General features: G+C 41.3%; 5 protein-coding genes across 10 annotated transcripts in view; 3 read left to right on the forward strand and 2 right to left on the reverse strand.

Moving 5' to 3' along the window:
- Window positions 1-2773, forward strand: part of lims2 (LIM and senescent cell antigen-like domains 2) — a 20649-nt gene extending 17876 nt beyond the window's left edge. For both annotated transcript variants that reach the window (XM_017461949.3, XM_053680836.1), the window contains 2 exons: window positions 1-75; window positions 2043-2773. The exon at window positions 1-75 is cut by the window's left edge and continues 81 nt beyond it. In XM_017461949.3, the coding sequence (XP_017317438.1) occupies window positions 1-58 (58 nt within the window). In that variant the 3' untranslated portion in view covers window positions 59-75; window positions 2043-2773. The remainder of the gene's footprint in view (window positions 76-2042) is intronic.
- A 2145-nt stretch (window positions 2774-4918) lies between these two features.
- On the forward strand, window positions 4919-43213 carry ranbp2 (RAN binding protein 2). 3 transcript variants are annotated; one of them, XM_047153662.2, is made up of 29 exons: window positions 4923-5136; window positions 11384-11451; window positions 11554-11665; window positions 11846-11998; window positions 14956-15186; window positions 15382-15524; window positions 15710-15905; window positions 17080-17362; window positions 18149-18327; window positions 18423-18604; window positions 19498-19621; window positions 20313-20474; window positions 20571-20708; window positions 24482-24613; window positions 24702-24911; window positions 25000-25083; window positions 25394-25535; window positions 25628-25722; window positions 26428-31033; window positions 34141-34218; window positions 36412-36591; window positions 36737-36808; window positions 37306-37502; window positions 38462-38597; window positions 39374-39463; window positions 39983-40131; window positions 40661-40934; window positions 41053-41387; window positions 42338-43213. In XM_047153662.2, the coding sequence occupies exons 1-29, from the start codon at window positions 5065-5067 to the stop codon at window positions 42641-42643; spliced, it is 9129 nt and encodes a 3042-aa protein (XP_047009618.2). In that variant the 5' UTR covers window positions 4923-5064; the 3' UTR covers window positions 42644-43213. The 3 variants fall into 3 exon arrangements, with proteins under 3 accessions (XP_053536812.1, XP_047009618.2, XP_017317433.2); XM_017461944.3 differs by lacking the exon at window positions 34141-34218; XM_053680837.1 differs by lacking the exons at window positions 34141-34218; window positions 39374-39463; window positions 39983-40131; ... (1 more) ...; window positions 41053-41387; window positions 42338-43213 and adding an exon at window positions 38776-39350 and having other exon boundaries at window positions 4919-5136.
- A 4810-nt stretch (window positions 43214-48023) lies between these two features.
- Window positions 48024-59322, reverse strand: LOC108261079 (protein FAM124A). Its single transcript, XM_017461940.3, has 3 exons — window positions 59073-59322; window positions 52534-53332; window positions 48024-50981 (listed from the first exon to the last, which is right to left on the reverse strand). The coding sequence occupies exons 1-3, from the start codon at window positions 59126-59128 to the stop codon at window positions 50280-50282; spliced, it is 1557 nt and encodes a 518-aa protein (XP_017317429.3). The 5' UTR covers window positions 59129-59322; the 3' UTR covers window positions 48024-50279.
- A 53257-nt stretch (window positions 59323-112579) lies between these two features.
- On the reverse strand, window positions 112580-123155 carry asb18 (ankyrin repeat and SOCS box containing 18). 3 transcript variants are annotated; one of them, XM_017462001.3, is made up of 5 exons: window positions 122832-123155; window positions 114678-114945; window positions 113614-114127; window positions 113330-113443; window positions 112580-113236 (listed from the first exon to the last, which is right to left on the reverse strand). In XM_017462001.3, exons 1-5 carry the CDS (start codon window positions 123034-123036, stop codon window positions 113051-113053), a joined length of 1287 nt encoding a protein of 428 aa, XP_017317490.1. In that variant the 5' UTR covers window positions 123037-123155; the 3' UTR covers window positions 112580-113050. The 3 variants fall into 3 exon arrangements, with proteins under 3 accessions (XP_017317490.1, XP_017317491.1, XP_017317489.1); XM_017462002.3 differs by lacking the exon at window positions 122832-123155 and adding an exon at window positions 117024-117351 and having other exon boundaries at window positions 112580-113113; XM_017462000.3 differs by lacking the exon at window positions 122832-123155 and adding an exon at window positions 117024-117351.
- Window positions 123156-133514: 10359 nt separating this feature from the next.
- cops8 (COP9 signalosome subunit 8) overlaps window positions 133515-142379 on the forward strand; it is a 20947-nt gene continuing 12082 nt past the window's right edge. Inside the window, exons 1-4 of the mRNA XM_017462007.3 lie at window positions 133515-133706; window positions 138139-138209; window positions 138296-138344; window positions 139503-139635. Of these exons, the coding sequence (XP_017317496.1) occupies window positions 133635-133706; window positions 138139-138209; window positions 138296-138344; window positions 139503-139635 (325 nt within the window). The 5' untranslated portion in view covers window positions 133515-133634. The remainder of the gene's footprint in view (window positions 133707-138138; window positions 138210-138295; window positions 138345-139502; window positions 139636-142379) is intronic.

Below are 142379 nucleotides of genomic sequence, written 5' to 3' on the forward strand. Positions count from 1 at the left end.
AGCTAAGCGTGAACATGACTCCAAGGACAGAAGAAAGAAGATTGGTATCTGTCTGTAAAGTTCTCCATTTAACTGGTTAGTTTCTTTTTCTTTCACATCGTATATTCTCATATTAAAGTGCACCTATTATGGTTTTGAAATGTGCCTAATTTTGTTTTAAAGGTCTCATACAATAGGTTTACATGCATCCAAGGTCAAAACGCACTTTCATTTTCTCATAATTCACATTGCAGCATAACCTTTTTTTCCCCCCAGAGTCACAAACAACTCTTTTCAGGGATCTATTCACTCTAAACTCATACTTTCAGAGATCCTACTCTGCTCTGATTGGTCAGATGTCTCAGTCTGTTGTGATTGGTTTACCACTTACAGCATGTCGGAAAGGAAATGCCCACTACCACATCAGAGTTTCAGCTCCGTGATAATGTTGGTTTTTCCTTGACAATTTGAGCCTGAGTTCGATAATGATGCATCGGAAGGTAAACCCGAGCCACCATCACATGCACAAAGTGAATAGGATATATGTCAGTGGTAAGTTTATATATAGTTTGGCAATAACATGAGTTAGCCAGTTAGCAGAGGCTAACAACTAACAGGCTAACAGCTGTGCACTGGCTGTAAACGTATACAACACAAAACACATTTAGAACAATCGGTAGAAAATCTATGCATAGATATTTAATCATACATACAGGTTGTGATCCAGAGGCGCATGATGGTCCAAATAAAGTGGGTATGGCCCCATCTTTAATGATTAATTATTTAGCAAATCCCACGTTGCTTTCAGCGAGATTTGGAAAGCAGTCATCGGGGAAATGACTGGAACATAAACGAAGCTCGGCGTTGAACTTCTGTGGTATCATTTTAAATTGACTTTTAACCACTGATGCTTTACTTCCTCATCCCTTGGGAGTCCATGCAAAATGGTTTTGCTTTGGCAGCGCAAAAAACAACGGATACCCTACTGCTCTACTACACAGTAGGCGAAAATCAGTACGCCAGAGGGGTAGTATGTCCAAATTCTCAGTAGTCGAGAAACACACAGATGGTGTACTGCTTCCGGTGAGATTTTGCACTGTGCAACCGATGAACACTACACGAGTCAAAAATTCCCATAATGCAACGGTACTGGTGCAGACGAGCTCAGAAAAAAAATGGCAGAAGACAGCGCATCACCCCTTTTTATGCATTAAACCTAGGTTAAACCGGACTTATTTAACAATACCCGAATACATTTTTGAATAACTTGTTGAAGGTTTAAACAAGAAAACCGTTGTCACAGTGTTTGAAAATTTTTTTGTGATGTCAATCATGCCTTAGCTTGCCAAGCGAATGGCAACGAATTTACCTCAGCCTGTTAACCCCACCCACATTAAATTATTAATTCAGTTAACTTTCCTGATGTGCATTTTGCTGTTTGTGCAGTTGCTTAAATCTGGTGGTCCCTTTAAAATTTTTGTGTTTATGATGACATCGAAGGTCGATGGTAAAGCCAACATGGAGGATGTAGTACGTCCGAGATTGTATTCACAATACACACACATACCGATTAGTATGTACTGTTTCAATGGCCGTGCAGTAGGTACTGCATCGAATGCAATACATACTGTCAGAGTATGCGATTTTGGAAGCAGCCAATGTTTTCTAGACATGAACTCTTTCAAGATGCAACCTCAACTGTAGTGTTTGAGGGCAGGTCAAAGTACACGTTGTTCATGAGCAGCCAGTGAAGACAGAGGCAAGCTTTCTGTTACAAACCTACGTAAGTTTGTACAGGAAGTAAGTCTGGAATTACTGACGACTCGTTTCAGCTGTTCAGAATCAGTTCTTTCTTTTGGGAGTCAATAACTCCATTTGTCGTGCACTTTGATTTTTTAAATTGTGCAAAAAACTTTGACTTTTTACATTCACAAACAGCTATATAACACACTACATGAAAGGTAATATCTGGGGAAAAAAACATAATGGGTGCACTTTAAGACTAATTTTAAAAAGCGAATGATTTCCCATTTGCATGCCAACAAAAATATTTTCTTTTTTAGGCAGTGTGTGATCCTCATGTGTAAGTGCATCAAGAGTGGATATTGTTGCTGGATATCTCAAGACCTTCATATTTTCCCCTCAGTCTATTTTGTGGACATGTACTTGTTGAAATATATATGAAATTTTCAGTTGTATGGATAAGTGTGAGAGTTTTTTTTTAGTGGTTTGCTACAGCCTTAGACATGTATGTGTCTTTACCTCATGCACCATAAGGATACAATTCAATGCAGTTTTATGTTATTAATGAGGATTTTTGAGTTCACAACCAAAGATACTCATCACTATGACATTTATTGAATATATGCATACAGTCGATATAAAATGTGTACACACCCTGTGTAAAAATGACAGGTTTCTGTGATCAAAAAAAATTAAACTAAGAAAAATCATGTCAGATATTTTGTGATATAACAATTAACAACATTCAAGTGAACAACAAATAGAAAAGATTTAGGGGGGAAAGGAGAAAGAAAAAAAACAGACAGTAACCTGGTTGCACAAGTTTATACATTTTAACAGGGGTATGTATCCACTATGACAGGTTCCTAAATTTTGATCCCCCCAGGGGTCCAGTGAAGCATAGCTGGTGGCCACAGTTTTTTACATTTAGTTAAAGTGGATGAAATCACAAACCACAATTTAAAAGTTATTTTATTTATAATTGAGATTGTATCGTTTTTAACCATTTTGACTGGTTATTTTTAAATAAATGGATTTTATCCAAACCTCAGTTGCTCAAAAGCAAGTATGTCTACAAATATTGTGGACCTGGACCTAATGTGTTGTGTCAATGAAAATTTCAGGAATAAATAGGAAGAATATTATTGTACACATTACATTTGGGGAGTTGGATTATGTTAATAAAATACTACTGTGGGGGGGGGGGGGGGGGGGGGGGCTGCAGAATTTATTTTATAAGGACATCCCTGGGTACAAAGAGAGCTTCTGCCTTATGACACTATTGACCACATGCTGAGTGAACACATACATTTTAAAATGAAAAACACATTGTGTTGCAACCATCTTGTTTTAACTCTGCTCTTGCCCTGACTCCTGATACCTATTGTATCATCATCCATTTATAATATTTACTGGTTTCACCTTACAGCCACAGGTGCACTTTGTTTGCACAGCTGAAGTATCTCTGGAGGGTTTTTGTAAATACTGCAGTTTTTACCACCGCTACAACGCAGTTGCCCCCTGGATTCTTTTTCAGACTGTAAACTTAATATCATGACCAGCATCATGCAATTAACATCTCAGTGCCTAAGCATTTATGTATTCATCTTCAGTAACTGCTTCATTCTGGTCAGGATTGCAGTAGATGCGGCATCTATCGTGAGTGACGCCAGTCCATCACAGTGCGCCATGCACGCACACATTCACACCTAAGAGCAACGCTGCAATAACCAGTCCACATATCAGCATGTTTTTGGGAGGAAACCCACAGAGACATGGGGAGAACATATGAATCTTATGTAACTCTAGCCCAAGCTCAGGATCAAACCTGGAGCAACACTACCCACTGCACTCCCACAATGCCACAATGTGCAATTTTCCAATTGACTGGACTTTTCCATCTCCAGTTCTTCTTGATGAAAGAAATAGCTCATCTCAGTAATGTTGAAAAAATACTTTGTGCTGATAGTAAGCTACTTTTCAACTGCAGTTTAAATTCAAGTTATGGAAAATACTAAAAATAAAATAAAATAAAAAGTGCTCACCCCTCCTAACGATTTGGAATGAACTTCTACACACTAATCTGCAAGACTCTTCACATTTTCTACTAAATCCTTGAACAATTGAAAGAACATTTGCTGCACAACAACCTTTTACTCTTTCAATGAACATCAGAAGTCTATGCATATTCTTAATGCAGAGGGAATAACAGAACTCATCTGAACTCTAAACTGCTTTAGCTTTTATTCTAACTTTCAGTCTCATATAAGAGTCGTCAATATGGGCACTACAATGAGACCTTCATATTCAAACCTCTATGTTTGAGAAATATTCTGGACAAGGTTACTTGACATACTGAAGTTAATTGAAACACAGGTGGTTTTTTTCCCTTTTGGAACATCATCAAGGTATTATTTAAGGTACATTATAGAAGCTCAAGGAGCACTCTTGAAAAGCTAATTTATTTCTTGAATTAGCTTTTGAATAATAATTTACATTATATGTACCTTTCCAGGTAAAACATACACAGTTAAGGTACCAAATATGCCATTTGTGTAAGTGGCACTAAATCGCACATGTATGAGTATTCCTTTATTTGTAATGTTTAATGTCATTATTCTGTTAGATTTAGTATTTGTTAGTTGGAAATGTGTTGCATCTTTGCTATACGTTGTGTTGGACCAGTATGTTAGTTTGTGTTTATTTGTGTTTGTTAAGGAAGCCATGCCCCTGCCACTTCTCTGCAGCACTATGACTAGCTGCCAGGAACACTGATGCAAATTGGGCAGTACAGGATGAGTCATCAAAAACGAAACAAGGAACAAGCATTTCCCCAGAAATTACAAACTGCAAAGTTAAAATGAAACCTATTTGAAAATATGCTGTAGTGTGTGTGTCTACAGAACTCATATAGAGCGCTCCAAAACACCAACTGTGACTCCATGGGGACTTTATGTTAGAGTTTACGATACTTTTAATATTTCTTTCTGTTGATTAGTTTTTTTTTTTTTTTTTTTACATTCCATTTATTTTCAAATTAATCTGCACCACTAAATATATGGGCGTAATTCTTTTATGAGTTGACGTATGCTATCTTCCCCCACGGTTCATGTGCGCAGTGCGCAGCTGAACTTGAACACACCTAAATTGTTATGACAGGATTTTCGATTCAGCCAATCAGAGAGCGTTTGACGCGAATTCACATCTCGCGATAATTACCCCCTGTGACGCGCCTTGCGTTAACAGCTAGAAGTAAATGTAGAAGTTAATGTTAATATCTGGAATAAGTCCTGAGTTGAGGTTAGCAGAAGCTTGTAATACGGTGGCGGTTCTTTCGCAGCCATGAGACGAAGTAAGGCGGACGTTGAACGCTACATTTCTTCAGTGGAAAGCCTCTCTCCTTCTCAAAACCAGGTACGCCATTACCCGGTTGAAAATGCGCGAACTAGCCGAGAAAGCTAGCAGGCTAAGTGTTTAGCTTGAGTAGGCCGCTGTGTGGCTTAAATGAGACCAGCTGCTGAACAACTGACACAGACACACAGAGGGTAGCGGGTTAGCCAGTTAGCCGACTAGCCGACATCTGTGTGAGACGAGCAACTGGTACAGTGTTCGAGGGAGAGGGAAAGGGAAAAAGGGGGACGCAGCAGTCTGCCTTGTTGACACTTGGCTGCGAAAAACGCGGTAACTGTATGTGTTTGGTGCACGTGTTTAAAGACTGTATAAAACCCACCGCTTTTCTTCACTTCGTCCTGATTATTGAATAACACTCATTACACCACTTGAGGAGTCATTAAGCAAGTGGCTAACTGAGTAACTGACAGGAGAAAGGGGGAAAGGGCTAACTGACATGTGGGGGACTGATAGGAGAAAGGGGTAACTGACATGGGGGCGCTGATAGGAGAAAGGGGTAACTGACAGAAGTTATCACTGAATGTGGAACCGTACTAAACATCAGACTTTAGTTCTCATTTTCATTAAGGTGGAGAATATCAGCTGAACTGCTATAAACAATAAATCAGATATTAATGATCACAGCCGCTCACCCGCACTGAACCAGGAGTTTATAATAAAACTGTGTGTCTGGAGCACAGATGGGGTTGCGGTGGGATTAGTGTGTGGAGTACAGATGGGGTTGCGGTGGGATTAGAGTGTGGAGTACAGATGGGGTTGCGGTGGGATTAGAGTGTGGAGTACAGATGGGGTTGCGGTGGGATTAGTGTATGTGGAGTACAGATGGGGTTGTGGTGGGATTAGTGTATGTGGAGTACAGATGGGGTTGCGGTGGGATTAGTGTATGTGGAGTACAGATGGGGTTGCGGTGGGATTAGTGTATGTGGAGTACAGATGGGGTTGCGGTGGGATTAGTGTATGTGGAGTACAGATGGGGTTGCGGTGGGATTAGTGTATGTGGAGTACAGATGGGGTTGCGGTGGGATTAGTGTATGTGGAGTACAGATGGGGTTGCGGTGGGATTAGAGTGTGGAGTACAGATGGGGTTGCGGTGGGATTAGAGTGTGGAGTACAGATGGGGTTGCGGTGGGATTAGAGTGTGGAGTACAGATGGGGTTGCGGTGGGATTAGAGTGTGGAGTACAGATGGGGTTGCGGTGGGATTAGTGTGTGGAGTACAGATGGGGCTGTAGTGGAATTAGTCTGTGGAGGAATTAATGTTTGTTTGAAGTTGGTCTGAAGATTGGATTTCACCTGAGCAGATTTCAAAAATGAACATCTTAATAAGGAGTATCACAAAAAACCTTGAAAATGTTCCCAGCATGTAGATGCAATGTTCCCTCTCTTTTCTGTAGAGCTCCAGAGATCAGAGCACATGCAGTGATGGACAGTCCACACCACCAGAACTGTGTTTTTAGCCTCTCAATAATAAATATCACTCATTTGCACATGGCCTGTACATATTCAGTGTACGGTGGTGCTCGAAAGTTTGAGTTCTTTAGAATTTTCTATATGTCTACATAAATGTGACCTAAAACATCATCAGATTTTCACACTAAAGTCCTAAATGTAGATAAAGAGTTATATGTATTATTCAAATGAGACAAATATTACACTTGGTCATTTATTTATTGAGGAAAATGATCCAAAATTACATATGTGAGTGGAAAAAGTATGTGAACCTTTGCTTTTAGTATCTGGTGTGAGCTCCTTGTGCAGCAATAACTGCTGTTAACATTTGGGGAACTGTTAATCAGTCCTGCACATCGGCTTGGAGGAATTTTAGCCCGTTCCTCAGTACAGAACAGCTTCACCTCTGGGATGTTGGTGGGTTTCCTCACATGATCTGCTTGCTTCAGGTCCTTCAACAACATTTCTATTGAATTAAGGTCAGGACTTTGACTTGGCCATTCCAAAACATTAACTTTATTCTTCTTTAACCGTTCTTTAATAGAACGACTTGTGTGCTTAGGGTCGTTGTCTTGCTGCATGACCTACTTCCTGTTGAGATTCAGTTCATGGACAGATGTCCTGACATTATCCTTTAGAATTCGCTGGTATAATTCAGATTTAATTGTTCCATCAATGATGTCATCATCCTGGCCCAGATGCAGCAAAACAGGCTCAACCCATGATACTACCACCACCATGTTCCAAAGATGGGATAAGGTTCTTATGCTGGAATGCAGTGTTTTCCTTTCTCCAAACATAAAGCTCATCTTTTAAACCAAAAAGTTCTATTTTTGTCTCATCCATCCACAAAAACATTTTTCCAACAGATTTCTGGCTTGTCCCCGTGTTTGTTAGCAAACTCCAGACGGGCCGCAATGTTATTTTTTGGGAGCAGTGGCTTTCTCCTTGAAACCTGCCATGATCAGTGTTCTCCTAATGGTGGACTCATGAACATTTAACATTAGCCACTTCTTCTTAGAAGAACCCTGGGTTACTTGGTGACCTCATGCACTGTTGCACGTCTTGGTCTTGGAGTTATTTGTTGGTCGACTACTCCTAAGGAGGGTAACAATGGTCTTGATTGAATATCGAACGTCCAACATCAAACCAACTTTATTCCAGTGTTAAACCGGTGCAGGATTACTCTGATAGTTTTCCCTGTAGGCTGTTCTCTCCTTCATGTGTGCTTTAATGACACTATTTACAGACCTGCTGTCTCGTCTGCTTACTTAGTTAACTTTTGCTTTTTCAGTCATTTGCTTTCTAACTCGAGTCTAATCGACACTATTCGGTTTCACACCGGTTGATTAATCAGCACAGATCTTTCTGTAGAGACGCTTATTGAGAAGCAGTGGTGGAGCTCCAGATCTCTCCTGATGGATTTACACGCTGTGTGCTGCTCTCTGCTTCTGCTGTCATGTACAGGTGTATGTTTTGCCCAAGAGCTGTTATTACCTGAGAGATTAAATAAAGCAGTTGGGGAGAATGTGATGATTACCCCGATCCGTCTTCCTGATCCCCCACATTTTATCATCAGATGGAGGTTTAATTAGACTCTCATTCTTGCTGGAACTCAATTGTAATTACAATATGGCCACAGTACACTGGCAGTCAGTCTGGACCCCACCACTTATGCTCTGGAGCTCAGGAGCCTGACTGAGAGTGATACTGGACTATATTCTCTGACTGTAGTCAATCGTACAAAATCTTTCACAGGTGTAACCTCACTGCAGGTGTTTGTGCCACCCTCCAATGTTACCATAGTACCAAGTAAAACAGAGATGGTTGAATTCAGCAGCACTGTGAGTCTCGTCTGCTCTGTGTCTGGCTCCTCTCTTTCATTTATTTGGCTGAATGGCAGCTCTGACGTAAGAGCAGGGGAGCGAGTTCAGCTAACAGACAACAGCAACAGCAGTCTGACCATTACTAGTGTGACCAGATATGACACAGGCCCATACCAATGTGAAGCATCCAGCATCTACGGCAAAGCAAGGAGTCCTCCATTGAAGCTCACCATTTACTATGGTCCAGAAAATGTTGCTGTTGAACCAGATCCAGTGGGACCCTTATACAGCTCTGGGTCTAATCTCATACTGACCTGCTCGGCTGAGTCCAACCCTACTGCTGAGTTTCAGTGGGCTGTGTATGGAGCAAAGCTTGGTGAAATGGGCCAAGAGCTCTGACTGTGCAACATTCAGAGCAGTGAGAGTGGCAGTTACACCTGCATTGCCCATAACAATCAGAGCCTGAACTACTCTATGTCTGAACCCATCAGCATCACTGTACTAGAAAAAATATCTGAAGCAGCACTTACTGGACCAACAGATGATCTAATAGAAGATGTTTCCTCTGCTACATTAACCTGTAATGTGAGTGGAACCATCTACAGTGCTGAATGGATGAAATATAATCAGAAACTGTCAGCTAGCAGCAACATCACATTCTCGAATGAATATGTGTACACTCAGCAACCCCATCAGCTCTGACACTGCAACATACAGAATGACTGTTAACTTTGGACAAGATAATGCGGAAATTGATGGACCATTTGCAGTGGAGGAAGGATATAAATTGACACTGTCTTGCCATACTGAATCTATACCAAATGCCTCGTACAAATGGATGTTTAATGGGACTTTACCTGAAGTAAATACAGCCATATTTACTGTGGAGCAGACTACCTTTATGCACACTGGAAATTACACCTGCATGGCCTCCAATCCTGTAACCAGACATGATGCCTCTGCATCCTATGTTTTGGAAGTAAAAGAAAAAGGGAAACCAGGTGGAGATGGAGAGTCACTGTCTGCAGGAACTACAGCTGGGATTGTTATTGGAGTTTTATTGGGTGTTGCTGGAATTGCTGGTTTGATTTTCTACTTTATGAAAGCAAAAGAAATGCCAAGAAGAAACTCCAGAGGAAATAAGCAGAATGGAGCAACACAGAATGCAGATGAAAATTACTCAAATTGTGAAAATGTTGACTGTTTCCAAAATAATAAGACTGGAGTGACTATGAGTGGATCTGACATTCAGATGCGCACACCTCAACTTGATGTTGGAGCAATGTATGTAAACATCATGGAGGAATGTGTCCGTAGTAAGGACTCACTCAGCTCTTTGTGAATAATGAGGGATTAAAGTTTTCCAGAGGACAGGTGTCACCTGCTTTGAGAAGAGGAAGTTATACTGAGAATCATGCAGTGACGTGCGGTCAGGGGAGGCAGTGCCTACCTGCGTCATCATGAAATGTAAAAAAACAAATAATGATCAAAACAATGGTCTTGAATTTCCTCCTTTTGTACACAATCTGTCTTACTGTGGGTTGGTGGAATCCAAATTCTTTAGTGATAGTTTTGTAACCTTTTCCAGCCTGATGAGCATCAACTTCTCTTTCTGAGGTCGTCAGAAATCTCCATTCTTCATGCCATGATATACTTCCACAAGCATGTTTTTTGAAGATCAGACTTTGATAGATCCTTGTTCTTTAAATAAATCTGGGTGCTCACTCACACTGTGCTCACTGGGATTGTCATCCCATTCGTTGAAAAAACCTGACTCTAATTTCACCTTCAAATTAAATTGCTAATCCTAGAGGTTCACATACTTTTGCCACTCACAGATATGTAATATTGCATAATTTTCCTCAGAAAAGAAATGACCAAGTATAATATTTTTGTCTCATTTGTTTAATTTGGTTCTAGGCTTGCTGCGCTAGTTTGTGTTACACGGTGTTCAGCCGCACACCAATTACATCACTTGCCCACTGGCACCTTCCCCATTGTCGTTTTACTTTTTTATAGTAATAAAAATAATTTAGTTGTTAGAGAACGAACGCTACAGTTAAAATCTGAACGTGTCTGCTCAATTCAGCATGAGCCGAATGAGTTAGTCACAGCACGGATCAGCAGAAGTCAGATTTCATTTATCACCTGATGAGAGTGAGGAGGTAATACCGATTATACCGGTATTACTGGTCTTGTCCCATGTCAATTAACCGTTGGGAAAATTTCCTCACCGTCACAACCCTATTGGGTTCCCTTGGTCTACTTTTAGGACTTCTGTGAAAATCTGATGTTTATGCTGAGAGAGAGAAAATTCTAAAGGGTTCACAAACTTTCAAGCACTACTGTATTTGTGTCTATTTGGTTGCAGCCTTCAAAAATGCATTAATTTATTTTTTGTTGTGTAACTCGTACATTCAGTGATCCTTCAGTGCTGTGTTTTTTGGAAAAAGATGCAAAGCCATGTGAGAGAGGTTTTAGTATAATGCTGGTGAGGTAAACCACTAAATTCTTCTTAGTCACTGTGTGTTACATATTCCTGCTTTGGTTCTACAGTAAAACAGTACTCTCTTCTTAATTTATATTTTCCTGTAAGGACACTTCGGCATGTGGAGTTACGTGTGCCGAGAATCGAACCACCAACCCTACGATTAGTGGACAACCCGCTCTACCACCTGAGCCACAGCCGCCCCCTAATGAAAATTAACCATTATTTTTGTCCTTTCAGTCAATTTTGCGCTGCAAACATTGACAGCTTTAACTTGTCAGTGCTGGCAAGTGACCATAGTGTAAGTGGGAGCGTTACACCATTTTAATGCACTCCGCTACGAGTCGGGTGGTTCTTTGCTTCCGTGTCATGCATTAAATTCGTGTAATGGACACCTAGCCATGGATTATCCCTTACTTGGATTCCAACCGTGCAGTGTTTTCATTTATTCATTTTAAATCTTTGCTAAAATTTTTCTCTCTTTGCAGAAACCAGCCAAAGGATTTTTATTTGCAAAATTATATTTTGAAGCCAAGGAGTATGAGCTTGCTAAAAGGTAACGTAACTATTTAAGGAATTGTAAATAATTTAATATTTTTGTGTGATGAGAGGTTTTGATGATATTTTTTTTTGTTGTTGCTGTGTATCTTGCCTGTAGACATGTATCAGCATATTTAACAGTTCAGGTCCGGGATCCGAAAGCACATCGATTCCTCGGTCAACTTTATGAACTGGAAGGTGAAATTGAAAAATCTGTTGGATGTTACAAGGTGTGTGAATTGTCTATTATCTACACTATCGTTATATTCAGGAGCATATTTAGTATGTATTTCACTGTGTAGCTTGGTGCTGGATATGTCTATATTCCATATGAGGATAGGGTGGTATCATGTATGATGATGTTTATCCCAATTAATGGATCCTTTTTCTGATTCCTGTCCTGTGTGTAGCGCTCGGTGGATCTGAACCCAGCCCAGCGTGACCTGGTTCTGAAGGTAGCTGAGCTGTTGTGCGGTAAGCCGGAGCTTGACAGCAGGGCAGAATTCTGGGTGGAGAAGGCTGCCAAGCTTTTTCCGGGTCACCCTGCAGTCTTCGACCTAAGGGTTTGTACATCAAAACTTTTGTATAAATGGCCGGGACTATAATTAAATAGTGTGTGTGTAGGAATTCATGTTTGTTTGATGTCGGTCTGAAGATTTGGTTTTCACCTGAGCGGATTTCAAAAATGAACATCTTAATAAGGGGTGCCACAAAAAACCTTGAAAATGTTCCCTCTCTTTTCTGTTGAACTCTAGAGATCAGAGTGTAAGAAGAGTGTGTAGAGTTTCAACTAAATGTGGTTTCACAACAAAATAAATTGGTTCAGCCATCAGGGTGACTTGAGTCTGTGCTCATTTCCATAACACTTTACATAGATTTGTTTAGTTTTGTTAAGATATGTGAAGAGCTGCAGATGTTCAGTCCTTGGAGTTCATTTTCACTACATTATTAAGGAATTTGTTTGCTGTGAATCTAAAGTTTGAAGATTGGATTTCACCTGAGCGGATTTCAAAAATGAACATCTTAACAAGGGGTATCACAAAAAACCATGAAAATGTTCCCAGCATGTAGATGCAATGTTCCCTCTCTTTTCTGTAGAGCTCCAGAGATCAGAGCACTGAAACATACGCAGTGATGGATGGTCCAGTAGGGCTGCACAATTAATTGAATATCTCAATTACGATTTTGACTGCCCACGATTACATGAACATGATCGACTACGATATTGACGTTTAAAGTTTGTCCTCCGCTCATAGAAACCTAAGCTTACAGACAGTCACCACAGAGCGGCGCAGGGATGACATCATTTTGTATGCCAAAACCCAGAAACGAGTTAGCATTTTAGCACTCGCATTTTTAGTTTGCTGCATGCTCCAGTGCTTGCGCGAGGGGAAATCATGACCCTGACGACTTATTAAATGGGGCTACAGATGTTGTCGGGGACATTAAACATCATTACACCGAACAGGTTCAGGTATGCTGTGCACAATTCCCCAAAAAATTCCTGGTGCAAAACTAGTGCAAGTTGCTTAAAAGGTTTAGTTTAATTTAAGTTTATTGTCATTATATGCTGTATTTGCGCGCTTGCAGTGTAAATTCTGTTGTTTATTATAACGGAAGTGATGTGTAACTAATGAAGCTGCGTTGCTGATCACGTGCATTGTAGATGCGCTGATACACCGCAGGAGCACGACTAAGATCAGTAATGTGTAATTAAAACTTTATGATCAAAAGTTAATAGAAGTAAAATCTGTCTAAAGGCAGCGAGTAACAGAAACCACAAGGTGCAGTGAAAGTGAGTTTTTATTTTTTAATTTAGGACTATCGTTTAATTCGGTGATTTTTGTGCATCCATAAAAAATAATGCATAAATACTATAAAATATTTTTTTATACATTTATTTTATTAATTTGTTTTAGTTTATACTGTATGTAAGTATTTATGCATTACTTTTATGGATGCACAAAAAGCACTGAATTAAACTACAGTCCTACATTAATTATATATATATATATATATATATATATATATATATATATATATATATATATATATAAAATATATACTGGTGTGTGTGTGTGTGTGTGTGTGTGTGTATTGGGTTCTTTTCTGTTTTTGACAAACAGTTGTGTAAAGTTTTAGTCTGAAGTTTATATTTGTAACACTCAGTTTGTGGATTTTATTTTAAATAATAAAAAAAAATTGTACTGAAAGTTTGCCCTGCCCGATCTGGTTAATCAAAAAAAATATATATATATATATCGGCCAACAATTATGAAAATAATCATTAGTTGCAGCCCTAGTCCTGATATTTTTTTCTTCGGAATTTGCTGGTATAATTCAGAAGTCATTGTTCCATCAATGATGGCAAGCTGTCCTGGCCCAGATGCAGAAAAACAGGCTCAAACCATGATACTCCCACCACCACAGTTTCAAAGATACAATAAGGTTCTTATGGTGGAATGCAGTGTTTTCCTTTCTCCAAACATAACGCTTCTTGTTTAAATCAAAAAGTTCTATTTTGTTCTCATCCGTCCACAAAACATTTTCCAATAGCCTTCTGGCTTGTCCACATGATTGTTAGCAAACTCCAGAAGGAATGTTCTTTTTGGAGAGCCGTGGCTTTCTCCTTTCAACCCTGCCATGCACACCATTTATTGTTCAGTGTTCTCCTGATGATGGACTCCTGATGGTTAACATTAACATTAGCCAATGTAAGAGAGGCCTTTAGTTGCTTAGATGTTACCCAGGGTTCCTTTGTGACCTCGTGGACTAGAGTGATCTTTGTTGGTCGACCACTCCTGGGGAGGAGAACAATGGTCTTAAATTTCCTTCCTTTGTGCACAATATGTCTGACTATGGATTTTAGGAGTCCAAACTCTTTAAAGATGGTTTTGTAACCTTTTCCAGCCAGATGAGCATCAACATCTCTTTCTGAGATCCTCACAAATGTCCTTTGTGTGTGCCATGATACACTTCCACAAACATGTGTTGTGAAGATCAGACTCTGATAGATGCCTGTTCTTTATATAAAGCAGGGTGCCCACTCACACCTGATTGTCATCCCATTGATTGAAAACATTTGACTAGGGCTGTGACGATGGCCATGACAACTGTACCACCGCGGTTCTAGTTTGCCACCGTGGTGGTGGAGTGCCACCAGTGGTAGTGTCACTTCACACACTGCGTTAATGTTTCTGCTTGAGTGGGCATTATAAATACAACGTTTTGTATACAAGTGGTGTAATAATAAAAGTCTGTAAAATTATATATAATCAGTTCACTCCAAACCCCACAGATACGCTTCTGAATCATTTTAGATGTGCTTGTGACCTTTCATCAAGTGTAGCACACCGGAGTTGATTTTGAACCTACGTTTCAGATTGCAGTCAAGCCAGCCTCAATAGAAACTGGAGTGCATGTTTATTGTAACTTCCTCAAAAAAAGCTAAATTATTCAAGTCAAAGAAATTCTGTCTCTTGCCTATGATTGATGTTTAATGTATTTTCTTTGTGTCTAGGAGAAACTGCTGAATGTGCAGGGGCAGCAAGGCTGGAACCAGCTTTATGACCTGCTGCAGTCTGAGCTCCAGCTGCGCCCTTCCGATGCCCACGTTAACTGCAGATTGGTGCAGCTCTACTGCATGGATGGACAGTTGGAAGAAGCGGCTAAGCACTGCTTGGCTGTGGAAAACACTGGTGTCTTAAGACACAGCCTGGACTGGTACACCACTGTTGTCCAAACACTTCAGGTTGGTGAAGTTACTCTCTACTCTGTGCATCTGAGCTTTCTTAAAAGCTAAGTGATCATTTAAAGATTCATTGAATTCCAGATTTAAAAATCTGGTTTTAGTGGCATCATAGAAGGGTTAAAGGGTTCTTCATGTCTAAAAGCAGTCTTCATCCACTTCAATGAGAAATGTACTTTACATATAAATGCTCTGCAGGAATACGTGGCTCAACCAAGTGTGTCTTCTAATGAGAAGACCTGGCGCAAATTCCAAAAGGAGCTCTTGCTGGCTCACTGTAATCTGCTGAGGCTCACACTTTCTGAAAAAGATTGCAGAGAAGGCGAGAACGCACTTCAGACGTGAGTTCTTTTTGTTTTATTGCCTGCATGTTAGTGTACCAAAAAAACCTGCTGCTGTTCTTAATTCTGACTGATTGTTTCTGTTGTTTAATGGTTCAGTATAACATTCTCACAATGAGTATACAACCAGAAAAGGTACAAATATGTACACGCACTCTTTCAAAAATTATCTTTTGTTATTTTAGTTTTGACCATGCTATGCAGTCTTTAAAGAGCACTGCCTCAAAAGCCATGGACGAGCTCCTGGAGGTGTTCACAGAAATGAGAGCTCATCTGTATCTTTATGCTGGGACGCTGCTGCTGAAGATGCCTGTGGAAAAGCAACAGCAGTGGAGAGCTGTTGTTGATTCAGCAGCCCTCTGTTACCTTCTGGCTTATCAGGTAAAACGGAAATAAAACAGTCATCTCGAAATGATTTTGTAGGTCATTGTGTCACGGAAGTGTAGACAGGGATGCTCCAAGGGTGTAACTATCCACAAAATTAAATTTGGATACAGTACAATACTGTGGTGCCTTGATACATTATTTTTGATACAGCAGAATTGCCTTAATATGTGCTTTAGGTTTCTATTTTCAGTTGATTAAAATATTCAGAATTTGGGTATGATTTTGTGGTAGTTGTAGAGGCACAGAAGAGTGATTTTGTGTGATTAGCGCCAGTGTATTGTACACACATTGGAAGATTTGAGAGACTTTTATTTTGGACACAACTCACTGGCAGTTGGCATCATAACATTCTGGAAAACCAAAGTAGCTAAAAGGTTATGCTAATGTTGTATTGAGCAATTTGATGCACATACTTAAACATTTTGGTAAATATTATTACTAGTACTTTGATTTAATTAGTATGTGCACCACATCTTTCATTCCTGTTTTAGCTTTATCTTTTAGCTAGAAGTTTACACTAAATATCAGTTACAATCACACTTAATTTAGTCAAAGTCAGAAAGTGCGCTTTTAACCATCAATGGCTTGACAATACTGTCTACAAAGATTGGCATGAAGGAGGAGTTGTAGGTTGGTGGTGTTGGTGTTGTAGATTTGTCTTTTTTTCTTCTTCTTTTCTCCCATAGGCAGCTGTCTGGTCTTCATGTTGGTTTATCCTTTTTAACAACAAATACAGTCTTCACAGGCAAAAAATAGGGCTCAAGCTAAGAGTAGACATTCAGAGCTATTAATTCTTTAAACAATTTATGTAACAGGGCACACCTGGGCAGCACGAAACACCAGTCACGTTTTCCAATATTTTTCCAACATGTTCAGACCGCGCAATCAAAGCCCTTCATTGTAGAGAGTTTACCTGCACACTGTATTATTAATTGCTGTATGACACATTTATTCTAGAATAGTAATAATGTGTAGTTCCCCTGTGGGAGCATGTGTTTTTTTTTTATTTTTTTATTTTTTATTTTTTTTTTTTATTTTATTTTATTTTATTTTTTTATTTCTTTTTAAAGAGTGCAACAATGTCAGTCTGTCGTGCGTCGTATTCAGTAGATGCTTAAGCTTAGTGTTTTAGTTGTTGAATCTTGATGGTTCTGTCACCCTCCTTTAGGTTCCAGGACCAAAGTCTGAGAAAGGTGAACGCGCATCACCAAAACCTCTCAAGGCATTAGCTTGTTACCGTCAAAGCCAAGCAGGCCACATGCTGCTGAATCTACAACAGGATGTGAAGGAGGTGGTGGAGGTGTCTGGTAACAGAATCGGGCAGAAGAAGCTGTTTGAGATGCTTTTCAGTAAACAAGACCCTGTGGATCTCTCGTTCATCAGAAATGACAACATCTCCATCATCAGCACACAGTCACCGGACATACACGAGCTTGCTAAGTGGGACAGTGGTATGCTAACAACAGGCAAACACATTACACATATATGTCAAGTAGATTTGAAATCAAAAACACTGGTTATATACATATAAGGTCTCTGTCAAAGTCAAGGTTCATTACTAATAGCATATGATGATAGTGATTAAATTAGAACGCAATATTATCATTCTAGCCATATACCAGCATATAGTAGAATGACATGGCATTCTCCAAGTCAATGGACAACAAAGCACACAACAATCAATAGCCTGTTGCCCAAAGAGCGTTCACAATTCATCCCATTAATACACCGGTTACTTAAATCTACCACAGGAGCCCACAGAAGCAGCGTGTCAAGGGCCTTAAAAGAGATTTTCCCACAGGCTGCACTGTTCACAGAAAACAGTTTGAGCTGAATGAATGATCAGAGTAATACTGCAGTGAGAGATCTGATCATTTGATTGGTGAAAATATTGAATTCCACCAAGACTGCTTTTTACTGGAAATCAGGCTTCATGTGTAGTCTTAAAGCAGTTGCCTGATGTATTTTTGTAGGCTGGCCGTGCATAGTGGCAGTCCTGATGTATGTATCTATGAATGTGTTATAGCTTTAAAAAAGATCAAGGTATGGAAATGGTGTGCCTAGTGATTAAAGTGGCCAGTGTGTGTTGATGGGGTTCTTTAATTAAATCCGTCAATGACTGTTAGATTTTTATTGTGCAATCATTACATCTGCAATTGCCATTACAAGCTGGTCTGTCAATGCCAGACAAATGTTAAAAACAATATTCAGCATGTTGCATATATTTCTGTTTTTAGGTTCCATCTTACACTGTGGGGATTTACAACACCTGACATGGCTTGGATTGCAGTGGTCAATGATTGGCCAGAGACCTGCACTGAAAGACTGGCTTAAGCAGCTCTTTCCTCGTCTCACTCTAGAGACATCCAAATTGGACACCAACACTCCAGAGTCAATCTGTCTGCTTGACCTTGAGGTGAAGACAGATTTTTTAAAAGTAGTGAAAAAGAAAGTGTGCGCCTTCCTATGTTAATCAGAATGGATTTACCTCTTTACTCTTAATTGTTTCAGGTGTTTCTATGTGGTGTGGTATTCACAAGTCACACCCAGCTGCAAGAAACAGCAAAGATTTCTGCTACTTCTCAGCTGCATGAGCCAAGATGTTTACCTTTGCAGCTTATGAAACTCTTGTCCACAGAAAGGCAGAGAGAGTGGTGGGATGCAGTCTACAACCTCATTCATAAAAAAGCAGTGTGAGTCAGCAAAATACAGTTACACTGGATATAAAAAAAAATCTGCACACCCCTATTAAAATAGCAGGGTTTTTTATTTAAAAGATGAAACCAAGATAAATGAAGTTGCTGTGGGTCTCTTAGTGGTCTCCCTGATACGTTGTAGTCGTTTTGTAAATTTTGGAGGAACACCTTCCAAAATGGTAACGTCACTGTGGCGCACTTGTTGATGATGGCCTTCACGGTGTTCCATGGTACATCTATTGTTTTGGAAAGTATTTTGTTCCCCCCTCCTGATTTGATACGTTTCAACAATGAGATCCTTTACATTGTCAGCTCTTTGCGAACCATGGCTTCTGCAGTCAGATGAAACAGAGATGATGTCACGAAAATCCTACAGAAACAACTGATCTTTTTGTGGTTAATCAGAATAAGTTCATTAATGATAGACGTATGATAATTACTTTTAAACACGAGTTTGAATCTGATCAGTCACATGCCCCATTATAAAAGGGTGTGCACACTTATGCAACCAATTTATTGAGTTTGTTTTTTTTTTTTCCTTCTTTTTTCCCCCTAAAACATTTGTGTTTTTCACTTTTTGGTTGCTGGATCACATTAAAGGAAAATGATCTGACATGATTTATTCCTACCACCCCCCATTTTTAAATGTCTCAAAAACTTGAAACACGTTTGACAGGTGTGTGTAGAATTTCTACATCTAATGCATTATGAAAATCCTACAAAATATTAACATTTATATAAACATAAAAATGGGCATGCTTTAAGCTCTGTTAACTCGCAGAATACTTCTGGTGATGTGATGCTCTGTAGAAATATTGTGTGCATTATGCTTGGAATGCATCTATTTTGTCTATTTAGTCCTTATTTTTAGTTTTTGTCTCCATCTGTAGACCCAATACATCTGCTAAACTACGAATGATTGTCCAACATGGCCTGAACACACTGCGAGCAAGAGTGAAACACGGTCTTCAGCCTACGCTGCTCATCCACTGGGCCAAACATCTCAGTATAATGGTAACCATTTAACCATTAATCTGCCCTATTATACTGTCATATTTTGTTTTAAGTATACAGTTATAGATGTCTTGGGTTTATATATCCACCTAATTGTGAGATTGTGATCGAAATGTTCTTGGGTCAAATTTTGAGATTTTATGATGTTCTTATGGACAGTGCCTGAAGTGTACGCTCTTTCGTCAGCTACTTAGTATTGTTAAAAGTGTTGGTAATTTTGTCCAGGATGTCTTACATTTACATTTATTCACTTAGCAGACGCTTTTATCTAAAGCGACTTACAAATGAGAACGTCTTAGAGGTGCTGTAAGTCAAATATATTTGAAGAATAATGTAGTTAACACATTCACTGCATAAAATCTTGTTGACCAGACTGAATAGATTTCCCATATTTATGCTGGAGGAAAGAAAATAGTACAATATATTTTCATTCAATGAAAGTTAAATCCTTCAGCAAAATGTTTTTCAAAATGTCATTACTACCCAGCACCCAGGCAGAGATATAGTATGAATATCAATCTATTCTCTCTGGATTTTTTATTTTAATTTTTTTTTATATATAAAGATCTTACCAGTCATTATAGATATGATAAGACCGAATTGTTCACTGCCTCTTGGCTACTGTTAACTAGGGTTTATTTAAAGCCACTGTTAGTATTGTAATTATGCAACATGACTAAACTCTCTGCAGGGTGATGGGGTGAACTCCTACTATGATCAGAAAGAATATGTTGGCCGTAGTGTGCATTACTGGCATGTTGTCCTCCCCTTGCTTGAGAAAATTGAGAAGAGACGTAGCATTCCAGAACCTCTCGATCCATTATTCGGGCATTTCGCTAGCAAGGACCTACAGGTAAAGTGATCACACATTCTTTTCCTTGCATTTCTAATTTGGCTTTAACTTGAATTGGTTGAACAATGTGATGTTTTTCCCCCTTCTCTTTGTTAGGTTTCTGAAATTAAAGGCTATGAAGAGGAAGCTATGATAGCATTCGCTACTATTCTTGACATTGAGGGCAAAACTGATCAGGCTATCTTAAAGCTTGAGCAGCTCAACTGCATCTCTTCCTACTGGCATCTTGCTCGGGTAATCTAGTTAATTATTTGCTTTCTCACCTAAGGTAAGTGCTGTGAAAAAGTATTTACCCCATCCGATTGTTTTTGCGTGTATATCGTACGAAATTGTTTCAGAAATTAAAAGAAAATCTAACAAAAAACAAAGGCAACCTGAGTAAACACAAAATACAGATTTTAAATTAGTTATTTATTGAAGCAAAAGTGTTATCCAATACCTACTGGGCCTGTTGAAAATGTATTTGCCCTCGTAGTCATAATGGGGTTCAACTGGACTAGACGCAACCAGGCCTGATTACTGCAAACCCTTTTCAATCAAATCAACACTTAAATAGAACTTTTTCAACAGCAGGAAGTTGGTGAAAAGGTCTTACCCAGTAACACACTATGCCAAAATTGAGAGAAATTCCAGAAATGATGAGGAAGAAGGTGATTTGAAATACATAAGTCTGGGAAGGGTTACAAAGCTATTTCAAAGGTTCTGGGACTCCAAAGGACCACAGTGCTAGCCATTATCTCCAGATCGGGAAAACTCTGCACAGTAGTGAACCTTCTCAGAAGTGGCCGACCTTCCAAAATTCCTCCAAGGGCACAACGAAGACTCGTCCAGGAAGTGACAAAAGAGCCAAGGACAGCAGCAAAGGAACTACAGGCCTCTCTTGCATCAATAAAGGTCACTGTTAATGACTCCACTATCAGAAAGACACTCAACAAAGATGGCATCCATGGAAGAGTGGTGAGGCGAAAACACACCTTGATAATCCTCAAATCTTTTGGGAGAATGTTCTGTGGATTGATGAGTTGAAAGTGGAACTGTTTGGAAGACAGGGGTCCCGTTACATCTGGCTTAAACCAAACACATAATTACTCAAAAATAACCTACGGTCAAACATGGTGGTGGAAGTGTGATGATGTGGGGATGCTTTGAATTCAATTCAATTTTATTTGTATAGTGCTTTTTACAATAGACATTGTCTCAAAGCAGCTTTACAGAAATATCAACATGGTATACAGATATTAAAGGTGTGAATTTATCCCAACTGAGCAAGCCACTGAGTGGCGACGGTGGCAAGGAAAAACTCCCTAAGATGTTTTAAGAGGAAGAAACCTTGAGAGGAACCTGACTCAGAAGGGAACCCATCCTCATCTGGGTAACAACAGATAATGTGAAAAACTTCATTATGGATTTATATGAAGTCTGTATGGCCTTAGGAGCAGCCGTAGTCCCAGCAGTCTGGAATTAGAGAAGATTTGAGCTCCATCCAGAGGAAGAAAGGATCTGGATCTCTAGTATCTCCATAAATTCGTGTGGGGCTCGGCAAAAGGAGAGAGGGAGAAAAAAGATTATTATGACTGCGAAGTAGTAGAACAGAATCTAGTCAGGGTAAGCTTGACTAAACAAATACGTTTTAAGCTTAGACTTAAACACTGAGACTGTGTCTGAGTCCCGAACACTAATAGGAAGACTGTTCCATAACTGTGGGGCTCTATAAGTGAAAGCTCTCCCCCCTGCTGTAGCCTTTACTATTCGAGGTACCGTCAAATAGCCTGCATCTTTTGATCTAAGTAGGCATGGCGGATCATATAAAACCAAAAGGTCGCTTAGATATTGTGGCGCAAGACCGTTAGGGCTTTATAGGTTAATAAAAGTATTTTATAGTTAATGCGAGATTTTACTGGGAGCCAATGCAGTATTGATAATATCGGTGTGATATGGTCGTATCTTCCAGTTCTAGTTAGGACTCTAGCGGCTGCATTCTGGACTAACTGGAGCTTATTTATATTCCTACTGGAACATCCAGACAGTAAGGCATTACAGTAATCTAATCTAGAGGTGACGAATGCATGAACTAGTATTTCCGCATCATGTAGTGACACTATGTTTCTTATTTTAGAAATATTTCTGAGATGAAAGAAAGCTATCCTAGTAATATTATCTACATGAGCATCAAATGATAGGCTGGAGTCAATAATCACTCCAAGGTCTTTAACTGCTGTACATGATGAAACAGAAAGACCATCCAGAGTAACCATGTGATCAGAAAGATTACTTCTAGCTACACGTGGGCCTAATAAAAGTATTTCTGTTTTATCAGAATTAAGTAGAATTTTTTTTTGCTGCTTCAGGGCATGGGCAACTGGCCATAATTGAGGGGAAAATGAATTCTGCTCTCTACCAGAAAATCCTAAAGGAGAATATCCGATCTTCAGTCCGCAAGTTGAAACTCGAGCACAACTAGATTATGCAGCAAGACGATGATCCAAAAATCCTAGGAGTTAGTCCATGTCTGTCTGAATGGCTAAAAAAAAAGCACAGTTAAAGATTTGGAGTGGCCTAGTTAAAGTCCTGGCTTTGAACCAGTTGAGATGCTTGAAAACCCTCCAGTGTGACTGAAATAAAGCAATTCTGCAAAGAAGAGTGGGCCAAAATTCTACTATATTGCTGTGAAAGACTGATATCCAGTTATCTGAAGCTTTTGGTTGCTGTTAGGTGCTTAAGGTGGCACAAATATGTTTTAAGTTTAAGGGGGCAGTTAGTTTTTCACATTGGTGATGGGTGACTGATCACTTTTTTTCAACTTCATCTTTTAGACAGATGGCCTAACATTATCTTTAAGGACTCTTGGATATGATGCAGAATTCATAGTTGAATCAATGAATGCAAACTGTCCAGTCCCTGAGGCAGTGAAACAACCACAAACCATGACATTTCCACCACTGTGCTTCACAGTTGCTATGAGGTGCTTCTCCTGAAAAACTGTCGTTGGTCACCGCCAAATATGTTGTCTGTTACTGTGGCCAAAATACTCTCTTTGCTTCGTCTGTTCAGAGCACATTATTCCAAAAGGCCTGGTCTTTGCATATATGCTTATTGGCAAACTATAGTATTGCAAAGGCTTTTTGCTGGCACACGTCCCATGCAGATCAAATTTCTTTGATTTCTTTGTGCAATCTCTTGCTGATTGTAGAAGCATGCACTTTAACACCAACAGTTGCAAGACTTATTAGCAGATCCTGTGATGAAATTTTGGGGTACTTGGAGACTTCTTTTTGCATCAGACAGTCTGCTCCTGGGCTGAATCTGCTGGGACGGCCAGTCCTGGACAAATAGGCAGTCGTTTGAAATCTGCACCATTTGTAGATTATTTTCCTTACAGTGGAATTATGTATTTCAAATAATTTGGAGATCTTTTTAAATCCCTCGTCAGACTCATAGGTATCCACAACCTTTTTTCTGAAGGCCGTACAGAACTCCTTAGATCTTGGCATGATGACACCACACATCTCAATAACAAAGGGAACACCAGACATGAGAGAGGTATAAATAAGACAGGTTCCACCTGCACTCACTAAGCAGGTTGTAAACACTGGCACCCAATCTTCAACACCTGATTCTAATTTTATGGATTTGAAGGTGTGATAAATGTAGGGGTGTTTGCTTGTCCAAAAATGCCCCCAAAAAAAGCCAACAGTTTCCATGTAGTGTACTTGTGTGGTTTATTTATTTATATATATATATATTTTTACATGACTATATACAAAAACAGTAAAAATCAGGATGGGGCAACTACTTTTTCACACCACTGTGGTGTATATTTTTTTTTTTTTTTTTTTTTTTTTTTTTTTTTTTTTTTTTTTTTGTGTGTGTGTGATTGACATGACTGCTTCCATTAAGGGTATTTGCATATGCTTGTTTTTTTGTCCATCAGAACATTTGGTTGTGTTTAACTAGGTAATTTATGGATAGCCGTGCGTTTGTAATTTTTATTGTTTGATCAATCACAGATCTATCAGAGACTCTCTGAGGAGGCAGGAAATGGAGTTGAGGAAACTCAAGACATGTGCTTGAACTTTCTCCATCAGTTCAAGAAGTACTTATCAAAGGTCTACCATGCCAGTGCACATGACATGGAAAAGGTCCAGGATCTAATTCCAATCAAAATTTGTTTGTGTAATTGTTCAGGGATTGCACAAAGTTAAGATTGTTTTTCACATTTTATTACAGCTTCCTGTGTCAATGGAGGAAATTATGGACTTGCTCAATGATGTCAATCAGCAGCTTGGAGAGAGTGGAGAAGCTGTAGATGGAGTTCATGAAGGACTTCGAATGACTTCAACCCCGCAATCCTTCACTGGACCAGCTATGGCTGCTTCTCATAAATTCTCAATGTCGTCTCCAGCCAAAAGTGTACTCTCTCCCTCCAAGAGATCAGTGGTATATTAGTATTTTTGTGTTTATTTTTTCAAAGTGCGTGCCTTATTGTTTACATTATTAAGGTGTTCATTTTTGTTATTGATAATAGTTTTCTCCCAAAACACCCCCTCACTGGGTGGAGGATCAGAAGTCAATTTTGCAGATGCTCTGTCAAAAAGTCGAGGCCTTGAAGGTCAGTTTCCAACTTCATTCGTTTCCAGTTCATTGAAAAATTCTTAAAAACATAATAAATAATCGTATTAAGATGTAGTGGGACAGCACTGCCATACACGGATGATGGATATTACTGTGCCAAGCCGCCATCACAGTTTTACTGTAACTTCTGAGCAGTATCCCCTTGGTATACATTACATAGCCTTTTGGTTGAAGGTCTGGTAAACGTGAAAAATAGAAAATGATAAAATATAGACGTTAATACATGGATATAATTAAAAGTTTAAAGATAACCAAGGGCAGTACATCTTTGAATGTTTGCATTGCAGAATGAGGTTCAAGATCTGAGGTACAATTCATCTGGGTCAACTGAGTCCCCATTTCAAAGAGTATATGGAAGGAATTATGCAGCAGACGCATTTCAGGAACCCTTTTCAGCGACGCAATCGCTCCATGGAGTGCCACTTACTGGTCAGTCTAACTAGATTATTTAAAGCTGAGTGTGATGTCTTTTATTTGACTTTTGAGAGTGTGTTAATTTAACATTTCCTTTATTTTCTCAGTTGCCACTACAGGCCCTTCAGTATACTACAGCCAATCCCCTGCATATAATTCACAGCACCTTCTTCGCACTGCTGCTAATGTAACACCATCCCAGGTAGGCAGACATATGACCTTGAAACAAGGATTGCCAAAGTCATCAGTGTTTCACCACCGTTTCAGAACCTAAATTTGTCAGTTTACCATCCACAATAATTTAGACGTGTTTCCCTGAAATAAAAACAAACTTAAAAAATATTTTTAACTGTTTAAGAATACACTTATAATGGAGCTCTTAAGGCAGTTGTTGGTTAAGTGAATAAACTTTTATGTGAAAAACATATTTTTGTAGAACATACATTATAGTCAAAGATGGTTAATTAAGAAAAATTAAGCTTTAAATTATTCTTTCAGATGTGTTTTTTGAGGGATGGGTTTGTAGCTCAAAGTAAACACTAAGGTGCCATCGTATCTACTTGATCACATATGGATACCACACAATCTTTGGGAACCCATAAATAACCAGAATTAGTTTTTGGAAATTTGGGTAAAGGCAACAGCTTTAGTAAGACTTTCTCATGTCTGTTTCATGCTTAGGTCTTTCTTGGTAGAGTGTAAGCACTGTTTTCAACTCAATTCATGTAGTTGAGCATTTTAACTTATGAATGAATTTAACAACTGTCCATAGATTTCCATCATAAGTAAAAAATGGAAGTAAAAGCTTCTTGTGCACTCTTGTCTATGGAAAACTAGGTTACAAAAGTGGTTGGTAGAGATTGGGTTTAAAAAACTGGCGCATTCCTTTAACATATCTTTCCCATAGGCACCTGTCTATGGAATGAATCGTCTCCCTCAGCCGCATATGTATACATCCCCTCTTCAAACGGGAGTATCCAGGTACCCTCAAGATCAGGTTTTTGGTACCCCTTTCAGGTTTGAGTCACCAGCTACAAACGTGCTCTCCCCGTACAGTGAAGAATATTACAGTCACAATGTTTCTCAACCATCTACCAATCCAACATTGCCAGAGCCTGGGTACTTCACTAAGCCATCTGTAATACCTGCCCAGTCCTCTAAGAGCAGTGAAGGCAAGTCGGTAGACTTAAAGATGAGCGTTGGCCAGCAAAATCCAGTTGAAACATCTAAGACTGGGGCCAGATCTGCCTCCCAAATGACTCCAACAGCAGCTGCTTTCAAGTTCAATTCAAATTTCAAATCTAATGACGGTGACTTTACTTTCTCATCTGCAGAGGTGAAAAATAACAGTGAAAGCCTTTTGGGGCTTCTGACTTCAGATAATCCTTCCAGAACCGAGGGCCATTCAGCCTTAACGTCTCAGTCGCAAGACCCTACACCCAGCCATAGTGGGGTCTTTACTTTTGCTAATAAAAATGCTTTTTCATTTGTTGATGGGACACAGGGTAAAACAACTCTTTTTGGAAAATCTGGAAAAGCATATGACTCTGCAAATGTGACCAAGCCAGTGACTCGGGAGGAAAGTGATGAGAAATTTGTCGAAAGTGATGACAGCACCCATGTTGAAGAGGATGAGGATGGTCCGCATTTTGAGCCCATTGTACCTCTGCCCAATAAGATTGATGTAAAAACTGGGGAGGAGGAAGAAGAAGAAATGTTCTGCAACCGAGCAAAATTGTTCCGTTTTGAGACAGAAGCGAAAGAATGGAAAGAAAGAGGTATTGGATCTATTAAAATCCTAAAGCACAAAACATCAGGTAAATATCGATTGTTGATGAGGAGAGAACAAGTTTTAAAAATATGTGCAAATCACTACATCACTGCAGACATGGTTCTGAAACCAAATGCTGGGTCTGATAAATCATGGGTATGGTATGCTATAGACTATGCTGATGAAATGCCAAAGACAGAACAGCTGGCTATTCGTTTTAAGACTGCAGATGAAGCAGCTTTATTCAAACAAAAATTTGAGGAAGCTCAGAGAGCTATTCGTAAACATCCAGAAATTCAAGATGAACTGAAGGAAACTGATTCCAAGCCTTCAAAACCTGAAACTAAACCAGCTGATGGATTTAAAAGTACTCTGGCTCCCTCAACAGGAGCCTTTACTTTTGGACTTCATGGAAGTTCTAAGGATGCCAGTGATGCCAGCTTCCAGGAATTTGGAACCCAAATCCCTTTTTCCTTTAAATTTGGAACACAGACAACTGTTACTCCATCCAGTAAGGGTGATTCAAAGTCTGATCAATGGGAAGCTCCAGCAGATCGTTCTATACCTGAGCAAAGGTCAAATTCCTCTGTCCAAAAAATCAGTAGCTCAAGTGTTCCAACTTTTTCATTTGAGTCTGGATTTGGCTCTCAGTTTGTTAAAAAACCAGGACAGTGGGATTGTCCCTCATGTGCAGTGAGGAACGAGGCTTCTGCAACCAATTGTATTGCATGTCAAACCTCAAATTCTTCATCCAAAACCACTTCTGCACCAGAAACTACAAAACAGTCTATGAGTTTGCAAAATCCAAATCAATTGAAGGAAAATGATTCCAAGCTTTCTACCTTTGTGGATTCTAGCAAAAATATTGATCTGAAAACACTTTTTGCTAAGAAGGAAGGTGAATGGGATTGTAATATCTGTAGTGTAAGAAATAAATCCTCATCTAAAGAATGTGTTGCTTGTAGCAGCCCCAATCCTTGTGGTGATTCAAAACCTGAATCTAAACTAGCTGAGGGAATTAAAAGTGCTCCTGCTTCTACTTCCTCAACAGGAACATTTACTTTTGGACTTGGTGAAAATTCTAAGGATGCCAGTAATGATGCCAGCTTCAAGGCATTTGAATACCAAATTCCCTTTTCATTTAAATTTGGAACACAGCCATCCAGTCAGGGTGATGCAAAATTGCAGCAAAATTCAAATTCCTCTAGGCAAAAAGTCAGCAGCTCTTCAAGTGTTCCATCAAGTTTATCACGTGGGTCTGGATTTGGCTCTCAGTTTTTTAAGGAACCAGGACAATGGGATTGTTCCACATGTGCAGTGAGGAATGAGCCTTCTGCAAGCACTTGTATTGCATGTCAAGCTAAACCCACTGCTGCTCCAAAATCCACCAAACAGTCTGCAAGCTCTGTTAGCTCTGGATTTGATAAGTTTGTCAAAAAAGATGGTCAATGGGATTGTGATACCTGCCTGGTCAGGAATGAGGCAGCTGAAACAAAATGCGTTTCTTGTAATACTCCATGTAGCAGCAGAAAAAATGAAGCACAATGGGATTGTGATGAGTGTCTAGTTAGAAATGAAGGCACATCTAGTCATTGTGTGTCCTGCCAGAAACCTAAAGCTGGTACCTTTCCATTTGGTCAGGGTAGGAAAGAAACCCCACCAAAAACTCAAGTTGAAATGTCTTCAAGCAGTTCAAAATTCTCTTTGTCAGTGCCAGGGTTAACCAGATTTGGTCTTAAGGGCTCTGAATCAAAACCAGCCAACAGTGGATCTGCCTCAATGTGTCTGAAAAACATTGCTGAACAGCACAGAGAAAAAGAGGTATCCGCCTCATCTGTCCAGTCAGTGAGTAATCCTAGTAATGATGACTGTCCGCTGATTTCAGGAAAGCAGAATGCATCCAGTTTTGCAGACTTGGCACAGTCTTCACAAGGTAACTTTCAGTTTGGCCAGAAGGATCCCAGTTTTAAAGGATTTCCAGGGACTGGTGAGCAACTTTTTACCTCATTTCTGCAAAGCCAAAAGCCAGACACCTCTGTTGATCAAGAAGAGGAAGACCTGTATAAAACTGAAGAAAATGATGATATTCAGTTTGACCCTGTGGTTAAGATGCCTGAGAAAGTTGACCTTGTTACAGGGGAAGAGGATGAGGAATGTCTGTACACAATACGTGCTAAGCTTTTCAGGTTTGATAATGAAACTCATCAGTGGAAAGAACGGGGGGTTGGAAACCTAAAATTTCTTAAAAATAATCAAAATGGGAGGCTTAGAGTTCTAATGAGACGAGAGCAAGTGCTGAAGGTGTGTGCTAATCATTGGATCACTACTACAATGAACTTAAAGCCCCTTTCTGGCTCAGATCGTGCCTGGGTATGGTTAGCAAATGACACTTCAGATGGTGATCCCAAGTTAGAACAGTTGGCTGCCAAGTTTAAAACTCCAGAACTTGCAGTAGAATTTAAGCAAAAGTTTGAGGAGTGTCAACGACTCCTTTTGGATATTCCTCTACAGACCCCTCATAAACTGGCTAATTCAGACCGAACAGCAAATCTCATACAGAAAGCTGAGGAAATGAAATCTGGTCTTAAGGACCTCAAATCATTCTTGACTTACGACGGAATGAAAGGCAAGCATGAGGTAAGCGATGTTACAAGAGTAAACGATATCTCAGCACTCTTTAGCAAACCCCACAGTGAGGGCACTGGACCCACTTTGGAATGGGATAATTCTGATTTACAAGAAGATATTCATGATGAAAGTGCTGATACATCTGTATATGCTTCTCCACTAGCTAGCAGTCCATTGCAAAAAAATTTGTTTCGTTTTGGAGAACCATCTACTAAATTTAGTTTCAACTTCCAGCCTATTCTTAGTCCCTCAAAATCCCCAGCTAAGCTGAATCAGAGTGGGACATCTGCCGGAACAGATGATGAACAAGAAATAAATCAAGAAGAGGAAAGAGATGGCCAGTACTTTGAACCAGTCGTGCCAATGCCTGATGTGGTTGAGCTTTTAAATGGAGAAGAGAATGAGCAGATAGTGTTCAGCCACAGAGCAAAGTTGTATCGCTATGATAAAGACCTCAGCCAGTGGAAAGAAAGAGGTATAGGAGACATCAAAATTTTACAAAACTATGATACAAGGCGCACAAGGCTTGTGATGAGACGTGACCAGGTTCTTAAATTATGTGCAAACCACTGGATAACCTCAGATATGAAACTTGAGCCGATGAAAGGATCAGAAAAGGCATGGATCTGGAGTGCGTTTGACTTTGCTGAAGGAGAAGGAAAGGTTGAACAGTTGGCTGTGCGCTTTAAATTGCTGGAGACTGCAAATTCTTTCAAAGAATTTTTTGAGAAAGCCAAGGATGCCCAGGAAAAGGAAATGCTTCTTGTGTCTGCTTCCCCTAGAGAAGTCTTGACCTCCCCCAAATCCCTGTGTGGTAAAGCTGCTATTGCGGTGCTTGAGGAGACGACTAAAGAAAAGACTGAACAGCCTTCTGAAAGCACTCATGCGCCTGCAGTGACTCTCAGTCCGCACAACACCTCTAAAACAGTGGTCTCTCCCCCCAAGTTTGTCTTTGGGACAGACTCTGTGCAGAAAATTTTTGGAAGTCCAGTATCCTCTAAACAGATGGTTTCTAGTCCACCTGCAAGTCCTGAAGATCAGGCATCAGGCAGTGCTTCGAGCTCCAAAACTGCTGAAAGCAAGACGATAACTCCATTCAAAGTGCCAGAAAGAGGTGAGATTTTAGTAAGTTAAAGGCTTATAACCTTTCATAAGAGTTTTTTTTTTTTTTTTTTTTTTTTTTTTTTTTTTTTTTTTTTTTAAATGATTGTTATTGATGATTTTGGTCTTTATAATTTTGATAAAGTATACTCAAAAGGGGAACTGTTTGCAAATGACTTCAGTGACTTCAGTGTTAGGGTTTGAAATTTTCATAGTATGATAAACTAGTTTAAAAATGTGTGTAAATTTACATACAAGTAGACGAATGAATGTTAAACCTTGATTGATCAGCTTCAAATCACGTATTGTGTTAAGTTACTGCAGTTTTATATACGGATTACACCATCAAGTTTAAAGGCTTGTGAATTTTTAGTTGCACACACAAATATAATTTGAAACTTATGTGAAACCCAGTTGTTTCATATTAATGACCTTTAACTAAAATGTTAAATAAGGAAAAAAGAAAGCGATAAAGAAATAAATCCATAATTTAAGAATTGACTTAAGAATGCTGCTGTGTAAAAAGTGGGTGGATCGTATACTCCCTTTTGTGCTGCAGACCATTCACTTCACTGTGGACACCTACCTGCTTTTCTAACATGGCATCTAACATGCCTGAGGGTGTTGCTTCACTTAGCCGTTACTCTCTTTGAGATGCTTGGTGCCTATGATCACCTAAGTACAGTATGAAGAAGGGGATTTATTTATTTTATTTTAATTTAATTTATTTATTTATTTATTTATTTATTTATTTATTTAAAATAAATCCATTTAACCACGCTCCAGCCCTGGGGCTGTGGGGAGAAATCTTGCCTGAGATGTCCCAACAATGGTCTGAGGGCAGAAATCAGGAAAGGTAATATGGCTTGCACAGCCAGAGGGTTCCCTGCATGGAGGAATAGAAACAGCAGCATTTGTCTCACATGTACATTTTATATATGCCTGCTGAAGGGCCCCAACAGTGTCAGCCTGGTATAATTTTATATACATATTACACACATACAGCAAAAAAAAAAAGAAGCGTCCTCTCACATTGCAGTTTATTGCTCTGAACACATCTGCAGTCCTCATGTTTCACTGCAGCAGCCCTATGGCATGTTCACACAGTTGAACAGGAACCCTAGGCATCTTTCTTCTGGTGTTTTTCAGAGTCAGTAGAAAGGTCTCTTTAGTGTCCTAAATTATTGTAACTATGACCTTAATTGCCTACCACCTGTAAACTGTTTGTGTCTTAATGACTGTTCCACAGGTTAATGTGCAATAATTGTTTTTGGTTCATTGAACAAGCATGAAAAACATTGTTTAAACCCTTTCCAATAAAGATCTGTAAAGCTTATTTGGATTTTGCAGAATTATCTTTAAAGTACAGTCTCCTGAAAAGGGATGTTTCTTTTGTTTTTGTTTTTTTTGCTGTGTGATAAATGTGTGTGTGTGTACACGCACTCTCGCCATCCACTTTATTAGAAACGCCTGCACATTCATGCAGCTATCTAATCAGCAGCAACACCCTGATCGGTGTACAGGCAAAAGAGCAGCAGAGTATAAAGTGGCCGAGTGGTATATGCCCTATAAAAGTAAACTGACTAATGTGCTTAAGGAGACATTCAACATGCATAAAGTGACGCACAGCTATTTATAGTTGTATAGTCTGATGGCCTGCTAATCACTTGTAATTCATATTTAAGTTGTTTGCTACCTTAACTTAGTTGCACTTGGCTGTTGCATTTTTCTTAATTTTTAATTATTACTATTTAAGTCGTTTTTTCCATGAGCAAATTTACTCTGAAAGCAAACCTTCTATTGTGTATAAACAGGATTAGACTTTGTGGCCTTTGTTTTTAAAACGATGGAAATTTGATGTGTATTAAGTGAGCTATTGGTGATCTGACCTGAGTGACACTCCCACGTACATATTCTCTTTACGTTGTGAGAGTGTTTTTTTGCTTGCTTACTGTTTATGTTAAAATGTAAGGTCTCTTCAACTGTGAGGTCAACTTCAGAGTTATTGGCACATTTCATGAAAACAGGCACAAATGATCTTCTCTTTACTTTAACTTCTCAGCACCCCTAAAGAACATCTAAAGGTGAATAAAATAAAGATGATGCCTTTAAAGCAAATAATAGTGAAAAGTGCAATATGTAAACAATAAATTACTTCCAGCTAGTTATTGCAAGGATTTTGTATTACAGACTAATGATGAATCAGCAGTTATTTCCTGAACTTTATTGTAAAAATTAACAAACATTGATAATCACACATGTGTAACTTGCATCCTTGCTTTTATTTTTACTTCGCCTAACAGCATTTTTAAATGGCTATGTAGTTTTGCTTCTGTATGTACGGTCAGTAACTTTGTAGTTCTGCTCGAAATTCACGCCCACAATTCTACAGCCTTAAGGCATTTACTCCGATTTTGTCTGTCTCATTCGATTGTCTGTTGCAGGCCTTTATCATGTGCTTGTTTGCACTTATGATACTAATACTATTAGGTTGTATGTAAAATTATTGCCATACTAAATCCTTTTTCCGTTATCATGCGTCATCATAGATGACGTTTTTACATATTGCATAACCAGTTGAAATACCTTTTAAGTGTCCCAAGATGCCTCCAACCTTGTTAGACACTACAGGAAGAGGCTCAGTGCAGTTATTCTCTACAGAGCGGTCATAAAATATTAATTGTGTATATAGGTGTCGATTATTTAAAACCAGTGCTTTGCAGGGGACTTTATTAAAAATTTTTTTTTTTTTTTTAAATAAAATGAGTAGTGTTTAAAAAAAACACCACACATCTTCATGTCTTGGCTCAGAAAGCTTATTGCATGTTTTTTTTTTTTTTTTCTTTTTCTTTTTCTTCTTCCCTTTTTGATTTTTTTTTTTTTATTATTTATTTATTTTTTTTATATAGAGTTAGATTTACTCATTTATGTAAAGGGTGCCAATAATTCTGGAGTTTCATTACTCATTTTGGAAATTGCAGTTATAGGAAATGCCTGGCTTTGCTGTCCCTAACAAAGGCCCAAACTATAGTTACTGAAGTTAATTATTTCTGTGTGGAGCTACCAAACTCAGTGTGTCCCAGATATCTAGTTTCTCACCTGCCATCCACTGTGTTTTAGGATTGGATTTTAGGCTTTTTAAAGATAACCCTATGGCTTTTTGGACGTGCACCTCAGCTACCCTGTTTGAACCTCAAGGTATTTTGTCACCGCACGTTGTGTTCTTTGATACGTGGGACACTGTGCTGTCACCACCGAGCCTGTGCTGACCACCTTAACCGTGGATGAAGAATAATAACACGTGTTTAAAATAACCTGCATGCATTTGAACTCTGATAGATAATTGACATTCTTCCTAATTATACTGCTTGTTTCATATTTTAACTTCCATTGCTCTTTGCAGCATATTTAGATTTAATCAGTGTTGACTGTTGCCAAAACATGCTACCAATAAAACACAATTATTCAGTTCGCTTAACCATTGATGGTGATTAACAAAAGCTCTTGGCATAGTTCACTGAGGTATACATGCAGAGCAGTATTTATCAGTAATGTAAAAGGAGGGCTAGGTAGCTATATGCGAATTTTATTTTGGAAAGAGTTTAATCAAATGTACAAATATATGAAATTCAACAGCATGTAGTATATCAATGCTTGATGCCAAATCTGCCATCACTTATTGAACATTGATTACGTGCTTCCTGAAACACAATTGTCATCCTTTTATATCCTTTGTGTCCATTTTGAAATAGCAGTTGCCCCTGTGTATGTTGACATTATTGCTTTGTCCTAAAGCCCCAGTTGGGATATGTTTATTGTGTGTACATATTTCTGAATGCAGTTAATTAGCAACATTTCTTTATGGAATTATCTTGACAAAAGTCCTGTTATTACTTATTATTGTTTCAGAACTATACAGTGATGAGTAATTTCTGATTGTTGCACACCTACCAGAAATTAGTTTCAGCTTAATCAGAAGACAGTATTTTATTTATTTTTTTAAAATTAATTTTTATTTTGATTACTGCATTTTTTCCTCACACTGAGAGAGACATGGAAACATTAAAAAGCGAAATTATCCTGATTGGGGTTTTAGGCCTACTTACACCAAATAGGTGTCTTTCTAGTGAAGTGCATGAAAGATTATTGCGTGTCTGTGTGTATGTGTAAAAATTTAAATAATAGATAAAGTGTTGTAATTTTGGATGAACTAATAGTAAAAATCAGAACACTCTTTCTTAGACATTAAATATAATATAGACATAATTATACCATCCAGTGTGTCTACTTAAATATATACACATATACTACTTAAATATACTCTTTCTTTTTAAGCAATATTGCACAAGCAAGGGTGAGTTGTACTGAATATCAGCTCAGCTGTGATTTGGCCATGTGACAGCCCGCAGGCTGCACGTCGCAGATAATCTCAGCCGTATAACAGCACTCTTGCTCTTCAGATATTGCTTTTATACATCAGTTCTATAAACAAGAAATTAATAAAGAGTAAGTGACATTACGGATGCAATATGGCCAAATGTTCTGTTTATTTTTGCTCACCTAGTGGCAATAAAGCCTGAGGATGCTACACTAACTTTATAGCAAGCTGGCTAGCTCACATTTATTTATACATTCCCGTTAAAGGTGCTTCTGTTGAAATTGACTTTGCTTCTTATTTGTCATCTTCATCTGCCAACCTTTCTTATTTTAAGTGAAAAGATATATTTCTGAAGAGTATCGTTTGCCATGTTTTCTGATGTCGCTTACACTACTGTAGTAACTGTGTGAACAGTAGTAGTGAACACAGACAAGTGGAGTGATGCACAAGGTGAAACATCAATAGCAGTGCAGTTATAAGAATTATAGTCTTGGAATGCAGCTCAACCGATCAAATTAGTTTCCAGGAACTAGCTACAGTATGATATATTTTGGTATTTTATATATATATATATATATATATATATATATATATATATATATATATATATATATATATATATATATATATATATAATTTTATTTTATTTTGATGGTAAATATTTTTATATCTGTCAAGCTAACCACCGATTGCAGTATATTGTAATCTGTAATTGTTCTATAGAAAATGATTATCGTCTGTTTTTGTTTTATGTTAAATGTCACTTAACTGCATGTTAAGTGCCATGTCATAAGTGTTGTAATTGGCAGGAATTTGTCACTGAAAATTTAGCTTCAAATGGTTCAAAGTCATCTGCCTAAATTTTTGCTTATTAAAAAGTACTTTTTTTTTTTCTTTTTTTTTTTTTTCTTTCTTTTTTTTTAAAAAAATAAACAGAAGCTGCTTTAATGCAGTCATTTGCCTTTGTTTATCATAGAGCATTAGGTTTCAGTCTTGACTTTTGTCCTTTTTAGTTTCTTCTAAGACTCAGGATGACGTAAGGACTGCTGGCGACAGTTGTGACTCTGATATTGAAGTTTTGTTTGAACAAAAGCCAACTAAGGAGCAGGCAGAACTCTCCCGAAAGCTGATGCTGCCGTCAACGTTTTTTATCTACAAAAATAAGCCTGGATATGTGAGTGATGGTAGTGATGGTAAGAGTTTACTGCATTTAAAAATATATATATTTTTACTTTATTTGATTTCACTGAATCATAAAACAGATTTTGACTTCAGTGTTTATTACTGCATTGGCTATGTCTACATTTTTAACGACCTCAACGTACTTCTACCGTGCAGATGAAGATTATGAGACTGCTGTAAGAAATCTGAAGGGAAAACTATATCCTGATTGTGCCACACCTGGCTCTGGTAAGTTGTATCAAATGGATGCAATAAATCCATTTAACATATAGATTAAAAGTAAAGTTCACTGCAATTTATTCTGTACAGTTATAGTCTTTCAGAGTTTCTTGAGTCACAGTGCAACCACACAGAAAAGCGATTAACAGATCAGTAAAACATGATCCCCAGCATGTGGTGTTTGTTCATGAATTATAGGTTAAATGGTAGAAGGTTCCTTCCTGCATTAGTATCATGTACATGCAGGAAATTCTACCTTCTGCTACCACCACCATGCTTGACGGTAGGGATTGTATTGGATAGTTGATGAGCAGTACCTGGTAATCTATTTGAAATTAAACCTATAATAACAAAGTGTACAAAAACAAAGGTCTCTGAATTCTTGCACTGAAGAAGGCCTTGAAAATCTGTCTAGCCGAAGAATCAGCAATGAAGTATCTCATTACATACCACATTAGGTTTTAAATAGTGGGTTGGGTGTGTAATGACTGTCTAATGTCTCACAGCTCAAGCCAGTAGAGATGCAGTGGAACCTGAGTGTGTGCTTGTCTGGGAGAAGAAACCAACATTGGAGGAGGAGAGAAAGGCCAAGAGCCTTCAGCTGCCTCTTACCTTCTTCTGTGGTACTAGTAGTGATGCAGACACTGAGCCTGACAGGCCAGAGGACTTTGGAACAGAGCTACAAAAGGTCCAGCAAGCTCAGGTGAGTGTCATAAGAGTGTTAAATACAACCGTAAAGCAGAATTGGTGCATTTTAATAAAATTTTTTTTTTTTAAATCATGTGTTTTACCACCTTCAACATTTTTCCATATCCTTTCTTCCATGATTCAGAATCTATGCTTAATTTAAGTTCATTTAAATGCCTGTTTTTTGTTTGTTTATTATTATTTTTTTTTTGCTTTGTTTTGTTAAAATAATTCTTATTACTGTTTAATTAGTTATAAATGGGAGACATGTCTAATGGTTTATAACTGATGCACTATATTGCCAATAGTGTGTACTGTCCATCACAGTATGCTTGTTGAACGTCCGATTCCACTCTTCTGGGAAGGCTTTCCACTAGATTTTGGAGCATGATTGTGGGGATTTGTGTTCATTCCACTACAAGAGCATTAGTGAGGTTGAGGCCAGGTACTGATGGGGTGAGGAGGCAAGTTCATCCCAAATGTATTCAGGGGGTTGAGGTCAAGGCTCTGTGCAGGACACTCGAGCTCTTCCACTCCAACCTTCACACACCATGTCTTCATGGAGCTCACTTTGTGCACAGGGGCGTTGTGATGCTGGAACAGGGCTGGGCGTCTTGGGCCCAGTGAAGGGAAATTGTAATGCTACAGCACACCGAGACATTCTATACAACTGTGTGCTTCCAACTTTGTGGTAACATTTTGGGGAAGAAGCACAGATGGGTGCACACATACTTTTGGCCATATGGTGTATAGTACAATGTTAAACATTTCATGTTAAACAAGTCATATTCATATTGGTCATGTTTAGTAAAAACAAATGGTTTTCAAAAAAATTTATCCTGCAATAATAAATCCTAAAAAGCACCACACTCAACAGACAGTACAGGTTTGGAGTTGCTCATACTTTGTCACCATGTCAGCAATAGTTAGTGTTTCATGTTTCTCAGTAGGCTTAATAAAAGTCTTTTGTTGCAGAGTGAAATAAACAGGCAAGAGAAAACCATTGAGAGCTGCTCCGACCAGGCTGCTACAGCTGATAATGGCAGTCCTATTGACCTCTCTACAAAGACCCACGAAGCTGAAACATCAACTGACTCAAATACCACTCAAGGTAAACTTTATTAGGAATATTAGTACTGACCAGTTATTTTCATGTACTTAAAAAAACTAAACTATTTAGTTTAACACCTAAGCAGTCTGTATAGTGATTTCATAATTTTTGCGTTTATTTTTATAACACATACATAATCATTAGTAACAACTAAAACATTTATTTCCATATTCTGCAGTTTACCTCACACACGTGCATATACAACAGGTGTATCATTGAGCCTAACCTGAAATGGACAGGTGTGGATGGTGTGTAGTCTGGAAGTATGGAGTAAAGAAAGCCTGCTTCTATGCAGTTAGACGTACGTGTGTGTGTGTGTGTGTGTGTGTGTGCGTGTGTGCGCGCGTGTGCGCGCGCGTGTGTGTGAGTGAGAGATATATTTGATCATGACCACAGTACACACTGAGGGCTCACATTCTACATGAATAGTTAATACTACTAGTTATAATTTACACCTCATATTTAGTTAACAACTTTCATAGGAAAGGAACCCAAGAGCTGAAGACAGGACTTCTAAATGTTTGAATATTTATATATTTAACCAATCTGTAGTCCGTGTTTGTTTTGGACGACCCATTTTTTACAACCAAAGAAAATGTGCCCAAAAGTGCTGTTTCACTCAGAAATGTCAAGTTGTGGGGGGAAAAAACCTGTTTCTATCACAGAAATTTTAGGGAGGTACAGATTTAAAGTTTGTGTGTGTGTGAAAATTTCACTAGTATACCTGTGCACCTTTATGGCAGTTTGTTCTAATATCTCTTTTTCTCCTCCCACAGGTCTTCCTGCTTTCACATTTGATTCTCCAAGTTCATTTACATTTGCAGAATTGGCAAAGAAATCTGGGGAATTTGCCTTTATAAAAAAAGGTTGGCTTTTATTTATTAGTTTCCTTAGTTTTGCATGTGGCAATTAGGATTTCACAACTTAAAAAAGCATTTTCACAAAAACTTTTTAAAATACAGATATTGAAAATGGTTTTTTAAAAAAAAGGTGGAGAGAAAAGAAATTACACTGCCATTATTGAAGCTGTTTGTCAGGGTAGAATATGCATAAGCCTTGTCCTGTACATGAAAAGCAGACATTTTAATCATTAATTCATTTATATTATAATCAAGCCATGACATAATTAAGCTGCTTGAATAAAAAGTTGACACTTCAAATCATCTCCCTAATGATCTACACACAGGAATTTGACATTGTTGTATTCAAGTCTGAAATTTGATTTGTGCCGTTTTGACTATTGTAATACCTCTAAAATCTCATTTAAAAAAATATTGGGAGATTTCTCATCTTCTGGTCCTGTGACATTTGAATAAATGGGAAATGTACACTCTGCAGAACTAAATGAAGCAAATTTTTAACACAATCTTTTATTTACTTTTAAGACTCAGACTTCTCCTGGGAAAATGCTGGGAGAGCAGTATTTAGTACCACTGCAACAGCTTTGCGAAATGAGGATGAAGATGAGGCGGGCAGCGATGAAGATGTTGCTAACAATGACATTCACTTTGAGCCCATTGTTTCCTTACCTGAGGTGTGTTTATATCAAACCAAATTTATGGAACAAACCCACAAATTATTTGTATACTGGATCAGCTAAAATGTAATTGAAACAGATAAGCTGCATGTACACGTTTCTGTACGTGCCCACAGAAAGGCTATGTTTAAATCAGGTAGCACAAATCCTGTTTGTTTATACCTGTTTTGAACAGGAATGATTTTCTGCCAAAACCATATGGAACATGAATTTTCAACAAGACCCACATGCTTAGAGTCCGATTAAGAAGGACCTAATAAGAAATCAAATTTGTCCTGCTGCAATCAAATAAAAACACGAAAACATTCTAAATGTTGTGATGTTGGCTTTTGAGATGCTTTAAGTTGCTAACGCGTGCGCGCACTATATATATATATATATATATATATATATATATATATATATATATATATATATATATATATATATATATATATATATATATATATATATATATAAAGGAATACTAAATAAGTATAGATATATACATGTACACGAAACTTCCTCACATTTTTTCCATTCTCAGGTTGAGGTGAAGTCTGGTGAAGAAGATGAGGAGGTTCTTTTCAAGCAGAGGGCAAAACTGTTCAGATGGGATCGTCATTTAAACCAGTGGAAAGAGCGTGGAGTTGGTGATCTGAAGATCCTCTTCCACCCACTGAAAAAGTTCTATCGTGTCCTGATGAGGCGTGACCAGATCTTAAAGGTGTGTGCTAACCACGCCATTACCAAGGAGATGGAGCTGAAACCCATGAACAACGCTACTAACGCACTTGTGTGGATGGCTAACGACTATGCAGGTAGAACTCTAGAAGATATTGTACAGATATTCCAGTATATTATTCTTCAGTGTGTTGTCAAGTTTGATTTTTAAATCTCTACCTTGGTTGTACAAAATGTGTTCTATTTACCAAACAGAGGGTGACGTCAAGGTGGAGCAGCTTGCTGCCAAATTCAAGACCCCTGAACTCGCGGAGTCCTTCAGGAAAACCTTTACAGATTGTCAGAGGTGCATGTCTCAGGTGGACTCGGCCCAATCTTCTAAAGTCATGGAACTTTCTAGGCAAAGTAATCCAGAGGTATTTCTCACTGTAGCTGCTGACGGTGAGCTGATCGGCAAGATCACAATAGAGCTATTTTTCAACATCGTCCCTAAAACTGCAGAAAACTTCAGAGCGTTGTGCACTGGAGAGAAAGGGTTTGGCTACCGGAATTCCATCTTTCACAGGATCATCCCTGATTTCATGTGTCAGGTAACCTTTCATTTCTTAGTGTTCATTTAGGTCAGGGGTGTCAAACTCTCCCTTTTTTTTTTTTTTTTTTTTTTGGGGGACTCATTACACTTAGTCTAGTGTCAAGTGAACTGGGACCAAGAGAATCAGTATGGTAGACCAGTAACACATTAACAACTGTGCTTGTGTTAAATGTATTCATTTATCAACATAAAAGGTTAGAAACACAAAAGGGCTCCCAGGTGGTATAAAGGAGCAGCAGTCACCTTATCCAGACCTTCGAATCCCAGTGATGCCACAGCCATTTGTGGCCAGGAGTCCAAGAGAGCAAAAATCATTTTGTGGACTGAAATATGGCCTTAAACTCACTGTTAGTCACAGCAGCACTGTGCATAAGGAAGAGATAACGCTTTCCTCTGAGTGTGCTACAGCAGCCTGTGTCTCAGAGGAAACATTTGATGGCCTTCACTCTCCCCGGTTGCTGTCTGTAGTGTGTTGAGGGAGAACTGGCTAAGACTAAATTAGAGACAAAATAGGGGGATTTCTTTTTTCTTTTTTAATAAAAGGGAAACTTGATTGTAGAAGTATTCACCTCCTTTACTAAATTAAATCCCTAAATTGATTTTGCTGGAAAGAGACCAGGTTAAAGAGTTAACCCTTTTTATATTGCTGTTGCAGAATTGCACAATCATTACCACATTTTGTTTATAGCTGTGTTTGTGGCTCTGAGTTTATTTTCCCCTTAGTGGAAACTGAGACTCACTATCAAATGTTTCAATTCAATTTCAGTAAACAAGGTGATTTTTAAGACTTATCGAACTTATTTAAAATGGAGGTATTTCTATTCGGATGAATAATAACTGGCAACTGAAAGGATGGACAGTTTCACTAATTTTTATTCAAATTGCTGATCCTTTTTGTGTAAAGAAAAAATTGTCGTTTAATTTTATTGATGTCTTGTGTTTGGTTAGGGTGGTGATATAAGCAAACAGGATGGCTCTGGTGGAAGGAGTATCTACGGGGAGAAGTTTGAGGACGAGAACTTTGACGTGCGCCACACAGGACCAGGTATATTGTCCATGGCCAGCCGTGGCAGAGACACAAACAACTCTCAGTTTTTAATCACGTTAAAGAAAACTGAGCATTTGGACTTCAAACACGTTGCTTTTGGCGTCGTCAAAGACGGCATGGATGTGGTGAAGCGAATGGGAGAGCTGGGCTCTAAGAAAGGCGTACCAAGCAAAAAGATAACAGTTGAAGACTGTGGACAACTGTAGTTCTTTTCTTCATACAAGAAGTCCACTTGTGAGGGTTTTTAATGTTCTGCTTGTTTTTGTTTGTTTATTTTGTCTTGAGTTTCTCCTTATTTGAAATGTAACTGAGGGACAACCAAAGGTCTAAGCCTAATTTAGTGGCATGATTTTGTTTGTTATTTTCAAGGAAATATTATGGCACTGATGACCGATGTAAGAATGGGGGTCAGTCAGTGATCTACAGAGAGTGAACATTATACTGATGTGTTTCCTGAGGTGACATCATGACAAATAGACATTTGTTTAAAAAAGCTGTTATGGAGGTGAAGCTAAAGAATTAGACTAATAAAAGCCTAACTTCCTGCTATTTATTTTAAAGCCAACTGCAGGTGGTTCATTAGGCTGTGTGCTAAAATCTGTGTTGCAGGTTTGATTCAGTTACACAGCTGGATTAAACAGCAACAAATTTGGATAATCTTAAACAGTAAATTTTGTGTCTTTTTACTCTATAGATTTTTGGGAATTGGGCTTTTTACAGCATTGTAAATTCTACATTTTCTGCTTTTTTTGGCACTATTAAAGGTTGAACACTGAGTTTGTGTCTTTCTTTGACTTCTCTCTCAAACATTAAAATTTGGAAAGCTTTTTTCCAAGATAATTTAAGTGACTGCCCACGATTACAGTACATCAATTGGACATCAATGTTCGAGTTGAAGATTCAGGCTAATATTAGCCATTGTTCAGTACATGATGCTAACTTTAAACATCATGACAAACAAGTTTTTAACAATAAATAAAGAAATGCTATAGATTAATATTCTTTGTAGCTATAACATTAGTAACAGAGTTGAGTTGTTGATCTTGAAGTCAAGCAATGCTGACAATTTTGAAAAACACGACAAATATTTGAGGAGACATTTCTCTTGTGGGCTTGCTGTTATTAAGGGTCGTTTTACAAATCATTTTACACATGAAAAAAATAAATAAATAAATAAAACCAAGCAGCAAATCTTTAAATCTACTGGAATTAAATCTTTACTAATGTGTCGTATTAATTATCGCTCTTGCTGGAATTCAATATTTTAGGAAGAATATAGCAAATATTTTGCGATTTGTTTATTATTCACACTGGAAGCTGTTTCAGAGGACTTTCAGTGCAGCCTGTGTGAAAATTTTGCGTCCTGTAGTCGCACCACTGATTCGCTGATGCATGGCTTCAATGGGCTTCTGTAGCAGATTCAAGCGCATTATGCTTTAAGGTGCGGAAAGATAAATGATCACTGGACAGCAGGCTTTTAATACATCATGTTGGGTCTTACCTGGATGTACAATTTCACTGGGGGTGAATCTGCTCACCTCAATGTACAGTTGAGGTGAGCAGAAAAGGATGGCCATCTTTCATCTCAAAAACATCACTAGTATAAGAAATAGAATGTCACTACAAAAAAACTAGTTCATGCTTTTGTTACCTCTAGATGGGACTATTGTAATGGTTTGCTGTCTGGATGTTTCAGTAGGTGCATAAACCAGCTGCAGTTAGTCCAGAATGCAGCAGGCCGAGTCCTCATTAGAACTGGAAGATTTGATCACATCGCCCCTTATCCCCACTACATTATAGTATTATAAAATACTCCTAATGACCCATAAAGGATTGAACGTTTAAAAAAAAAAAAAAAAAAAAAAAAGTCAATCGAAAAGTACAGGTTTTTTATTAGAATAATGAAGACTACAGCAGGGGGCAGAGTTTTCAATTAGTGTTTGGGACTTAGACACAGTCTCAATCTTTGTCTTGGCTGACCTATTTGTTTAGTCAAGACTTGTTTATATTTTCTCTTACATAAAGGTGCCGATCTGGAGAGTTCATGGACATAGAGAGTTTTGTTTAACTCGTTTTCACTCTACCTTATTTTACAGTAGATTGAAGTTTTCTCTCACAGGTAGTTTTGTTTCTAACACCTTGAATCTTTTTTTTTTTTTGGTTTGTTCCTGCTTCATATGGAATGTGGTGTTTCATAGTTAACATGAAAAACATCATGAATCATGTAAGAAAAATCTGCTAACACCGTCAACCAAAAACAAGCAAATACAATATAATGCAGTGAAACAGTTCTCCCTCCACAACGTAAAGATAATTAAAAAAAAAAAAACACCTAAAACTGTGCATGCTGCTGTGGTGTTATTAAAGTTTTATTGTCATTGTGCTCATTAACAAAGTGCTTTTATTCAACTGTTTTTATTCAATAAAGTGTTTTGGTGCAGCTAATAACAGCAAAAAATTAGTTCACAAAGTTATATATAGCACTCTTATCACTCCGAGGAGATCCCCTTTAGGAGGAATGTCCAATGTACAGCTGAACTGGAAGTTTTGATTGGTTTTTCAACCGAGTCAGACCTGTCTATTATTGCCTGAAGTCCTGGTCCCAGTCCCCGTAGTTTGAAGAGTGCTGGGTCAGATGCCAGCTCGCCCCCTGCTCCAGCATTGACACTCAACAAAGAAATATATGTACATTAATTCAAGCATCTATAGTAGCTGCTTTATCCTGGTAAGGGTCATGGTGTTTCTGGACTCAATCCCAGCACCATGCCCGCGGTCATGTAAATTGTGGAGGAGGCGGCAGGTGCAGAGCTTTATTGTGGAACGTGCAAAACAACGTCTGGTTCACGCACACTCCGTTTGCGGTATGTATGCGGTGCAGAAGCAGCACGCACCATTGTGCTTTCACAGTGCGGTACTGATCCTCTGCAGAACCCGTTCAGAAAAGGACATGAAGGTGGAGGGTGACAGGACTTTGAATGAAGCTTAGAGCAACACAGTACAGTAATACAATCTTTATCATTACTTCTATATATAGGCTATTACATTGCTCAAGCAGGTGGCAAAACATTTAAACATGGTATTTCTATTCAATTCAATTCAATTTTATTTGTATAGCGCTTTTTACAATAGACATTGTCTCAAAGCAGCTTTACAGAAATATCAACATGGTATACAGATATTAAAGGTGCGAATTTATCCCAACTGAGCAAGCCACTGAGTGGAGACGGTGGCAAGGAAAAACTCCCTAAGATGTTTTAAGAAGAAGAAACCTTGAGAGGAACCCGACTCAGAAGGGAACCCATCCTCATCTGGGTAACAACAGTGTGAAAAAGTTCATTATGGATTTATATGAAGTCTGTATGGCATTAGGAGCAGCTGTAGTCCCAGCAGTCTGGAATTAAAGAAGATTTGAGCTCCATCCAGAGGCAGAAAGGATCTGGATCTCTAGTATCTCCATAAATTCGTGTGGGGCTCGGCGAAAGGAGAGAGGGAGAAAAAAGATAATTATGACTGTGAAGTAGTAGAACAGAATCTAGTCAGGGTAGGCTTGAGTAAACAAATACGTTTTAAGCTTAGACTTAAACACTGAGACTGTGTCTGAGTCCCGAACACTAATAGGAAGACTGTTCCATAACTGTGGGGCTCTATAAGAGAAAGCTCTTCCCCCTGCTGTAGCCTTCACTATTCGAGGTACCGTCAAATAGCCTGCATCTTTTGACCTAAGTAGGCGTGGCGGATCATATAAAACCAAAAGGTCGCTTAGATATTGTGGCGCGAGACCATTTAGTGCTTTATAGGTTAATAAAAGTATTTTATAATTAATGCGAGATTTTACTGGGAGCCAATGCAGTATTGATAATATCGGTGTGATATGGTCGTATCTTCTAGTTCTAGTCAGGACTCTAGCAGCTGCATTCTGGACTAACTGGAGCTTATTTATATTCCTACTGGAACATCCAGACAGTATGGCATTACAGTAATCTAATCTAGAGGTGACGAATGCATGAACTAGTATTTCCGCATCATGTAGTGACAATATGTTTCTTATTTTAGAAATATTTCTGAGATGAAAGAAGGCTATCCTAGTAATATTATCTACATGAGCATCAAATGATAGGCTGGAGTCAATAATCACTCCAAGGTCTTTAACTGTTGCACATGATGAAACAGAAAGACCATCCAGAGTAACCATGTGATCAGAAAGATTACTTCTAGCTACATGTGGGCCTAATAAAAGTATTTCTGTTTTATCAGAATTAAGTAGAAGGAAGTTAATTAACATCCAATGTCTAATGTCCTTTACACAATCCTCAACTTTACTAAGCTTCTGTCTGTCCTCTGGCTTCGCTGAAACATACAACTGTGTATCATCAGCATAACAGTGGAAGCTAATTCCATGTTTACGAATAATTTGACCTAGGGATAGCATATATAAAGTAAAGAGCAGTGGGCCTAAAACAGAACCCTGTGGAACTCCAAAAGTAACCTCAGTACGCATGGAGAAATCACCATTTACATCTTTTCTACATTTCTCTTACATGAAAAGGTAGTATCACAAACATTTTAAATGAAAACTTACTACTGACACAAACAGCTGAGGAAACTGCCTCAGATGTCTTTTCTTTTGCGTTTAAACCTTTATACAAGAAATCCTGCTGGCCATACACAACTTTCTCCGATAACCAGCCTGTCACGTGATTGCAACTTTCTGCTGAGATGTGTGTCGTCCCCCTCCACAATATAACATGTTGTGTAGTATATTTCACATTATAAACATATATTGTAGGCCTAGATGTAATTTTTGCAACTCCTGTTAAGTGTTTTGGCTTTCTTTGCTTTACCCTGAAAAACAGTAGTATACTTTAATTATATGCATTTATGGTGAAATGACTACATTTTCGTGTCAATCCGTTTTCATTTTGATCAAGAACTATGCGCTATCACTTTAATTCAGTGCATGCAGCTCAGCAAAAATAGACTTGTTGCGGAAACAATCGCTGCACTGCTGCACTGCATCCGTGTGAATACTCTAACCTATTAACATGGACACGGTAAAATCCGTACCGCATCCGTGCGAATGCTCTAACCCACAGTGGTTTTCAAAGTGGGGGCCGCCAGGGGGCGCCCAGGGGGCCTCAACAATTTGGTGTGAAAAATAAACATGATTTTCTCTTTCTCACTCTCAGACAACCACACACACACACACAATCAATTCCTAATCTAATGTAATGTAAAGATGTAAGATGTAATTATTAATAAAAAAAAAAAGGGGGATATATTCAGAAGTCTGTATTTTGAATGTGTTTTAAAGCCATCTTGCAAAAGGGGGGCCTCGGTCAAATGCTAATACTATTTGGGGTGCCTTGCCCTGGAAAAGTTTGGGAACCACTGCTTAACATGGACAGGGAAAAATCCGCACCGCATCCATGTGAATGCTCTAACCTGTTAACATGGACACGGAAAAATCCGCACTGCATCCGTGTGAATGCTCTAACCTGTTAACATGGACACGGGAAAAATCCGCACCGCAAACGGAGTATGTGAGAACCTGGCCTGAGTTATTAGATACGTACTGGGGTTGGGTAATGTAGTTCAGCACCCTTTTGCCGCAACCCTGACACAGGCACATATTCACACCTAGGTGCAATTTAGCATAGCCAATCCACCTATCTGTATTAGCATGCAGAGAAACTCTACACAGACAGGAACCTAGGCTCAGGCTCGAGCCGGACACCTGGTCTTGTGTGCAGCGCTACCTACTGCACTGCCATGTGGCCTGATATATGTACATAAATAAGTAAATAAAGGGGTAAATGTCCAAAAAAAGATACAGAACTTCAGAAAAAGAACGTTTAAAAGATATATAAATAAAATAAATTGATTAAAAATACAGAAAAAGATATATACATGGATGCAGAAATTAATTAAAAGGGGAAAAGAAACAATTATATAATTATTATAAATACAAAATAGAATTGTCTGTTTTAGAAAAATATATATTTTTAAATTTACGTATTATTATAAATTTTTTTAAATAATATGTTTATAATAATATGTTTTGATATGTTTAATTTGCCTACATATTTTTTTTATTCTAGCTCAAGGAGAAACTTTTATAAATATCACTGTAGGTTATTGTGTGTAAGGTTTCCTTACAAAATCAAAGCATATTTTTTAAAGCAATATTTCTTTACTTAGGTAATTTTCATGCGTAATTGATTCAGAATATTCCAGGTTTTATCAGGTTTACTGATATTTACTTCACAATGGAGATGTTTATACCTCACCCAGGATTAATTGGTTAAATTGTTTCATACTTAGAGTATAGAATTTTTATATTCCTATAAAATTTATAGAATATTTGTGATTTTTTTTGTGCTATTTACTTTTTGCTTTGTTTTCCTCTAGGTGCATAAAGGGACACACTGCTGCTGAGTGTTTAGAGCAGTGGTCACCAACCCTCTTCCTGGAGATCTACCTTCTTGCAGGTTTCATCTCCAAGCAAAATCTAACACACCTGTTTTAGTTGATCAAGAACTTCTTAAGGCAATGATTAGATGGTCAGGTGAACACCATTATGGTTGGAGCTAAAGTCTTCAAGAAGGTAGATCTCCAGGAAAGGGGTGAGCAGGGTGACCACTACTTTAAGTTATAAGTATAACTTAAAAACATTTTCTTTCATTTAATCCAGTGCATGGGAAACAAAAAGTAGAACAAATACAGAGGCCTGTGGAACACTCTAGACCCGAAATCCCCATTTACATTGCTTTTACATTTACATTTATTCATTTAACAGAAGCTTTTATCCAAAGCGTTTTACAAATGAGAAAATACAAGCAAAGCGATATATCAAGCAGAGAACAATACAAGAAGTGCTACCATACAAGATCCCTTAATTGAGTTCCAGAAGAAGCAGACCATTTAGACCATATACCAGATTACATACAGGTATACTAACATGTCAAAATAATGCATTGTTTCTTTATTATGAAGTTCTGATGTAACCTTTTTCAAAGTGATGTGTCAACACATTTGGATTCCTTTTTTTTTTACTTCCTGTTTCCTGTTTTCTATGGCAAAAATAAAAATAAAAAATTAAAACGAAAAAGGCCTACAGAGTTGTTTTTTTCTTCTTTTAGACAAATAACACTACACACAGTAATATACTTCCACCACATTAAATTCATAATAAAATAAATCTTCTGTGTACAAATACACATATGTTAGCAAGTTACAGTTTAGAACAAACACTTCTGACCAATTTTTTGGCTTGTCCCTTGCTACAAACGAAAAATAATTATAACATGCATCTTTTTATTGCCAGTGACAGCTGCAACATTAGAGGGTTAAATAACATCTGTGAATATTTGTGCAATATTCTGCATGTATGAAGCAAAGACATATATTTACAAAACATTTTCGGGGTCTTTGAATGAAATAAATTAGTGTAGATCAGTGATCACTTGACCCATGCAGGTCAACCTTCCTTCAGACAACCTTAATTCCATACCCACTCTAGATGATCAGTCTACAGGATTCACAATATCACGTCTCTGATGGATTAGGGTGGAAATGAATCCAGCGTCATCAGTCTTTTCACTTTCAGACAGTAGTCAGCTGCTATCCTGTTTATTGCAGTTTAATAAGTTTCAAAAAGATTTTTTTTTTTTTAATCCGACTCAGTTTACTTTGGCTACTTGCAAGTGTAATTATTTTCTTTTCAACTAGCATTTGGGTTGGAGTTTACTTGATTAGAAAGTCATTAAATGACTGCTGTAACCCTGAACAGAATAAAGCGGTTATTGAAGATGAATGAAGGTTTCATTATCCAGTGTTTGTGCATCAGATGAAGAACTCCTGTTTGTCCTCTTCTTTGCAGTCTGTAGTTATTTCTAAGCCATTGCTCTGATGCTCACCTCTACTCCATTTCGAACTGACCTGAAGTGCACACACACATTTTGGAAGCGATGCTGTTTTATTTGAGTGTTTTAGAGATGATGCCTTGCTGAATAACTGCGGAGGCTCAGATAGAGGCTGTGGGACTCTAGCTCTTGAAATAATTTGTGTGTGTGGGAGCAAGTAAGCTGAGACCACAGAAAGATCTACAGATCTGCTGATTACTGCTTGTCCCGTGTCTACATCTGTCTCTTCAGCTCCGACTAATGTGTCTACATTTATCCGGAACCTCGGCATTGTAAGAGAGATGGAACTGAACGGATGGGAAGTGGAAGGATAGGTGCTTACTGAATGAAATGCTTTTGTTGCCATTGAGATTAGGGAGTGAGTGTGGTAATCTGTCCATCCAGCAGACATAATTTCCTGGCTACACTGAACACTCTCTATGTCCTCCTGCTTACATTGCAGTGGTAGGGAAGTAGGAGAAGACTGCATGAGCAGATTCTGAGTATGGGAGCAGGAGGTGCTTAGGCAGCGACACTTCTTGTAGGCATCAGGGCCATAACTGTTTGATGGTGGAAAAGAGGGAGTCTCTGAAGATGGAGAGGAGGGAATGGTGTCCCTTGACCTTTCTGATGAGCCCTGTACCTATAGGAAGAAAGCACACATAGAAAAGTAATGTATGGTGACTGACATTAGCACACTATGTGTAGTGTGTTATTACTGAATTACAGTGTTATTACTGAACTCTCTTCCTTGAGCTCTACCTTTCTGCAGGTTTCATCTCCAACCAAAATCTAACACACCTGTTTTAGTTGATCAAGAACTTCTTAAGGCAATGAATAAATGGTCAGGTGGGCACCATTATGGTTGGAGCTAAAGTCTTCCCAGGAAAAGGGTGAGCAGGGTGGCCACTGCTTTAAGTTATAAGTATAACTTAAAAACGTTTTCTTTCATTTAATCCAGTGCATGGGAAACAAAAAGTAGAACAAGTACAGAGGCCTGTGGAACACTTTATCTCTGGACCCCAAATCCACATTTACATTACTTTTACATTTACATTCATTCATTTAGCAGGCGCTTTTATCCCAAGCAACTTGCAAATGAGAAAATACAAGCAAAGCTTGTATATAAAGCAGAGAACAATACAAGAAGTGCTACCATACAAGATCCCTTAACTGAGTTCCAGAAGAAGCAAAGTGCGCAGAGTAGAGTTGTAAGTGCCAGAGTAAGTTTTTTTATGTTCCACCCAAAAAATTGGAACTTTTCTTAAAGAATGTGAACAAAAGTCCACTGTTTCCTACTCCACACCTCGCTGCACAGAGAGCTGGGAATTTGCTGTCCTTTTTCTCTTGGTCCTTTCCTCTCCCTCTCTCTTTCTACCTCTACTTTTCTCTACCTCTCCCTATCTTTTTCTCTCTTGATTTCACATCACACTGTCATCCTCTCCTTCGTTCGTCTTCATTTCCCTAATTATTAATTACAGACACCAGTTATTTATCATTATAATTGGACATCATATCTGTTCTTTCCTTTATAATTATACACTAACTTATTTTACTTGTCCTTGATGTCCAGCTCTCCTTTTTGTTTAGGTACTAATAACCTCCTAACATTAAACAGAGGTAGAAACACATTATGCACTATTTTACTTTAGTGTACTGGTTTCAGAAATCAGTCAGATTTGAAGACATTAGGAGATATACAAAAAGTGTTAAGATGTGTAAGCACAGGTCTGTAAGTTTACAAAGTTGTCTGTGGTCCTCTGTGGTTCTTTTTGAGGCAGATTACTGTGAGCTATTTGGCTCAAAAACAGTTGAAGGGAAAAGGCTTTTCTGGTATGATACCTGTAGCTCTGTGTTAAATCATTACAGAAATTTGGGGCTACTTTCAAATGATGTAGGATGTATCTGAGCTGGAAAGTGACATTCAAACCTCTCAACCCAGATCACGCCGCTGTCCACACCCTCATCTCCCACTATTTCCACTTGTGTAATGCTTCCTAGAAAAGCACTGTCTTGGTCATAGGCTACACTAACATATGGAACACACACACACAAACACACACACAGAGACACACCAGCCAGCTTATGGGTTTCACAGCAAAGGGAGTACTTCTGCAATCAAACTTCAATATTATGGGCTAGCTAGCATATTTACGCAATTATCTAATCAACACACACAACACACAGACTCTCACCTGCAGTAATATCTTATTCCCATCGTAATCCTTGGTTTGCCAACGTATGTCACTGATTGGTCTACAGGGATGGGGCAGAAGTGCTATGAGTTCAGCCATATTTCTCACACGTATCTCCATAAGGGTGCATTCAGTGGGTGTAGGATCTTGTCCTTTTGGTAACCGCTTAAATGATAGTTGAATCTCCATGTGGTGGTTAGAGTAGACCACGCAGAAGCTATAAAGCTGGTTTCTCTGTGCTAGAGGGCGACGCAGAAGCAGTCTGTAGAGACGCACCTGATCACTGTAGGTCTCATATCGGCAATATATAGTGAATCGTACAATCTCCTTTCCATAATGTACCTGCTGCAGGGCCCACAGTGGTGTGCCAGGGGCTAGTATGAAGAAATCCTGCATTGCTGGGGAAAATGTTAAGTCTTTTACGTACTCTGTGTGGTGGTAACGCCATGGAGGGCATCTCAGCTGCTGCTCATGGCTCTCTTCCCTTCCATAATCTTCTTGCAAGAAGAGGATGACAGATAGGTATGGACAAAGAGATAGGTGGAGGTCCGTTAGGCACTGTGGCCTTGGTTGGGGCCTTTCTGCTCGCTCTGACACTCTGAAGAGGGTCAGTTGTGGGTGGAGGAGGGAGAGGAGTTGGTCTGCAGCACTTTGGAGTGTTTTTGCCTCACCTGGATCTGTTATGATGTGAACAGAAACGAGGAAGGGGTCTTGCAGGAGGTCTCCCATAGACAAATCCCACGGACATGGACAATGAAAAACAGTTGGACTGAGAGGAAAGCAATGAGCATATAACTGAATACAAATTTTATGAAAACAAAACATTTAGACATTAAAACAATGCTATCAGTGAAAACCCTATATACAGTGTCCTGTAGATTGGAGTGTCACACATAAGTCCTGAGGGCCCAATAAACGTTCTGATCTGGCACAACAAATGAATTTAAAATCCACAATCTGAATTAAAATCATCTTGCGGACTGTAACTGATTTGAAATATTAGAAAAAGAGCAGCTATAAACTCTGCCAATGACAAAATATGTGAATAGTGTAATTCTTAATTAGCATGCTAAAACTTTTAAGCTGTAAGAACTAATTTAGGGGTTTCAAATCATTGCTTACATTATTTTATATTATATTATGTTATATTAATATTATATTATATTAAGTTATATTAATTACATGTTTATATGTAAATAATTTTGCACACAATATTTATATATAGTTTCTTTAGATTCTTGAGAGGTCAGAGGAGAATGGCCAGGCTGACAGGAATGCTATAGTAACACAACTAACCACTGTTTACAGGATAGTGAGCTGAAATGTGAACACAGGCTCAACAAAACTGAACAGATCAAGACTGGAAAAAAATTGTCTGGTCTTTTTCCAGTCTTCCACAGCTCAAGGTTTGACGTGTTGTGCATCCTGAGATGTGCACGCACGCATATTTTCAAGAAGGAAAATAAATAACTAGAAATAGTAAAGAGGACTCAAATATTTCTGCAGTGAACAAGAGGTGTTTATATTGTTCTCATCATTACTTGTGGGCATATTTTTGTTTTTTCTTTTTCTTTTCTTTTGACAAAACAGAAATGAAAAAACGCCAATGGAGTGATTGATTCATGAAATTAATTTTACTATATTTCTAGGTATTCGCATTAACACATTAGTGGAATCGACAAAACACATACAGTGCACATCATATGTCAGGAAAGATGTTTTTCAATCATAATTATTTTGGGATATTTGTCCTTTAATGCTTCATTATAAAATAGGAAAAGAAGTTAAAGTTCTACTTTAAACTATTTCTTGTGTACTGGTACTATACATACAGTACATCGGGCTACTTACACCTTTTCCACATTCCCTCTTGCTCTCAATCATTCTGCTTTTGCTCCCTTCTCACTCAGGGGACTTGTCCTACTTTGTTTGTTGTTCAAGGTTGAGGGCATGATGGGGCGAGGGAACGCTGTGCTCTTACAAGCTTACACACACAAACAGAAACCCCCCATACACAAACTCACCAGCAGCAGACCTCAATGCTTTTACTGTATTGCCTTACCTGTAACTTGTAAGTGATTACATGTAATTAAACACTTTCACAGAATTACCTCTGCAACATTTTACACCAGTTAAACACAAAGAGAGGTGAAAACCGAATATAAATCCAGAGCAATGTGCAAAAGTTACTCCAGTACATTTACAGTGAAGTTAAATTTACAGTACTTTCCTCTTCAAACGTTTGAGACTTTTTCACCCTCGAGAGTCCACGGCTGTAAACATACTACTATTAATGAAATTCATGAACATACAAACGATGGTAAGTAATGACTAGTTATAAGTCATATTAGTTATATTAGTCCACACATTATTACAATTATTAATCATAAACTTTCTCTCTGACCATTTAGAAACAGGGACTGCAATACTGAAGTTACATTACTGTCTAAATCTAAACAGTGCTCAATTTAGGTGCACCTACAGTACTTAGTATTTACACTCACAGGCACTTTACTAAGGTCAGCTTAACATACATACTTTATAGATTTATAATGACTGAATATAACCTATCTGTTGCTCTGCAGTTTGTCAGGCCTCCTCTGCTCTCGTTTTACCATGGGATGGAAAATAGACAAGAAAATATAGTTAGCTGGCTAACTGGCAAGATCATGTTAAATTGGTTAATGTAAGTCTGATGGAACAAGGCCAGCAAAATAGCCTCATGAGACAAAAAGAGACTGACATATTTAACAGCCGTTTGTCATAACAAAGTTCAGATAAATTCACAAAGAAACTTTCCATTTCCTGCTTTATCTGCCCTTCCACTAAAGAGCCACCTCTATCCTGCTTTTACTGAGTAGTCTGAAGGTGAACAAAGACACAGAGCAGATTACTAAAATAAACAATCTGTCATGACAGTGAAAGGTGAATCAGTTTTATGGCCATGATTCAATAACGATTCCACTGCATGAATGCTTAGAACATAATGTCCCACTTTTTAAAGGACTACGAATAACTTCTTTTATAAAAACATACTAGTTCTAAGAACAATGGCTTTTGGTATTAAAGGACGACTCCATCCCAATTATTAGTATTTTTTATTTATTAAAAAATAAAATTAGTTAATGTTCACATTAAATATCAGAATGGGGGGGCGGGGGGGGGTGATCTCTGTGATGTTAATCGTGGCATGGTTGTTGGTACGAGATGGGCTGGTTTGAGTATTTCAGAAACTGCTGATCTTCTGCGATTTTCACACACAACAGTCTCTAGAGTAAAGCATCCTGTGTGCGGAGGATCTGCAGGCTGAAACACCTTGTTGATGAGAAAGATCAGAGGAGAATGACCAGACCTTTTTTTAATCTTCAGTTGTCCAGTTTCAGTGACCTTGTGCCCATGATGGCCTCAGATTCCTGTTCTTGTTTAACAGGTGTGGACTCCTGCTGTTGTAGCCCGTCCACCTCAAGATTTGATGTTCTGTGCATGCTGAGATGCTTTTCTGCTCACCATGGTTGTAAAGAGTGATTATATGAATTAGTATATCCTTCCTGGGAGCTTGAACCAATCTGGCAATTTTCCTCTGACCTCTCATCTACACTCATCCTATTTCCACAAACATTAAGAGAGTAATTAGCAGCCAGGTATTGCTAATGAAATGCACAGGATTAGTAAATCATCAAGAACCTTTGGCAGTTTGGTATTTTGCCGCAATCAGGTGCGTGTCTGTGTCTGTGGGTGTCTGATCCATCTGAGAAAATGGATATATATATATATATATATATATATATATATATATATATATATATATATATATATATATATATATATATATATATATTCTGTACCGCTTATCCTACACAGGGAGCATGGTGCCTATCCCACCCTGGACAGGGTGCCAACTCATCACAGGGCACAATTGCACACATACTTACACACCCATTCACGAACTACGGACAATTTAGAGATTACAGTCAGCCTACAATGCATGTCTTTAAACTGTAGGAGGAAACCAGAGTACCCAAAGGAAACCCCCTAAACACATGGAGACATGCAAACCTGTTAACATGTTAACTCAGATTTTCCTCATGCCTAATCTCTTCAATTGAAGTGATGTTCATCCCAAAGGTGTTCAGTGGGGTTGAGGTCAGGGCTCTGTGCAGGACACTCAAGTTCTTACACTCCAACCTTAACACACCATGTCTTTAAGGTTTATCGCTTTGTGCATGGGGGCACTGTCATGCTGGTACAGGTTTGGGCCTCTTAGTTCCAGTGAAAAAAATTCTTAATGCTAGAGCAACCCAGGAGATTCTATACAATTGTGTGCTTCCAACTCTCTAGCAACCGTTTGGGGAAGAACCACATATGGGTGTGATGGTCAGGTGTCCACAAACTTTTGGCCATATGAATGTTTCATTGAAACTGCCAAATAAAGCAACTTCTTCATTGATCGCGTGTTCTGTGGATTCCACAAATACATGTGGACAATTGGAACTTAACAGAAAACATTTTCATTTCTATTTTGTCAAGCAATTGTGCAAGTTATATGTTTTTGTCTAAACCATTGAAGAGAAAAGAATAAAGGGGAGAAAAACATCCTTCAATTGAAGCTGGAAACAAATAAACATCCTTTTCACTGCAGAAATATTCAAATCATCTCCACTATTTCTCTAGATACTTAAAGTCATGGGAAAAAGAAAGTACACCCTCCTCCAATTCTATGTTTTTATTTATCAGGACCTACATAACAACTGTACGGTCCTCACCAACTTCTACAAACAAATAACCTCAAATGCGAAAAAAAAAACCCCACAACAGATTTCAAAATGTAGCTATTTTCCCCAAAAAGTAAAATGACATTCAGAAACCAGGTGAAAAAATAAGTACACCACTCCTACTTCCACAATCATTAAGAGAGCCAGGTGTTACTAATGAAATGCACACAATTAGTTAATCATCAAGAACTTTTGGCAATTTGGTATTCTGGAGCACTCAGGTGTGTGTATACATCATGCCAAGACCTCAGAGAAGCAATTGGTGCTCGTCATCAATCTGGGAAGGATTATAAGGCCATCTCCAAACAATTTGAACTTCACCATTTTACAGTGAGAACAACTGTTTACAAATGAATAGCCATCAAGACAGCTGAAGAAAAACACAAGACCTACATCATGTAATCTATACCTCTGTATGCACATTAAATGTTTATGTTCATGACAGCACAAACAGAAAAAGACTGAACAAGTATGGTTTTCACGAAAGGGTGGCAAGAAAGAAGCCCCTTCTCTCCAAAAATGACTTTATTGCATCTGCAAAACCCACAAACGTCCTGGAACAATATCCTATAGACTGATGAGACCAAGGTGGAGATATTTGGTCATCATGCACAGCACCATATTTGGTGAAAACCAAACACAGTGTATCACTACAAACACCTCATACCAACTGTCAAGCATGGTGGTGGACGGGTGATGATTTGGGTTTGTTTTGCAGCCCCAGGACTTGGGATTTCATTGAGACAACAACAAACATCACTTTATACAAGAATGTTGTTGAGACAAATGTGAGGCCGTCTGTCCAGCAGCTTAAGCTGGGCCGAAACTGGGTCATGCTACAGGATAGTGATCCCATGCACACCAACAAATCAACATCTGAATGGCTAAAGAAGAAAACAATTAAGATGAGATTGAGATGGTGTGGTGGGATCTTATGAGAGCTGTGCATAAACAAATGCTCTCAAATGTCAATGAACTGAAGTAATGTTGTAAAGAAGAGTGGGCTAAAATTTCTCCAAAATCATGTGATAAATGAATGATAAAGTCCTACATAAAATGATTATTTCAAATTATTGTTGCTAAAGGTGGTTTATTTGTTTATAGAAGTTGATGAGGACCACACAATTGTTATTTAGGCCCTGATAAATAAAAACATAGAACTGAAGAACTGTATACATTCTTTTTCTCTTGACTGTATTTGCTTTCTTCTATTCTCTCAATCAGCACTGTTTATATAAGAGGGCATTAAGAGATGTATTTATCTTCCTGTGTGTGTGTGTGTGTGTGTGTGTGTGTGTGTGTGTGTGTGTGTGTGTGTGTGTGTGTGTGTCTTTCAGAGCAACCATGCACTTCCAGATTAAAGGTCTAATATTGGATATAATCCCTCCACTGGGAAACACACAATACACCTGACAGAGAATTAGGGAAAGGTCATGCACTGTAAAGAGAAGCGCAACACCCAAGAAGCTCTTATAATAGAGAGAGAGAGAGAGAGAGAGAGAGAGAGAGAGAGAGAGAGAAGGGGGAGAGAGAGAGAGAGAGAGAGAGAGAGAGAGATTCACTTACTGCTTGTAAGTGGACTGGACACTGGACTGGAGTCTCTGGAGACAGACACACAGACAGACAGCAGCTCTGTGAGGCGCTGATATGAAATAAAGAGTAAAACTAACAAACAAACAAAACTCTGTTCTGTAACCCGGTACTGTAACCCGGTACTGTAACTCTGATCTGTAACCCGGTACTGCGACTCTGTTCTGTAACACTTACCCAGCGGTCTCCGCTCCCGGATCCGCGCGCTCAATCTCACTCGAGTTCTTCTCCATCTCAGATGAAGATGACGTTTATGTCCTTTATGGCGCACAGTTCACCCGGTTTCCCCCTCACCAGCCTGAAGACCATAAAAACAAAACTTTCCCGTAACGTTATACTTTGTAAATTGCGTTTACAAATGATGCGTTTTTGGACGTCCCCTATTCTGCGTCTGACGTAATGACTTGGAGCTGATGAGGGAAGGAGCGCGCGCTGGTTCGAGGAACACCTTTCACGTTAAAACTCACGGCGTGCTCACGCCCCGCTTCCGCCACCCGGAGGCAGCAAACGTGGTCAACAAAGTCACGACTCAGTTCAGTTATTATTTCGTCTTATGAAAAAAATAATAAAAAGTGCAGGTTTTGGATTCGGTACTCAGATTCAGGAAACAGATTTGATTTGTCAAAGTTGAGCGCAAACCTGAGAGAAAAAAAGCGCACATTTCATCCATGCGTTTGTATTTGTTTCGGTGTTGCTGTGGTGTAAATGTGGTGCAGCTGAGGTGTAAATGTGGTGCAGCTGAGGTGTAAATGTGGTGCAGCTGAGGTGTAAATGTGGTGCAGCTAAGATGTAAATGTGGTGTAGCTGTGGTGTAAATGTGGTGCAGCTGAGGTGTAAATGTGGTTCAGCTGAGGTGTAAGTGTGGTGCAGCTGAGGTGTAAATGTGGTGTAAATGTGGTGCAGCTGAGGTGTAAATGTGGTGTAAATGTGTAAATGTGCAGCTGAGGTGTAAATGTGGTGCAGCTGAGCTGTAAATTTGATGTAGCTGTGGTGTAAATGTGGTGCAGCTGAGCTGTAAATGTGGTGCAGCTGAGGTGTAAATGTGGTATAGCTGTGGTGTAAATGTGGTGTAAGTGTGGGGCAGCTAAGGTGTAAATGTGGGGTAAATGTGGTTCAGCTGAGGTGTAAATGTGGTGTAGCTGAGGTGTAAATGTGGTGTACCTGTGGTGTAAATGTGGTGCAGCTGAGGTGTAAAAGTGGTGCAGCTGAGGTGTTAATGTGCTGTAAATGTGGTGCAGCTGAGGTGTAAATGTGGTGTAAATGTGTAAATGTGGTGCAGCTGAGCTGTAAATGTGGTGCAGCTAAGGTGTAAATGTGGTGCAGCTGAGGTGTAAATGTGGTGCAGGTGAGGTGTAAATGTGGTGTAAATGTGGTGCAGCTGTGGTGTAAATGTGGTGCAGCTGAGGTGTAAATGTGGTGCAGGTGAGGTGTAAATGTGGTGTAAATGTGGTGCAGCTGTGGTGTAAATGTGGTGCAGCTGAGGTGTAAATGTGGTGCAGCTGTGGTGTAAATGTGGTGTAGCTGAGGTGTAAATGTGGTGTAGCTGAGCTGTAAATGTGGTGTAGCTGTGGTGTAAATGTGGTGCAGCTGAGCTGTAAATGTGGTGTAACTGTGGTGCAAATGTGGTGCAGCTGAGGTGTAAATGTGGTGTAAATGTGGTGCAGCTGAGCTGTAAATGTGGTGTAAATGTGGTGCAGCTGAGGTGTAAATGTGGTGGGAATGTGGTGCAGCTGAGGTGTAAGTGTGGGGCAGCTAAGGTGTAAATGTGGGGCAAATGTGGTTCAGCTGAGGTGTAAATGTGGTGTAGCTGAGGTGTAAATGTGGTGCAGCTGAGGTGTAAATGTGCTGTAAATGTGGTGCAGCTGAGGTGTAAATGTGGTGTAAATGTGTAAATGTGGTGCAGCTGAGCTGTAAATGTGGTGCAGCTAAGGTATAAATGTGGTGCAGCTGAGGTGTAAATGTGGTGCAGGTGAGGTGTAAATGTGGTGTAAATGTGGTGCAGCTATGGTGTAAATGTGGTGCAGCTGAGGTGTAAATGTGGTGCAGGTGAGGTGTAAATGTGGTGTAAATGTGGTGCAGCTGTGCTGTAAATGTGGTGTAAATGTGGTGTAGCTGTGGTGTAAATGTGGTGCAGCTGAGGTGTAAATGTGGTGTATCTGTGGTGTAAATGTGGTGCAGCTGAGGTGTAAATGTGGTGCAGTTGAGGTGTAAATGTGGAGTAAATGTGGTTCAGCAGTGGTGTAAACGTGGTGTAAACGTGGTGTAAATGTGGTGCAGCTGAGGTGTAAATGTGGTGTAAATGTGGTGCAGCTGTGGTGTAAATGTGGTGTAGCTGTGGTGTAAATGTGGTGCAGTGGAGGTGTAAATGTGGTGTAGCTGTGGTGTAAATGTGGTGCAGCTGAGCTGTAAATGTGGTGCAGCTGAGCTGTAAATGTGGTGCAGCTGAGGTGTAAATGTGGTATAGCTGTGGTGTAAATGTGGTGCAGCTAAGATGTAAATGTGGTGTAGCTGTGGTGTAAATGTGGTGCAGCTGAGGTGTAAATGTGGTGCAGCTGAGGTGTAAATGTGGTGTAAATGTGGTGCAGCTGAGGTGTAAATGTGGTGTGAATGTGGTGCAGCTGAGGTGTAAGTGTGGGGCAGCTAAGGTGTAAATGTAGGGCAAATGTGGTTCAGCTGAGGTGTAAATGTGGTGTAGCTGAGGTGTAAATGTGGTGCAGCTGAGGTGTAAATGTGGTGTGAATGTGGTGCAGCTGAGGTGTAAGTGTGGGGCAGCTAAGGTGTAAATGTGGGGCAAATGTGGTTCAGCTGAGGTGTAAATGTGGTGTAGCTGAGGTGTAAAAGTGGTGCAGCTGAGGTGTAAATGTGCTGTAAATGTGGTGCAGCTGAGGTGTGAATGTGGTGTAAATGTGTAAATGTGGTGCAGCTGAGCTGTAAATGTGGTGCAGCTAAGGTGTAAATGTGGTGCAGCTGAGGTGTAAATGTGGTGCAGGTGAGGTGTAAATGTGGTGTAAATGTGGTGCAGCTGTGGTGTAAATGTGGTGCAGCTGAGGTGTAAATGTGGTGCAGGTGAGGTGTAAATGTGGTGTAAATGTGGTGCAGCTGTGCTGTAAATGTGGTGTAAATGTGGTGCAGCTGAGGTGTAAATGTGGTGCAGCTGTGGTGTAAATGTGGTGTAGCTGAGGTGTAAATGTGGTGTAGCTAAGCTGTAAATGTAGTGTAGCTGAGCTGTAAATGTGGTGTAAATGTGGTGCAGCTGAGCTGTAAATGTGGTGTAGCTGTGGTGTAAATGTGGTGCAGCTGAGCTGTGAATGTGGTGCAGCTGAGGTGTAAATGAGGTGTAAATGTGGTGCAGCTGAGCTGTAAATGTGATGCAGCTGAGGTGTAAATGTGGTGTGAATGTGGTGCAGCTGAGGTGTAAATGTGGTGTAGCTGAGGTGTAAATGTGGTGTAGCTGTGGTGTAAATGTGGTGTAAATGTGGTGCAGCTGAGGTGTAAATGCGGTGTAGCTGTGGTGTAAATGTGGTGCAGCTGAGCTGCAAATGTGGTGTAAATGTGGTGCAGCTGAGGTGTAAATGTGGTGTAAATGTGGTGCAGCTGTGGTATAAATGTGGTGTAGCTGTGGTGTAAATGTGGTGCAGCTGAGGTGTAAATGTGGTGTAGCTGTGGTGTAAATGTGGTGCAGCTGAGGTGTAAATGTGGTGCAGTTGAGGTGTAAATGTGGAGTAAATGTGGTTCAGCAGTGGTGTAAACGTGGTGTAAATGTGGTGCAGCTGAGGTGTAAATGTGGTGTAAATGTGGTGCAGCTGTGGTGTAAATGTGGTGTAGCTGTGGTGTAAATGTGGTGCAGTGGAGGTGTAAATGTGGTGTAAATGTGGTGCAGCTGTGGTGTAAATGTGGTGTAGCTGTGGTGTAAATGTGGTGCAGCTGTGGTGTAAATGTGGTGCAGCTGAGCTGTAAATGTGGTGCAGCTGAGCTGTAAATGTGGTGCAGCTGAGGTGTAAATGTGGTATAGCTGTGGTGTAAATGTGGTGCAGCTAAGATGTAAATGTGGTGTAGCTGTGGTGTAAATGTGGTGCAGCTGAGGTGTAAATGTGGTGCAGCTGAGGTGTAAATGTGGTGTAAATGTGGTGCAGCTGAGGTGTAAATGTGGTGTAAATGTGTAAATGTGGTGCAGCTGAGCTGTAAATGTGGTGCAGCTAAGGTGTAAATGTGGTGCAGCTGAGGTGTAAATGTGGTGCAGGTGAGGTGTAAATGTGGTGTAAATGTGGTGCAGCTGTGGTGTAAATGTGGTGCAGCTGAGGTGTAAATGTGGTGCAGGTGAGGTGTAAATGTGGTGTAAATGTGGTGCAGCTGTGGTGTAAATGTGGTGTAAATGTGGTGCAGCTGAGGTGTAAATGTGGTGCAGCTGTGGTGTAAATGTGGTGTAGCTGAGGTGTAAATGTGGTGTAGCTGAGCTGTAAATGTGGTGTAGGTGTGGTGTAAATGTGGTGCAGCTGAGCTGTAAATGTGGTGTAAATGTGGTGCAGCTGAGCTGTAAATGTGGTGTAGCTGTGGTGTAAATGTGGTGCAGCTGAGCTGTAAATGTGGTGTAAATGTGGTGCAGCTGAGGTGTAAATGCGGTGTAGCTGTGGTCTAAATGTGGTGCAGCTGAGGTTTTAAATGTGGTGTAGCTGTGGTGTAAATGTGGTGTAAATGTGGTGCAGCTGAGGTGTAAATGCGGTGTAGCTGTGGTGTAAATGTGTTGCAGCTGAGCTGCAAATGTGGTGTAAATGTGGTGCAGCTGAGGTGTAAATGTGGTGTACCTGTGGTGTAAATGTGGTGCAGCTGAGGTGTAAATGTGGTGCAATTGAGGTGTAAACGTGGTGTAAATGTGGTGCACCTGAGGTGTAAATGTGGTGTAAATGTGGTGCAGCTGAGGTGTAAATGTGGTGCAGCTAAGATGTAAATGTGGTGTAGCTGTGGTGTAAATGTGGTGCAGCTGAGGTGTAAATGTGGTGCAGCTGAGGTGTAAATGTGGTGCAGCTGAGGTGTAAATGTGGTGTAAATGTGGTGCAGCTGAGGTGTAAATGTGGTGTAAATATGGTTCAGCTGTGGTGTAAGTGTGGTGCAGCTGAGGTGTAAATGTGGTGCAGCTGAGGTGTAAATGTGGTGTAAATGTGGTGCAGCTGAGGTGTAAATGTGGTGTAAATATGGTTCAGCTGTGGTGTAAACGTGGTGTAAATGTGGTGCAGCTGAGGTGTAAATGTGGTGTAAATGTGGTGCAAATGTGGTGTAGCTGTGGTGTAAATGTGGTGCAGCTGAGGTGTAAATGTGGTGCAGCTGAGGTGTAAATGTGGTGCAGCTGAGGTGTAAATGTGGTGCAGCTAAGATGTAAGTGTGGTGCAGCTGAGGTGTAAATGTGGTGTAAATGTGGTGCAGCTGAGGTGTAAATGTGGTGCAGCTAAGATGTAAGTGTGGTGCAGCTGAGGTGTAAATGTGGTGTAAATGTGGTGCAGCTGAGGTGTAAATGTGGTGCAGCTAAGATGTAAATGTGGTGCAGCTGAGGTGTAAATGTGGTGTAAATATGGTTCAGCTGTGGTGTAAACGTGGTGTAAATGTGGTGCAGCTGAGGTGTAAATGTGGTGTAAATGTGGTGCAAATGTGGTGTAGCTGTGGTGTAAATGTGGTGCAGCGGAGGTGTAAATGTGGTGTAAATGTGGTGCAGCTGAGGTGTAAATGTGGTGCAGCTGAGGTGTAAATGTGCAGCTAAGATGTAAGTGTGGTGCAGCTGAGGTGTAAATGTGGTGTAAATGTGGTGCAGCTGAGGTGTAAATGTGGTGTAAATGTGTAAATGTGCAGCTGAGGTGTAAATGTGGTGCAGCTGAGCTGTAAATTTGATGTAGCTGTGGTGTAAATGTGGTGCAGCTGAGCTGTAAATGTGGTGCAGCTGAGGTGTAAATGTGGTATAGCTGTGGTGTAAATGTGGTGTAAGTGTGGGGCAGCTAAGGTGTAAATGTGGGGTAAATGTGGTTCAGCTGAGGTGTAAATGTGGTGTAACTGTGGTGTAAATGTGGTGCAGCTGAGGTGTAAAAGTGGTGCAGCTGAGGTGTAAATGTGCTGTAAATGTGGTGCAGCTGAGGTGTAAATGTGGTGTAAATGTGTAAATGTGGTGCAGCTGAGCTGTAAATGTGGTGCAGCTAAGGTGTAAATGTGGTGCAGCTGAGGTGTAAATGTGGTGCAGGTGAGGTGTAAATGTGGTGTAAATGTGGTGCAGCTGTGGTGTAAATGTGGTGCAGCTGAGGTGTAAATGTGGTGCAGGTGAGGTGTAATTGTGGTGTAAATGTGGTGCAGCTGTGGTGTAAATGTGGTGTAAATGTGGTGCAGCTGAGGTGTAAATGTGGTGCAGCTGAGGTGTAAATGTGGTGCAGCTGTGGTGTAAATGTGGTGTAGCTGAGGTGTAAATGTGGTGTAGCTGAGCTGTAAATGTGGTGTAAATGTGGTGCAGCTGAGCTGTAAATGTGGTGTAGCTGTGGTGTAAATGTGGTGCAGCTGAGCTGTAAATGTGGTGCAGTTGAGGTGTAAATGTGGTGTAAATGTGGTGCAGCTGAGGTGTAAATGTGGTGTGAATGTGGTGCAGCTGAGGTGTAAATGTGGTGCAGCTGAGGTGTAAATGTGGTGCAGCTGAGGTGTAAATGTGGTGCAGCTGAGGTGTAAATGCGGTGTAGCTGTGGTGTAAATGTGGTGCAGCTGAGCTGCAAATGTGGTGTAAAAGTGGTGCAGCTGAGGTTGTGAATGTGGTGTAAATGTGGTGCAGCTGTGGTATAAATGTGGTGTAGCTGTGGTGTAAATGTGGTGCAGCTGAGGTGTAAATGTGGTGCAGTTGAGGTGTAAATGTGGAGTAAATGTGGTTCAGCAGTGGTGTAACCGTGGTGTAAATGTGGTGCAGCTGAGGTGTAAATGTGGTGTAAATGTGGTGTAGCTGTGGTGTAAATGTGGTGCAGCTGAGCTGTAAATGTGGTGCAGCTGAGCTGTAAATGTGGTGCAGCTGAGGTGTAAATGTGGTATAGCTGTGGTGTAAATGTGGTGCAGCTAAGATGTAAATGTGGTGTAGCTGTGGTGTTAATGTGGTGCAGCTGAGGTGTAAATGTGGTGCAGCTGACGTGTAAATGTGGTGTAAATGTGGTGCAGCTGAGCTGTAAATGTGGTGCAGCTAAGGTGTAAATGTGGTGCAGCTGAGGTGTAAATGTGGTGCAGGTGAGGTGTAAATGTGGTGTAAATGTGGTGTAAATGTGTAAATGTGGTGCAGCTGAGGTGTAAATGTGGTGCAGCTGTGGTGTAAATGTGGTGTAGCTGAGGTGTAAATGTGGTGTAGCTGAACTGTAAATGTGGTGTAAATGTGGTGCAGCTGAGCTGTAAATGTGGTGTAGCTGTGGTGTAAATGTGGTGCAGCTGAGCTGTAAATGTGGTGTAAATGTAGTGCAGCTGAGGTGTAAATGCGGTGTAGCTGTGGTGTAAATGTGGTGCAGCTGAGGTGTAAATGTGGTGTAGCTGTGGTGTAAATGTGGTGTAAATGTGGTGCAGCTGAGGTGTAAATGCGGTGTAGCTGTGGTGTAAATGTGGTGCAGCTGAGCTGCAAATGTGGTGTAAATGTGGTGCAGCTGAGGTGTAAATGTGGTGTACCTGTGGTGTAAATGTGGTGCAGCTGAGGTGTAAATGTGGTGCAGCTGAGGTGTAAATGTGGTGTAAATGTGGTTCAGCTGTGGTGTAAACGTGGTGTAAATGTGGTGCAACTGAGGTGTAAATGTGGTGTAAATTTGGTGCAGCTGTGGTGTAAATGTGGTGCAGCTAAGATGTAAATGTGGTTCAGCGGAGGTGTAAATGTGGTGCAGCTGAGGTGTAAATGTGGTGCAGCTAAGATGTAAATGTGGTGTAGCTGTGGTGTAAATGTGGTGCAGCTGAGGTGTAAATGTGGTGCAGCTGAGGTGTAAATGTGGTGCAGCTGAGGTGTAAATGTGGTGTAAATGTGGTTCAGCTGTGGTGTAAACGTGGTGTAAATGTGGTGCAGCTGAGGTGTAAATGTGGTGTAAATGTGGTGCAAATGTGGTGTAGCTGTGGTGTAAATGTGGTGCAGCTAAGATGTAAATGTGGTTCAGCGGAGGTGTAAATGTGGTGCAGCTGAGGTGTAAATGTGGTGCAGCTAAGATGTAAATGTGGTGTAGCTGTGGTGTAAATGTGGTGTAAATGTGGTGCAAATGTGGTGTAGCTGTGGTGTAAATGTGGTGCAGCTAAGATGTAAATGTGGTTCAGCGGAGGTGTAAATGTGGTGCAGCTGAGGTGTAAATGTGGTGCAGCTAAGATGTAAATGTGGTGTAGCTGTGGTGTAAATGTGGTGCAGCTGAGGTGTAAATGTGGTGCAGCTGAGGTGTAAATGTGGTTCAGCTGAGGTGTAAATGTGGTGTAAATGTGGTGCAGCTGAGGTGTAAATGTGGTGTAAATGTGGTTTAGCTGTGGTGTAAACGTGGTGTAAATGTGGTGCAGCTGAGGTGTAAATGTGGTGCAGCTGAGGTGTAAATGTGCTGCAGCTGTGGTGTAAATGTGGTGTAGCTATGGTGTAACTCTGGTGTAGCTGTGGTGTAAATGTGGTGTAGCTGTGGTGTAACTCTGGTGCAGCTGTGGTGTAAATGTGGTGTAGCTATGGTGTAACTCTGGTGTAGCTGTGGTGTAAATGTGGTTAGCTGTGGTGTAACTCTGGTGCAGCTGTGGTGTAAATGTGGTGTAGCTATGGTGTAACTCTGGTGTAGCTGTGGTGTAAATGTGGTGTAGCTGAGGTGTAAATGTGGTGTACCTGTGGTGTAAATATGGTGCAGCTGAGGTGTAAATGTGGTGTAAATGTGGTGTAAATGTGGTGCAGCTGAGGTGTAAATGTGGTGTAAATGTGGTGCAGCTGAGCGGTAAATGTGGTGCAGCTGAGGTGTAAATGTGGTATAGCTGTGGTGTAAATGTGGTGCAGCTGAGGTGTAAATGTGGTGTAAATGTGGTGCAGCTGAGGTGTAAATGTGGTGTAAATGTGGTGCAGCTGAGGTGTAAATGTGGTGTAAATGTGGTGCAGCTTAGGTGTAAATGTGGTGTAAATGTGGTGCAGCTGTGGTGTAAATGTGGTGTAGCTGTGGTGTAAATGTGGTGCAGCGGAGGTGTAAATGTGGTGCAGCTGAGGTGTAAATGTGGTGCAGCTGAGGTGTAAATTTGGTGTAGCTGTGGTGTAAATGTGGTGCAGCTGAGCTGTAAATGTGGTGCAGCTGAGCTGTAAATGTGGTGCAGCTGAGGTGTAAATGTGGTATAGCTGTGGTGTAAATGTGGTGCAGCTAAGATGTAAATGTGGTGTAGCTGTGGTGTAAATGTGGTGCAGCTGAGGTGTAAATGTGATGCAGCTGAGGTGTAAGTGTGGTGCAAATGTTGTGCAGCTGAGGTGTAAATGTGGTGTAAATGTGTAAATGTGCAGCTGAGGTGTAAATGTGGTGCAGCTGAGCTGTAAATTTGGTGTAGCTGTGGTGTAAATGTGGTGCAGCTGAGCTGTAAATGTGGTGCAGCTGAGCGGTAAATGTGGTGCAGCTGAGGTGTAAATGTGGTGTACCTGTGGTGTAAATGTGGTACAGCTGAGGTGTAAATGTGGTGTAAATGTGGTGCAGCTGAGGTGTAAATGTGGTGTAAATGTGGTGCAGCTGAGGTGTAAATGTGGTGTAAATGTGGTGCAGCTGAGGTGTAAATGTGGTGTAAATGTGATGCAGCGGAGGTATAAATGTGGTGCAGCTGAGGTGTAAATGTGGTGCAGCTGAGGTGTAAATTTGGTGTAGCTGTGGTGTAAATGTGGTGCAGTTGAGCTGTAAATGTGGTGCAGCTGAGCTGTAAATGTGGTGCAGCTGAGGTGTAAATGTGGTATAGCTGAGGTGTAAATGTGGTGCAGCTAAGATGTAAATGTGGTGTAGCTGTGGTGTAAATGTGGTGCAGCTGAGGTGTAAATGTGGTGCAGCTGAGGTGTAAGTGTGGTGCAGCTGAGGTGTAAATGTGGTGCAGCTGAGGTGTAAATGTGGTGTAAATGTGGTGTAGCTGAGGTGTAAATGTGGTGTAAATGTGGTGCAGCTGAGGTGTAAATGTGGTGTAAATGTGGTGCAGCTGAGGTGTAAATGTGGTGTAAATGTGGTGCAGCTTAGGTGTAAATGTGGTGTAAATGTGGTGCAGCTGTGGTGTAAATGTGGTGTAGCTGTGGTGTAAATGTGGTGCAGCGGAGGTGTAAATGTGGTGCAGCTGAGGTGTAAATGTGGTGCAGCTGAGGTGTAAATTTGGTGTAGCTGTGGTGTAAATGTGGTGCAGCTGAGCTGTAAATGTGGTGCAGCTGAGCTGTAAATGTGGTGCAGCTGAGGTGTAAATGTGGTATAGCTGTGGTGTAAATGTGGTGCAGCTAAGATGTAAATGTGGTGTAGCTGTGGTGTAAATGTGGTGCAGCTGAGGTGTAAATGTGGTGCAGCTGAGGTGTAAGTGTGGTGCAAATGTTGTGCAGCTGAGGTGTAAATGTGGTGTAAATGTGTAAATGTGCAGCTGAGGTGTAAATGTGGTGCAGCTGAGCTGTAAATTTGGTGTAGCTGTGGTGTAAATGTGGTGCAGCTGAGCTGTAAATGTGGTGCAGCTGAGCGGTAAATGTGGTGCAGCTGAGGTGTAAATGTGGTGTACCTGTGGTGTAAATGTGGTACAGCTGAGGTGTAAATGTGGTGTAAATGTGGTGCAGCTGAGGTGTAAATGTGGTGTAAATGTGGTGCAGCTGAGGTGTAAATGTGGTGTAAATGTGGTGCAGCTGAGGTGTAAATGTGGTGTAAATGTGATGCAGCGGAGGTATAAATGTGGTGCAGCTGAGGTGTAAATGTGGTGCAGCTGAGGTGTAAATTTGGTGTAGCTGTGGTGTAAATGTGGTGCAGTTGAGCTGTAAATGTGGTGCAGCTGAGCTGTAAATGTGGTGCAGCTGAGGTGTAAATGTGGTATAGCTGAGGTGTAAATGTGGTGCAGCTAAGATGTAAATGTGGTGTAGCTGTGGTGTAAATGTGGTGCAGCTGAGGTGTAAATGTGGTGCAGCTGAGGTGTAAGTGTGGTGCAGCTGAGGTGTAAATGTGGTGCAGCTGAGGTGTAAATGTGGTGTAAATGTGGTGTAGCTGAGGTGTAAATGTGGTGTAAATGTGGTTCAGCTGTGGTGTAAACGTGGTGTAAATGTGGTGCAGCTGAGGTGTAAATGTGGTGCAGCTGAGGTGTAAATGTGCTGCAGCTGTGGTGTAAATGTGGTGTAGCTATGGTGTAACTCTGGTGTAGCTGTGGTGTAAATGTGGTGTAGCTGTGGTGTAACTCTGGTGCAGCTGTGGTGTAAATGTGGTGTAGCTATGGTGTAACTCTGGTGTAGCTGTGGTGTAAATGTGGTTAGCTGTGGTGTAACTCTGGTGCAGCTGTGGTGTAAATGTGGTGTAGCTATGGTGTAACTCTGGTGTAGCTGTGGTGTAAATGTGGTGTAGCTGAGGTGTAAATGTGGTGTACCTGTGGTGTAAATATGGTGCAGCTGAGGTGTAAATGTGGTGTAAATGTGGTGTAAATGTGGTGCAGCTGAGGTGTAAATGTGGTGTAAATGTGGTGCAGCTGAGCGGTAAATGTGGTGCAGCTGAGGTGTAAATGTGGTATAGCTGTGGTGTAAATGTGGTGCAGCTGAGGTGTAAATGTGGTGTAAATGTGGTGCAGCTGAGGTGTAAATGTGGTGTAAATGTGGTGCAGCTGAGGTGTAAATGTGGTGTAAATGTGGTGCAGCTTAGGTGTAAATGTGGTGTAAATGTGGTGCAGCTGTGGTGTAAATGTGGTGTAAATGTGGTTCAGCTGTGGTGTAAACGTGGTGTAAATGTGGTGCAGCTGAGGTGTAAATGTGGTGTAAATGTGGTGTAAATGTGGTGCAGCTGTGGTGTAAATGTGTAAATGTGGTGCAGCTGAGGTGTAAATGTGGTGCAGCTGTGGTGTAAATGTGGTGTAGCTGAGGTGTAAATGTGGTGTAGCTGAACTGTAAATGTGGTGTAAATGTGGTGCAGCTGAGCTGTAAATGTGGTGTAGCTGTGGTGTAAATGTGGTGCAGCTGAGCTGTAAATGTGGTGTAAATGTGGTGCAGCTGAGGTGTAAATGCGGTGTAGCTGTGGTGTAAATGTGGTGCAGCTGAGGTGTAAATGTGGTGTAGCTGTGGTGTAAATGTGGTGTAAATGTGGTGCAGCTGAGGTGTAAATGCGGTGTAGCTGTGGTGTAAATGTGGTGCAGCTGAGCTGCAAATGTGGTGTAAATGTGGTGCAGCTGAGGTGTAAATGTGGTGTACCTGTGGTGTAAATGTGGTGCAGCTGAGGTGTAAATGTGGTGCAGCTGAGGTGTAAATGTGGTGTAAATGTGGTTCAGCTGTGGTGTAAACGTGGTGTAAATGTGGTGCAACTGAGGTGTAAATGTGGTGTAAATTTGGTGCAGCTGTGGTGTAAATGTGGTGCAGCTAAGATGTAAATGTGGTGTAGCTGTGGTGTAAATGTGGTGCAGCTGAGGTGTAAATGTGGTGCAGCTAAGATGTAAATGTGGTGTAGCTGTGGTGTAAATGTGGTGCAGCTGAGGTGTAAATGTGGTGCAGCTGAGGTGTAAATGTGGTGCAGCTGAGGTGTAAATGTGGTGTAAATGTGGTGCAGCTGAGGTGTAAATGTGGTGTAAATGTGGTTCAGCTGTGGTGTAAACGTGGTGTAAATGTGGTGCAGCTGAGGTGTAAATGTGGTGTAAATGTGGTGCAAATGTGGTGTAGCTGTGGTGTAAATGTGGTGCAGCGGAGGTGTAAATGTGGTGCAGCTGAGGTGTAAATGTGCTGCAGCTGTGGTGTAAATGTGGTGTAGCTTTGGTGTAACTCTGGTGTAGCTGTCGTGTAAATGTGGTGCAGCTGAGCTGTAAATGTGGTGTAGCTGTGGTGTAACTCTGGTGCAGCTGTGGTGTAAATGTAGTGTAGCTATGGTGTAACTCTGGTGTAGCTGTGGTGTAAATGTGGTTAGCTGTGGTGTAACTCTGGTGCAGCTGTGGTGTAAATGTGGTGTAGCTATGGTGTAACTCTGGTGTAGCTGTGGTGTAAATGTGGTGTAGCTGAGGTGTAAATGTGGTGTACCTGTGGTGTAAATATGGTGCAGCTGAGGTGTAAATGTGGTGTAAATGTGGTGTAAATGTGGTGTAAATGTGGTGCAGCTGAGCGGTAAATGTGGTGCAGCTGAGGTGTAAATGTGGTATAGCTGTGGTGTAAATGTGGTGCAGCTGAGGTGTAAATGTGGTGTAAATGTGGTGCAGCTGAGTAGTAAATGTGGTGTACCTGTGGTGTAAATGTGGTGCAGCTGAGGTGTAAATGTGGTGTAAATGTGGTGCAGCTGAGGTGTAAATGTGGTGTAAATGTGGTGCAGCTGAGGTGTAAATGTGGTGTAAATGTGGTGCAGCTGAGCTGTAAATGTGGTGTAAATGTGGTGCAGCTGTGGTGTAAATGTGGTGTAGCTGTGGTGTAAATGTGGTGCAGCGGAGGTGTAAATGTGGTGCAGCTGAGGTGTAAATGTGGTGCAGCTGAGGTGTAAATTTGGTGTAGCTGTGGTGTAAATGTGGTGCAGCTGAGCTGTAAATGTGGTGCAGCTGAGCTGTAAATGTGGTGCAGCTGAGGTGTAAATGTGGTATAGCTGTGGTGTAAATGTGGTGCAGCTAAGATGTAAATGTGGTGTAGCTGTGGTGTAAATGTGGTGCAGCTGAGGTGTAAATGTGGTGCAGCTGAGGTGTAAGTGTGGTGCAGCTGAGGTGTAAATGTGGTGCAGCTGAGGTGTAAATGTGGTGTAAATGTGGTGCAGCTGAGGTGTAAATGTGGTGCAGCTGAGGTGTAAGTGTGGTGCAGCTGAGGTGTAAATGTGGTGCAGCTGAGGTGTAAATGTGGTGCAAATGTGGTGCAGCTGAGGTGTAAATGTGGTGTACATGTGTAAATGTGCGGCTGAGGTGTAAATGTGGTGCAGCTGAGCTGTAAATTTGGTGTTGCTGTGGTGTAAATGTGGTGCAGCTGAGCTGTAAATGTGGTGCAGCTGAGCGGTGAATGTGGTGCAGCTGAGGTGTAAATGTGGTATAGCTGTGGTGTAAATGTGGTGCAGCTGAGGTGTAAATGTGGTGCAGGTGAGGTGTAAATGTGGTGTAAATGTGGTGCAGCTGTGGTGTAAATGTGGTGCAGCTGTGTTGTAAATGTGGTGTAAATGTGGTGCAGCTGAGGTGTAAATGCGGTGTAGCTGTGGTGTAAATGTGGTGCAGCTGAGCTGTAAATGTGGTGTAAATGTGGTACAGCTGAGGTGTAAATGTGGTGCAGCTGGGTGTAAATGTGGTGCAGCTGAGGTGTAAATGTGGTGCAGCTGAGGTGTAAATGTGGTGCAGCTGAGGTGTAAATGTGGTGTAAATGTGGTGTAAAAATGGTGCAGCTGAGGTGTAAATGTGGTGTAAATGTGGTGCAGCTGAGGTGTAAATGTGGTGTACCTGTGGTGTAAATGTGGTGCAGCTGAGGTGTAAATGTGGTGCAGCTGAGGTGTAAGTGTGGTGCAGCTGAGGTGTAAATGTGGTGCAAATGTGGTGCAGCTGAGGTGTAAATGTGGTGTACCTGTTGTGTAAATGTGGTGTAAATGTAGTGCAGCTGAGGTGTAAATGTGGTGTAAATGTGGTGCAGCTGAGGTGTAAATGTGGTGTAAATGTGGTGCAGCTGTGGTGTAAATGTGGTGTAGCTGAGGTGTAAGTGTGGTGCAGCTGAGGTGTAAATGTGGTGCAAATGTGGTGCAGCTGAGGTGTAAATGTGGTGTACCTGAGGTGTAAATGTGGTGTAAATGTGGTGCAGCTGAGGTGTAAATGTGGTGTAAATGTGGTGCAGCTGAGGTGTAAATGTGGTGTAAATGTGGTGCAGCTGTGGTGTAAATGTGGTGTAGCTGTGGTGTAAATGTGGTGCAGTGGAGGTGTAAATGTGGTGCAGCTGAGGTGTAAATGTGGTGCAGCTGACGTGTAAATTTGGTGTAGCTGTGGTGTAAATGTGGTGCAGCTGAGCTGTAAATGTGGTGCAGCTGAGCTGTAAATGTGGTGCAGCTGAGGTGTAAATGTGGTATAGCTGTGGTGTAAATGTGGTGCAGCTAAGATGTAAATGTGGTGTAGCTGTGGTGTAAATGTGGTGCAACTGAGGTGTAAATGTGGTGCAGCTGAGGTGTAAGTGTGGTGCAGCTGAGGTGTAAATGTGGTGCAGCTGAGGTGTAAATGTGGTGCAAATGTTGTGCAGCTGAGGTGTAAATGTGGTGTAAATGTGTAAATGTGCAGCTGAGGTGTAAATGTGGTGCAGCTGAGCTGTAAATTTGGTGTAGCTGTGGTGTAAATGTGGTGCAGCTGAGCTGTAAATGTGGTGCAGCTGAGCGGTAAATGTGGTGCAGCTGAGGTGTAAATGTGGTGTACCTGTTGTGTAAATGTAGTGCAGCTGAGGTGTAAATGTGGTGTAAATGTGGTGCAGCTGAGGTGTAAATGTGGTGTAAATGTGGTGCAGCTGAGGTGTAAATGTGGGGTAAATGTGGTGCAGCTGAGGTGTAAATGTGGTGCAGCTGAGGTGTAAATGTGGTGCAAATGTTGTGCAGCTGAGGTGTAAATGTGGTGTAAATGTGTAAATGTGCAGCTGAGGTGTAAATGTGGTGCAGCTGAGCTGTAAATTTGGTGTAGCTGTGGTGTAAATGTGGTGCAGCTGAGCTGTAAATGTGGTGCAGCTGAGCGGTAAATGTGGTGCAGCTGAGGTGTAAATGTGGTGTACCTGTGGTGTAAATGTGGTACAGCTGAGGTGTAAATGTGGTGTAAATGTGGCGCAGCTGAGGTGTAAATGTGGTGTAAATGTGGTGCAGCTGAGGTGTAAATGTGGTGTAAATGTGGTGCAGCGGAGGTATAAATGTGGTGCAGCTGAGGTGTAAATGTGGTGCAGCTGAGGTGTAAATTTGGTGTAGCTGTGGTGTAAATGTGGTGCAGTTGAGCTGTAAATGTGGTGCAGCTGAGCTGTAAATGTGGTGCAGCTGAGGTGTAAATGTGGTATAGCTGAGGTGTAAATGTGGTGCAGCTAAGAGGTAAATGTGGTGTAGCTGTGGTGTAAATGTTGTGCAGCTGAGGTGTAAATGTGGTGCAGCTGAGGTGTAAGTGTGGTGCAGCTGAGGTGTAAATGTGGTGCAGCTGAGGTATAAATGTGGTGAAATGTGGTGCAGCTGAGGTGTAAATGTGGTGTAAATGTGTAAATGTGCAGCTGAGGTGTAAACGTGGTGCAGCTGAGCTGTAAATTTGGTGTAGCTGTGGTGTAAATGTGGTGCAGCTGAGCTGTAAATGTGGTGCAGCTGAGCGGCAAATGTGGTGCAGCTGAGGTGTAAATGTGGTATAGCTGTGGTGTAAATGTGGTGCAGCTGAGGTGTAAATGTGGGGTAAATGTGGTTCAGCTGAGGTGTAAATGTGGTGTAGCTGAGGTGTAAATGTGGTGTACCTGTGGTGTAAATGTGGTGCAGCTGAGGTGTAAAAGTGGTGCAGCTGAGGTGTAAATGTGCTGTAAATGTGGTGTAAATGTGTAAATGTGGTGCAGCTGAGCTATAAATGTGGTGCAGCTAAGGTGTAAATGTGGTGCAGCTGAGGTGTAAATGTGGTGCAGGTGAGGTGTAAATGTGGTGCAGCTGTGGTGTAAATGTGGTGCAGCTGTGTTGTAAATGTGGTGTAAATGTGGTGCAGCTGAGGTGTAAATGCGGTGTAGCTGTGGTGTAAATGTGGTGCAGCTGAGCTGTAAATGTGGTGTAAATGTGGTACAGCTGAGGTGTAAATGTGGTGCAGCTGGGTGTAAATGTGGTGCAGCTGAGGTGTAAATGTGGTGCAGCTGAGGTGTAAATGTGGTGCAGCTGAGGTGTAAATGTGGTGTAAATGTGGTGTAAAAATGGTGCAGCTGAGGTGTAATTGTGGTGTAAATGTGGTGCAGCTGAGGTGTAAATGTGGTGTACCTGTGGTGTAAATGTGGTGCAGCTGAGGTGTAAATGTGGTGCAGCTGAGGTGTAAGTGTGGTGCAGCTGAGGTGTAAATGTGGTGCAAATGTGGTGCAGCTGAGGTGTAAATGTGGTGTACCTGTGGTGTAAATGTGGTGCAGCTGAGGTGTAAATGTGGTGTAAATGTGGTGCAGCTGTGGTGTAAATGTGGTGTAACTGAGGTGTAAGTGTGGTGCAGCTGAGGTGTAAATGTGGTGCAAATGTGGTGCAGCTGAGGTGTAAATGTGGTGTACCTGAGGTGTAAATGTGGTGTAAATGTGGTGCAGCTGAGGTGTAAATGTGGTGTAAATGTGGTGCAGCTGAGGTGTAAATGTGGTGTAAATGTGGTGCAGCTGTGGTGAAAATGTGGTGTAGCTGTGGTGTAAATGTGGTGCAGCGGAGGTGTAAATGTGGTGCAGCTGAGGTGTAAATGTGGTGCAGCTGAGGTGTAAATTTGGTGTAGCTGTGGTGTAAATGTGGTGCAGCTGAGCTGTAAATGTGGTGCAGCTGAGCTGTAAATGTGGTGCAGCTGAGGTGTAAATGTGGTATAGCTGTGGTGTAAATGTGGTGCAGCTAAGATGTAAATGTGGTGTAGCTGTGGTGTAAATGTGGTGCAGCTGAGGTGTAAATGTGGTGCAGCTGAGGTGTAAGTGTGGTGCAGCTGAGGTGTAAATGTGGTGCAGCTGAGGTGTAAATGTGGTGCAAATGTTGTGCAGCTGAGGTGTAAATGTGGTGTAAATGTGTAAATGTGCAGCTGAGGTGTAAATGTGGTGCAGCTGAGCTGTAAATTTGGTGTAGCTGTGGTGTAAATGTGGTGCAGCTGAGCTGTAAATGTGGTGCAGCTGAGCGGTAAATGTGGTGCAGCTGAGGTGTGAATGTGGTGTACCTGTGGTGTAAATGTGGTACAGCTGAGGTGTAAATGTGGTGTAAATGTGGTGCAGCTGAGGTGTAAATGTGGTGTAAATGTGGTGCAGCTGAGGTGTAAATGTGGTGTAAATGTGGTGCAGCTGAGGTGTAAATGTGGTGTAAATGTGGTGCAGCGGAGGTATAAATGTGGTGCAGCTGAGGTGTAAATGTGGTGCAGCTGAGGTGTAAATTTGGTGTAGCTGTGCTGTAAATGTGGTGCAGTTGAGCTGTAAATGTGGTGCAGCTGAGCTGTAAATGTGGTGCAGCTGAGGTGTAAATGTGGTATGGCTGAGGTGTAAATGTGGTGCAGCTAAGATGTAAATGTGGTGTAGCTGTGGTGTAAATGTGGTGCAGCTGAGGTGTAAATGTGGTGCAGCTGAGGTGTAAGTGTGGTGCAGCTGAGGTGTAAATGTGGTGCAGCTGAGGTGTAAATGTGGTGCAAATGTGGTGCAGCTGAGGTGTAAATGTGGTGTAAATGTGTAAATGTGCAGCTGAGGTGTAAATGTGGTGCAGCTGAGCTGTAAATTTGGTGTTGCTGTGGTGTAAATGCGGTGCAGCTGAGCTGTAAATGTGGTGCAGCTGAGCGGTAAATGTGGTGCAGCTGAGGTGTAAATGTGGTATAGCTGTGGTGTAAATGTGGTGCAGCTGAGGTGTAAATGTGGTGTAAATGTGGGGCAGCTAAGGTGTAAATGTGGGGTAAATGTGGTTCAGCTGAGGTGTAAATGTGGTGTAGCTGAGGTGTAAATGTGGTGTACCTGTGGTGTAAATGTGGTGCAGCTGAGGTGTAAAAGTGGTGCAGGTGAGGTGTAAATGTGCTGTAAATGTGGTGCAGCTGAGGTGTAAATGTGGTGTAAATGTGTAAATGTGGTGCAGCTGAGCTATAAATGTGGTGCAGCTAAGGTGTAAATGTGGTGCAGCTGAGCTGTAAATGTGGTGCAGGTGAGGTGTAAATGTGGTGTAAATGTGGTGCAGCTGTGGTGTAAATGTGGTGCAGCTGTGTTGTAAATGTGGTGTAAATGTGGTGCAGCTGAGGTGTAAATGCGGTGTAGCTGTGGTGTAAATGTGGTGCAGCTGAGCTGTAAATGTGGTGTAAATGTGGTACAGCTGAGGTGTAAATGTGGTGCAGCTGAGGTATAAATGTGGTGTAAATGTGGTACAGCTGAGGTGTAAATGTGGTGCAGCTGGGTGTAAATGTGGTGCAGCTGAGGTGTAAATGTGGTGCAGCTGAGGTGTAAATGTGGTGCAGCTGAGGTGTAAATGTGGTGTAAATGTGGTGTAAAAATGGTGCAGCTGAGGTGTAAATGTGGTGTAAATGTGGTGCAGCTGAGGTGTAAATGTGGTGTACCTGTGGTGTAAATGTGGTGCAGCTGAGGTGTAAATGTGGTGCAGCTGAGGTGTAAGTGTGGTGCAGCTGAGGTGTAAATGTGGTGCAAATGTGGTGCAGCTGAGGTGTAAATGTGGTGTACCTGTGGTGTAAATGTGGTGTAAATGTGGTGCAGCTGAGGTGTAAATGTGGTGTAAATGTGGTGCAGCTGAGGTGTAAATGTGGTGTAAATGTGGTGCAGCTGTGGTGTAAATGTGGTGTAGCTGAGGTGTAAGTGTGGTGCAGCTGAGGTGTAAATGTGGTGCAAATGTGGTGCAGCTGAGGTGTAAATGTGGTGTACCTGAGGTGTAAATGTGGTGTAAATGTGGTGCAGCTGAGGTGTAAATGTGGTGTAAATGTGGTGCAGCTGAGGTGTAAATGTGGTGTACCTGAGGTGTAAATGTGGTGTAAATGTGGTGCAGCTGAGGTGTAAATGTGGTGTAAATGTGGTATAGCTGTGGTGTAAATGTGGTGCAGCTAAGATGTAAATGTGGTGTAGCTGTGGTGTAAATGTGGTGCAGCTGAGGTGTAAATGTGGTGCAGCTGAGGTGTAAGTGTGGTGCAGCTGAGGTGTAAATGTGGTGCAGCTGAGGTGTAAATGTGGTGCAAATGTTGTGCAGCTGAGGTGTAAATGTGGTGTAAATGTGTAAATGTGCAGCTGAGGTGTAAATGTGGTGCAGCTGAGCTGTAAATTTGGTGTAGCTGTGGTGTAAATGTGGTGCAGCTGAGCTGTAAATGTGGTGCAGCTGAGCGGTAAATGTGGTGCAGCTGAGGTGTGAATGTGGTGTACCTGTGGTGTAAATGTGGTACAGCTGAGGTGTAAATGTGGTGTAAATGTGGTGCAGCTGAGGTGTAAATGTGGTGTAAATGTGGTGCAGCTGAGGTGTAAATGTGGTGTAAATGTGGTGCAGCTGAGGTGTAAATGTGGTGTAAATGTGGTGCAGCGGAGGTATAAATGTGGTGCAGCTGAGGTGTAAATGTGGTGCAGCTGAGGTGTAAATTTGGTGTAGCTGTGCTGTAAATGTGGTGCAGTTGAGCTGTAAATGTGGTGCAGCTGAGCTGTAAATGTGGTGCAGCTGAGGTGTAAATGTGGTATGGCTGAGGTGTAAATGTGGTGCAGCTAAGATGTAAATGTGGTGTAGCTGTGGTGTAAATGTGGTGCAGCTGAGGTGTAAATGTGGTGCAGCTGAGGTGTAAGTGTGGTGCAGCTGAGGTGTAAATGTGGTGCAGCTGAGGTGTAAATGTGGTGCAAATGTGGTGCAGCTGAGGTGTAAATGTGGTGTAAATGTGTAAATGTGCAGCTGAGGTGTAAATGTGGTGCAGCTGAGCTGTAAATTTGGTGTTGCTGTGGTGTAAATGCGGTGCAGCTGAGCTGTAAATGTGGTGCAGCTGAGCGGTAAATGTGGTGCAGCTGAGGTGTAAATGTGGTATAGCTGTGGTGTAAATGTGGTGCAGCTGAGGTGTAAATGTGGTGTAAATGTGGGGCAGCTAAGGTGTAAATGTGGGGTAAATGTGGTTCAGCTGAGGTGTAAATGTGGTGTAGCTGAGGTGTAAATGTGGTGTACCTGTGGTGTAAATGTGGTGCAGCTGAGGTGTAAAAGTGGTGCAGGTGAGGTGTAAATGTGCTGTAAATGTGGTGCAGCTGAGGTGTAAATGTGGTGTAAATGTGTAAATGTGGTGCAGCTGAGCTATAAATGTGGTGCAGCTAAGGTGTAAATGTGGTGCAGCTGAGCTGTAAATGTGGTGCAGGTGAGGTGTAAATGTGGTGTAAATGTGGTGCAGCTGTGGTGTAAATGTGGTGCAGCTGTGTTGTAAATGTGGTGTAAATGTGGTGCAGCTGAGGTGTAAATGCGGTGTAGCTGTGGTGTAAATGTGGTGCAGCTGAGCTGTAAATGTGGTGTAAATGTGGTACAGCTGAGGTGTAAATGTGGTGCAGCTGAGGTATAAATGTGGTGTAAATGTGGTACAGCTGAGGTGTAAATGTGGTGCAGCTGGGTGTAAATGTGGTGCAGCTGAGGTGTAAATGTGGTGCAGCTGAGGTGTAAATGTGGTGCAGCTGAGGTGTAAATGTGGTGTAAATGTGGTGTAAAAATGGTGCAGCTGAGGTGTAAATGTGGTGTAAATGTGGTGCAGCTGAGGTGTAAATGTGGTGTACCTGTGGTGTAAATGTGGTGCAGCTGAGGTGTAAATGTGGTGCAGCTGAGGTGTAAGTGTGGTGCAGCTGAGGTGTAAATGTGGTGCAAATGTGGTGCAGCTGAGGTGTAAATGTGGTGTACCTGTGGTGTAAATGTGGTGTAAATGTGGTGCAGCTGAGGTGTAAATGTGGTGTAAATGTGGTGCAGCTGAGGTGTAAATGTGGTGTAAATGTGGTGCAGCTGTGGTGTAAATGTGGTGTAGCTGAGGTGTAAGTGTGGTGCAGCTGAGGTGTAAATGTGGTGCAAATGTGGTGCAGCTGAGGTGTAAATGTGGTGTACCTGAGGTGTAAATGTGGTGTAAATGTGGTGCAGCTGAGGTGTAAATGTGGTGTAAATGTGGTGCAGCTGAGGTGTAAATGTGGTGTAAATGTGGTGCAGCTGCGGTGTAAATGTGGTGTAGCTGTGGTGTAAATGTGGTGCAGCTGAGGTGTAAGTGTGGTGCAGCTGAGGTGTAAATGTGGTGCAGCTGAGGTGTAAATGTGGTGCAAATGTTGTGCAGCTGAGGTGTAAATGTGGTGTAAATGTGTAAATGTGCAGCTGAGGTGTAAATGTGGTGCAGCTGAGCTGTAAATTTGGTGTAGCTGTGGTGTAAATGTGGTGCAGCTGAGCTGTAAATGTGGTGCAGCTGAGCGGTAAATGTGGTGCAGCTGAGGTGTGAATGTGGTGTACCTGTGGTGTAAATGTGGTACAGCTGAGGTGTAAATGTGGTGTAAATGTGGTGCAGCTGAGGTGTAAATGTGGTGTAAATGTGGTGCAGCTGAGGTGTAAATGTGGTGTAAATGTGGTGCAGCTGAGGTGTAAATGTGGTGTAAATGTGGTGCAGCGGAGGTATAAATGTGGTGCAGCTGAGGTGTAAATGTGGTGCAGCTGAGGTGTAAATTTGGTGTAGCTGTGGTGTAAATGTGGTGCAGTTGAGCTGTAAATGTGGTGCAGCTGAGCTGTAAATGTGGTGCAGCTGAGGTGTAAATGTGGTATGGCTGAGGTGTAAATGTGGTGCAGCTAAGATGTAAATGTGGTGTAGCTGTGGTGTAAATGTGGTGCAGCTGAGGTGTAAATGTGGTGCAGCTGAGGTGTAAGTGTGGTGCAGCTGAGGTGTAAATGTGGTGCAGCTGAGGTGTAAATGTGGTGCAAATGTGGTGCAGCTGAGGTGTAAATGTGGTGTAAATGTGTAAATGTGCAGCTGAGGTGTAAATGTGGTGCAGCTGAGCTGTAAATTTGGTGTTGCTGTGGTGTAAATGTGGTGCAGCTGAGCTGTAAATGTGGTGCAGCTGAGCGGTAAATGTGGTGCAGCTGAGGTGTAAATGTGGTATAGCTGTGGTGTAAATGTGGTGCAGCTGAGGTGTAAATGTGGTGTAAATGTGGGGCAGCTAAGGTGTAAATGTGGGGTAAATGTGGTTCAGCTGAGGTGTAAATGTGGTGTAGCTGAGGTGTAAATGTAGTGTACCTGTGGTGTACATGTGGTGCAGCTGAGGTGTAAAAGTGGTGCAGGTGAGGTGTAAATGTGCTGTAAATGTGGTGCAGCTGAGGTGTAAATGTGGTGTAAATGTGTAAATGTGGTGCAGCTGAGCTATAAATGTGGTGCAGCTAAGGTGTAAATGTGGTGCAGCTGTGGTGTAAATGTGGTGCAGCTGTGTTGTAAATGTGGTGTAAATGTGGTGCAGCTGAGGTGTAAATGCGGTGTAGCTGTGGTGTAAATGTGGTGCAGCTGAGCTGTAAATGTGGTGTAAATGTGGTACAGCTGAGGTGTAAATGTGGTGCAGCTGAGGTATAAATGTGGTGTAAATGTGGTACAGCTGAGGTGTAAATGTGGTGCAGCTGGGTGTAAATGTGGTGCAGCTGAGGTGTAAATGTGGTGCAGCTGAGGTGTAAATGTGGTGCAGCTGAGGTGTAAATGTGGTGTAAATGTGGTGTAAAAATGGTGCAGCTGAGGTGTAAATGTGGTGTAAATGTGGTGCAGCTGAGGTGTAAATGTGGTGTACCTGTGGTGTAAATGTGGTGCAGCTGAGGTGTAAATGTGGTGCAGCTGAGGTGTAAGTGTGGTGCAGCTGAGGTGTAAATGTGGTGAAAATGTGGTGCAGCTGAGGTGTAAATGTGGTGTACCTGTGGTGTAAATGTGGTGTAAATGTGGTGCAGCTGAGGTGTAAATGTGGTGTAAATGTGGTGCAGCTGAGGTGTAAATGTGGTGTAAATGTGGTGCAGCTGTGGTGTAAATGTGGTGTAGCTGAGGTGTAAGTGTGGTGCAGCTGTGGTGTAAATGTGGTGCAAATGTGGTGCAGCTGAGGTGTAAATGTGGTGTACCTGAGGTGTAAATGTGGTGTAAATGTGGTGCAGCTGAGGTGTAAATGTGGTGTAAATGTGGTGCAGCTGTGGTGTAAATGTGGTGTAGCTGTGGTGTAAATGTGGTGCAGCTGAGCTGTAAATGTGGTGCAGCTGAGCTGTAAATGTGGTGCAGCTGAGGTGTAAATGTGGTATAGCTGTGGTGTAAATGTGGTGCAGCTAAGATGTAAATGTGGTGTAGCTGTGGTGTAAATGTGGTGCAACTGAGGTGTAAATGTGGTGCAGCTGAGGTGTAAGTGTGGTGCAGCTGAGGTGTAAATGTGGTGCAGCTGAGGTGTAAATGTGGTGCAAATGTTGTGCAGCTGAGGTGTAAATGTGGTGTAAATGTGTAAATGTGCAGCTGAGGTGTAAATGTGGTGCAGCTGAGCTGTAAATTTGGTGTAGCTGTGGTGTAAATGTGGTGCAGCTGAGCTGTAAATGTGGTGCAGCTGAGCAGTAAATGTGGTGCAGCTGAGGTGTAAATGTGGTGTACCTGTTGTGTAAATGTGGTGCAGCTGAGGTGTAAATGTGGTGTAAATGTGGTGCAGCTGAGGTGTAAATGTGGTGTAAATGTGGTGCAGCTGAGGTGTAAATGTGGGGTAAATGTGGTGCAGCTGAGGTGTAAATGTGGTGCAGCTGAGGTGTAAATGTGGTGCAAATGTTGTGCAGCTGAGGTGTAAATGTGGTGTAAATGTGTAAATGTGCAGCTGAGGTGTAAATGTGGTGCAGCTGAGCTGTAAATTTGGTGTAGCTGTGGTGTAAATGTGGTGCAGCTGAGCTGTAAATGTGGTGCAGCTGAGCGGTAAATGTGGTGCAGCTGAGGTGTAAATGTGGTGTACCTGTGGTGTAAATGTGGTACAGCTGAGGTGTAAATGTGGTGTAAATGTGGTGCAGCTGAGGTGTAAATGTGGTGTAAATGTGGTGCAGCTGAGGTGTAAATGTGGTGTAAATGTGGTGCAGCGGAGGTATAAATGTGGTGCAGCTGAGGTGTAAATGTGGTGCAGCTGAGGTGTAAATTTGGTGTAGCTGTGGTGTAAATGTGGTGCAGTTGAGCTGTAAATGTGGTGCAGCTGAGCTGTAAATGTGGTGCAGCTGAGGTGTAAATGTGGTATAGCTGAGGTGTAAATGTGGTGCAGCTAAGAGGTAAATGTGGTGTAGCTGTGGTGTAAATGTTGTGCAGCTGAGGTGTAAATGTGGTGCAGCTGAGGTGTAAGTGTGGTGCAGCTGAGGTGTAAATGTGGTGCAGCTGAGGTATAAATGTGGTGCAAATGTGGTGCAGCTGAGGTGTAAATGTGGTGTAAATGTGTAAATGTGCAGCTGAGGTGTAAACGTGGTGCAGCTGAGCTGTAAATTTGGTGTAGCTGTGGTGTAAATGTGGTGCAGCTGAGCTGTAAATGTGGTGCAGCTGAGCGGCAAATGTGGTGCAGCTGAGGTGTAAATGTGGTATAGCTGTGGTGTAAATGTGGTGCAGCTGAGGTGTAAATGTGGTGTAAATGTGGGGCAGCTAAGGTGTAAATGTGGGGTAAATGTGGTTCAGCTGAGGTGTAAATGTGATGTAGCTGAGGTGTAAATGTGGTGTACCTGTGGTGTAAATGTGGTGCAGCTGAGGTGTAAAAGTGGTGCAGCTGAGGTGTAAATGTGCTGTAAATGTGGTGTAAATGTGTAAATGTGGTGCAGCTGAGCTATAAATGTGGTGCAGCTAAGGTGTAAATGTGGTGCAGCTGAGGTGTAAATGTGGTGCAGGTGAGGTGTAAATGTGGTGCAGCTGTGGTGTAAATGTGGTGCAGCTGTGTTGTAAATGTGGTGTAAATGTGGTGCAGCTGAGGTGTAAATGCGGTGTAGCTGTGGTGTAAATGTGGTGCAGCTGAGCTGTAAATGTGGTGTAAATGTGGTACAGCTGAGGTGTAAATGTGGTGCAGCTGGGTGTAAATGTGGTGCAGCTGAGGTGTAAATGTGGTGCAGCTGAGGTGTAAATGTGGTGCAGCTGAGGTGTAAATGTGGTGTAAAAATGGTGCAGCTGAGGTGTAATTGTGGTGTAAATGTGGTGCAGCTGAGGTGTAAATGTGGTGTACCTGTGGTGTAAATGTGGTGCAGCTGAGGTGTAAATGTGGTGCAGCTGAGGTGTAAGTGTGGTGCAGCTGAGGTGTAAATGTGGTGCAAATGTGGTGCAGCTGAGGTGTAAATGTGGTCTACCTGTGGTGTAAATGTGGTGCAGCTGAGGTGTAAATGTGGTGTAAATGTGGTGCAGCTGAGGTGTAAATGTGGTGTAAATGTGGTGCAGCTGTGGTGTAAATGTGGTGTAACTGAGGTGTAAGTGTGGTGCAGCTGAGGTGTAAATGTGGTGCAAATGTGGTGCAGCTGAGGTGTAAATGTGGTGTACCTGAGGTGTAAATGTGGTGTAAATGTGGTGCAGCTGAGGTGTAAATGTGGTGTAAATGTGGTGCAGCTGAGGTGTAAATGTGGTGTAAATGTGGTGCAGCTGTGGTGAAAATGTGGTGTAGCTGTGGTGTAAATGTGGTGCAGCGGAGGTGTAAATGTGGTGCAGCTGAGGTGTAAATGTGGTGCAGCTGAGGTGTAAATTTGGTGTAGCTGTGGTGTAAATGTGGTGCAGCTGAGCTGTAAATGTGGTGCAGCTGAGCTGTAAATGTGGTGCAGCTGAGGTGTAAATGTGGTATAGCTGTGGTGTAAATGTGGTGCAGCTAAGATGTAAATGTGGTGTAGCTGTGGTGTAAATGTGGTGCAGCTGAGGTGTAAATGTGGTGCAGCTGAGGTGTAAGTGTGGTGCAGCTGAGGTGTAAATGTGGTGCAGCTGAGGTGTAAATGTGGTGCAAATGTTGTGCAGCTGAGGTGTAAATGTGGTGTAAATGTGTAAATGTGCAGCTGAGGTGTAAATGTGGTGCAGCTGAGCTGTAAATTTGGTGTAGCTGTGGTGTAAATGTGGTGCAGCTGAGCTGTAAATGTGGTGCAGCTGAGCGGTAAATGTGGTGCAGCTGAGGTGTGAATGTGGTGTACCTGTGGTGTAAATGTGGTACAGCTGAGGTGTAAATGTGGTGTAAATGTGGTGCAGCTGAGGTGTAAATGTGGTGTAAATGTGGTGCAGCTGAGGTGTAAATGTGGTGTAAATGTGGTGCAGCTGAGGTGTAAATGTGGTGTAAATGTGGTGCAGCGGAGGTATAAATGTGGTGCAGCTGAGGTGTAAATGTGGTGCAGCTGAGGTGTAAATTTGGTGTAGCTGTGCTGTAAATGTGGTGCAGTTGAGCTGTAAATGTGGTGCAGCTGAGCTGTAAATGTGGTGCAGCTGAGGTGTAAATGTGGTATGGCTGAGGTGTAAATGTGGTGCAGCTAAGATGTAAATGTGGTGTAGCTGTGGTGTAAATGTGGTGCAGCTGAGGTGTAAATGTGGTGCAGCTGAGGTGTAAGTGTGGTGCAGCTGAGGTGTAAATGTGGTGCAGCTGAGGTGTAAATGTGGTGCAAATGTGGTGCAGCTGAGGTGTAAATGTGGTGTAAATGTGTAAATGTGCAGCTGAGGTGTAAATGTGGTGCAGCTGAGCTGTAAATTTGGTGTTGCTGTGGTGTAAATGCGGTGCAGCTGAGCTGTAAATGTGGTGCAGCTGAGCGGTAAATGTGGTGCAGCTGAGGTGTAAATGTGGTATAGCTGTGGTGTAAATGTGGTGCAGCTGAGGTGTAAATGTGGTGTAAATGTGGGGCAGCTAAGGTGTAAATGTGGGGTAAATGTGGTTCAGCTGAGGTGTAAATGTGGTGTAGCTGAGGTGTAAATGTGGTGTACCTGTGGTGTAAATGTGGTGCAGCTGAGGTGTAAAAGTGGTGCAGGTGAGGTGTAAATGTGCTGTAAATGTGGTGCAGCTGAGGTGTAAATGTGGTGTAAATGTGTAAATGTGGTGCAGCTGAGCTATAAATGTGGTGCAGCTAAGGTGTAAATGTGGTGCAGCTGAGCTGTAAATGTGGTGCAGGTGAGGTGTAAATGTGGTGTAAATGTGGTGCAGCTGTGGTGTAAATGTGGTGCAGCTGTGTTGTAAATGTGGTGTAAATGTGGTGCAGCTGAGGTGTAAATGCGGTGTAGCTGTGGTGTAAATGTGGGGCAGCTGAGCTGTAAATGTGGTGTAAATGTGGTACAGCTGAGGTGTAAATGTGGTGCAGCTGAGGTATAAATGTGGTGTAAATGTGGTACAGCTGAGGTGTAAATGTGGTGCAGCTGGGTGTAAATGTGGTGCAGCTGAGGTGTAAATGTGGTGCAGCTGAGGTGTAAATGTGGTGCAGCTGAGGTGTAAATGTGGTGTAAATGTGGTGTAAAAATGGTGCAGCTGAGGTGTAAATGTGGTGTAAATGTGGTGCAGCTGAGGCGTAAATGTGGTGTACCTGTGGTGTAAATGTGGTGCAGCTGAGGTGTAAATGTGGTGCAGCTGAGGTGTAAGTGTGGTGCAGCTGAGGTGTAAATGTGGTGCAAATGTGGTGCAGCTGAGGTGTAAATGTGGTGTACCTGTGGTGTAAATGTGGTGTAAATGTGGTGCAGCTGAGGTGTAAATGTGGTGTAAATGTGGTGCAGCTGAGGTGTAAATGTGGTGTAAATGTGGTGCAGCTGTGGTGTAAATGTGGTGTAGCTGAGGTGTAAGTGTGGTGCAGCTGAGGTGTAAATGTGGTGCAAATGTGGTGCAGCTGAGGTGTAAATGTGGTGTACCTGAGGTGTAAATGTGGTGTAAATGTGGTGCAGCTGAGGTGTAAATGTGGTGTAAATGTGGTGCAGCTGAGGTGTAAATGTGGTGTAAATGTGGTGCAGCTGTGGTGTAAATGTGGTGTAGCTGTGGTGTAAATGTGGTGCAGCTGAGGTGTAAGTGTGGTGCAGCTGAGGTGTAAATGTGGTGCAGCTGAGGTGTAAATGTGGTGCAAATGTTGTGCAGCTGAGGTGTAAATGTGGTGTAAATGTGTAAATGTGCAGCTGAGGTGTAAATGTGGTGCAGCTGAGCTGTAAATTTGGTGTAGCTGTGGTGTAAATGTGGTGCAGCTGAGCTGTAAATGTGGTGCAGCTGAGCGGTAAATGTGGTGCAGCTGAGGTGTGAATGTGGTGTACCTGTGGTGTAAATGTGGTACAGCTGAGGTGTAAATGTGGTGTAAATGTGGTGCAGCTGAGGTGTAAATGTGGTGTAAATATGGTGCAGCTGAGGTGTAAATGTGGTGTAAATGTGGTGCAGCTGAGGTGTAAATGTGGTGTAAATGTGGTGCAGCGGAGGTATAAATGTGGTGCAGCTGAGGTGTAAATGTGGTGCAGCTGAGGTGTAAATTTGGTGTAGCTGTGGTGTAAATGTGGTGCAGTTGAGCTGTAAATGTGGTGCAGCTGAGCTGTAAATGTGGTGCAGCTGAGGTGTAAATGTGGTATGGCTGAGGTGTAAATGTGGTGCAGCTAAGATGTAAATGTGGTGTAGCTGTGGTGTAAATGTGGTGCAGCTGAGGTGTAAATGTGGTGCAGCTGAGGTGTAAGTGTGGTGCAGCTGAGGTGTAAATGTCGTGCAGCTGAGGTGTAAATGTGGTGCAAATGTGGTGCAGCTGAGGTGTAAATGTGGTGTAAATGTGTAAATGTGCAGCTGAGGTGTAAATGTGGTGCAGCTGAGCTGTAAATTTGGTGTTGCTGTGGTGTAAATGTGGTGCAGCTGAGCTGTAAATGTGGTGCAGCTGAGCGGTAAATGTGGTGCAGCTGAGGTATAAATGTGGTATAGCTGTGGTGTAAATGTGGTGCAGCTGAGGTGTAAATGTGGTGTAAATGTGGGCCAGCTAAGGTGTAAATGTGGGGTAAATGTGGTTCAGCTGAGGTGTAAATGTGGTGTAGCTGAGGTGTAAATGTAGTGTACCTGTAGTGTACATGTGGTGCAGCTGAGGTGTAAAAGTGGTGCAGGTGAGGTGTAAATGTGCTGTAAATGTGGTGCAGCTGAGGTGTAAATGTGGTGTAAATGTGTAAATGTGGTGCAGCTGAGCTATAAATGTGGTGCAGCTAAGGTGTAAATGTGGTGCAGCTGTGGTGTAATGTGGTGCAGCTGTGTTGTAAATGTGGTGTAAATGTGGTGCAGCTGAGGTGTAAATGCGGTGTAGCTGTGGTGTAAATGTGGTGCAGCTGAGCTGTAAATGTGGTGTAAATGTGGTACAGCTGAGGTGTAAATGTGGTGCAGCTGAGGTATAAATGTGGTGTAAATGTGGTACAGCTGAGGTGTAAATGTGGTGCAGCTGGGTGTAAATGTGGTGCAGCTGAGGTGTAAATGTGGTGCAGCTGAGGTGTAAATGTGGTGCAGCTGAGGTGTAAATGTGGTGTAAATGTGGTGTAAAAATGGTGCAGCTGAGGTGTAAATGTGGTGTAAATGTGGTGCAGCTGAGGTGTAAATGTGGTGCAGCTGAGGTGTAAGTGTGGTGCAGCTGAGGTGTAAATGTGGTGAAAATGTGGTGCAGCTGAGGTGTAAATGTGGTGTACCTGTGGTGTAAATGTGGTGCAGCTGAGGTGTAAATGTGGTGTAAATGTGGTGCAGCTGAGGTGTAAATGTGGTGTAAATGTGGTGCAGCTGTGGTGTAAATGTGGTGTAGCTGAGGTGTAAGTGTGGTGCAGCTGAGGTGTAAATGTGGTGCAAATGTGGTGCAGCTGAGGTGTAAATGTGGTGTACCTGAGGTGTAAATGTGGTGTAAATGTGGTGCAGCTGAGGTGTAAATGTGGTGCAGCTGAGGTGTAAATGTGGTGTAAATGTGGTGCAGCTGTGGTGTAAATGTGGTGTAGCTGTGGTCTAAATGTGGTGCAGCTGAGCTGTAAATGTGGTGCAGCTGAGCTGTAAATGTGGTGCAGCTGAGGTGTAAATGTGGTATAGCTGTGGTGTAAATGTGGTGCAGCTAAGATGTAAATGTGGTGTAGCTGTGGTGTAAATGTGGTGCAACTGAGGTGTAAATGTGGTGCAGCTGAGGTGTAAGTGTGGTGCAGCTGAGGTGTAAATGTGGTGCAGCTGAGGTGTAAATGTGGTGCAAATGTTGTGCAGCTGAGGTGTAAATGTGGTGTAAATGTGTAAATGTGCAGCTGAGGTGTAAATGTGGTGCAGCTGAGCTGTAAATTTGGTGTAGCTGTGGTGTAAATGTGGTGCAGCTGAGCTGTAAATGTGGTGCAGCTGAGCAGTAAATGTGGTGCAGCTGAGGTGTAAATGTGGTGTACCTGTTGTGTAAATGTGGTGCAGCTGAGGTGTAAATGTGGTGTAAATGTGGTGCAGCTGAGGTGTAAATGTGGTGTAAATGTGGTGCAGCTGAGGTGTAAATGTGGGGTAAATGTGGTGCAGCTGAGGTGTAAATGTGGTGCAGCTGAGGTGTAAATGTGGTGCAAATGTTGTGCAGCTGAGGTGTAAATGTGGTGTAAATGTGTAAATGTGGTGCAGCTGAGCTATAAATGTGGTGCAGCTAAGGTGTAAATGTGGTGCAGCTGAGGTGTAAATGTGGTGCAGTTGAGGTGTAAATGTGGTGCAGCTGTGGTGTAAATGTGGTGCAGCTGTGTTGTAAATGTGGTGTAAATGTGGTGCAGCTGAGGTGTAAATGCGGTGTAGCTGTGGTGTAAATGTGGTGCAGCTGAGCTGTAAATGTGGTGTAAATGTGGTACAGCTGAGGTGTAAATGTGGTGCAGCTGAGGTATAAATGTGGTGTAAATGTGGTACAGCTGAGGTGTAAATGTGGTGCAGCTGGGTGTAAATGTGGTGCAGCTGAGGTGTAAATGTGGTGCAGCTGAGGTGTAAATGTGGTGCAGCTGAGGTGTAAATGTGGTGTAAATGTGGTGTAAAAATGGTGCAGCTGAGGTGTAAATGTGGTGTAAATGTGGTGCAGCTGAGGTGTAAATGTGGTGTACCTGTGGTTTAAATGTGGTGCAGCTGAGGTGTAAATGTGGTGCAGCTGAGGTGTAAGTGTGGTGCAGCTGAGGTGTAAATGTGGTGCAAATGTGGTGCAGCTGAGGTGTAAATGTGGTGTAAATGTGGTGTAAATGTGGTGCAGCTGAGGTGTAAATGTGGTGTAAATGTGGTGCAGCTGAGGTGTAAATGTGGTGTAAATGTGGTGCAGCTGTGGTGTAAATGTGGTGTAGCTGAGGTGTAAGTGTGGTGCAGCTGAGGTGTAAATGTGGTGCAAATGTGGTGCAGCTGAGGTGTAAATGTGGTGTACCTGAGGTGTAAATGTGGTGTAAATGTGGTGCAGCTGAGGTGTAAATGTGGTGTAAATGTGGTGCAGCTGAGGTGTAAATGTAGTGTAAATGTGGTGCAGCTGTGGTGTAAATGTGGTGTAGCTGTGGTGTAAATGTGGTGCAGCGGAGGTGTAAATGTGGTGCAGCTGAGGTGTAAATGTGGTGCAGCTGAGGTGTAAATGTGGTGTAAATGTGGTGCAGCTGTGGTGTAAATGTGGTGTAGCTGAGGTGTAAGTGTGGTGCAGCTGAGGTGTAAATGTGGTGCAAATGTGGTGCAGCTGAGGTGTAAATGTGGTGTACCTGAGGTGTAAATGTGGTGTAAATGTGGTGCAGCTGAGGTGTAAATGTGGTGCAGCTGAGGAGTAAATGTGGTGTAAATGTGGTGCAGCTGTGGTGTAAATGTGGTGTAGCTGTGGTCTAAATGTGGTGTACCTGAGGTGTAAATGTGGTGTAAATGTGGTGCAGCTGAGGTGTAAATGTGGTGCAGCTGAGGTGTAAATGTGGTGTAAATGTGGTGCAGCTGTGGTGTAAATGTGGTGTAGCTGTGGTCTAAATGTGGTGCAGCTGAGCTGTAAATGTGGTGCAGCTGAGCTGTAAATGTGGTGCAGCTGAGGTGTAAATGTGGTATAGCTGTGGTGTAAATGTGGTGCAGCTAAGATGTAAATGTGGTGTAGCTGTGGTGTAAATGTGGTGCAACTGAGGTGTAAATGTGGTGCAGCTGAGGTGTAAGTGTGGTGCAGCTGAGGTGTAAATGTGGTGCAGCTGAGGTGTAAATGTGGTGCAAATGTTGTGCAGCTGAGGTGTAAATGTGGTGTAAATGTGTAAATGTGCAGCTGAGGTGTAAATGTGGTGCAGCTGAGCTGTAAATTTGGTGTAGCTGTGGTGTAAATGTGGTGCAGCTGAGCTGTAAATGTGGTGCAGCTGAGCAGTAAATGTGGTGTAAATGTGGTGCAGCTGAGGTGTAAATGTGGTGTAAATGTGGTGCAGCTGAGGTGTAAATGTGGGGTAAATGTGGTGCAGCTGAGGTGTAAATGTGGTGCAGCTGAGGTGTAAATGTGGTGCAAATGTTGTGCAGCTGAGGTGTAAATGTGGTGTAAATGTGTAAATGTGGTGCAGCTGAGCTATAAATGTGGTGCAGCTAAGGTGTAAATGTGGTGCAGCTGAGGTGTAAATGTGGTGCAGTTGAGGTGTAAATGTGGTGCAGCTGTGGTGTAAATGTGGTGCAGCTGTGTTGTAAATGTGGTGTAAATGTGGTGCAGCTGAGGTGTAAATGCGGTGTAGCTGTGGTGTAAATGTGGTGCAGCTGAGCTGTAAATGTGGTGTAAATGTGGTACAGCTGAGGTGTAAATGTGGTGCAGCTGAGGTATAAATGTGGTGTAAATGTGGTACAGCTGAGGTGTAAATGTGGTGCAGCTGGGTGTAAATGTGGTGCAGCTGAGGTGTAAATGTGGTGCAGCTGAGGTGTAAATGTGGTGCAGCTGAGGTGTAAATGTGGTGTAAATGTGGTGTAAAAATGGTGCAGCTGAGGTGTAAATGTGGTGTAAATGTGGTGCAGCTGAGGTGTAAATGTGGTGTACCTGTGGTTTAAATGTGGTGCAGCTGAGGTGTAAATGTGGTGCAGCTGAGGTGTAAGTGTGGTGCAGCTGAGGTGTAAATGTGGTGCAAATGTGGTGCAGCTGAGGTGTAAATGTGGTGTAAATGTGGTGTAAATGTGGTGCAGCTGAGGTGTAAATGTGGTGTAAATGTGGTGCAGCTGAGGTGTAAATGTGGTGTAAATGTGGTGCAGCTGTGGTGTAAATGTGGTGTAGCTGAGGTGTAAGTGTGGTGCAGCTGAGGTGTAAATGTGGTGCAAATGTGGTGCAGCTGAGGTGTAAATGTGGTGTACCTGAGGTGTAAATGTGGTGTAAATGTGGTGCAGCTGAGGTGTAAATGTGGTGTAAATGTGGTGCAGCTGAGGTGTAAATGTAGTGTAAATGTGGTGCAGCTGTGGTGTAAATGTGGTGTAGCTGTGGTGTAAATGTGGTGCAGCGGAGGTGTAAATGTGGTGCAGCTGAGGTGTAAATGTGGTGCAGCTGAGGTGTAAATGTGGTGTAAATGTGGTGCAGCTGTGGTGTAAATGTGGTGTAGCTGAGGTGTAAGTGTGGTGCAGCTGAGGTGTAAATGTGGTGCAAATGTGGTGCAGCTGAGGTGTAAATGTGGTGTACCTGAGGTGTAAATGTGGTGTAAATGTGGTGCAGCTGAGGTGTAAATGTGGTGCAGCTGAGGTGTAAATGTGGTGTAAATGTGGTGCAGCTGTGGTGTAAATGTGGTGTAGCTGTGGTCTAAATGTGGTGTACCTGAGGTGTAAATGTGGTGTAAATGTGGTGCAGCTGAGGTGTAAATGTGGTGCAGCTGAGGTGTAAATGTGGTGTAAATGTGGTGCAGCTGTGGTGTAAATGTGGTGTAGCTGTGGTCTAAATGTGGTGCAGCTGAGCTGTAAATGTGGTGCAGCTGAGCTGTAAATGTGGTGCAGCTGAGGTGTAAATGTGGTATAGCTGTGGTGTAAATGTGGTGCAGCTAAGATGTAAATGTGGTGTAGCTGTGGTGTAAATGTGGTGCAACTGAGGTGTAAATGTGGTGCAGCTGAGGTGTAAGTGTGGTGCAGCTGAGGTGTAAATGTGGTGCAAATGTGGTGCAGCTGAGGTGTAAATGTGGTGTACCTGAGGTGTAAATGTGGTGTAAATGTGGTGCAGCTGAGGTGTAAATGTGGTGCAGCTGAGGTGTAAATGTGGTGTAAATGTGGTGCAGCTGTGGTGTAAATGTGGTGTAGCTGTGGTCTAAATGTGGTGTACCTGAGGTGTAAATGTGGTGTAAATGTGGTGCAGCTGAGGTGTAAATGTGGTGCAGCTGAGGTGTAAATGTGGTGTAAATGTGGTGCAGCTGTGGTGTAAATGTGGTGTAGCTGTGGTCTAAATGTGGTGCAGCTGAGCTGTAAATGTGGTGCAGCTGAGCTGTAAATGTGGTGCAGCTGAGGTGTAAATGTGGTATAGCTGTGGTGTAAATGTGGTGCAGCTAAGATGTAAATGTGGTGTAGCTGTGGTGTAAATGTGGTGCAACTGAGGTGTAAATGTGGTGCAGCTGAGGTGTAAGTGTGGTGCAGCTGAGGTGTAAATGTGGTGCAGCTGAGGTGTAAATGTGGTGCAAATGTTGTGCAGCTGAGGTGTAAATGTGGTGTAAATGTGTAAATGTGCAGCTGAGGTGTAAATGTGGTGCAGCTGAGCTGTAAATTTGGTGTAGCTGTGGTGTAAATGTGGTGCAGCTGAGCTGTAAATGTGGTGCAGCTGAGCAGTAAATGTGGTGCAGCTGAGGTGTAAATGTGGTGTACCTGTTGTGTAAATGTGGTGCAGCTGAGGTGTAAATGTGGTGTAAATGTGGTGCAGCTGAGGTGTAAATGTGGTGTAAATGTGGTGCAGCTGAGGTGTAAATGTGGGGTAAATGTGGTGCAGCTGAGGTGTAAATGTGGTGCAGCTGAGGTGTAAATGTGGTGCAAATGTTGTGCAGCTGAGGTGTAAATGTGGTGTAAATGTGTAAATGTGGTGCAGCTGAGCTATAAATGTGGTGCAGCTAAGGTGTAAATGTGGTGCAGCTGAGGTGTAAATGTGGTGCAGTTGAGGTGTAAATGTGGTGCAGCTGTGGTGTAAATGTGGTGCAGCTGTGTTGTAAATGTGGTGTAAATGTGGTGCAGCTGAGGTGTAAATGCGGTGTAGCTGTGGTGTAAATGTGGTGCAGCTGAGCTGTAAATGTGGTGTAAATGTGGTACAGCTGAGGTGTAAATGTGGTGCAGCTGAGGTATAAATGTGGTGTAAATGTGGTACAGCTGAGGTGTAAATGTGGTGCAGCTGGGTGTAAATGTGGTGCAGCTGAGGTGTAAATGTGGTGCAGCTGAGGTGTAAATGTGGTGCAGCTGAGGTGTAAATGTGGTGTAAATGTGGTGTAAAAATGGTGCAGCTGAGGTGTAAATGTGGTGTAAATGTGGTGCAGCTGAGGTGTAAATGTGGTGTACCTGTGGTTTAAATGTGGTGCAGCTGAGGTGTAAATGTGGTGCAGCTGAGGTGTAAGTGTGGTGCAGCTGAGGTGTAAATGTGGTGCAAATGTGGTGCAGCTGAGGTGTAAATGTGGTGTACCTGTGGTGTAAATGTGGTGTAAATGTGGTGCAGCTGAGGTGTAAATGTGGTGTAAATGTGGTGCAGCTGAGGTGTAAATGTGGTGTAAATGTGGTGCAGCTGTGGTGTAAATGTGGTGTAGCTGAGGTGTAAGTGTGGTGCAGCTGAGGTGTAAATGTGGTGCAAATGTGGTGCAGCTGAGGTGTAAATGTGGTGTACCTGAGGTGTAAATGTGGTGTAAATGTGGTGCAGCTGAGGTGTAAATGTGGTGTAAATGTGGTGCAGCTGAGGTGTAAATGTAGTGTAAATGTGGTGCAGCTGTGGTGTAAATGTGGTGTAGCTGTGGTGTAAATGTGGTGCAGCGGAGGTGTAAATGTGGTGCAGCTGAGGTGTAAATGTGGTGCAGCTGAGGTGTAAATGTGGTATAGCTGTGGTGTAAATGTGGTGCAGCTAAGATGTAAATGTGGTGCAGCTGTGGTGTAAATGTGGTGCAGCTGAGGTGTACATGTGGTGCAGCTGAGGTGTAAGTGTGGTGCAGCTGAGGTGTAAATGTGGTGCAGCTGAGGTGTAAATGTGGTGCAAATGTTGTGCAGCTGAGCTGTAAATGTGGTGTAAATGTGTAAATGTGCAGCTGAGGTGTAAATGTGGTGTAAATGTGGTGCAGCGGAGGTATAAATGTGGTGCAGCTGAGGTGTAAATGTGGGGTAAATGTGGTTCAGCTGAGGTGTAAATGTGGTGTAGCTGAGGTGTAAATGTGGTGTACCTGTGGTGTAAATGTGGTGCGGCTGAGGTGTAAATGTGGTGCAGCTGAGGTGTAAATGTGCTGTAAATGTGGTGCAGCTGAGGTGTAAATGTGGTGTAAATGTGTAAATGTGGTGCAGCTGAGCTATAAATGTGGTGCAGCTAAGGTGTAAATGTGGTGCAGCTGAGGTGTAAATGTGGTGCAGGTGAGGTGTAAATGTGGTGTAAATGTGGTGCAGCTGAGGTGTAAATGTGGTGTAAATGTGGTGCAGCTGAGGTGTAAATGCGGTGTAGCTGTGGTGCAAATGTGGTGCAGCTGAGCTGTAAATGTGGTGTAAATGTGGTACAGCTGAGGTGTAAATGTGGTGCAGCTGAGGTATAAATGTGGTGTAAATGTGGTACAGCTGAGGTGTAAATGTGGTGCAGCTGGGTGTAAATGTGGTGCAGCTGAGGTGTAAATGTGGTGCAGCTGAGGTGTAAATGTGGTGCAGCTGAGGTGTAAATGTGGTGTAAATGTGGTGTAAAAATGGTGCAGCTGAGGTGTAAATGTGGTGTAAATGTGGTGCAGCTGAGGTGTAAATGTGGTGTACCTGTGGTGTAAATGTGGTGCAGCTGAGGTGTAAATGTGGTGTAAATGTGGTGTAAAAATGGTGCAGCTGAGGTGTAAATGTGGTGTAAATGTGGTGCAGCTGAGGTGTAAATGTGGTGTACCTGTGGTGTAAATGTGGTGCAGCTGAGGTGTAAATGTGGTGTAAATGTGGTGTAAATGTGGTGCAGCTGAGATGTAAATGTGGTGTAAATGTGGTGCAGCTGAGGTGTAAATGTGGTGTATATGTGGTGCAGCTGAGGTGTAAATGTGGTGTAAATGTGGTGTAAATGTGGTGTAGCTGAGGTGTAAGTGTGGTGCAGCTGAGGTGTAAATGTGTTGCAAATGTGGTGCAGCTGAGGTGTAAATGTGGTGTACCTGAGGTGTAAATGTGGTGTAAATGTGGTGCAGCTGAGGTGTAAATGTGGTGTAAATGTGGTGCAGCTGAGGTGTAAATGTGGTGTAAATGTGGTGCAGCTGTGGTGTAAATGTGGTGTAGCTGTGGTGTAAATGTGGTGCAGTGGAGGTGTAAATGTGGTGCAGCTGAGGTGTAAATGTGGTGCAGCTGACGTGTAAATTTGGTGTAGCTGTGGTGTAAATGTGGTGCAGCTGAGCTGTAAATGTGGTGCAGCTGAGCTGTAAATGTGGTGCAGCTGAGGTGTAAATGTTGTATAGCTGTGGTGTAAATGTGGTGCAGCTAAGATGTAAATGTGGTGTAGCTGTGGTGTAAATGTGGTGCAACTGAGGTGTAAATGTGGTGCAGCTGAGGTGTAAGTGTGGTGCAGCTGAGGTGTAAATGTGGTGCAGCTGAGGTGTAAATGTGGTGCAAATGTTGTGCAGCTGAGGTGTAAATGTGGTGTAAATGTGTAAATGTGCAGCTGAGGTGTAAATGTGGTGCAGCTGAGCTGTAAATTTGGTGTAGCTGTGGTGTAAATGTGGTGCAGCTGAGCTGTAAATGTGGTGCAGCTGAGCGGTAAATGTGGTGCAGCTGAGGTGTAAATGTGGTGCAGCTGTGGTGTAAATGTGGTGCAGCTGTGTTGTAAATGTGGTGTAAATGTGGTGCAGCTGAGGTGTAAATGCGGTGTAGCTGTGGTGTAAATGTGGTGCAGCTGAGCTGTAAATGTGGTGTAAATGTGGTACAGCTGAGGTGTAAATGTGGTGCAGCTGAGGTATAAATGTGGTGTAAATGTGGTACAGCTGAGGTGTAAATGTGGTGCAGCTGGGTGTAAATGTGGTGCAGCTGAGGTGTAAATGTGGTGCAGCTGAGGTGTAAATGTGGTGCAGCTGAGGTGTAAATGTGGTGTAAATGTGGTGTAAAAATGGTGCAGCTGAGGTGTAAATGTGGTGTAAATGTGGTGCAGCTGAGGTGTAAATGTGGTGTACCTGTGGTGTAAATGTGGTGCAGCTGAGGTGTAAATGTGGTGCAGCTGAGGTGTAAGTGTGGTGCAGCTGAGGTGTAAATGTGGTGCAAATGTGGTGCAGCTGAGGTGTAAATGTGGTGTACCTGTGGTGTAAATGTGGTGTAAATGTGGTGCAGCTGAGGTGTAAATGTGGTGTAAATGTGGTGCAGCTGAGGTGTAAATGTGGTGTAAATGTGGTGCAGCTGTGGTGTAAATGTGGTGTAGCTGAGGTGTAAGTGTGGTGCAGCTGAGGTGTAAATGTGGTGCAAATGTGGTGCAGCTGAGGTGTAAATGTGGTGTACCTGAGGTGTAAATGTGGTGTAAATGTGGTGCAGCTGAGGTGTAAATGTGGTGTAAATGTGGTGCAGCTGAGGTGTAAATGTAGTGTAAATGTGGTGCAGCTGTGGTGTAAATGTGGTGTAGCTGTGGTGTAAATGTGGTGCAGCGGAGGTGTAAATGTGGTGCAGCTGAGGTGTAAATGTGGTGCAGCTGAGGTGTAAATGTGGTATAGCTGTGGTGTAAATGTGGTGCAGCTAAGATGTAAATGTGGTGTAGCTGTGGTGTAAATGTGGTGCAGCTGAGGTGTACATGTGGTGCAGCTGAGGTGTAAGTGTGGTGCAGCTGAGGTGTAAATGTGGTGCAGCTGAGGTGTAAATGTGGTGCAAATGTTGTGCAGCTGAGCTGTAAATGTGGTGTAAATGTGTAAATGTGCAGCTGAGGTGTAAATGTGGTGCAGCTGAGCTGTAAATTTGGTGTAGCTGTGGTGTAAATGTGGTGCAGCTGAGCTGTAAATGTGGTGCAGCTGAGCGGTAAATGTGGTGCAGCTGAGGTGTAAATGTGGTGTACCTGTTGTGTAAATGTGGTGCAGCTGAGGTGTAAATGTGGTGTAAATGTGGTGCAGCTGAGGTGTAAATGTGGTGCAGCTGAGGTGTAAATGTGGGGTAAATGTGGTGCAGCTGAGGTTTAAATGTGGTGTAAATGTGGTGCAGCTGTGGTGTAAATGTGGTGTAAATGTGGTGCAGCGGAGGTATAAATGTGGTGCAGCTGAGGTGTAAATGTGGGGTAAATGTGGTTCAGCTGAGGTGTAAATGTGGTGTAGCTGAGGTGTAAATGTGGTGTACCTGTGGTGTAAATGTGGTGCAGCTGAGGTGTAAATGTGGTGCAGCTGAGGTGTAAATGTGCTGTAAATGTGGTGCAGCTGAGGTGTAAATGTGGTGTAAATGTGTAAATGTGGTGCAGCTGAGCTATAAATGTGGTGCAGCTAAGGTGTAAATGTGGTGCAGCTGAGGTGTAAATGTGGTGCAGGTGAGGTGTAAATGTGGTGTAAATGTGGTGCAGCTGTGGTGTAAATGTGGTGCAGCTGTGTTGTAAATGTGGTGTAAATGTGGTGCAGCTGAGGTGTAAATGCGGTGTAGCTGTGGTGCAAATGTGGTGCAGCTGAGCTGTAAATGTGGTGTAAATGTGGTACAGCTGAGGTGTAAATGTGGTGCAGCTGAGGTATAAATGTGGTGTAAATGTGGTACAGCTGAGGTGTAAATGTGGTGCAGCTGGGTGTAAATGTGGTGCAGCTGAGGTGTAAATGTGGTGCAGCTGAGGTGTAAATGTGGTGCAGCTGAGGTGTAAATGTGGTGTAAATGTGGTGTAAAAATGGTGCAGCTGAGGTGTAAATGTGGTGTAAATGTGGTGCAGCTGAGGTGTAAATGTGGTGTACCTGTGGTGTAAATGTGGTGCAGCTGAGGTGTAAATGTGGTGTAAATGTGGTGTAAAAATGGTGCAGCTGAGGTGTAAATGTGGTGTAAATGTGGTGCAGCTGAGGTGTAAATGTGGTGTACCTGTGGTGTAAATGTGGTGCAGCTGAGGTGTAAATGTGGTGTAAATGTGGTGTAAATGTGGTGCAGCTGAGATGTAAATGTGGTGTAAATGTGGTGCAGCTGAGGTGTAAATGTGGTGTATATGTGGTGCAGCTGAGGTGTAAATGTGGTGTAAATGTGGTGTAAATGTGGTGTAGCTGAGGTGTAAGTGTGGTGCAGCTGAGGTGTAAATGTGGTGCAAATGTGGTGCAGCTGAGGTGTAAATGTGGTGTACCTGAGGTGTAAATGTGGTGTAAATGTGGTACAGCTGAGGTGTAAATGTGGTGCAGCTGAGGTATAAATGTGGTGTAAATGTGGTACAGCTGAGGTGTAAATGTGGTGCAGCTGGGTGTAAATGTGGTGCAGCTGAGGTGTAAATGTGGTGCAGCTGAGGTGTAAATGTGGTGCAGCTGAGGTGTAAATGTGGTGTAAATGTGGTGTAAAAATGGTGCAGCTGAGGTGTAAATGTGGTGTAAATGTGGTGCAGCTGAGGTGTAAATGTGGTGTACCTGTGGTGTAAATGTGGTGCAGCTGAGGTGTAAATGTGGTGCAGCTGAGGTGTAAGTGTGGTGCAGCTGAGGTGTAAATGTGGTGCAAATGTGGTGCAGCTGAGGTGTAAATGTGGTGTACCTGTGGTGTAAATGTGGTGTAAATGTGGTGCAGCTGAGGTGTAAATGTGGTGTAAATGTGGTGCAGCTGAGGTGTAAATGTGGTGTAAATGTGGTGCAGCTGTGGTGTAAATGTGGTGTAGCTGAGGTGTAAGTGTGGTGCAGCTGAGGTGTAAATGTGGTGCAAATGTGGTGCAGCTGAGGTGTAAATGTGGTGTACCTGAGGTGTAAATGTGGTGTAAATGTGGTGCAGCTGAGGTGTAAATGTGGTGTAAATGTGGTGCAGCTGAGGTGTAAATGTAGTGTAAATGTGGTGCAGCTGTGGTGTAAATGTGGTGTAGCTGTGGTGTAAATGTGGTGCAGCGGAGGTGTAAATGTGGTGCAGCTGAGGTGTAAATGTGGTGCAGCTGAGGTGTAAATGTGGTATAGCTGTGGTGTAAATGTGGTGCAGCTAAGATGTAAATGTGGTGTAGCTGTGCTGTAAATGTGGTGCAGCTGAGGTGTACATGTGGTGCAGCTGAGGTGTAAGTGTGGTGCAGCTGAGGTGTAAATGTGGTGCAGCTGAGGTGTAAATGTGGTGCAAATGTTGTGCAGCTGAGCTGTAAATGTGGTGTAAATGTGTAAATGTGCAGCTGAGGTGTAAATGTGGTGCAGCTGAGCTGTAAATTTGGTGTAGCTGTGGTGTAAATGTGGTGCAGCTGAGCTGTAAATGTGGTGCAGCTGAGCGGTAAATGTGGTGCAGCTGAGGTGTAAATGTGGTGTACCTGTTGTGTAAATGTGGTGCAGCTGAGGTGTAAATGTGGTGTAAATGTGGTGCAGCTGAGGTGTAAATGTGGTGCAGCTGAGGTGTAAATGTGGGGTAAATGTGGTGCAGCTGAGGTTTAAATGTGGTGTAAATGTGGTGCAGCTGTGGTGTAAATGTGGTGTAAATGTGGTGCAGCGGAGGTATAAATGTGGTGCAGCTGAGGTGTAAATGTGGGGTAAATGTGGTTCAGCTGAGGTGTAAATGTGGTGTAGCTGAGGTGTAAATGTGGTGTACCTGTGGTGTAAATGTGGTGCAGCTGAGGTGTAAATGTGGTGCAGCTGAGGTGTAAATGTGCTGTAAATGTGGTGCAGCTGAGGTGTAAATGTGGTGTAAATGTGTAAATGTGGTGCAGCTGAGCTATAAATGTGGTGCAGCTAAGGTGTAAATGTGGTGCAGCTGAGGTGTAAATGTGGTGCAGGTGAGGTGTAAATGTGGTGTAAATGTGGTGCAGCTGTGGTGTAAATGTGGTGCAGCTGTGTTGTAAATGTGGTGTAAATGTGGTGCAGCTGAGGTGTAAATGCGGTGTAGCTGTGGTGCAAATGTGGTGCAGCTGAGCTGTAAATGTGGTGTAAATGTGGTACAGCTGAGGTGTAAATGTGGTGCAGCTGAGGTATAAATGTGGTGTAAATGTGGTACAGCTGAGGTGTAAATGTGGTGCAGCTGGGTGTAAATGTGGTGCAGCTGAGGTGTAAATGTGGTGCAGCTGAGGTGTAAATGTGGTGCAGCTGAGGTGTAAATGTGGTGTAAATGTGGTGTAAAAATGGTGCAGCTGAGGTGTAAATGTGGTGTAAATGTGGTGCAGCTGAGGTGTAAATGTGGTGTACCTGTGGTGTAAATGTGGTGCAGCTGAGGTGTAAATGTGGTGTAAATGTGGTGTAAAAATGGTGCAGCTGAGGTGTAAATGTGGTGTAAATGTGGTGCAGCTGAGGTGTAAATGTGGTGTACCTGTGGTGTAAATGTGGTGCAGCTGAGGTGTAAATGTGGTGTAAATGTGGTGTAAATGTGGTGCAGCTGAGATGTAAATGTGGTGTAAATGTGGTGCAGCTGAGGTGTAAATGTGGTGTATATGTGGTGCAGCTGAGGTGTAAATGTGGTGTAAATGTGGTGTAAATGTGGTGTAGCTGAGGTGTAAGTGTGGTGCAGCTGAGGTGTAAATGTGGTGCAAATGTGGTGCAGCTGAGGTGTAAATGTGGTGTACCTGAGGTGTAAATGTGGTGTAAATGTGGTGCAGCTGAGGTGTAAATGTGGTGTAAATGTGGTGCAGCTGAGGTGTAAATGTGGTGTAAATGTGGTGCAGCTGTGGTGTAAATGTGGTGTAGCTGTGGTGTAAATGTGGTGCAGTGGAGGTGTAAATGTGGTGCAGTTGAGGTGTAAATGTGGTGCAGCTGATGTGTAAATTTGGTGTAGCTGTGGTGTAAATGTGGTGCAGCTGAGCTGTAAATGTGGTGCAGCTGAGCTGTAAATGTGGTGCAGCTGAGGTGTAAATGTGGTATAGCTGTGGTGTAAATGTGGTGCAGCTAAGATGTAAATGTGGTGTAGCTGTGGTGTAAATGTGGTGCAACTGAGGTGTAAATGTGGTGCAGCTGAGGTGTAAGTGTGGTGCAGCTGAGGTGTAAATGTGGTGCAGCTGAGGTGTAAATGTGGTGCAAATGTTGTGCAGCTGAGGTGTAAATGTGGTGTAAATGTGTAAATGTGCAGCTGAGGTGTAAATGTGGTGCAGCTGAGCTGTAAATTTGGTGTAGCTGTGGTGTAAATGTGGTGCAGCTGAGCTGTAAATGTGGTGCAGCTGAGCGGTAAATGTGGTGCAGCTGAGGTGTAAATGTGGTGTACCTGTTGTGTAAATGTGGTGCAGCTGAGGTGTAAATGTGGTGTAAATGTGGTGCAGCTGAGGTGTAAATGTGGTGTAAATGTGGTGCAGCTGAGGTGTAAATGTGGTGTAAATGTGGTGCAGCTGAGTTGTAAATGTGGTGCAGCTGAGGTGTAAATGTGGTGCAAATGTTGTGCAGCTGAGGTGTAAATGTGGTGTAAATGTGTAAATGTGCAGCTGAGGTGTAAATGTGGTGCAGCTGAGCTGTAAATTTGGTGTAGCTGTGGTGTAAATGTGGTGCAGCTGAGCTGTAAATGTGGTGCAGCTGAGCGGTAAATGTGGTGCAGCTGAGGTGTAAATGTGGTGTACCTGTGGTGTAAATGTGGTACAGCTGAGGTGTAAATGTGGTGTAAATGTGGTGCAGCTGAGGTGTAAATGTGGTGTAAATGTGGTGCAGCTGAGGTGTAAATGTGGTGTAAATGTGGTGCAGCTGAGGTGTAAATGTGGTGTAAATGTGGTGCAGCGGAGGTATAAATGTGGTGCAGCTGAGGTGTAAATGTGGTGCAGCTGAGGTGTAAATTTGGTGTAGCTGTGGTGTAAATGTGGTGCAGTTGAGCTGTAAATGTGGTGCAGCTGAGCTGTAAATGTGGTGCAGCTGAGGTGTAAATGTGGTATAGCTGAGGTGTAAATGTGGTGCAGCTAAGATGTAAATGTGGTGTAGCTGTGGTGTAAATGTTGTGCAGCTGAGGTGTAAATGTGGTGCAGCTGAGGTGTAAGTGTGGTGCAGCTGAGGTGTAAATGTGGTGCCGCTGAGGTGTAAATGTGGTGCAGCTGAGGTGTAAATGTGGTGCAGCTGAGGTGTAAATGTGGTGTAAATGTGTAAATGTGCAGCTGAGGTGTAAATGTGGTGCAGCTGAGCTGTAAATTTGGTGTAGCTGTGGTGTAAATGTGGTGCAGCTGAGCTGTAAATGTGGTGCAGCTGAGCGGTAAATGTGGTGCAGCTGAGGTGTAAATGTGGTATAGCTGTGGTGTAAATGTGGTGCAGCTGAGGTGTAAATGTGGGGTAAATGTGGTTCAGCTGAGGTGTAAATGTGGTGTAGCTGAGGTGTAAATGTGGTGTACCTGTGGTGTAAATGTGGTGCAGCTGAGGTGTAAAAGTGGTGCAGCTGAGGTGTAAATGTGCTGTAAATGTGGTGCAGCTGAGGTGTAAATGTGGTGTAAATGTGTAAATGTGGTGCAGCTGACCTATAAATGTGGTGCAGCTAAGGTGTAAATGTGGTGCAGCTGAGGTGTAAATGTGGTGCAGGTGAGGTGTAAATGTGGTGCAGCTGTGGTGTAAATGTGGTGCAGCTGTGTTGTAAATGTGGTGTAAATGTGGTGCAGCTGAGGTGTAAATGCGGTGTAGCTGTGGTGTAAATGTGGTGCAGCTGAGCTGTAAATGTGGTGTAAATGTGGTACAGCTGAGGTGTAAATGTGGTGCAGCTGAGGTATAAATGTGGTGTAAATGTGGTACAGCTGAGGTGTAAATGTGGTGCAGCTGGGTGTAAATGTGGTGCAGCTGAGGTGTAAATGTGGTGCAGCTGAGGTGTAAATGTGGTGCAGCTGAGGTGTAAATGTGGTGTAAATGTGGTGTAAAAATGGTGCAGCTGAGGTGTAAATGTGGTGTAAATGTGGTGCAGCTGAGGTGTAAATGTGGTGTACCTGTGGTGTAAATGTGGTGCAGCTGAGGTGTAAATGTGGTGCAGCTGAGGTGTAAGTGTGGTGCAGCTGAGGTGTAAATGTGGTGCAAATGTGGTGCAGCTGAGGTGTAAATGTGGTGTACCTGTGGTGTAAATGTGGTGTAAATGTGGTGCAGCTGAGGTGTAAATGTGGTGTAAATGTGGTGCAGCTGAGGTGTAAATGTGGTGTAAATGTGGTGCAGCTGTGGTGTAAATGTGGTGTAGCTGAGGTGTAAGTGTGGTGCAGCTGAGGTGTAAATGTGGTGCAAATGTGGTGCAGCTGAGATGTAAATGTGGTGTACCTGAGGTGTAAATGTGGTGTAAATGTGGTGCAGCTGAGGTGTAAATGTGGTGTAAATGTGGTGCAGCTGAGGTGTAAATGTAGTGTAAATGTGGTGCAGCTGTGGTGTAAATGTGGTGTAGCTGTGGTGTAAATGTGGTGCAGCGGAGGTGTAAATGTGGTGCAGCTGAGGTGTAAATGTGGTGCAGCTGAGGTGTAAATTTGGTGTAGCTGTGGTGTAAATGTGGTGCAGCTGAGCTGTAAATGTGGTGCAGCTGAGCTGTAAATGTGGTGCAGCTGAGGTGTAAATGTGGTATAGCTGTGGTGTAAATGTGGTGCAGCTAAGATGTAAATGTGGTGTAGCTGTGGTGTAAATGTGGTGCAGCTGAGGTGTACATGTGGTGCAGCTGAGGTGTAAGTGTGGTGCAGCTGAGGTGTAAATGTGGTGCAGCTGAGGTGTAAATGTGGTGCAAATGTTGTGCAGCTGAGGTGTAAATGTGGTGTAAATGTGTAAATGTGCAGCTGAGGTGTAAATGTGGTGCAGCTGAGCTGTAAATTTGGTGTAGCTGTGGTGTAAATGTGGTGCAGCTGAGCTGTAAATGTGGTGCAGCTGAGCGGTAAATGTGGTGCAGCTGAGGTGTAAATGTGGTGTACCTGTTGTGTAAATGTGGTGCAGCTGAGGTGTAAATGTGGTGTAAATGTGGTCCAGCTGAGGTGTAAATGTGGTGCAGCTGAGGTGTAAATGTGGGGTAAATGTGGTGCAGCTGAGGTGTAAATGTGGTGTAAATGTGGTGCAGCTGTGGTGTAAATGTGGTGCAGCGGAGGTATAAATGTGGTGCAGCTGAGGTGTAAATGTGGTGCAGCTGAGGTGTAAATTTGGTGTAGCTGTGGTGTAAATGTGGTGCAGCTGAGGTGTAAATGTGGTGTAAATGTGGGGCAGCTAAGGTGTAAATGTGGGGTAAATGTGGTTCAGCTGAGGTGTAAATGTGGTGTAGCTGAGGTGTAAATGTGGTGTACCTGTGGTGTAAATGTGGTGCAGCTGAGGTGTAAAAGTGGTGCAGCTGAGGTGTAAATGTGCTGTAAATGTGGTGCAGCTGAGGTGTAAATGTGGTGTAAATGTGTAAATGTGGTGCAGCTGAGCTATAAATGTGGTGCAGCTAAGGTGTAAATGTGGTGCAGCTGAGGTGTAAATGTGGTGCAGGTGAGGTGTAAATGTGGTGTAAATGTGGTGCAGCTGTGGTGTAAATGTGGTGCAGCTGTGTTGTAAATGTGGTGTAAATGTGGTGCAGCTGAGGTGTAAATGCGGTGTAGCTGTGGTGTAAATGTGGTGCAGCTGAGCTGTAAACGTGGTGTAAATGTGGTACAGCTGAGGTGTAAATGTGGTGCAGCTGAGGTATAAATGTGGTGTAAATGTGGTACAGCTGAGGTGTAAATGTGCTGCAGCTGGGTGTAAATGTGGTGCAGCTGAGGTGTAAATGTGGTGCAGCTGAGGTGTAAATGTGGTGCAGCTGAGGTGTAAATGTGGTGTAAATGTGGTGTAAAAATGGTGCAGCTGAGGTGTAAATGTGGTGTAAATGTGGTGCAGCTGAGGTGTAAATGTGGTGTACCTGTGGTGTAAATGTGGTGCAGCTGAGGTGTAAATGTGGTGTAAATGTGGTGTAAATGTGGTGCAGCTGAGATGTAAATGTGGTGTAAATGTGGTGCAGCTGAGGTGTAAATGTGGTGTATATGTGGTGCAGCTGAGGTGTAAATGTGGTGTAAATGTGGTGTAAATGTGGTGTAGCTGTTGCGTGAATGTGGCGTAAATGTGGTGTTGCTGTGGTGTAGCTGTGGTGTGAATGTGGTGTAAATGTGGTGTAGCTGTGGTGTAAACGTGGTGTAAATGTGGTGCAGCTGAGGTGTAAATGTGGTGTAAATGTGGTGTAGTTGTGGTGTAAATATGGTACAGCGGAGGTGTAAATGTGGTGCAGCTGAGGTGTAAGTGTGCTGCAGCTGTGGTGTAAATGTGGTGCAGCGGAGGTGTAAATGTGGTGCAGCTGAGCTGTAAATGTGGTGCAGCTGAGCTGTAAATGTGGTGCAGCTGAGGTGTAAATGTGGTGCAGTTGAGGTGTAAATGTGGTGTAAATGTGGTGCAGCTGAGGTGTAAATGTGGTGTAGCTGTGTTGTAAATGTGGTGTAAATGTGGTGCAGCTGAGGTGTAAATGCGGTGTAGCTGTGGTGTAAATGTGGTGCAGCTGAGCTGTAAATGTGGTGTAAATGTGGTGTAAATGTGGTGCAGCTGAGGTGTAAATGTGGTGTAAATGTGGTGCAGCTGAGGTGTAAATGTGGTGCAGCTGAGGTGTAAATGTTGTGTAAATGTGGTGCAGCTGAGGTGTAAATGTGGTGCAGCTGAGGTGTAAATGTGGTGTAAATGTGGTGTAAATGTGGTGCAGCTGTTGCATGAATGTGGCGTAAATGTGGTGTTGCTGTGGTGTAGCTGTGGTGTGAATGTCGTGTAAATGTGGTGCAGCTGTGGTGTAAACGTGGTGTAAATGTGGTGCAGCTGAGGTGTAAATGTGGTGTAAATGTGGTGTAGCTGTGGTGTAAATATGGTACAGCGGAGGTGTAAATGTGGTGCAGCGGAGGTGTAAATGTGGTGCAGCTGAGCTGTAAATGTGGCGTAGCTGTGGTGTAAATGCGGTGCAACTGAGCTGTAAATGTGGTGTAAATGTGGTACAACTGAGGTGTAAATGTCGTGTAGCTGTGGTGTGAATGTGGTGCAGCTGAGGTGTAAATGTGGTATAGCTGTGGCGTAACTGTGGTGCAACTGTTGTGTAAATGTGGTGTAGCTGTGGTGTAAATGTGGTGCAGCTGTGGTGTAATTCTGGTGTAGCTGTGGTGTAAATGTGGTGTAGCTGTGGTGTAAATGTGGTGTAGCTATGGTGTAACTCTGTTGTAGCTGTGGTGTAACTCTGGTGCAGCTGTGGTGTAAATGTGGTGTAGCCATGGTGTAACTCTGGTGTAGCTGTTGTGTAAATGTGCTGTAGCTGTGGTGTAAATGTGCTGTAGCTGTGGTGTAAATGTGGTGCACCTCTGGTGCAAATGTGGTATACATTCGGTGCAAATGTGGTGTAACTCAGGTGCAGCTGTGGTGTAAATGTCGTGTAGCTATGGTGTAACTATGGTGTATCTGTGGTGTGAATGTGGTGCAGCTGAGGTGTAAATGTGGTGTAGCTGTGGCATAACTGTGGTGCAACTGTTGTGTAAATGTATAAATGTGGCGTAGCTGTGGTGTAGCTGTGGTGTACATGTGGTACAGCTGAGGTGTAAATGTGGTGTAGCGGTAGTGTAACTGTTGGGTAAATGTGTAGTGGTTGTGCAATTTGGTGCAGCTGTGATGTAAATGTGTTGCAGCTATGGTGTAACTCTGGTGTAGCTGTAGTGTAACTGTGGTGCATCTGTGGTGTAAATGTGGTGTAGCTGAGGTCTAAATGTGGTGTAGCTGTGGTGTGAATGTGGTGCAGCTGAGGTGTAAATGTGGTGTAGCTATGGTGTGAATGTGGTGCAGTTGAGGTGTAAATGTGGTGTAGCTGTGGCATAATTGTGGTGTAACTGTTGTGTAAATGTGTAAATGTGGTGTAGCTGTGGTGTAGCTGTGTTGTGAATGTGGCGTAAATGTGTTGTAGCTGTGGTGTAAATGTGGTGTTGCTGTGGTGTAACTCTGGTGCAGATGTGGTGTAAATGTGGTGTAGCTATGGTGTAACTCTGGTGTAGCTGTGGTGTAAATGTGGTGTAGCTGTGGTGTAACTCTGGTGTAGCTGTGGTGTAAATGTGGTGTAGCTGAGGTGTAAATGTGGTGTAGCGGTAGTGTAACTGTTGGGTAAATGTGTAGTGGTTGTGCAATTTGGTGCAGCTGTGATGTAAATGTGTTGCAGCTATGGTGTAACTCTGGTGTAGCTGTAGTGTAACTGTGGTGCATCTGTGGTGTAAATGTGGTGTAGCTGAGGTCTAAATGTGGTGTAGCTGTGGTGTGAATGTGGTGCAGCTGAGGTGTAAATGTGGTGTAGCTATGGTGTGAATGTGGTGCAGTTGAGGTGTAAATGTGGTGTAGCTGTGGCATAATTGTGGTGTAACTGTTGTGTAAATGTGTAAATGTGGTGTAGCTGTGGTGTAGCTGTGTTGTGAATGTGGCGTAAATGTGTTGTAGCTGTGGTGTAAATGTGGTGTTGCTGTGGTGTAACTCTGGTGCAGATGTGGTGTAAATGTGGTGTAGCTATGGTGTAACTCTGGTGTAGCTGTGGTGTAAATGTGGTGTAGCTGTGGTGTAACTCTGGTGTAGCTGTGGTGTAAATGTGGTGTAGCTGAGGTGTAAATGTGGTGTAGCCGTGGTGTAACTCTGGTGCAGCTGTGGTGTAAATGTGGTGTAGCTATGGTGTAACTCTGGTGTAGCTGTGGTTTAACTCTGGTGCAGCTGTGGTGTAGCCATGGTGTAACTCTGGTGTAGCTGTGGTGTAAATGTGGTGCACCTCTGATGCATCTGTGGTGTAAATGTGTACATGTGGTGCAAATGTTGTGTAACTCTGGTGCAGCTGTGGTGTAAATGTGGTGTAGCTATGGTGTAACTATGGTGTAGCTGTGGTATAAATGTGGTGTAGCTGTGGTGTAACTGGTGTAGCTGTGGTGTAAATGTGGTGTACATGTGGTGTAGCTGTGGTGTGACTTGTGTAGCTGTGGTGTAAATGTGGTACAGCTGAGGTGTAAATGTGGTGTAGCGGTGGTGTAACTATTGTGTAAATGTGGTGTACATGTGGTGCAAATGTTGTGTAGCTGTGGTGTAACTCTGGTGCAGCTGTGGTGTAAATGTGGTGTAGCTATGGTGTAACTCTAGTGTAGATGTGGTGTAACTGTGGTGCAGCTGTGGTGTAAATGTGGTGTACATGTGGTGTAAATGTGGTACAGCTGAGGTGTAACTATTGTGTAAATGTGGTGTAGTTGTGGTTTAACTGGTTGTGTCAATGTGGTGTAGCTGTGGTTTAAATGTGGTGTAGGTCTCTGCTTTGTTTTCAGGGGCAAAAGTTTGTGGACCCCGCATTGTTTACAGAGTCAAAAATTTGGGGAAGGCCCTCATGCGGTCAGGTGTCCACATACTTTTAGCCATATAGTTTACTTCTGCCTTGTTGGAATTAAGTAGGAAGAACTTACTCAGCAAACCAGTGTATAATGTCTTTTACACATTCCTCAACTTTATTACAGTGAGGGAAAAAAGTATTTGATCCCCTGCTGATTTTGTACGTTTGCCCACAGACAAAGAAATGATCATTCTATAATTGTAATGGTAGATTTATTTGAACAGTGATAGACAGAATAACAACAAAAAAATCCAGAAAAACGCATGTCAAAAATGTTATAAATTGATTTGCATTTTAATGAGGGAAATATGTATTTGACCCCTCTGCAAAACATGACTTAGTACTTGGTGGCAAAACCCTTGTTGGCAATCACAGAGGTCAGACGTTTCTTGTTGTTGGCCACCAGGTTTGCACACATCTCAGGAGGGATTTTGTCCCACTCCTCTTTGCAGATCTTCTCCAAGTCATTAAGGTTTCGAGGCTGACGTTTGGCAACTCGAACCTTCAGCTCTTTCCACAGATTTTCTATTGGATTAAGGTCTTTAGACTGGCTAGGCCACTCCAGGACCTTAATGTGCTTCTCCTTGAGCCACTCCTTTGTTGCCTTGGCCATGTGTTTTGGGTCATTGTCATGCTGGAATACCCATCCACGACCCATTTTCAATGCCCTGGCTGAGGGAAGGAGGTTCTCACCCAAGATTTGATGGTACATGGCCCCGTCCATCGTCCCTTTGATGCGGTGAAGTTGTCCTGTCCCCTTAGCAGAAAAACACCCCCAAAGCATAATGTTTCCACCTCCATGTTTGATGGTGGGGATGGTGTTCTTAGGGTCATAGGCAGAATTCCTCCTCCTCCAAACACGGCGAGTTGAGTTGATGCCAAAGAGCTCCATTTTGGTCTCATCTGTCCACAACACTTTCACCCAGTTGTCCTCTGAATCATTCAGATGTTCATTGGCAAACTTCAGACGGGCATGTATATGTGGTTTCTTGAGCAGGGGGACCTTGCGGGCGCTGCAGGATTTCAGTCCTTCACGGCATAGTGTGTTACCAATTGTTTTCTTGGTGACTATGGTCCCAGCTGCCTTGAGATCATTGACAAGATCCTCCCGTGTAGTTCTGGGCTGATTCCTCACTGTTCTCATGATCATTGCAACTCCACGAGGTGAGATCTTGCATAGAGCCCCAGGCTCTATGCAAGATCTGATTGATTGATTGCTTCTGTGGACAGGTGTCTTTTATACAGGTAACGAGCTGAGATTAGGAGCACTCCCTTTAAGAGTGTGCTCCTAATCTCAGCTCGTTATCTGTATAAAAGACACCTGGGAGCCAGAAATCTTTCTGATTGAGAGGGGGTACTAAGTCATGTTTTGCAGAGGGGTCAAATACATATTTCCCTCATTAAAATGCAAATCAGTTTATAACATTTTTGACATGCGTTTTTCAGGATTTTCTTGTTGTTATTCTGTCTCTCACTGTTCAAACAAATCTACCATTAAAATTATACACTGATCATTTCTTTGTCAGTGGGCAAACGTACAAAATCAGCAGGGGATCAACTACTTTTTCCCCTCACTGTAAGCTGGTGTCTCTCATCAGGTTTTGATGAAGCATATAATAGTGTCATCATCATAGCAGTGGAAGCTAATACTGTGTTTCAAATAAATCCTCCTAGAGGGAGAAAGAAGCAGTGGCCTCGGACAGAGCCTTGTGGAATACCAAACTTTTGTATGCATAGAGAAGTCACCATTAATATTTAAAAACTGATAACGATCATTAAGATCAGACTTGAGTCATGAAAAAAACTGTTCCCTTAACTCCAACAACATTTTCACCTCTCAACATTAAGAACAAGGGTGTCAAAATACAGCACAAAACCCAAGACTGACCTAGTAAAGGTTTTAATCCGGCCCACAACATGAATTTTGAGCATGTCTTCTACAAGACACTTCCAATATTGTCATCTTTCTCTCTGTGTGTGTGTATAATTTGTATGTGTATGTATGTACTATCAGCATGAACACACTTGGGGTGAACAGTTTTGTTAGTAAAGGTGACCACACTGTAAAATATCCTGTATATCAGTAATAGTTGTAAAAATTCATCTAAGATAAATCTGTTACATACCCAGTGAACCATACATTTATTCACTGACTGTAGCAGTTTGGTTTATTTCTGTGCAGGCAAAGGAAGAAATACATAAATTAATTGTGAAATATTATATTACAAAGTCCCTGGCTATAGCCAAAGCACTTGCATTTTCACATACATTTTACAGTTTACTCAAAATTCACTTATCATTGAAGTTATCACTTACACAGTCATACCAATTGTCCCAACAATTTTCCATTCTTTTCTCATTATGGGTAAACATGACAAAATTGTTGTCTGTGATAATCACACCTAAGCTGTGTGGTGGATAGACTTGAGGGGGAAAACCCACTGGAATATTGCTTTCATTGTAGTTTTCATCAGAAACTCTAGCCATATTATCTGGTACATCTAGTGTATTTTGTAGATGTACAATTACTGACTGATGTACCTAATAAATAAATGTGAAAAAAGTACATTCACTAAAAAAAAGATGTCAGGATTTTTATTTTATGGCACCTTTAAGATATTTTAAGTGCTAACCTCTACTTTAAGCTCATTTTCAGAATCTCATACTGCTTTTTACAAATGACATGCAGTGTTAGAGGAAAATCTCAAATAGTTTTATTTATCAAAACAGAACTCTGTTTAGCAGTAAACAATATGAAGCTCTAAAAAGATATCTTTCAACACATCAGCACAATCTTAAAAATGAGCACAACCTTATGCATACAAGTGATTAAATGACACCACAAGTCCACTATAAAAACAAACTGTTTGTTTTGTTAAGTACACATAGTAAAAAAGCAAAATAATCATAACAAGCATACATTCTCAGTTGGCAGATTAAAGTAAAGTCATGGTGTAACAGTTTTACAATAAAAATGCAATTTCATATCAATTTCAGTATCAGTGAATGTTTTTTTTTTTTTTTTTTAAATACTGTGTTAACCTCCACTCTTCTAGTTGATGTAGCCTTCAGGTTTCAATAGGAGATAGTCTTGTAGCATCTTTGGGACAGGAAGCTGGGGGATAAATAAGTAACAGTATTTCCCAAAGTGCTTTCTTAGTGCAGATCTACACAGGTGCTGCAGGCAGCGAGGTTTGTATTCCAGTGCAAAAAGAGAGTCATAGAATGACCTGTAAAGCTAGAGAAATTCATAAACGTGTTTTACTTTTATGTGGCACAATCAACTCCATAATGCATACTGAAGAGTTTTCGAATTCTCTAAAGTACCTACTTTGAAAATGTCTTCAGGAATAGCTTCAGCCCATTTATATGTTACAGGTACAAGCGTGTAGGAGTTGAACATAATTTCCACAGTTTTTGGAGCAGCTGCACAGGCTGTTAATACCTTTAAAACCAAGATAAACACATAAATAAAGCATGTCTAAGGTTAATTATATTTTAAATATTATAGTGAATATTTTTTTTAACGTTTGAGGTAAGATGAGAGTCTTTGTTCACAAATGAAGCAAATACAGAAACAACTATTAAATACCATTTCAATTACAGGTTACCAACCTTCAGCAATGCCTGTGGCCATACTTTAATGGCTCCATGGTTTAACAGGGTCTGAACCACAATGTCTGGCTGCCATTTCTGACGTAATATAGCGTTTTGGAGCACGTTTGACAGTGGTGAGCAACCATTGTAATCGATGGCATTGATATCTGCCCCATGATTCAAAAGAAGCTGCACCAAGCTGATCTGGACATTGCGGGCAGCCTTATGAAGAGGAGTGCGATGTTCATTGTCAGCTTGATTCACGTTAGCACCATAACTCAAAAGAAGACTGCAGACTTGAAGGTGTCCCTCATCCTGATCTTCTTCCGGCATTTGCTGAGCTTCCAAACATGCAGCACCTAATGCTGTTTCTCCTGAGCTGCTGGTGTGGTTGATGTTTGCTCCATATCGCAGGAATAGCTGGGCATGGTATGGCAGGCCATGCCTTGCAGCCACAAGTAATGGAGTGTCCTCTTCTTCCTCAGTAGGAAGGTTTACATTAGCGCCATGACGCACCAGGGCCTTGGCACAGCTGTTTTAGATTATATCAGTTTGATCAAGGTCAGTAAGTATTTCCAGTATGTTGTACTGTGTAACAATTACAAATATAGTGTCTCTTCTGGGCTAAAATGAATGCAGTCATGTATTCACCAAAATAGGGACATTTTTTATGACATTTTAGACGCATGCTTTTCTTTCTCTACCTGAAGTCATTGGAACAGAGTACTCTGTACATTTAAGTAAAATAGCACAGCATCTACAACAAATCTTGTGCAAAAATTCATGCAAATTGAATTGCCAATAAATACTTGTGAAAAACTGCAAAGGTGTAAAGAAACTCTGCATCAGAACGCTGTACAACAGTATACCACATTGATCTAGATCACTCTGCATTTGCCAAATTTTTTTGTGTTTGTGTTTTTTGTGTTTTATGGAAGTATAACAAAATTCACTTTTCCAGTATGTTGTGTTTTAAGTGTGGAACTACAGTAAATGCACATACAATGGGCCATAACAGAAAAACACATAACAGATTAATTGAAATAATTTTTTTGAATGCTTAGAAGTTAATGAACTCCTACCGGAGTGATTGGGGTGTCCTGCACATATGTAAAGGTGCCAGTCCGTCCTCTGTCAGCTGATTGGGATTGGCTCCATGCTCTAGGAGTAGCTCTGCACATTTAGTGTTTTCATTTGTGCATGCCTCATGAAGTGCCGCCTTTCCTCCTGCACTGAGATTAGGATGTGCTCCATTCTCAAGCAGGTACAGTAGGCAGTCAGTAAAACCCTGTGCTGCAGCAATGCACAGTGGACTCGTCAGCTCCCGCTTGTATTCCAAAGACCAGAGGCCTATAATGGGGTGTAATTATTTTCTGTCAGTTCATTAATTATCAGTTAAATGCTATTGTAATTCATGCTATTGTAATTTATGTGCAGAACTTGTTATCACTGTTCAACAGATGGCTTTACAGTTTATTATCTCAAATTAAGTGTCCACTACATACAATTCATGCAGGTAAGCATGAATTGTATGTAGGTATGCAGGTATGCAGGTAAGCTCATGCCTCTCATGTGTTTGCAAATTGGTTGTCAACTTGAGGATCAGTATTAAGTCCAGCACTACTGTCTGACTGTTTGATGTAGCCACAGCATGTCACACTGTAATTTCAGCCCAAAACAAATTTCACTCCAAAATTATGGAATGCCATTCAAGGCCAATATTACATACATAAATTCAGCACTATTCATTATTTAAGAGTATCATCCATTTCAGTTGAAAAGCACAAAGGAGGCAGCATCTAAATCAGACAGCGAAAATTTCAACAACTAAATATTTTATGTATAAATTATGAACAATCATCCAAGCAAACTTGCATGTGTGGTTCCAAGCATTTGATCGCTGTTATTCATGTGCTTTGACCCATAGCATGTTCTAGTAAAGTATTGCTTAGTCTAGTCTAGTTTAGTCTGTTTGAAGATCTCCCGACCCTATGCCTGATTTGACCTTCAAAACACACCCTGCATCCAGCTCTCTGCCTCATACTTGACAAGGTGTGGATCAGAGGTTAATGGTAAATTACTATTCCACACTTTATGTGTACACTACCATCTAGTGTATATATTCCAAGAGACCCCTGCTTATGAAATTAGTGTCCTTTTTTTGGACCGTAAGAAAAATGATTAATTTTTTTTTAAACATTTTATTTATTACATTTTTGGAATAACCAACTGCTAGTGTATTTAGTTCCACAGGCACTGCACAACAATGAATGATTCGGCTAATCTGAGCTGAATTATGCAGCAGTGTTGAAATATGACCCTGTTTTATAATATGTGCAAAAATAATCACATAATCATGACAAAAGAAGTGGATTTTTTGGGATCATGTACCATGTATGCATTTGGAGTGCTTTCTTCACAGGTGATTTGTTACCAAATAATTATGGCAGTTCAATTTGCATTAATTTTTGCACAAGATCTATTATAGATGCTATGCTATTTGATTTTTTACCTAATAAAAAGAAATGAAAGTTTGCATTAGGTACACAGTTAGATTGACTATGATGTGGAAAAGTAAATTTAAGTATGTTTTTAACTTATGACTTTAATACTGCATACTTAATGGTTTCCTTTATCTTCGATTCCATAGTTAATCTTTGAACCAGTAATGCTTTCACATATTATCACATTGTCATTACATTTTGCTTCAATGTCAAATCCAGTCTTGATTAAACCAGACCACAGGAACACATCACCCCCACACTTCAAACGTTACACTGGCTCCCTGGTTGTTTCTGTATACAGAATAAAATACTACTTCTTGTCTTGAAGCCTTGCCCCCAGCCTAATTCTTGGCCTCTTCCTTCCTCCTTTTTTCATACTTGCCTACATGCACTCTCAGATCATCAGATACTTATCTGCTCATATCCAGTGACTGTATACTGCTTGCACCATAGGAGATAGGGCTTTTAATGTCGCTGCCCCAAAACTGTTCAACAGTCTTGCTCCACACCTGTACCTGTTTTCCAACTAAAAACCCATCTTTTCCACCTTGCTTTTCCACCCACCCAATGCATTCTGTCATAGTGTGCCTTCTAAATTTTAGTTTGCTATACATTTCATCTAATAGTTATATAAACAATACAGTTATATTCTTTTCCACCTTGCTTTTCCACCCACCCAATGCATTCTGTCATAGTGTGCCTTCTAAATTTTAGTTTGCTATACATTTCATCTAATAGTTATATAAACAATACAGTTATATTCTTTTTTGCTACATTTTCTTTTCTAATTTTATTATTGTTCATTATTTATTTATCTTTATTTAAAATTAAATGTATAATTTTGATTATCATCATCATCATCATCATCATCTTCATCAATAATCATCTTCTTCTTCTTGTCTTCTTCATCCAGCTCAAACTCACCACGTTTCTGTGCAGTCCACCTCAGCTCATCACTTTGGAACACTAGAATCTTATTGAGCTCAGCAGGGTCAGAGAAGCCATCCTGTATGTCCCTCCAGTGGTGACTGAGCATGTCGACCAGCACGGGGGGACACAGAAAGTCCATCCCTGGCTGCTTGCTGCTTCTCTTCTCTTTGTTACTTTTAGCCTTTATACGATTTAAAGAACACCATTTTGTGTCTGTGAGGCATGTAGATGCAGCTACATGACCCATAATGTTCGTCTTTCCATCCTGTGAGATCATAATCACTAAAGAGAAAGCTTTTCAGTCTGTGTGATTGGTACCTGGTTGTCTACATGGCTATTTATATTCCCATTGTTGTCCTACATTGTGTATTTTTAGTTCACATGACGTGACTGTAGGAAGGTCAAACAATTCCAGTGACAGACATGGACAATCATTTTTACCATTCAGTGCTTTGTATTGGAAACAATATAAAAATGGGCAGGGCATAGTTATAAAGATGAAAGGTTAAGTGGAGTGCATTGGTGCTGATATCACCCCTGCATTGCTCTAGAAATAGTAACACACATGTGAAAAAAATACCAGTGGGACAGAAATGTCCTCCAATCAGATTGGCCAGACAGCTGTTGAGGAATCTGGACTGTGATCCTGGCACATATGCAACATTCTGACCCCTCATTTAAGAGCCCCCAAAATAGTCAAAATCACATTCCAGTGGAAAGTGAAAGCCAATATTTGACTTCTAATTGCTATGCATAAGTAAAATTATAAACAAATGTTTTGTTTTACACAGAGGTTCAATTACAGTAACTCATTACCCATGACACTAATGGACAGGGTCATAAAAATGGTCATATTCTATTTTTATCCAGAAATTTTTATATTGCCAATTAAACAGTCGAGACCTTTCTTGCAGTGACTGCATCATCATATCCTGTAATGAACAGCAGTGTTCCCTTTGCCACTATGAACATTTTGGCACTAAAATACAGGCGTGACAGTAAATCTGAACCATCTATTAATGGTATATTCCAGGCATAGTATGGTACCTTAAATACACTATATGGCCACTTTTTGTGTATTTTGAACAAGCCATTCCAGATTTAGTCCCCTGTTATAATAGCGTCCACTTTTCTGGGAAGGCTTTCCACTAGATTTTGGAGTGTGGCTGTGGGGATTTGCCCATTGAGCCACAAGAACATTAATGAGGTCAGGCATTGATGTCACTCAAGCAGGATTCCAGTTCATCCCAAATGTGTTCAGTGGAGTTTGGGGTCAGTACTCTGTGCAGGCAACTTGAGTGCTCCCAAGCCACCCTTGGCAAACCATGTCTTTATGGACCTCACTTTTTCAGGGGCAAAAGTTTGGGGAAGGCCCACATGTGGGGGTTATAGTCAGGTGTCCACATTCTTTTGGCCATATAGTTTACTTCTGTCTTATTGGAATCAAGTAGGATGTGGAAGTTACTCAGCATCCAATGTCTAATATCCTTTACACATTCCTCAACTATGTTGAGCTGGTGTCCATCATTTGGCTTTGATGCAACACAGTGTGCATCAATCAGTATAGAAATTGTCTAGTCTGTCTAGAAGAATATTGTGATCTATGGTATCAAAAGCTGCTTTGAGATCACGTAGCATGAACAGGGGGACACAACCCTGATCAGAAGCCAGCAAGAGGTTATTTACGACTTTAACCAGTGTTGTTTCAGTACCATGACTGAAAAAAAAGTACTAACTGTGATTCCACTGCACGAACATGTTTGTTTATGTAATCACACCCATGAACTTTTCCACATTTTGTAGTGTTACATCCTGAAACTGAAACGGACTTAATTGGGATTTTATGTCACAATACTCCCCACTGAAAGTATTACAATGGCAAGGCCAATTCTTTTGTTGTTGTTTTTTGCTATGCACTGAAGACATTTGGTTTTGAGATCAAAAGATGATTATCAGAATTTCATCTTTCATTTCCTAAGCTGCTAGCTGTCAATCTAGGTTGGATTACTGTAATGCATTACTATCTGGATGTTTAAGTAGGTGCATTAAGTAGGTGCACAAACTCCAGTTAGTCCAGAATGCAGCTGCAAGAGTCCTTACTAGAACCAGAAGATATGACCACATCACCCCATCTTATTCACGCTGCCCTGGCTCCCAGTAAAATTTTGCATTGATTATAAAATACTACTATTGACCTATAAAGCACTGAATGGTCTCGCGCCACAGTACATGGGCAAAATTTTGGTCTTTTATGATCTGCCACGCCTTTTTCAATCATAAGGTGCAGGCTATTTGTTGGTACCTTGAATAATGTAGGTTACAGCAGGGGAAGAGCTTTTTCTTACAAAGCCCCACAGTTATGGAACAGCTTTCGTGTTCGGGACTCCAGGCTAAAAACATATTTGTTTAGTCAAGGTTTTTGTGAATAGTTTTTTTCTTAGGTAAAGGAGCAGATCTAGAGGGTTCACAGGCATAGTGTTGTAGTGAACTGGGATGTTTGGATGCTGTCGTCCCCCCAATTTCACACCTTCACCCAGGTTTGTTGATAGTGGAGTGGCTGGCTGCCTTATGTCTCAGGGAGCCCTCATGTCTGTGTTACTTTCTGGCTCTCCCTTTCAGTTATGCTGTCATAGCCAGTCTTGCCGAAGTCCTTGCTTGCACTCACGCAAAGTACATTGTCCTTAACCATTATGGTACAATAAGCATACCTAATAATCTCTGCTCTCTCTCTTTCTGTCAAGCTACACATGATACTCCTGACCTAGCAGTGATCCTGACCCCTTCTGCTCTGCGGACCTGCCTGATCCATCCTGATGCTTACTTCTGCTGGGAATCCTCATCAGTTGGAAATTACATGCTGATGATGATGGCCCCGCATAGTGCAGCCTAAAGATCATCGAGATTACTGAGGATGGTACTACTTAAAAACCATAAAGATGGCTTTGGACCTCAATTCATATGAACAGTTATGCTATGATGGCTAGGACTACAATAGATTTAGGACTACAATTACCACAAACAGTTTTGCACTCAAGTCTCCATCCGTGAACAGTGGATAAGTTCCACTGTTACACAACAGACTTCATGCAAAAACTGTAAAGAATTTTCCTGGTTACACAACTGCACTATTTGACTAGGGAGTATTACCACATTTATAGAAGGGATTTACTTATTTATAATCACACTATCCGTTGTTACCCAGATGAGAATGGGTTCCCTTTTGAGTCTGCTTCCTTTCAAGGTTTCTTCCTTATATCGTCTCAGGGAGTTTTTCCTTGCCACCTTCACCTTCCTTGCTCATTAGGGACAAATTCATACATTTAAAATCTATAACCTGATTTCTGTAAAGCTGCTTTTGGACAATGTCCATTGTTAAAAGCGCTACACAAATAAAACTTTAAGCTGTTCTTTGCTGTTTTTGTGTGTATTTTAAACTGTGGTAATCATTTTGACCCATAACACAATGGATGTAACTTTTTTCCCCAACATAACAGGACGGTTAAGTATGTGTAATGCACTACAGATGAAGATCAAATATTACAACATGGACAATATTGGCAATATTTGGCTGAAGTGGATGTATTCATCGTAACCACATATGCCATATATAAAAAAATAAATAATAATTAATCTAATTCATTACATTACATATTACACTGAAGCAAAAAATCTTACTGATGAAAAATGTGTTAAGGTAGATGTTTACTACAAAGACTTAGATACACTACAGTATATTCGATACTCTATACGCAAGTTACATTCAAATACAAATCCCATCATTAATACACACTACACTGGCTTTGCTGAAAATAAGTTTGATATGTGAACTTTGAATTTTAATGATTGTTTTCATGAAATCAGCATTTTTTATTTTCTTTTACAATATTGCAGCTCACTGCCAGGTCAGCCAATACATGTTTTGAAACATGCAGTCATCCGTAGCAAAATGGTAAATTTTTAATATTTTAACTGAAACATGCTTCAAACATCCTTCAAATTCTAAATGTCCCATTACTCAAACTATCTGAAGCCAACAGTAGTTGTTAGTTAGTAGCCAGTAGTCCAGCCAAGAATATATATATATACACTGTCCCCTCCAAACATTTTGGAACAGCAAGACCAAGACATCTGTGTTTGAGATCAAAAGATGAATCTGGGATGATAGATCAGAATTTCAGCTTTCATTTCCTAATATTTACATCTAGATTTGTTAAACAACTTAAAACATGGCCCCTTTGCATCTTTTGGCACCAAACTTTGTACCCATATAAATATCCGAGAGAATTTCTATAATAATTTAGGATAATTTGGTGGGAAGTTACCACTGTTCCTTTCATGATGGTTACAGGCTGTCGGGACACCACTGCTATCTGGATGTTGATGAGTGTATAGATGTTCCTAGTGTGTGTAGCACTGCACAGCACAGGAACCTGACAGGGTGCTACAAGTGCCTTTGTGACTTTGAGTATGTCTACAAAAAAACAAATAGACCAAGACCTTTGATGATGTGGATGTATGTGTGTAAGGAGCAGTGTCAAAACACCCGTGAGTTTCCATTGATACTCTGATGGCAAGCAGGTCAAGAACCTCGGGCATGACCTGAGTAGTATTGAACATGAAGAGAAACACTCACTCTCTTTACCTAGGCTGCATGTTCAGTGAAAGTGACTGACAGGAAACAGCATCACACTGGAGATGGACAGGCAGCTGGGCCTCACTGAATCTGTGGAGAATTCGGAGCCTCTGGATCTCTCATCCACATATTTATTAGAGGCATACCAGATGTTTCTCTGGTGTCCATGCCAGTCTCTGCTTTATACATGGGATGTATGTACATTACAGTTAATGGTCGTCTGTTAGACATGGATGAGGCCCAACACAAATGCAATGATGTTTGCTCTCATGCCTGCCCTCTAGTTGGCCCTCACCAGTGAAAAACAAAAGGTTAGCTATACCAATCAAACAAAATGCAAGGGCAACCTAGCTAGCCCTGCAACCAAATGCCATTAAAAGAGAACTTTTGAGTAAAATTGAATTTTAGAAGAAGAGTAATCTTAATTGGTCTCTTTAGGACTGGCTGATAATGGCCTTACTAAGCCACATCATCTACATTGTCCAAAAAAACATACCCCCCACCTGGTAAAACCAACACTTATATTTATTCCGACAGATTTATCACATTTGTATGCCTCCAACAATAAGTAATGTATACAGAATCACAGACTTTACTGGCATAATTTGCATAATAACTTGACTAATTTACACATTAGACATTTGAAAAAGCACTGCACCACAACACAAGCTAGTGAGAGAAAAAGAGTACTGGGGAAATCTTCAGTCTCCTCTATATAACTGGAGACTGAGTGCTGTAAAGATGGTTGTAATAAAAAACAAACCAACAAAAAACTACTACAGCTAATATATTAATTATATTATCAGCAGTACACTGATTTTGAAATATTTACATAATTTTCAGAATGTCAGTATTTAGTATTTCCCCTTTTTACTGTAATGGCAGCGCATTTGAGTTGGTTTGGACTCCACTAGTTTGTAAAACCTGATGATTCATGTTATATCAAATCCATTGGAGTCTTGTCTGAACACATGCTTTAATGAAATGGATAAGACGCAGGGAAAATCTCACATTTTGTACAACACAGTTAATATGGTCAATATCACAAATTTGCTTACATTTAAACAGTGCAGAATATTGAATATTAAATATTCAAGATATTGAACATTTACTTAATTTGTTTTAAATAATATTTCAAAATTGTGTGGCAATGGTATTCTACTACTCACCCACCAACACAGCTGGTGGAAGCTGAACAACGGGGTCTTTCATCCAGTCATCATTGGACAACTCAATAACAGCATCTGGGTTTTCTTTGGTCAGATCTCTGAGGAGGCTTTCCACACATTTGAAGTCCTTCTTGTCCTGGGCATCTTTTATTGTTTGTACAATTTCTGAGTGAAGTGGGTAATCCACCTGTGTTGCTGAAGACATTATTTTACAGCTATACTTTATAGTACCTTTAATACTTAAACATTATTAATTACCTAATAAAAGTGAAATGGTTCTTAACATTGTGAAGGTTTGTTTTCATTCTCTAGACATGCAGCTAAGAATAGAGTGAGCGGACTGTCAGCTGAGAGGATGTCTTAAAATATCACTGGTCTAGTTTAGACTACACAAGTGCTGCAATGTGCTGATTATAAATGCTCTAGATGCATATACAATCTTTACCTTTGCCTAATAATTCACTTTTCACAAGTCATGGCACCACTGTTGTACTCAGAATTGCTTAGTTGTAGTGAATTTACTTGAAGCATGTGTTCCAAGAACAGTTTTGATAAACAGGATTACAAATGCCTTTGCTCATACATATACTGTAAGCACAATACATCATTTTATTTTATTTTGTTGTAGAACAAATAACCTAGAAAATATGTAGAACAGGGTAAAAACCTGGACAACTGTGCATCGCTTGTCTGTTTACATGGCAGTCATTTTATAGACGTGCCCCAGCAGCCCTTCTGTAAACAGAAAACTATACTACACTTAAATACAGTTGACAATAAACTCATCATTTCCACACTACTAATTTGAGTGCAAATTTAGCATCACAGCTAGTGACTAACACAATGTCTGGTCACATTACAATGGCAAGAAAATGTATGTGAACCTTTTGGAATTTCATGGTTTTCTGCATAAAGTTGTCATAAAATGTGATCTGATCTTCATCTAAGTCAAGCGAATTGACAAATATAATGTGTCTAAAATAATAACACAAAAAAAATCAGATCTTTCATGTCTTTATTGAGAACAACCAAAAAAACCCCATAGTGCTTTGTAGGGAAATAGCCCGTGAGGTGTGGAGCACAGACATACAGGAGGCCGTTTGTCAGGTGGTCAGGGAAGTTTGCTTTTATTTTTTTTCCTTTTTCTTTTAGGGTTGAGGAGGTGTGTGTGTGTGTGTGTGTGAGGCTGGTGTTGCAGAGTTCTTCCGGGGTCGTGTCGGAGCTTCCCGGAAGCATGAGGGCTTTCTCTTGCCATCAGGCAACGCCGCCGCGTGTGTGTTCAGAGAGCAGAGGCCTCGTCTGAATCCGAGTTGTCTGGAAGAGAGGAGAAAAAAAAAGAACAAACACACACACAGCGAGAGCGAGAGAGAGCGATTAGTAAATGCCAAAGTCAAACTAATGACGAGTATTGGGAGAAGCGATGAGCACATGTAACAAGAAATACTTCTCCCGGAACGAGCGGAAGAGTGGCCTCTTATACTCTTCCCTCGTCTGCTGGATGCTGGATTTTTTCAGATCGGCACACCAATCACTGGCCGGAGGTGTGTCGGCGGCTCTCCCCCACCATCACGTGCTTTCTGTTTGCCGTCGGTTTTGACGCGGGGCTGTCCCTTCTGTGCCTGTGCGGTAGTCGGGGATGGAGCAATTTTAATACCTTGCGCGCTGGCTGTCGGTCTGTCGCGACAGCTTGTGGAAAAAGTATGTGAACCCTTGAGTTAATGACCTGAAAAAGCTAATTGGAGTCAGGTTTTAGCACACCTGAAGTCTCGTTAAGAAAATTAGTTTGGAGGTGTGGACTACAGCTACTTGACTGATAAAAACCCCTCAAACTTTTGAAATTTGCTCTGCACAAAAAGCACACAATTATGCGAGCCATGCCTCGCCAAAAAGAGCTTTCAGAAGAGCTACGATCAAGAATTGTTGATTTACATAAAGCTGGCAAGGGTTACAAAGTGATTTCAACAGTTAGGCAAACATTTTACAAATGGAGACACTTTGGGACTGTTGCTATTCTACCAAGAAGTGGGCGCCCAGTCAAAATGACACCAAGAGTACAACGAAGACTCATCAATGAGGTAAAGAAACAACCCCGAATGACAGCCAAAGATTTGAAGTCATCATTGGAACTGGCTAACATCTCTGTTCATGAGTCTATGATACATAAAACATTGAACAAGCAGGGTATCTATGGCAAGACACCACGAAGGAAGCCACTGCTTACTAAAAAGAACATTGCTGCACGCCTGAAGTTTGCAAAAGAGCACATTGACATTCCACAGCGGTATTGGCAAAATGTTTTGTGGACTGATGAAACTAAGATTTAACTATTTGGAAAAACCACACAGCACTACATCTGGTGTAGAAAGGGCATGGCATATCATCATGAAAACATCATCCCAACTGTAAAGTATGGTGGAGGAAACATCATGATTTGAGCCTGCTTTGCTGCATCAGGGCCTGGCCAGCTTGCCATCTTTAAGGGGAAGATGAATTCCCAAGTATATCAGACAATTCTTGAGGATAATGTGAGAATGTCTGTACGTCAGTTGAAACTGTGTAGAAGTTGGGTGATGCAACAGGACAACGACCCAAAACACCGGAGCAAGTCCACAACAGAATAGCTTCAGAAAAACAAAATCCGCCTTTTGGAGTGGCCAAGTCAGAGCCCAGACCTCAACCCAGTAGAGATGCTATGGAATGACTTGAAGAGAGCCATACACATGAGACGCCCAAAGAATATGACAGAGCTAAAGCAGTTCTGCCAGGAAGTATGGGCTAGAAGTCCTCCTGAACAATGTGCAGGCCTGATCCACAGCTACAGGAAGCGCCTGGTTGAGGTTATTGCCACCAAGGGAGGGGGGCATCCAGTTATTACTTCTAAGGGTTCACTTACTTTTTCCACTGCCATTTTGAATGTTGAATGAGTGTGTTCAATAAAGACATGAAAGATCAGAATTTTTTTGTGTTATTTTAGACACATTATATTTGTCAATACCCTTGTCTTAGATGAAGATCAGATCACATTTTATGAAAAATTTATGCAGAAAACCAAAATTCCAAAAGTTTCACATACTTTTCCTTGCCACTGTATATAAAGTAACAGAGGGCAGTCAGGGGCTTTTATTTAGAGTTAAATTATTATTAATTAAAGCTTATTCTCTTGATAAGTGCATAGGATAAGCTGTTCAAAATGTATACATACAGTATAAAAAATATAAAGAAGGCACTGCTGACATCAAATGTCAAGCTGTTTGCAGCAAAGTACATTACTATGGTAAAGAATATTCTAACCAATACGAAACTCCCTTTCTCTCCCTCTCTGAATTTGAAAGCAGAAACACTGGACATGTGAGAACACAAATGATCTTAGCTTATGGCACAGAGCAGTGTGGATAAAAGTCACCATCTTATTTGATGAAGATCCCATTCCTGTCAATGTCTAAACCATGACTTGTTCACGGTCTAGAAAGTCTGTGGAGTGAACCTAGATAGTCTGCGGAGTGAACCTAGATAGTCTGCGGAGGACTTGTTCACGGTTTAGAAAGTCTGCGGAGTGAACCTAGAAAGCCTGCGGAGCACTTGTTCACAGTTTAGAAAGTCTGCGGAGGACTTGTTCACGGTTTAGAAAGTCTGCGGAGTGAACCTAGATAGTCTGCGGAGGACTTGTTCACGGTTTAGAAAGTCTGCGGAGTGAACCTAGAAAGTCCGCGGAGTGAACCTAGAAAGTCTGCAGAGGACTTGTTCACGGTTTAGAAAGTCTGCGGAGTGAACCTGGAAAGTCTGTGTAGGACTTGTTCACGGTCTAGAAAGTCTGCGGAGTGAACCTAGAAAGTCTGCGGAGGACTTGTTGCCGGTCTAGAAAGGCTGCGGAGGACTTGTTCACGGTCTAGAAAGGTTGTGGAGGACTTGTTCACGGTCTAGAAAGGCTGCGGAGGACTTGTTCACGGTTTACACATTGACAGGAAAGAGATCATCCTCAGGCAGGTCTTACTGGTTACAGTCTGTGACTGAGGGCTCTGTCACGATCGCAGCAGTACTACAGTACTAGTTTTCCCTGCCCTTGGGTGCTACACTAGCACAATTTAACACTCCAGTTGCATACATAACGCACACATATCCACTCCATTACTGCATCCTTCTCCCATATCCCACAATAAACACACACAGACTCCAGATACATTCACCAATAAATGTTTATTATAGTTATAGTTGGGAATACAAAACACAAGTTAATTCATGTATGAAAATGAACATTATATATATTATGTTATATATGATGAATATTGATAATTGTGTATATATGCTATGATACTGAAGATTATATGTTGTTATGTATATTGTTATTTATGAAATGTTATTGTTTTAATACAACGTGGAGGAGTCCATGTGGGTGGAGCTTCCGGGTTAAAAGCCAGGCCTGTTCGATTGTTCAGGGTAGATTGTAGTGATGGAAAGCTCGCATCAGTTTACTGACTTGGAGCTTTGAATCTTGCTTAGCAAATTGAACAGATCTTTTTTCGAGTCATTTCATTAATTTCAGCAGAATATAGTTAAAATGTTACATGTTAAATTCCCCAACATATTTAGTACTTACATAAACACTGATTACATTTGGAATAAAAAATAAACTATAGGCTAATGCAACCAAGGCCAAATTATGAGAAACAAAAATTATTAATTAATAGCTTAGCTGGTCTTCAGGGTATGCAGTCTGTTAGTTCACCTCACCTCCCTATCCGAGTTGTTCTTTATTTTGTCATGTCGCATTTGTCACGTATGTTCCTTTCTCGAGTCTTCGGGTTCGAGTCATCCTTTCATCCTTTGACCGCCCCATAGACTGAATGTAGTGGGGCTGTGATGTGATGAATGAACGATTGAAACCCGAAGACTCGAGACTTGAACTTATCATTTCTGTTTCCGGAAGTGCATGGTGCATTGCCTATGCATCGGTTACCGGAAGAACGAACAATTCGAATCCGAACACTTGAGACTGCACTAATCATTTATTTTTCCGATACTGCATGGTGCATTGCCTATGCGGCAGTTACCAGAAGAACGAACGACTCGAACCTGACAATTCAAGACGTGAACTACTCATTTCTGTTTCCGGTACAGAACAGTCTGTTGCAGCGCATGCGCGATCAAAAATGAACGAATCACTCTCTGAGACAACTCATTGTTCCCAAGTCATATTAAAGATTCGTTCAGAATGAATGACACATCACTAGTGGATTGTAGTTTACTTTTGCAGTGTGAGTATTTTGTGTGCGTTTACCTTTCTGCGGAACACATACACATACATATACATATATCTGTCGTCACATCGATGTACATACTTTTGTGCACTTTTGGGGAATTGTAAATAGACTGTAAATAGGAACACTGTCAATAAAACACCTTTACACAAAAGGGCTATTACGGCCTTGCCATCATTTTTCTTGTGCGGGAGCAGCCTTTCATCATGCCTCATCACACAGTCTGATGTACAAGTATCGTACAGTGTGATAATGTTGTATAGCAATGAACATGCTATTCATCCTGTGCAACAAAAAGGTCACATTTATACTTGTGCAAAAGTGTGTGAGTGTAGATGTCTGTGGTGTACAAAATGCTACTTATGAACCATTCTCACTAGACTGTGTCTAATATTGTCATAAATTTCATACCTGGCCAAGACTTCACCTCAGGTGTAGGTGCACATACAACAAAAATGAACCTTTTCATGTCAGTCAGTCAATCTGATCATTACAAAAAGAAAGTGGTATTTTTCTGGAAAAGAGCCATGAGAAGCAAAAACACATAACAAAGTCTGTGTCAGTGAGCTTTTATTAATTGCTGAGGACTGAACACCAAAAACCTATTTGCATACCTTATCCAGGAAATATTAAACCCTGAGAAGTAGGTATTTGCAGATATATGTAGACCCCATGATCTGTTACCAGTAGTAGGCTAACTGCTAATTTTCTTAGGTTAAGATTCAAGGGTTCAGATTTTTTTTTAAAAAGGATCAGGTTAATTTGAAGTAATTTGGGACCATGCAGCTCTTACTTGGGTGTTAAACCACCCCAACCCTTATTCTAGACTCAACAGATTGGCCATTTGTCTCCTAGGTTTTGATTTTAAGACATTACACAGAAAACTCACTGCAACATTGCAATTGGTATCTGCAAGTTATTGTGATAATACACCTGCTCCATACAAAATGACCTGAATAAAAATAGATTTTTGTTTAGAGGTGTATGGTGTCATCAAAGATACACTCCAACAATTTGACAGTAGACCTTCCAACAGTATGACCTCCCACACACAGATGAGACAATCGACATATAAATCTGGAATGATTGATAGTTTTGAACTCTCAGGTATTAACCGACACAGCCTGCAAGCCCTACCCCTCACTCCATCTCATGTCCTCTCCACTCGACTCGTGAGGTGCCTTGCTTTCTGTGAAATTTATTAATGTTGTAAGACCTCAGCTCTCAAGCAGCATAAGATATATAGCATAAGATATAGAGCATAAGATGCCTCAAATCATGAGCCCACATGTGCAGACTTTGGGGCACCTAGCTAATTACAGCTCATGGCTGAGTGCTTCGTTCTCACTGTCTCACTGTCTGGTGGCTGGCCTACAGGATGAAAGCCCTGACCCTCAGCTGGTAACTTTGGAAAAGGGGGGTGACTCACCCAGACAGACCCCAAAGAGAATCAACACAGATGAGGCCTTTTGTTCTCTTACCCAGTTCACTCAATCTTTATCACATCAGTCACACTGTCTGCATCAGGACTTCATATATTCTAAAAGAACAAGGACTGCAAGAATAATACAATAACAACTGAAACTGCCTATTTTCATCCATGTGTTATCCTGTAATTATCACGATTGTAACCACAAAGTTGCATTTAGACATTTGATTGTTTAACATGCAGGAGTATGATTGATTATGAGTATAGGTGTGTGATTGATTAGTAGTAATGTGTAAACTGCGGCCAGCATATGTCTTGTATGGTATGTGGGTTCTTTGAGTGATTTCCTGAAAGGTGAGAGTAAGGAAAATCGGGTAGAATGTTGTTAGCTATAGTTAACAACATTTGGGACTAAAATTTAGATTCACACTATAAAAGGAAGAAAAGAGAAGGCATATAATTATGTGACCACAAAGACAATGGACTGAGAAAAGTCATGGGTGGAGAACGTAGCTACACCCCGCCCTAACATCATGCTGATTGGAGAAAAACCCTTCAGGTTCTGCCCAGCTAAGAAGAGTTAAAACCCTTGGACACCATGGAAATAACGAGTTCTCTTAAATCAACACTTTCGGAGAGTCCTCCCCAATCAAAATCTTAGGGAAGTCCTCATCAACTAACAATAGTTGCAAGAGTCCTCTTCCACCCACATCTGCAGAAGTTCTCCAAACAACATCTTCAGGAATTCTCTTTTCAACTAAACATCTGCAAGAGTACTCTTCATTGAATGTCTGCATGACCCGGTTCCTGCGACGCTTCCTAACTCTAGTCGGGAAAGAACCAGAAGGACCGCCGCCAAGCTCCTCAGGCAGGCTGCCTACGAGACTCCACTCCATTCACCATTCCGATTGGTCTTCCTAGACGCTGCTCAAAAGCAACCAGACCTCTGACGAATCCCCACCAACCGGAATCCCTTCTACACAATGATGTAATGAAGGAATCCCCCTACACTAATTTCAACTTATGGCTGGAGGAATAGTTGATCAGAAATATTAAATTAGCAAAATTTCCCCTTCTGAGTTGATCTGCTAGTCTCTCCTTACATATAATGGTGGAGAACGCAACAGCTCAACCTAAACAGCTAATTTTCCCAACAATGTAAAATGAAATCCATCAGTTTAAAGCTGATACCAAAAGTTTATATAGACACAAGCTAAAGACATTGAACTGAATTTTTTCACAACTTTCCACATTTCGTGTTTCCATATGTTTCTTGTGTTAAGTCAATTAGGGTATCTACTTTATTTCCATAAAATATCATTTCAATATAATCACTAAGAGACAGATTTCTTTCAATTTATATTTATTATAACAGATTTTCAGCAGGTTCATGATTTACATACACGTTGTTAGTATAAGGTGGCATTGCCTTTTGCTTGAATTGCTTGAATAAAATGCTTAGGGTAGACCACAAGCTTCTCACAATACTTTTTCCTGGAAGTTTTGCCCATTCTTCCTAACAGAACTGGTTTAACTCAGTCAGTTTTGTGGGCTCAGACATCCCTTTTCAATTCAGTCAACAAATTTTCTATGGGATTTAGGTCAGGGCTAATACTTTGACTTTATTGTCTTTAAGTCATTTTGTTACACCATGTTGGCATTCTCATGTGACCTACAATTTAAAAAGAGTCCGGCTCTTTAAAAAGAGCCGGACATTTTTGATTGACAGCTCTTCTGAACCAGTTCCATTGCCTTATAGCAAGTGTCCATTGCTGCCATCTATTTTCTGATGTGCACCAGTCTAGACCTGCAACAATTAATCCATAAAATCGATAATAATCGATTATGAAAATCATTGTCAACGAATCCGCGGACCCCTAGTGGTCAGTGGTGTAATTGCAGGGGGTCCATAGGAAAGGTTAAAAAATGTTTAAATAATATTATATATTTTTTTATTAAATGTATCAGAAAATATTTAAATGAGATGTTTTAAAATTAAATGGTTATTCCCGTGCATTCACAAATATCACTTTAGCTGAGCTGACGATTGTTCATTGATGGATTTCTTTTAAATTTATTTACAAATAAAATGATAATTTGTAAAAACCTATGAGTGGTAGACAAGTTAGAGTGGCTCATTGATGGATAAAATAAACAAAAGATAATTTGGCAAGTCAAGTTAAATGTCACACCAACAATAAAAAATGACCCTTTTCCAGTGAAACACTAACACAACATGATGCCGCCATCCCCATGCTTCACATTTGGAACTTACATTATAAGCCTCACCTTTTATCCTCTTTACATAGCGCTGATCAATATGGCCAATTACAGTTAAAATTTTTGTATACATTTGTATACATTTCACTGCATAGAGATGAACTGTATGAATATTACATTTACATTTATGGCATTTGGCAGATGCCCTTATCCAGAGCGACTTACATTTATCTCATTCATACAACTGAGCATTTAAGGGTTAAGGGCCCAGCAGTATCAGCTTGGTAGTGCTGGGATTTTTAGACCTTCCGATCAGTAGTACAACGTCTTAAATTCTGAGCTACCACTGCCCCACTATAGACTAACCGCTATTTTTAGAGCAGCACAAATGCGGGTTCAGCATATATAACCTAGTTCATTTTCCACGTTCATAACTTTCAAGTATGGATGAAGGATGGATTTTAAACTAATGTATGTTGTTATTCATTTAAATGTATTTGGTGTTTAAAGTTAAAAGGTGATAAAGTTAATAGGGCCCTGGGAAAATGAGTCCTGACTACATAAAACCTTTGGAAATATTTACTTAACGTGGGGAACATAGGACCCTGGGAACATAGGAATGACCCTCATTTGATATAGCTAGCTAGGCAACTGTCTGATAACATCTGTTACTGTAATGTTATCTAGTGTTGGCAAATCAGTTGCGCATACTTGAGGAAGCTATAACTAATAGTTAAATCAGAGATTGGGGGCTAAGCCAGTTACCTCTTCCAACCCTAGCAATACCCCTGGACTAGGCATACAAATATGAACTTGCTTTGGGTATCCATGTTTTTATGAGCTGAAGCACTGGGACACTTTTAGATCAGAACTCAGGAAAACCGACTTGGAATTTTCTGAATTCCGAGTACAATTGATTAACCTCTGTACATACTGAATATTTTATATTCATTTACTTTACTCAGTCGTACAGGATTTCGCGGAGTATTTTTATGATTGTTGCGGAAAAAATGCCTGATTTTGCTGTGACTTTTTTCAAAATTTTAGTTTATTTATTTTTTGTAGAAAACTACATGAATTGTCAAAACTGCATTTGCATGAAATTGTTGTGCACGGTCTTTCGCAGTGATGTTTTTTGATAAATGAGACCTTTTAGCTGTACTCATGTTCGACACACGAAAAGGGTATTGACTGAATGGCATTGTGATGACATCACATGACGTGTCTTGGCCCAAAATTACTGCAGAAAATCTGCAGTAATTTAGAAAAAATTGCAAGCTCCTCAGAATATTGCAGAGTTTACTTGATTTGTGTTAATTTCTGCGATTGTAAAAAAAAAAAAAAAAAAAAAAAAAAAAAAAAAAAAAAAAAAAAGCCAAATCCTGGAGAGAATTATTATACCACTTGCTAAATTCTTCTAAATTCTTTCATAACTTGCTGCTTTTCATCTTTACATCTAATCACCGCTCATGCACCAAGCCAGACTGATCTTCTACCATAATTAATACTTTGTTTAATTAAATCATGTATTAAGTGACTTTTTCCACCTTGTACCTAGTATTCCCGGGTATGGGGTCCGGATCCACCGCGACACTGACCAGGATAAACCGGTTACTGAAGATGACTGAACGACGCTAGAGCTGTAGCTACACGTGCCTCTACACTCCAGCCCTGCTGGGGCACTAATGCGCCATCAAATGGGGAAAACCTCATAGAAGTGGAAGAAGAAGAAGGAGTCCAATTACTGTCCATTTGGTTCTGTTCAATAGGTGGCGATGTTGCCGAACATGTTTGTGTTTGCAAAACAAAGAAGAAGAAAAAACATCATTTAGCATATCGCTGTATCGTTACCGGTTAGCAGAAACATTGACATTGTGTTTTGTGTGAAGTTTCTTGAAGATGCCAGTGGCAGTCATGCTGGGAGAACATTACGAGAAGCTTCTGGAGCAATGTGAGACTCAGGAGCTGGAGGTAAAACGGAACGGATAGAAGACTGGTGTGATAGAAGGCTAGTGAAGTGGCTTAGCATTGAGTTTAGTCCAGTTACACAGGCAGCGGTTAGCATTAACTATATATTAACAGTGTGCAACTTCACTGTCATTACAGAGACAGACAGACAGACAGACAGACAGACAGACAGACAGAGCTGGTGATATAACGGACTTTTATTCGATTAAGAAATAAACCAGTTGATTAAACTGCATGCAACTTATGCTTACTCTGGAGAAGACACTAGTTGAGTTACTGAACAGTGAGTGTGATAATATGGAAAATAAAATACACGTTTTTCAGTTTTCATTCTCATGCAGAGGGAATGTGGAGCTACAAAAGAGAGACCTTACATATTTAGAAATGTTCACTCAGTCATTACTCTAAGTCAGTGAATATGAGAGTGACAGACATTACATATAGGCAATAGTACAACACAATACAGTAAAGAAATGATACAAAACGAAAATTATTTTGTGAAAGTACTATTGTACTGATCTTGCAAAATGTAAATAGTCCTGAACAGCAGTATGAATACTTGGGAAATATGATGTCCCTCTAGTTAAGTGACAGCGCAGTGGTCTGAGTATCAGAGTGAAGTGAAATGTAATGAAATAGTCATAATTTGTTTAGAAGAATATCTTGTAGGAGGTAACTGTTCATGAATCTGGTATACTTGGCCCTACCCTTCTTCTAGACAGAACATGATCAGTCCATGGGAAGGATGAGAGAAATCCTGGTCCTTGCTTATACACAACTCAGTGTAGTTGTCCTTGATGACAGCAAAATGTGAGCTAGTACAACGGTGATAAAAATAGACACATCATTAGTTTTCATGACGCTTCACTTTGTGTGCATTTTCATCACCAGTTTAGTAAATAGGCTATAACATGGACGCTATGGTCACAAAAGTGAGTACACCCCTCACATTTTTGTAAATATTTGATTATATCTTTTAATGTGACAACACTGAAGAAATGACACTTTGCTACATTGTAAAGTAGTGAGTGTACAGCTTGTATAACAGTGTAAATTTGCTGTCCCCTCAAAATAACTCAACACACAGCCATTAATGTCTAAACCGCTGGCAACAAAAGTGAGTACACCCCTAAGTGAAAATGTCCAAATTGGGCCCAAAGTGTCAATAGTTTGTTTGGCCACCATTATTTTCCAGCACTCCCTTAACCCTCTTGGGCATGGAGTTCACCAGAGCTTCACAGGTTGCCACTGGAGTCCCCTTCCACTCCTCCATGACGACATCACGGAGCTGGTGGATGTTAGAGACCTTAGGCCCAGTCTCTGAAGGGAGGGGATCATGCCCTGCTTCAGTATATCACAGTACATGTTGGCATTCATGTTTCCCTCAATGAACTGTACCTCCCCAGTGCCGGCAGCACTCATACAGCCCCAGACCATGACACTCCCACCACCATGCTTGACTGTAGGCAAGACACACTTGTCTTCGTACTCCTCACCCGGTTGCCACCACACACGCTTGACACCATCTGAACCAAATAAGTTTATTTTGCTCTCATCAGACCACAGGTTCCAGTAATCCATGTCCTTAATCTGCTTTTCTTCAGCAAACTGTTTGCAGGCTTTCTTGTGCATCATCTTTAGAAGAGGCTTCCTTCTGGGACGACAGCCATGCAGACCAATTTGATGCAGTGTGTGGCGTATTGTCTGAGCACTGACAGGCTGACCCCCACCCCATCAACCTCTGCAGCAATGCTGGCAGCACTCATACGTCTATTTCCCAAAGACAACCTCTGGATATGATGCTGAGCACGTGCACTCAACTTCTTTGGTCGACCACGGCAAGGCCTGTTCTGAGTGGAACCTGTCCTGTTAAACCGCTGTATGGTCTTGGCCACCGTGCTGCAGCTCAGTGTCAGGATCTTGGCAATCTTTGTATAGCCTAGGCCATCTTTATGTAGAGCAACAATTCTTTTTTTTTCAGATCCTCTGAGAGTTCTTCCATGAGGTGCCATGTTGAACTTCCAGTGACCAGTATGTGGGAGTGTGAGAGCGGTGACACGAAATTTAACACACCTGCTCCCCATTCACACCTGAGACCTTGTAACACTAACAAGTCACAATGGCTAATTGGGCCCAATTTGGACATTTTCACTAAGGGGTGTACTCATTTTTGTTGCCAGCGGTTTAGACATTAATGGCTGTGTGTTGAGTTATTTTGAGGGGACAGCAAATTGACACTGTTACACAAGCTGTACACTCACTACTTTACATTGTAGCAAAGTATCATTTCTTCAGTGTTGTCACATGAAAAGATATAATCAAATATTTACAAAAATGTGAGGGGTGTACTCACTTTTGTGAGATACTGTACCTGTTGTGTCTTTATATAATAACAAACATGCATTTCCATTGCGGTCACTTTTTTTTTTTTATTAATTCAATAAGATTTTCAGTACATATGTAAAATATGTAAACTCTTGTGTCCTGTCACTGACCGGAGAAAAGTTTAATTGCAGTAGAAAATTATACTTTATTACGTATAGGGCTGCAAGTAATGATTATTTTGATAATTGATTAATTTGTCAATTATTTCTTTGATTAGTTGATTTCACATTCTGCCCAATGTTGTCCTTCAAACATTGTGCGAATTGAAGGCTATGAAAAAGGTATTAAATGTATTTATGTGGGCTGTGCTATATATTGTGTAAAGGATTTTTAGTAAAATATTAACATTATATTTTGAAAACAAAAAAACAGCTGATTGTCCACAAGCTTTAAATCAGAAGTTAAATCACTATTAAAAATGCTAAAAGAAAAAAAGCACAAACTAAGTGTTAACTGGTAAGAGGTTGAATGTTCTGCAGTAATACACATTCCTTCATTTGAACACAGGAACATGTTCCTTTATTCTATAAATGTATGACACTTCTTACATTTATACACAATTAAATGTTATAACCCCATTACAGTTACTGCTCTCATAAAAAAACCAAAAAACAATTACTTTAGTTTCTAAATATCGCATCAAACAACATATTTGATCAAAATGTATATTTTAGTCATTCTCCTGTTTCGGACAACCTTGATCGTGCACTTTTCCCTCAGCAGCTCACACTGTGACCTCTGCTGTTTTTCAGATGTGTTTAATTCATTGAAATGCGTTTTTCACCCCTGTGAAGTGACGTCACTGACAGGGGTTATACACAGTGACGTCACAGACCCAACTAAACCATAATGAAATTTGTTGTTGATTATTTTAATTATTGACTTCTTGTTAAAGCCCTAATTAAATCAGATTAAACATATTTTTCCTCCTTGTCTTAGCAGTTAACCAATTTGATTCTTATGGATATTTGATTAAAAATATTCAGAAGTCACACCCTTTCTATTTTAGAAATAGCACTTTACTAACTATACAATTATTGAAGGATTTGTGGTTAAAGTTGACTGAATATTTAATAGTGTCCCAAATGTTATATTATGGCTGTATGTCTGTAGGGTTATATAGACGAAAATAATCTCTTGATTTTTGAAAGACATTTAATTGCAGTTTACTGTCTGTAAATCCTGTAATCATCTATTTGTTGGGGCGTAACGATACGCTCCAGTCACCATTTGATTCCATTCAACATACTAGCTTCATGATTAGATTCAGTTCAATTTTCATAATATATTGAAGAAAAATTAAACTTTTTTTTTATTCTGAATCAGAAACAATGCAAAAGAATGCCCATTTCTGTTTGTATAAAGCTAAATAAACCAAATGTTAATATTAAAAGAAGTTTAAGGTATTAAACAAAATGTACTACAGGTTCACCATATCATAAAAATAAAAAAATACAAGTATAAATTTTATTTAGAAAACAAAGTCTTGGACCTGGGGAAAATGGTTGACTGATTGACTAATGAGCTCCAAAGCAGCACATGAGTCATAATTTTAACCGTAAATAGAGCACCAAAGTCGGCTAAAATGTCAGATTTCCATGGAACCTTTCTCAAGCACTGTAGATTACAGAAGCATGGAGACAGTGTTGTTTGAAAGCGACTGAACAGCTTTTTAAAACTGTTATAACATGGTCGTGTAACCATATAAAGTATAATATGTATCAGTTGTTGTGAAGTGATTGATAGTTCTGGATTACAAGTGTGGATTATTTCACAGGATCTCCATGAAAGAATGCAATCATAAACACTCAAACCATGCAAAAATATAAAATAAGAAAAAAGCTTTGGTATTGTTAGCTACTAGTTTGATTGTTTTATTTGTATTATTAATAACTAGACTGATTATACAGCAGTGCTCTGAAAACACCATGCCATGTTTTTATCATTTAAATTGTCTAAACAATTTTAAAATGTATGCATTTCCCACATCTCTGTCCAAAATATTTCCTGACATTTGATATTGCATAAAATCTGCTACTTACTGTTGCAGGCTCCAGGTGGCATTGCAACTCCACAAGTGTATTCCCAGTTACTGGTCCTCTACCTGCTGCACAATGATATGTGAGTGCTTTATTATTATTGTTGTTGTTGTTGTTGTTATTATTAAGATCATGATTATGATTATTATTAATATTACAACTCCACAGGAACAATGCCAGGTATCTTTGGAAGCGGATTCCACAAGCAATCAAAACGGTAATACTCATAGTTGTCCTAATGAGATCATTTTCTAGTGTAAATGGTGAATGAATAAATATGAGACCAAAATCATTTGTTTATATAATATTATTAATTTTTTTCTGAATGTATGCCTAAATTTATTTAGGTAGTTGTGTACACATTTATTTATGCATTTCACCCTCCAGTATAATGTAGACTATACCTACTAGCTACAGGTTACTCATAGCTCTATGTCATCTATTTACTGTCATATGATTGAGAAGCTTACTGAGTTGTGCTCTGTATTTAAATCTGTAAAAAGTGACTGTCCACAATGTCATTCAACTCTCTCCACCTATCATCTTCTCACTACGCTCTGATAAATATCATCCAATAACTTCTATAAAACATATCTGTACTAAAGAAAAATATTGGGAGAGTTTCTAACATGACAGAAACTCTGGTCTGACAGGAGACAACTTATAAAACACGTTAGAAAAATTAGACCTGTTAACGACGTGATGGTTTGGATGGAGGTAAAACATGTGCTTCGCTTTTCACTGAATCTGAGTTTATCCACAATATATACAGCCTCTGGTTTATCACATGTGTGGTATGCCATTTTATTTTGTCCCAGATGATCAAATTGGTGATTTGGTATTTATTTCAGTGCCACATTGATGTAGTGAATAACACTGGAAGTGGTAAAGTGAAAAGCCCTTAGTTTGATGTATGCATGTTATATTATTTATACAATGACCTGTTATGTTTTACATTATTCTTTAAACCTGTAATCCATTGTGGTTGACCTCTACAGTAACATATATTTTAGTTTTCGTATTTAGTACAATAGAAAACATAATTATTGTTTCTAAAAAAAATTAAATAAAAATCTAATGTGTTTGCATGTTCAAACAAACAAAAATGGCATTACAAAATATTAGGCAATTATTGTGTTTCAGAACTGTAATCAGCACGTGTCTAATGCCAAGTAGTATACACTTTGGTCCACATGTGAAATTAAATAAAATAAAAATTTTAATTTCAGAAGCTTGGACAGTATAATAAATCTGAATTGGATAAACAATTTGGAGGTCTGTGATGAACATAATCATTAAAATCATGTACAGAAACTGTTAATAACACTGTAAATAAGAAAATATTGTTGAAATCTAATGAAAAGTATTTGCACAGGCACACCCAGAACTGGCAGCTATTTGGGCGGTAGGACAATGTATCTGGCAGCGAGATTTCCCAGGCATCTACAGTGCAATTGCTGCCTATCAGTGGTCTGAACCAATTCTTCCTGTAATGGAGTCTCTAAGAGGTACTTTTTCAGGCTGTGTCCATGTGACTGTGTGCTTTTGGAGTATGTTGATTATGATGACTTTGACACTACACACTAATACTAAAAAGAAATGCAAATGAACACTCTATAGATGGTTGCTTGGTTTGTTTATACCAATCAAAGTGACCTTTTTTACAGCCAAGTCGTACCAGCAGAATATGAAGGACTGTAAAGACAACACAATTTACTTAGAAATGTGACATGAGACAGTTACGGTGAACAAACATATTAACATATTTATTAATTCTGGTTCCTTATGTTGGTTGGTGTGTTGATTAGTATAAAATGTACTACATGAGAAGCACCACTGAAACCATTTTCCAACACTTTTTGTTTTATTTTGCCACAAATTAACTTTTTGTATTTGATTTTTGATAATGAAAATAGGACATGGTACGATTTGCCAGCACCTTCTTTATCCAATTGTGATAATTTTGTGGTTCAGCAATGAAGGAAAATAGCATAACAGGTCTCAAGACTAAATCTTAAATACTTAAATTGTAACTATCAAGTATTATAGGCATTAAGAACAATTTCCTGTGGTTTGCTGTGACTTTTAGCTAATGCTATTGTGTTTATTAGAGATTCCTGCAGTATAAAATAACAATGTTTGACTTACAGATTTATGTTTGTTTGAGACATTCTTTAACTGCCTCAATCTGAGAGTGATAAGTACCAAGTTCAGTTTCCTAAGGCCACAATTCATTATAGCTCCACAAAATTAGTAAATTATTATTACAGCAAACAGTGTCACAATAGTATTTTACATCATAATTTAGAACCAAATGAACAGGTTAATGAGAACCAACAGCAGCATATTTACTGTATGATTTCTTAACCTATCTGCATGTCTATTGAAAGCTTTCAGTGCTTGGAAAAGATTTCACTAGTTTTGCTGAAGCTATCACATACATACACAAATGTGCACACGGAAATTAGCAGGAGGCAAATAGCCACAGTCATGATCTATAACCTTGTGCTATGCTATTACTTCATGTTATATACACAACTAAACATTCATATTTTCATAACATTTTTGCACATATTTGTTTTTTGCATGTATAGTTAAAGTCAAAAGAGATTAAAGATATTCAGTTTTAGTTTTTCCACACAAAACCACTTTTCCTGTTACCATACATTTCCTGTGTGTCAATTAGTTAATCTTTATTACCATAAAAGGTAAATAAAAAAATAACTGAGCTTTTATTTACTACAATGCTGTGAAAAAGTGTTTACCCCATCCTGATTTCTTCTGTTTTTGTGTATATCTCATACAAAATACTTTTAGATCTTCAAACAAAATATAACATAAAACAAAGGCAACCTGAGTAAATACACAATATAGTTTTTATTTTTTTAATTTTAAGTTATCCAACACCTATCACCAATGTGAAACACTAATTGCTCCCTTTAACTTAAAATTTGGTTGCGTCACCTTTAGCAGTAATAACTGCAACAAAACGCTTCAGATAACTGGAGATCATTCTTTCACATCACTGTGGTGGAATTTTGGCCGACTCTTCTTTGCAGAACTGCTTTAGTTCAGCCACACTGGAGGGTTTTCGAGCATGAACTACCCTTGTGTGATTTTTGTGATGTGATTTTTTTTGAGCCATTCAGAGGTGGACTTACTCCTATACTTTAGATCATTGTCTTGTTGCATAATCCACTTGTGCTTGAGTTTCAATTTACAGACTGAAGACCGGACATTCTCCTTTAGGATTTTCTGGTAGAGAGCAAAATTCATGTTTCCCTCAATTATTTCAAGTTGCCCAGGACCTGAAGCAGCAAAGCATCCACACACTAGCACACCGCCACCACCATGCTTGACCATAGATATGATGATCTTTTTGTGAAATTCTGTGTTTGGTTTATGCCAGATGTAACAGGAACCCTGTCTTCCAAACAGTTCCACTTTTGACTCATCAGTCCACAGAACATTCTCCCAAAATGTTTGAGGATCATGAATGTGTGTTTTGGAAAAATTCAGAAGCACTTTAATGTTCTTCTGGGTTAGCAGTGGTTTTTGCCTCGTGTCTTTCTGATAATGCAGTCATGAACAGTGACATTTATTGATGCAAGCGAGGCCTGTAGGTCCTTTAATGTTGTCCTTGGCTCTTATGTGACTTCCTGCATGAGTAGCTGCTATGCCCTTGGAGGAATTTTGGAAGGTCGGCCACTTCTGGGAAGATTCGCTACTGTGCCGAATTTTTCCATTTGGAGATAATGGCTCTCACTGTGGTACTTTGGAATCCCAGAACCTTTTGAAATAGCTTTGTAACCCAGACTAGAGATGCACGATGTATCGGCTGATAATCACTATTTTTCCTGCTATCGGCCGATAGTTTAAAAGCATCCGATGATCAGGGCTGATTATATCATTTCAATCAAAAGAGGACAGGAAAACACATCGATTTCGTGCTGTGTGTAAAGATGATGTCTCTTGTGTGGAATGACGACAAAACTGCAGTTTGTAATGTCTGCGCCGCTAAAATTTTACACCGGAAGGGAGCAGCAGTGAAATGGGAGTTTTGGCGTTGAGTCAAATTTTTCCCCCCACGCTGCTTGTAATTAATTAAAGAGCCAGTACACCGTTGAAAGATTTAAATGAAGATGGGTTGACAAAAAAGTAGTATATATTGCACAGAAAAATGTATTAAAAATGTAGTTTTTCAAATCCAGTTAATGTTAATGAGTTAATATCATCCAAAAAAAGTATATAT

The sequence above is a fragment of the Ictalurus punctatus genome, chromosome 6, assembly GCF_001660625.3.
Source record: "Ictalurus punctatus breed USDA103 chromosome 6, Coco_2.0, whole genome shotgun sequence".
In the NCBI taxonomy this organism is placed as follows: Eukaryota; Metazoa; Chordata; class Actinopteri; order Siluriformes; family Ictaluridae; genus Ictalurus; species Ictalurus punctatus.

Bases quoted from the DNA above. Each gene is read 5' to 3' on its own strand.
- ranbp2 (XM_047153662.2), top strand. From the start codon at position 5,065: ATGAGACGAAGTAAGGCGGACGTTGAACGCTACATTTCTTCAGTGGAA. The intron at 11,666-11,845 runs GTGTGTGAATTG...TCCTGTGTGTAG, and splicing joins AATCTGTTGGATGTTACAAG to CGCTCGGTGGATCTGAACCC. The intron at 40,935-41,052 runs GTAGAACTCTAG...TTTACCAAACAG, and splicing joins GATGGCTAACGACTATGCAG to AGGGTGACGTCAAGGTGGAG.
- LOC108261079 (XM_017461940.3), bottom strand. From the start codon at position 59,128: ATGGAGAAGAACTCGAGTGAGATTGAGCGCGCGGATCCGGGAGCGGAG. The intron at 53,333-59,072 runs GTAAGTGTTACA...TAAAATTTGTAT, and splicing joins CCGGGAGCGGAGACCGCTGG to TCAGTTATATGCTCATTGCT. The intron at 50,982-52,533 runs GTGAGAGTCTGT...TTCTTCCTATAG, and splicing joins GGAATAAGATATTACTGCAG to GTACAGGGCTCATCAGAAAG.
- asb18 (XM_017462000.3), bottom strand. From the start codon at position 117,306: ATGATCTCACAGGATGGAAAGACGAACATTATGGGTCATGTAGCTGCA. The intron at 113,444-113,613 runs GTTGGTAACCTG...TTGGTTTTAAAG, and splicing joins GGCCACAGGCATTGCTGAAG to GTATTAACAGCCTGTGCAGC. The intron at 113,237-113,329 runs GTAGGTACTTTA...GAATTTCTCTAG, and splicing joins TTCCTGAAGACATTTTCAAA to CTTTACAGGTCATTCTATGA.